The 140,229-nt window shown below is 36.8% G+C and overlaps 16 protein-coding genes across 43 annotated transcripts in view; 11 read left to right on the top strand and 5 right to left on the bottom strand.

The window, feature by feature from the left end:
• Nucleotides 1-510, top strand: part of LOC306885377 (splicing factor 3B subunit 4-like) — an 8,694-nt gene extending 8,184 nt beyond the window's left edge. Inside the window, exon 8 of one of the 2 annotated variants that reach the window (XM_079441841.1) lies at nucleotides 22-510. In XM_079441841.1, coding sequence (XP_079297967.1) covers nucleotides 22-191 — 170 coding nt within the window. In that variant the 3' untranslated portion in view covers nucleotides 192-510. The remainder of the gene's footprint in view (nucleotides 1-21) is intronic. The other variant, XM_079441842.1, reaches the window with a different exon arrangement.
• Nucleotides 511-637: 127 nt separating this feature from the next.
• On the bottom strand, nucleotides 638-10,740 carry LOC306885376 (GA-binding protein subunit beta-1-like). Its single transcript, XM_079441840.1, has 8 exons — nucleotides 10,601-10,740; nucleotides 9,561-9,668; nucleotides 7,173-7,340; nucleotides 3,446-3,640; nucleotides 3,226-3,367; nucleotides 2,949-3,116; nucleotides 2,497-2,609; nucleotides 638-2,258 (listed from the first exon to the last, which is right to left on the bottom strand). Exons 2-8 carry the CDS (start codon nucleotides 9,666-9,668, stop codon nucleotides 1,929-1,931), a joined length of 1,224 nt encoding a protein of 407 aa, XP_079297966.1. The 5' UTR covers nucleotides 10,601-10,740; the 3' UTR covers nucleotides 638-1,928.
• Nucleotides 10,741-11,840: 1,100 nt separating this feature from the next.
• mllt11 (MLLT11 transcription factor 7 cofactor) lies at nucleotides 11,841-14,221 on the bottom strand. Its single transcript, XM_079442660.1, has 2 exons — nucleotides 14,125-14,221; nucleotides 11,841-12,597 (listed from the first exon to the last, which is right to left on the bottom strand). The coding sequence occupies exon 2, from the start codon at nucleotides 12,589-12,591 to the stop codon at nucleotides 12,334-12,336; it is 258 nt and encodes an 85-aa protein (XP_079298786.1). The 5' UTR covers nucleotides 12,592-12,597; nucleotides 14,125-14,221; the 3' UTR covers nucleotides 11,841-12,333.
• Nucleotides 14,222-15,623: 1,402 nt separating this feature from the next.
• Nucleotides 15,624-24,663, top strand: LOC306885220 (ubiquitin carboxyl-terminal hydrolase MINDY-1-like). Of its 3 annotated transcripts, none has more exons than XM_079441614.1 (12): nucleotides 15,624-15,842; nucleotides 16,126-16,196; nucleotides 16,378-16,612; nucleotides 16,745-17,359; nucleotides 18,658-18,715; nucleotides 20,136-20,200; nucleotides 21,061-21,219; nucleotides 21,298-21,400; nucleotides 21,520-21,662; nucleotides 22,767-22,958; nucleotides 23,208-23,348; nucleotides 23,652-24,663. In XM_079441614.1, the coding sequence occupies exons 4-12, from the start codon at nucleotides 16,748-16,750 to the stop codon at nucleotides 23,730-23,732; spliced, it is 1,554 nt and encodes a 517-aa protein (XP_079297740.1). In that variant the 5' UTR covers nucleotides 15,624-15,842; nucleotides 16,126-16,196; nucleotides 16,378-16,612; nucleotides 16,745-16,747; the 3' UTR covers nucleotides 23,733-24,663. The 3 variants fall into 3 exon arrangements, with proteins under 3 accessions (XP_079297740.1, XP_079297741.1, XP_079297742.1); XM_079441615.1 differs by having other exon boundaries at nucleotides 15,637-15,842; nucleotides 16,378-17,359; nucleotides 23,652-23,732; nucleotides 23,829-24,221; XM_079441616.1 differs by having other exon boundaries at nucleotides 15,676-15,842; nucleotides 16,378-17,065; nucleotides 17,162-17,359.
• Nucleotides 24,664-28,070: 3,407 nt separating this feature from the next.
• LOC306885572 (DNA-binding protein RFX5-like) lies at nucleotides 28,071-35,457 on the bottom strand. The gene is made up of 10 exons (XM_079442188.1): nucleotides 35,346-35,457; nucleotides 34,884-35,029; nucleotides 33,090-33,123; nucleotides 32,868-32,950; nucleotides 32,581-32,700; nucleotides 32,295-32,405; nucleotides 31,810-31,891; nucleotides 31,408-31,606; nucleotides 30,521-30,615; nucleotides 28,071-30,117 (listed from the first exon to the last, which is right to left on the bottom strand). The coding sequence occupies exons 2-10, from the start codon at nucleotides 34,973-34,975 to the stop codon at nucleotides 29,131-29,133; spliced, it is 1,803 nt and encodes a 600-aa protein (XP_079298314.1). The 5' UTR covers nucleotides 34,976-35,029; nucleotides 35,346-35,457; the 3' UTR covers nucleotides 28,071-29,130.
• Nucleotides 35,458-37,276: 1,819 nt separating this feature from the next.
• Nucleotides 37,277-39,703, top strand: LOC306885571 (large ribosomal subunit protein uL24m-like). 2 transcript variants are annotated; one of them, XM_079442186.1, is made up of 6 exons: nucleotides 37,277-37,406; nucleotides 37,638-37,824; nucleotides 38,268-38,363; nucleotides 38,447-38,550; nucleotides 38,642-38,772; nucleotides 38,875-39,703. In XM_079442186.1, the coding sequence occupies exons 2-6, from the start codon at nucleotides 37,642-37,644 to the stop codon at nucleotides 39,009-39,011; spliced, it is 651 nt and encodes a 216-aa protein (XP_079298312.1). In that variant the 5' UTR covers nucleotides 37,277-37,406; nucleotides 37,638-37,641; the 3' UTR covers nucleotides 39,012-39,703. The 2 variants fall into 2 exon arrangements, with proteins under 2 accessions (XP_079298312.1, XP_079298313.1); XM_079442187.1 differs by having other exon boundaries at nucleotides 37,288-37,406; nucleotides 37,641-37,824.
• Nucleotides 39,704-40,221: 518 nt separating this feature from the next.
• Nucleotides 40,222-45,591, top strand: LOC306885086 (proline-rich protein PRCC-like). The gene is made up of 6 exons (XM_079441421.1): nucleotides 40,222-40,887; nucleotides 40,964-41,011; nucleotides 42,363-42,851; nucleotides 42,939-43,031; nucleotides 44,209-44,355; nucleotides 44,448-45,591. The coding sequence occupies exons 1-6, from the start codon at nucleotides 40,669-40,671 to the stop codon at nucleotides 44,598-44,600; spliced, it is 1,149 nt and encodes a 382-aa protein (XP_079297547.1). The 5' UTR covers nucleotides 40,222-40,668; the 3' UTR covers nucleotides 44,601-45,591.
• A 1,478-nt stretch (nucleotides 45,592-47,069) lies between these two features.
• Nucleotides 47,070-51,865, bottom strand: LOC306885195 (large ribosomal subunit protein bL9m-like). Of its 5 annotated transcripts, XM_079441585.1 has the most exons (9): nucleotides 51,265-51,591; nucleotides 50,840-50,933; nucleotides 50,655-50,752; nucleotides 48,684-48,843; nucleotides 48,483-48,607; nucleotides 47,830-47,883; nucleotides 47,589-47,690; nucleotides 47,375-47,458; nucleotides 47,070-47,259 (listed from the first exon to the last, which is right to left on the bottom strand). In XM_079441585.1, the coding sequence occupies exons 3-9, from the start codon at nucleotides 50,682-50,684 to the stop codon at nucleotides 47,146-47,148; spliced, it is 669 nt and encodes a 222-aa protein (XP_079297711.1). In that variant the 5' UTR covers nucleotides 50,685-50,752; nucleotides 50,840-50,933; nucleotides 51,265-51,591; the 3' UTR covers nucleotides 47,070-47,145. The 5 variants fall into 5 exon arrangements, with proteins under 5 accessions (XP_079297711.1, XP_079297709.1, XP_079297710.1 ...); XM_079441583.1 differs by lacking the exon at nucleotides 50,655-50,752 and having other exon boundaries at nucleotides 47,073-47,259; nucleotides 48,684-48,836; nucleotides 51,265-51,574; XM_079441584.1 differs by lacking the exons at nucleotides 50,655-50,752; nucleotides 50,840-50,933 and having other exon boundaries at nucleotides 47,073-47,259; nucleotides 51,265-51,865.
• Nucleotides 51,866-51,974: 109 nt separating this feature from the next.
• Nucleotides 51,975-59,978, bottom strand: LOC306885761 (LIX1-like protein). Its single transcript, XM_079442548.1, has 6 exons — nucleotides 59,407-59,978; nucleotides 57,454-57,617; nucleotides 57,124-57,264; nucleotides 56,157-56,252; nucleotides 55,998-56,075; nucleotides 51,975-55,134 (listed from the first exon to the last, which is right to left on the bottom strand). The coding sequence occupies exons 1-6, from the start codon at nucleotides 59,738-59,740 to the stop codon at nucleotides 54,880-54,882; spliced, it is 1,068 nt and encodes a 355-aa protein (XP_079298674.1). The 5' UTR covers nucleotides 59,741-59,978; the 3' UTR covers nucleotides 51,975-54,879.
• A 2,864-nt stretch (nucleotides 59,979-62,842) lies between these two features.
• Nucleotides 62,843-72,259, top strand: LOC306885759 (uncharacterized protein). Of its 16 annotated transcripts, XR_013785574.1 has the most exons (12): nucleotides 62,862-63,201; nucleotides 64,534-64,625; nucleotides 64,721-64,805; nucleotides 65,485-65,579; nucleotides 65,971-66,577; nucleotides 67,230-67,457; nucleotides 67,659-67,682; nucleotides 68,770-68,801; nucleotides 68,899-68,961; nucleotides 69,180-69,357; nucleotides 70,250-71,499; nucleotides 71,962-72,258. XR_013785574.1 is itself a non-coding variant. In XM_079442541.1 (11 exons), exons 2-11 carry the CDS (start codon nucleotides 64,560-64,562, stop codon nucleotides 71,152-71,154), a joined length of 2,280 nt encoding a protein of 759 aa, XP_079298667.1. In that variant the 5' UTR covers nucleotides 62,862-63,201; nucleotides 64,534-64,559; the 3' UTR covers nucleotides 71,155-72,259. The 16 variants fall into 16 exon arrangements, 12 of the variants coding, with proteins under 12 accessions (XP_079298663.1, XP_079298667.1, XP_079298661.1 ...); XM_079442541.1 differs by having other exon boundaries at nucleotides 70,253-72,259; XM_079442535.1 differs by having other exon boundaries at nucleotides 70,250-72,258.
• A 509-nt stretch (nucleotides 72,260-72,768) lies between these two features.
• s100a11 (S100 calcium binding protein A11) lies at nucleotides 72,769-74,890 on the top strand. 2 transcript variants are annotated; one of them, XM_079442533.1, is made up of 3 exons: nucleotides 72,769-72,889; nucleotides 73,264-73,419; nucleotides 74,614-74,890. In XM_079442533.1, exons 2-3 carry the CDS (start codon nucleotides 73,291-73,293, stop codon nucleotides 74,746-74,748), a joined length of 264 nt encoding a protein of 87 aa, XP_079298659.1. In that variant the 5' UTR covers nucleotides 72,769-72,889; nucleotides 73,264-73,290; the 3' UTR covers nucleotides 74,749-74,890. The 2 variants fall into 2 exon arrangements, with proteins under 2 accessions (XP_079298659.1, XP_079298660.1); XM_079442534.1 differs by having other exon boundaries at nucleotides 72,848-72,889; nucleotides 73,081-73,419; nucleotides 74,614-74,886.
• Nucleotides 74,891-76,181: 1,291 nt separating this feature from the next.
• On the top strand, nucleotides 76,182-87,115 carry LOC306885246 (uncharacterized protein). The gene is made up of 3 exons (XM_079441652.1): nucleotides 76,182-76,541; nucleotides 82,477-82,609; nucleotides 83,282-87,115. The coding sequence occupies exons 2-3, from the start codon at nucleotides 82,490-82,492 to the stop codon at nucleotides 83,669-83,671; spliced, it is 510 nt and encodes a 169-aa protein (XP_079297778.1). The 5' UTR covers nucleotides 76,182-76,541; nucleotides 82,477-82,489; the 3' UTR covers nucleotides 83,672-87,115.
• A 2,282-nt stretch (nucleotides 87,116-89,397) lies between these two features.
• Nucleotides 89,398-92,491, top strand: LOC306885728 (protein S100-A1-like; the record flags this gene model as incomplete). The annotated part of the gene is made up of 3 exons (XM_079442461.1): nucleotides 89,398-89,420; nucleotides 89,701-89,854; nucleotides 92,288-92,491. 3 exons carry the CDS (start codon nucleotides 89,398-89,400, stop codon nucleotides 92,489-92,491), a joined length of 381 nt encoding a protein of 126 aa, XP_079298587.1.
• A 6,599-nt stretch (nucleotides 92,492-99,090) lies between these two features.
• LOC306885717 (pygopus homolog 2-like) lies at nucleotides 99,091-104,334 on the top strand. 2 transcript variants are annotated; one of them, XM_079442446.1, is made up of 3 exons: nucleotides 99,091-100,079; nucleotides 101,237-101,286; nucleotides 101,504-104,334. In XM_079442446.1, exons 1-3 carry the CDS (start codon nucleotides 100,034-100,036, stop codon nucleotides 103,133-103,135), a joined length of 1,728 nt encoding a protein of 575 aa, XP_079298572.1. In that variant the 5' UTR covers nucleotides 99,091-100,033; the 3' UTR covers nucleotides 103,136-104,334. The 2 variants fall into 2 exon arrangements, with proteins under 2 accessions (XP_079298572.1, XP_079298573.1); XM_079442447.1 differs by having other exon boundaries at nucleotides 99,289-99,363.
• A 1,162-nt stretch (nucleotides 104,335-105,496) lies between these two features.
• On the top strand, nucleotides 105,497-124,381 carry LOC306885715 (cingulin-like). Of its 2 annotated transcripts, XM_079442442.1 has the most exons (21): nucleotides 105,508-105,648; nucleotides 110,167-111,186; nucleotides 111,657-111,757; nucleotides 112,250-112,319; nucleotides 115,502-115,626; nucleotides 115,736-115,868; nucleotides 116,100-116,312; nucleotides 116,559-116,686; nucleotides 117,837-117,863; nucleotides 118,375-118,471; nucleotides 118,625-118,837; nucleotides 119,095-119,184; nucleotides 119,321-119,563; nucleotides 120,009-120,179; nucleotides 121,694-121,855; nucleotides 122,033-122,122; nucleotides 122,219-122,302; nucleotides 122,413-122,531; nucleotides 122,617-122,725; nucleotides 122,903-123,066; nucleotides 123,374-124,381. In XM_079442442.1, exons 2-21 carry the CDS (start codon nucleotides 110,176-110,178, stop codon nucleotides 123,504-123,506), a joined length of 3,483 nt encoding a protein of 1,160 aa, XP_079298568.1. In that variant the 5' UTR covers nucleotides 105,508-105,648; nucleotides 110,167-110,175; the 3' UTR covers nucleotides 123,507-124,381. The 2 variants fall into 2 exon arrangements, with proteins under 2 accessions (XP_079298569.1, XP_079298568.1); XM_079442443.1 differs by lacking the exon at nucleotides 117,837-117,863 and having other exon boundaries at nucleotides 105,497-105,648.
• Nucleotides 124,382-135,163: 10,782 nt separating this feature from the next.
• Nucleotides 135,164-140,229, top strand: part of LOC306885724 (tuftelin-like) — a 12,463-nt gene continuing 7,397 nt past the window's right edge. Inside the window, exon 1 of one of the 2 annotated variants that reach the window (XM_079442456.1) lies at nucleotides 135,164-135,368. The gene's annotated coding sequence lies outside the window, so the exon portion shown is untranslated. The remainder of the gene's footprint in view (nucleotides 135,369-140,229) is intronic. The other variant, XM_079442457.1, reaches the window with a different exon arrangement.

Below are 140,229 nucleotides of genomic sequence, written 5' to 3'. Positions count from 1 at the left end.
AATTCCTCCCATATTTTACAGGTCCACCGATGCATCCAGGTATGAGGGGACCTCCTCCGCCAATGCCACCTCCAGGTTATGGTGCCGGCCCACCCAGACCCCCGCCGTTTGGCTTTCAGAGAGGGCCTCCCTTGCCACCACGACCTCCTGCACCACCGAGGGGTCCAGTGAGAGCACCGATGCCCCCCTAAACCCTAATGTGAAGACCTTTTTGAAAGCTTTGTCATTTTTATTTACATTCTGTACTTTGATAGATGGTTCTCTTGCTTCTTTGTATACTGATTTCTTAATTTTGGTCAATGTACCTATTCAGAATTAGCAAGAATAAACAATTTTATATAACTATGTTATTTTATTATTTTAAGATTATTATTACTATTGAAGACTGGAGTAGTGGTGCTGAAAATTCAGCTTTGCTTTACAGAAATAAATTACATTTTAAAATGTTAAAACGTTTATTTTTAAATTGTAATAAAATTGCTGTTTTGCAAATGCAGCCTTGGTGAGGAGAAGAGACTTTAAATGTAATCTTATTCACCCCAAACTTTTGATTATTTAGCGTTGTTGGGTGCACAGTGTTCTTTTACTGGGTTGTATATAACATGAGCAACAGAAAATGTACGTAAAAGCCATAAATTGATCATTGCAATATTTTTAATCAAAAATAAGTCAAAAGCTTTATACATCACTTAAGCACGTAACACAAGTGGGGGGAAACTCTAAGCTCAAGATTTTGCATTTACACTAGTGTAGCTCCATAAACTTGTAGTGCCAGTATATTACTATGGCTCATGTTTACAATGTGAGGATGGTAACATCTAAAAAAAGAAACATTCATAATTTGATGAATGGTTAAAATTGCAAATAATTACATAATTACTATGAGAGACGTTTATGCATCTCAACTATTTAAAATTGACCATTTCTGCTGAGGTTACGACATTTATGTCCTTGACAAATATCATTTACTACCACCATTTTCTGTTTTATAGCACAAAATGTGAGTAAATTGAAATCACTTCTGATCTTGCCACATATTGCAGATATCAATATGTCAGATTATCATGCAACTCAGAAACCACTCATTTTTTAGTAACTCAGGGAGGTCACATAAAATACAAAACCCTGATACTGGATTTAGACTTTTTACATTTGTGAAAGCGTTTTTACTTTGTCACTGTTCACAAGAATTCTCAATTTAAGATTAAAAGTAATTAAACATATTATACATAGAGAAAGAAATACAAGTTACACATGGAATGCGAGTTAAATGTTCAATTAATGGGAATTACCCACTGAAACAAATACCATATATGCAATAATTCACGTAGAATCCTTTATGAGTGAAAACTAAACATGACCAAAGGCACTTTTAATTGACCTATAGATTTTAAAATTGTCCGACAGAAAAAGAACCGATCAAATTCTTTAAATTGGAGCATTATTTTTCTTCCAATGCATAGAACATAACGCTGCTGCATTCTGAGATGAAGTTTCACTGTTTATTTACAAAAGCGATGAAACTGTCTGAATAAGGCAGCTACATTTCTAAGGGAGCTCAAAAACATACAGTTTGCAAAGAGTTCCATCCTGAGTGAACCTTTTCCAGCTGTTTTGAAGAACCCCATCGAGGACAAATCAGGGGTGACCACTTTTAAGGACACTACAGCTACAGACTCCCAGAAAGAATCATCTTCCCTGGTCGTGTGTGTGTGTGTGTGTGTGTGTGCATATGATGCACATTGTGGTTGTTTCTTTGTGAATTCTCATTTAAAGCAAGAAACATTAACCTGAACAGAACAAGGAAATAAATTACAAAAAGGATTTAATTGCCCCCCAAAAAAATTGCTGTAATGAACCAAATCAAAACCGTGCTGATGCACTCTTTGGTTGCTGGAGCAGTGAGTCCAACGCTCTTGGGCCTTCTTTTATGAAATGACTTCGGTGTGACCTGCCGTGGCTTCCACTAAAGTTATCTGCTCATCTGCAGAGTCGATCTCTTCTGTTTTGATGACTACGCCACCTTCTGAAAACATGACTACTTCCTCTTCTCCCTCTGTTGTTTCTTCGATTCCGACCTCTTCCTGCACAAACACGACGTGCTCCTGGTCCAGGGCCATGGTGCCGTTGCTCTGTCCATTTTCCATGGCTTCCAGTTTCATGCGGTACTCCTCGGCTTCCTGCTCTTTGCGGAGCAACTGCTGACGATAGGATTGAGCCTTCCTGTTAGCTTCCTGTAACTGCCACTGGAGATGCTCCTGGAGATTGAAGATAAGATCAAGATGGGGTGGGGTGATTTTTAACATCTGGGGGTTTTGCTCTTAGGGTGTATCAACATGCAATAGTACATAGTAACACTTTATTTTAAGGTGTCACAGAGTAAGTACATGTAGTTAATTAATATTACTCCGTACTTAAATGTATAATTAACACTGTAACAAGGACACCTTAAAAAGTATAACCATAATTTTTTTTTTTACATCTAGTTACACTCACTGTTTCACCGGTCTCTATATTATTGGATGAAACTTCAATTTTTCTTTTACGGGCAGGAGGTTCGGAGTCATCAACCACTTCCTCTGTGATTTGATTGGATTGAACTGCCAATACTAATAACAAAAATAAATAAATAAATAAAACAAGAACAACTTTAATGACAAAGTACAAGATTGTGGCGTTACGACTTTATTCTGGTAATTTTGAATTTATTCTAAAATTTCATGATTTTAATCTCACAATGCTACAACTTTATTCTTATAAAATTTTAATTTTATTCTCAATTTATTTTGTCTTTATTCTCGTCATCTTATTTTTTTGTGCTAAAATGCTGTCATACATAAGAGATTTCTTTCAAAAACAGGAAAAACCTAACCCCAAACTACATATTAATCTAAAACTGTAACACAGAAGTTCTCCTTAAAATCCAAAATAAGTCTAGGAAGTCATACCTTGTCGTCCATCCTGCATTGTGACAAAGAACGGTTGGCCGAGGCCATTAGTCTGTAGATTTCCATGCTGATCTGTTAATATGGTTATGACCCTCTGACCCGATTCATTCACCACTTGCTGGATACTTGAGTCTAAAGCACTGACAGCAATGGCCTCCTCTGTGTCACCTAAACATCGAGGGAAAACAGAAAACAATTGTAGGTTTAATTATTATTTAAGTTTAAAAAACATTATATTATTCCATTCCATATTTATTTTCTAGTCAACGTATCGCACCAGAGTTGGTTTTGATAAAGTCAGTGAGGTTGACGACCCCCCCTTGGATGTTTGGGACGCCCTGAATGATGAACTGTGGGGTGGAGCTGCCGTTTATGATTGACGCTTCGGCATTCCTGTTCACCTGATTCTGCATTCCCTCCTAAAACACACAAAGAGGATTTAACATCTTTAACATTTCTGAAACAACTCTGTAATGTTTTCCACGAACACAACAAACCTGTAATAGTTGTATAAGTTCAGCATGTTGTATGTCGATCGCGATATCAAAAGCTGATTTGTCAAACTTGCTGAGGGCGTGTACATCAGCGCCATGTTTAATCAGCAGCTCTGCGACGCTGTGATGTCCGTGCTGGGCTGCCCAATGAAGAGCCGTCATCTTCAACATGTCCTTGGCATTGATGTCGGCACCACTCTAAAACATAAAAAGGAAATTTAAAGGGGTCATCGAATGCCCATTTTCCACAAGTTGTTATGATTCTTTAGGGTCTTAATGAAAAGTGTATAACATACTTTGGTTAAAATTTATCACCCTGTCAAAAACAGCTCTTTTTAAAGCAAGCTGTTTTCTTGCATGCCGCTTTAAATGCAAATGAGCTCTGCTGACCGAGCTCTCTGAGAGACGGTAAACTTTAGCCGCATTCATCGTGAAATTTGCTAATTAGCACATTATTAGGAAAGGCGATTTGCAAAGATTGATAAACTCACTACAAAACTCACTTCTTCTGTAGGTGAAGCTGGATCACGAATGATTCGCACGAACATAGACGCATTTAGATAGGTACATCGCCGGGCGCATTTCCTTCACAAACAAATGTAATCCACTGAGTCTTCAGCGGCTCAGATGACGGAACTAAATGACGACTGCTTGGTTCATTATTACATCCAACAACAAAACACCTCAATTAGGAGACATTCTTGTCTACATCTGCTCCGGTGGTGAAACAATGGCGGACTGATGACACCTCACTCAGGGCGGGTCTAAGGTAAAACACCAGTCTGTGCTGAAACGGTACTGTCAATCAACTATAGTGGGAGGGGCCTGGGTCTGTGTGACGTCACACAGACAAGAAGTTGAGAACGGCTTGATTTGAGAAAGTGGTAAAGATTTTAGTAGATTAAAGGGGTCATCGGATGCAAAGTGTGTACACACATCCATCCTATAATGATAATCATCCACCCAGTGGTTTTTTAAAAATTCCTATTTTAAAATCACCTTTCTCAAATCAGGTTGTTCTGAGGTTCCTGTCAGAATGACGTAGTTCTGTACAGACCGCTCCCACGATAGTTGATTGATAAGACCGTCTTACCTTAGACCCGCCCTGAGCTGAGAGCTGTCCGCCTCCAGTACAGGGGAAGACAAGGTGTCTCAGATTAAGCGACTGAAGTGCTTTGTTGTTGGATGTAATAATGAATTTAGCAGTCGTCAGTTACTCCCGACATCTGAGCCGCTGAAGACGCAGAAGATTAACTTACTTTCGCTTTGAATGGAATGCGACGATCTACATAAATATGTCTACAGTTGTGGTCAGAATTATTGAAACCCTTGGTAAATATGATCAAAGAAGACTGTGAAAATTAACCTGCTTTGTTAATCCTTTTGATCTTTTATTTAAAAAATTCACAAAAAGCTAACCTTTCATTGGATAATAAGAATTTAAAATGGGGGGAAATATCATTATGAAATAAATGTTTTTCTCAAACACACGTTGGACACAATTATTGGCACCTTTTTATTCAATACTTTTTGAAACCTCCATTTGTCAGTTTAACAGCTCTAAATCTTCTCCTATAATGCCTGATGAGGTTAGAGAACACCTGACAAGAGATCAGAGACCATTCCTTCATCCAGAATCACTCCAGATCCTTTAGATTCACAGCTCCATGACGGTGCTTCTTCTCTTCAGTTCACCTCACTCATTTTCTACAGAGTTCAGGTCAGAGGACTGGAATGGCCAGCAGAAGTTTGGTTGTGTGCTCAGTGACCCATTTTTGTGTTGTTTTTGAGGTTTGTGTTTGGATTATTGTACGGTTGGAAGATCCAAACATGGCCCATTATAAGATTTCTGATAGAATCAGTCACTTATTGATTTTTTATCTGTTGGTACTTGATAGAATCCATGATGCCATGTGTCTGAACAAGATGTCCAGGACCTCCAGCAGAAATATAGGCCCACAACATCACAAATACAGCAGTATATTTCATTGTACACATGGGGTACTTTTTATCCCTGTGTTCACCAAACCCATCTTGAGTGTTTGCTGCTAAAAAGCTCATTTTTTAGTTTCATCTGACCATAGAAGCCAGTCCCATTTGAAGTGCCAGTCCTGTCTGATAACTGAATATGCTGGAGTTTGTTTTTGGATGAGCTAGGAGAATTTTTCTTGAAATCCTCCCAAACAACGTGGTGATGTAGGGGCTGTTTGACAATTTTTTTTAAGGTTTTCTGACCCCGAGACGCAACTATTTTCTGCAATTCTCCAGCTGTGATCCTTGAAGAGTCTTTAGCCACTCAAACGCTCCTTCTCACCGTGCATTAGGACGATATAGACACACGTCCTCTTCCAGGCAGTTTCATTACATTTTCTGTTGATTGGAAATTCTTAATTATTGCCCTGATGGTGGAAATGGGGATTTTCACTGCTCTAGCTCTTTTCTTAAAGCCACTTCACTAATTTGTGAAGCTCAATTATCTTTTGCTGCACATCAGAAATATATTCTTTGTTTTTTCTCATTGTGATGGATGATTAAGGGAATTTGGGCTTTGTTTTCCCTCCTATTTATATTTCTGTGAAACAGGAAGCCATGGCTGGATAATTTCATGTTCATAATCACCCTAGAGTGCTCAAAATTGTGAATATGAATGGGAGTATACTTCAGAGATATTTTACTCTTAAGAATTTCTAGGGGTGCAATAATTGTGTCCAACGTGTGTTTGAGAAAAACATTTATTTCATAATGATATTTCCCCCCATTTTAAATTCTTATTATCCAATGAAAGGTTAGCTTTTTGTGAATTTTTTAAATAAAAGATCAAAAGGATTAACAAAGCAGGTTAATTTTCACAGTCTTCTTTGATCATATTTACCAAGGGTTTCAATAATTCTGACCACAACTGTATGTTCGGGCGAATCATTCGTTATCCAGCTTTATCTACAGAAGAAGTGAGTATAAGGGCTTTTATGAATCTTTGCAAATTGCCTTTCCTAATAATGTGCTAGTTAGCCAGTTTCGCGGCTGAAGTTTAGTATGCTCCATAGACATATATACCTAGATTCCTCATTATCGACTGTTTCTATGGGCCGCGATACGCAAGCCATCCGCCATTTTTGGAACGGTCTGCGAATCTTTGAGCGCATTGACTGTGCGCGTCTACAACAGCAAGTTATACGCTTGTATATCTTTGAATATTCATTGATTATTATGGTGAATTCGAGATGACTGACACATCAACATATCTGGAGCGGTCAAATAGGGAATCTACACGTATCTATGGTCTGCTCGTCACTCCACGAAAGAGACGGGCGGAGTCAGCAGAGCTCACTAGCATTTAAAGCAACACGGACTAGAACAGCGTGCTGAAGACAGAGCTGATTTTGACAGGGTAAAGAAGGTGTTTTTTACACTACCATTGAGAAGTTTTAACCACAGTATGTTACAGACCTTTCACTAAAAACCTAAAGAATCATATCAACTTGTGCAAAATGGTCATCCGATGACCCCTTTAAAAAAAAAAAAAACAACTGGGTGAATTTTTATCATTATAGGGTGGTTGTGTACACACACTGCCAACACACATTCATGTTCAAACAACATGTAAAACTGCATTTTGCATCCGATGACCCCTTTAAGAGACTTGTATCGGTCTCCTCAGCTAACAAACTGAGATTAAGAATAATGTTTAGTACATTAAAAAAAGCATAACAAAAGACAAGCATTGTCTTACCCTGATTAATAAATCGACAATGACCTCATGGCCCTCTGTGGCCGCCATGTGCAGTGGGGTCCTGTCCACTTTGGTTCGGGCATCTCTGCTGACACCCGCCCTCAGCAGCACTTCGGCAGTAGAGTAATGCCCATGCTGGGCTGCTAAATGTAATGGAGATGTTCCAAGCTGCAAAAAACATTCAGAGACAACCAAATGAAAATACGCCAAAGCAGTTTGTAGGATTGTGTGTATGCATATATATACAGTGCCCTCCATAAGTATTGGAACAGTAAAGACAAAATTGCTCTGTTGGCTGTGGAGTCAAGACATTTGCAAATATGATTAAAAGATGAATATGAGACAAAACTACAGAAAGTCACATTTTATTATTAGCCGTTTCAACATATGTTTTACCAAATAAAAAGAACAGCACTTTTAGAGTTCATCCCACTCATTGATGTGAGCATAAGTATTGGGACAGTTGAACATAAGGCAGATATAAAAGATTAAAAGCTATTATTTAGTTGCAGATCCCTTGCACACAATCACAGCAGTGAGTCTGTGACCCATAGACATCACCAGACTCTTGGTCTCAATCTTTGAAATACTTTTCCCAGCCTTTAATGCAGCCGATTCCAATTGTTGCTTGTTTTGGGGAGTTTCTGCCTTTACTCTCCTCTTCAGCTGGTGAAATTCATGTTCAATCAGATTTAAATTTGGAGATTGACTTGGGCAATCTAAGACTTTCCATTTCTTTGCCCTTATAAATTCCTTGACTGAACTGGCAGGGTGTTTTGGGTCATTGTCCTGATGCAATATGAAGCACTTCCCAATGAATCTGGTGGCATTTTCTTGAATATTGGTAGGCAAGATGGTTTTGTACCCTTCCAAATTCATTCTGCTACTGTCATCCTACATTAAGTCATCAGTAAAGTTGAGAGGGCCTGTTCCAGAGACAGCCATGCATGCCCATGCCATGACACCACCACCATGCTTTACAGATGAGGCTGTATGCTTGGGATCATTTGCAGTTCCCTTTTTTTCTCCACATTTTTGCTTTCCCATCACTTAGATAAAGGTTCATCTTTGTCTCATTGGTCCATAAACACAGTTCCAAAACTCTTCTGGCTCACCTTTGTGCTTTTTGGCAAACTCTAATCTTGCCTTTCTATTTTTGGTGCTGGTCAGAGGTTTGCATCTTGCTGTGTAGCATCTGTAATTCTGTGTCAAAGTCTCCTGAGGACAGTAGATTGTCAGAGCATCACCCCAGCTTTCTGGAAGCTTTTATGATTTGTCTGTCATCAACTACTGTTCTTTTCTCAGCCGATCAGGTAGTTGTTGGTTGCTAGTGGCTTCCAAACTCTTGATTTCTCCATGCCCTTTGTTTTTGCTATAGCTCTAACCTACTTCCTCTTTTCTTTTAGCATCCAAATTGCTTGCTTTTCTCTCAAAGTCAGCTCCCTCATCTTCATCCTGGTTTGTACGTGTCGTCATCATCAAATGCTAGATTCAGAATGCAGAAGTAATGGATATAACTGATACGACACATTCCCTGCTTTTAATATCTTAAGAATTAATGCAACAGGACACAGCTGATCACTTAGAAAGACCTGTGAGGCAACTGTTCCAATACTTATGCTCACATCAGATAGAGGGATGAAACTCTAAAGGTGTTGAACTTCGTAGCTGGTAAAACATCTATGAGTTGAATCACCCAATAATAAAATATGACATTCTGTAGTTTTGTCTCATATTCATCTTTTAATCATATTTGTAAATGTCTTGACTCAACAGCCAACAGAGCAATTTTGTCTTTACTGTTCCAATACTTTTGGAGGGCACTGTATATCTATGCAACAAATTTTTAGCTGAGAATATGAATTTACAGGTTTGAAGAAAAGGAGAAATACTCTCAGTTTTAAAATTCCGTGATACTTCAAAGTTTTCTAAATATATGCATGAATGAAGGCTTTAGAAATGTAGCAAGTTTAATAGGATCTGTCTACACTGACTTGTACAAGCACAGAAATTGGATGAAAAAAAAACTATTTAATTAGAAACGACTTATCATTTGTAGGCTATATACAATAAAACATGGTTTTTAATGCAACAATTAATATGGCATAATTGCCTTCATATTCTACATGCAGCGGTTCTGCAGGTTTTATGAAGGTAAATAATTTTTAAGACCAACTTCTAATAGATCTTTGTTACTTTTTAATTGCCTTTACACACAAAAAAAAGTATGAGAAGTTTTTGTCAATGTAAATTGTCACAAGAAGACAATGTTGATGACGTGATGAGTCAAAACATGGCTCATGATTTTTTTTAAAGGCAATGATGATGCAGTTATTTGCTAAGCCCATAATTAAATTAACTTGTAACATTATTGATAACATGACAAACCCAGTCTGTAGTGAACGGAGCTCCATTGGCCATCAGCGTCCTGACTTCATCATCATGACCGATCCGAGCTGCTTCTAAAAGACGCTTTCCCAAATCCACCAAAGACATCTAGAAAAAGACAGACATTAAAAATACCATAATGATGATAAACTGTATTATTATATGATGATGATGATGATGATGTGAGTGCATCAATATAGGCGAACAGACAGAGATTAAAAATACCATAATGATGATAAAACTGTATTATTATTATATGATGATGATGATGATGTGAGTGCATTAATATAGGCAAACAGACAGACATAAAAAATACCATAATGATGATAAAACTGTATGCTTATGTACAAATCTAACAGAGATGTATTGGAATGGGGAAAATTTTGATCTGCCCCAGACCAATAATCAGTTTCAAGCTACATCCTTAACTTCATGTCAAGTTATGTAGTGATTGACTAAAACTAAATATGACTTGTAATGTGAGATGTGTATCAAATTAAGAAATTACAGTTATCAAACTGACCTATATATTTACAAACATATTTCATTCACATTTCAAAGTCTAAAAATGTCACCGTTTAAAAAAATAGCAAGAAAATAATGTTTCTAACTCCTTAAAGATATCTGTATTTTGTATTACAACTATTTTCATCGGCCCAGAACCTATCGTGCACAGATTATGACAAGCCATGTGCGTTTATTTATCATAGGGTGTTTAAAAACACATAAACTAGTGCAGTAATCAGCTAAACAACGTACTTATAAGAAAACAAGCTGATAACGTTACTCCAAATAAAGAGAATAAATGAACAACAGCGCAAGTAATGAAAACAGAGAGCGCATGAATCTGATAAAACCGAATCCCTAAAAACATATGAAATGCATCAGTGGGTAACGTTAAATATCTAACGGCGATTTTAAAGCTCGTATTTTACATGCCAAACTCATGTGCCATGTGGAGCCAAATATAGAGCTGAGCTGATCACACACATGCTCCATCTGCGCCACCAACTAATGCGATCTGTGCATATTAAACTTACCTTTATACCCTGTCTGTAGGATGTATATTGTGTGATACTGAAGCACTATATAGTTTTTCCTGCTGTATTTCTCAACTGGCTGAACATAAACATGTCTGCGCGTTTAAAGCGCATTCGGATATGGCGGCTGCTTTAACCCCGGAAATAAAAGTGAAGGCGTTCAGACCCCGCGGACGTGTGCTGCCTACCCAGACAGCATGCTTGAGCCTACTAGATGCGTTTTAACACTATAAATCCTGCACGAGCCTATGATGCTCAAAAATGCTGACTAGGTAGTCAGCTCACTTGGTTTTGAGGCAGAGCCTATTCAACTATATATATATATATATATATATATATATATATATATATATATGCTGTCAAATGATTAATCGCGATTAATCGCATCCAATATAAAAGTTTTTGTTTACAAAATATATGTGTGTGTACTGTGCATATTTATTATGTATGTATGTATACAAGACACGTATACAGAATATATTTAGAAAATATTTATAGGTATATATTTATAGCCATATAAATTATATCATTGAAAAATATATTTTATATATAAACGCAACATATTTATCTGAAATATGTACATGCATATGTGTGTGTTTATATATGCATAATAAATATACACAGTACACTCATATATATATTTAAAAAACTTTTTGGATGCGATTAATCGCGATTGTTTGACAGCACATATATATATATATACATTGAGTTATAAATACATTGTAACTGTTTATAATATATAGATTTTATGTTTACTTGATTTTCTATGTATTATACATATATATATTGCCAAAATATTAAGTTGAGATGTATGACTCAATTTTCTGGCAATCATTTTTTTTATTGGCTTCTGACTATTGATGTATATAAATTATGTCTTTATCTTAACTGTGATACAAATTAATAACTTTGCTTGGTATAATATTTAATACTGCAAACTCTATCTGCAGTGTTCTGCTTTTCTACACTGCTACCCAGTTGTGTTCCAAAACACCTGTGCTTATCAAGAAACCACAGGAAAAAAAAAAAATCTTGCACAAAATCTACTGCAAGTTTGAGTTGCAAAGTTAGAACTAAAACACTTTTGCACCTGTTGCATTGGAAAAAAAAAGTTTTTGAATATGTGTGTAATGCTGTAAAATCTCTCAATTTCTCTCAGTGGTCAATGCTGATAAACATTATCTATTTAGCTATAAAATGATAAATGAAACATGAAAACACATGCATTTTTATTCATTTAGCAGCAAGCTCACTTTAATTGCCATCTGACATTTGTCACCAAACATAATTGGAAAAAAACATTAGTTGTGCATTTTAACATAGACATCCGTTCAATACAAAAACCCTTTTAAGTGAGATTCCAGTTTAAACTAATAAATTACTGTATGCATTAATATTTCAAATCATTAGGCAGTCAATAATATTATACAGTTTTAGATTTCTTCTAAATCTCCTTGCCTTGAAGTGAATTTGGCAGATTATGATCTAGATATCTTAAACTTATGTCACGGCCAATACTAAATAGTGTAACTAATACATCCATATTCAGTAATGCCCTACTAGTTTAATCAGACAAGGACCCAGTTATCACAGTTTACTGACATGGTTTAACAAGAAAGGCATGATACATCACTCTTGTATTCATCAATATCAGGTTGGAGTAGAGAATCGGTGCAACCACAGCGGCATTAAACACAGATTTGGGCAGGAACTGAGAATTGCATTGCAGTGTCTTATAACAGCAGGCTGAAATCCAAGGTTTCGATACTAGCGACGGGCTCTTTCCAGTAGTTGAAGGTGGAGTACTTCAACAGCTCCAAATCCTCTTCCACCTCCTGTCCCAGGGGTTTTTGGGAGCTCTTGGTCGACTTTGCTTCCTTAGACTTGGGTATAGAAATGCCAAGGTCTTCCAGCTCCGACAGGTCCAGTGATGGGATGGGCTGCCTCCAAAACATGAAGGAGTCAAACTGGCTGCTGGTTGTGTCTAACATTTCGATCTGTGCATTAAGAAGAGATTAAAACATCAGCACTGCTGCCAAGCAAATAATTCATTTGGATTCATAAATTACATAAGACAATCTCAACTAACTTGATTCAAAGAATACATTGCATTGCTCGCCATTTAAAAACCTGTTTACTTTTTCCCTCAGGGAGCTCCTGAGTTCCCCATGAGCTATTTTTAGTTACCTGCTATTTTCAGGGAAACTTGAGCAATTTACATCTGTAAAACCACTTTCATATGAAGGCCAAAGGTTAAAATATAATATAAAATAAGCACAATTATTATATTATAATAAACTAATATATCAATTATACTATAATTGTACTAAACATACAAAAAAAAATTATGCTAATTAACTGCAAGCAATTTAATTGTAAAAATAACCTTAATATGCATGTCAAAGCAGAAATTATCATATTATCAATATGATAATTATAAGAGAAGAAATAAAATATGTGCAAGAATCATCTGTGTGATTAAGTCTGCACTTTAGGTATCTAATTATATTAATATATTAGAACTAGATTTAAGATCTTACAATAAAATTAAAGCAATTAACATGCAAATAACTTTCATATGCATGTCAAATGAGAAATATATTATAAAACTAGTAATACTGAACACTTGTTATGAGTATGATTATTATAAAATAAGGAAAATGTCAATATGTTAGAGGTCATATTCAAGAATTATCTATATGATAGTCTGCATATTAAGAATCTAATTATATTAATATTATAATTAGATGCAAGATTTAAGATCTTACAATAAAATGAAATATATTGAATAAATGTTGTACTAGGCTATAATAACAACTTATCATCATTATGCCTATTATAAAAATAGTAATAATAAAAAATGATTCACAGTAAATATGTTCTGCCATCTAATCATATTAATATATTATAATTAGATGCAAGATTTAAGACCTTACAGGAATAATAACAAAGTAGCATTATCTTTTCATCACAAAGATGATATATTATTTGGAAGCTGCGATGTAAAAACATATGAAATCTTTAAAAAGCCAATGATTATAATGAAGGCGCTCTAATTAACTGAGCAGCGCGCGTTCACGTCGCGTCGTGGGGTGAAGTACGGCCATACAATGCAGCGGCGGTATACGCCCAAATTTCAGTGGGTGAGGTCCTTAAAGGACCATCAGGAATAGCCTGCATGTTTTGTTTTTCTTCCAGCATCTCACATGCACATCTATTAAAAGACGGGCTCTCGCAGCCCCCCCAAAATAGTGATGGCGCATCTCATGACAAAGCATTTAGCTTCAGTTCAGTGGTAAGCATGGATTACACGCAACTAACCTTAAATAGGCCTCGAGCAAAAACATTCACTAGTAAAAGACGTTCAATTTAACTTCGTTTTAACTGACAAATGAGGTCGTATTAATTAATTAGTCTGGACATCATGCCTATGTGATGGAACACCAAAATCATTTGAAATGCTTTAAACGAACTGGATTAAAACAGAAATATTGCCCAACAAAGGAACAATTGAAAGAACATACCCCTAGTATGTGATCAGATTGGTTCTCTCTGAATGACAAGCTGGTTTGTAGTAATTCGGATTTGAAGAAGAATGGAGGATGCACCCTGTTCGGTCTCTTCTCGCCGGCTGCTCAGCATGAACCACCCGCTCCCAGCATCACTAGAGACAGTCCTGAAGATTTGCATTCGCCCCGCCCACCTTCTGTGTGCGACAGGTGCATAATTAGCGTCAGGTGCGTGTGGCTGATCTACTGTTCTAATCAAATTGTGAAAATTAGTAACTGCATTTATGTGTGTGTGTGATAGTTGTTTTGTGGTGTCTTCACAATCTCTGCATCTGTTAACGACCCCTTCTTGTTTTTTGCAAGTGGAGTCGTCTGTGTGTTGATTGGCTGAGTTCAGTGTCCATCAGGTCCCATTGACCCTTCTTTCCACTGTCTGAATTTCCTGAACGCAAAATCGAAATGTATTGATAATTTCAGCAGGATAAAATGCTCCGCTTTAGTGTGTGAATATTTATTTTAATTTAGTGAATACCAGATGCACAGACTAAATGATTCAGTTGGTTAATATTAAAATCACGGTGGATAATTACAGGAATATAAAGAAGCTTTTAGATAAGTAGTATGCAAAAAAGATAACACTGTATATTGTTATTCAATATCAACCCTGTTATGAAATACAGAATATTCAATACTGTATTATAGGCCTAATTTGATAATAATAAGAAGCTGGTACATGAAATGACTGACTTGCATGAAAAAACAAGCTTCAGAACACCTACAAACACATGAGACGAAAATATATAGATTTTAGCTCATTCCCAGTTATTGAAAAACTTAGTCAATCCTGGATTTTTGTACGCTATTGTGCTTGCTGCAAAGCAGTCAGTAAAATAAAATAAAAATAAATAAAATAATATAACAAAATAATAATTAAATCAGGGTTATATAATACTGCTGACATCGAAAGGGTTTTATAATAAAGTGCATTTATTGATGGGTTTTACAAGATTAATCAGATGTGTTGCAGGTACCGTTATTTGAATGTATCGAGAAAGAAAGAAAGAAAGAAAGAAAGAAAGAAAGAAAGAAAGAAAGAAAGAAAGAAAGAAAGAAAAAAAGAAAGAAAGAAAGAAAGAAAGAAAAAAAGAAAGAAAGAAAGAAAGAAAGAAAGAAAGAAAGAAAGAAAGAAAGAAAGAAAAAAAAAGATAATTCTGTCATTATTCTTCTACTATAGAAATGTTGTATTGGTTGGAAAATGAGGGTGACTTATTCTATTCTATTCTATTCTATTCTATCGTCAGTGCATCTCGAACCTGCACTTCTATCCTCCAACCACGAGATGCCACTAGATACCCGATAATAATTAATGTCCCATAGGTCGTAAAATATCAAAACATTTTACAGCAGCAATTTTGCCAGTATGACTTAAAAAATAATTTAGCCTAGTAGAGAAAATACCGCTGAGTTATAAAGAGTATATTAGCTTCCGGCGTGACGTCTCTGTTTACAAACACAGGCACCGGAAGTGAGACAGGCAAAAACAAGATTACGGAAAGAGTGGCGAGAGAGAGAGAGAGAGAGAGAGAGAGAGAGAGAGAGAGACGTGCGCTGTACCAGCCGTACTGACAGACAACAAAACCTGAAGATTTCATCCAGACACCTTCACTGGATTATTGTGTTTGTTTTAGGGGCAAAGAAGCACGTTTTTAAAGACCTGCAGAAAGCTCGCTATGGTAAGTTTCTGCTAATGCAGGATGAAGTGCTATACTCTTATCCAGATTGTTAATACACACTAGTATGTTTATGAACTCACATACTGTACTGAGTTGAAGAGAAGTTGTCTTTTGCGAATAGACTGGCAAATAAATACCTTATTGTTCCAAAAGGACGCAATCCTTGTGTTGACAGTTAACTTAACAACCTCATCTGCAGTGTTTATTGTATAAAATGACAACAAATGCTCATTTGCACTTTTGCTAAGTGAATCTTGCCTGAATTTCTTTCTGTTTGTTTCAGAGTTTGTGAAATTCACAATATGATATCAGAAAACCTTCTTAACCTCCAGAGTGTCACCCTTCAGTGATCAGGTGAAAACTAACCCGAAGGGTCTTTAAACATAGGCTATGTAAATATTATGCATGAAATAGTTTTGCCAAACAAACTATTGTAACTCATATTTTTATGTCTACGTTAGAATTGCACAGTAATGCATTCTGGTTTGTACATGTAGAGTTTGTAAATGCTGACATGCTTTGTGTTCGTCCACAGAAAGCCTCCCTGTGACTCAGCTGTTCCCAGAATTAGGCAATTCAAAAACAGCACGCCTAGGCAGAGGTGTGCCGAAAAACTGCCACTTGAACAGTTTGGTCCTTCGCATATTAGTGATGGATGTGGCATGAAAGCAAGAAAGTACTAAGTTTTTACCTTAAGAAGGATTTCATGCAATATATCTGGCTTTTTCGTGCGAGAGATTGATTGCAAAGCAAAAAAATCTAATTTTTGGGTAAAGCAAGCTGACACTGACAGATTTTTTTATTTTATTTTATCAGCAACTGAAGATTTTAAAAATCATATTTCCTTTCAACCCAACTTTTATTGGCTCTGTTAATTATAAGCACACAATCTCACCCGTCAGGTCATGGCAGATCCTTGCCCAGACACGGTTGATGGTGAGATTATAGGCGTTTCGGAGGGACAGCAGTTAAAAACAACCAAAAATGAGGACTTTGATGCTGCTAGACCACAGGACAAGGAAATCAGCCAAAAAGAGGGTGACGCCATTACTGAGCAATCCTCTGGGAGCATTTCTCACCTTATGAAAGATGACCTCACAACAAGCAAAGAACCTCCTACAACCACAGCGTCTCTTGAAGATGATGCTAATGCGGCTCAGTCCGTGACCAGTAAAAGCCAAGACAAAACCGATGAATCTGAGATCCTCAATAGCCAATCAGAGGTGACACCCACTTTCTCCATGGCCAGTCTGGAGTTCTCCGAGGAGACTAATGGGATTCCTCCTGATGGACCTTTGATTTCGTCCAAATCTGCTCAGGATGGCAACCAAGTCCCCTCTCAGGGGAGCGCAGGGGCCTGTGCGGGGGCAGCGAGGGCATCAGAGCCTAGCATGCCGGCATATTATTTTGTCAAGTGGATTACCTGGAAAGAGAAGAAGACAGCCATTATCACGCAGAGCGAGAACGGACCCTGCCCTCTGATTGCCATCATGAACATCCTGTTGTTGCGGTGGAAGGTAAGCCATTTAGCATTACCTGCTAAATGAAAAAATTATCTATGCCAAAAATCATTAGGATATTAAATAAAGATCATGTTCCATGAAGATATTTAGTAAATTTCCTACCGTAAATATATCAAAATTAAATTTTTGATTAGTAATATGCATAGCTAAGAACCTCATTTGGACAAGTTTAAAGGCGGTCTTATGAATATTTTGATATTTTTACACCCTCAGATTCCAGATTTTCAAATATTTTCCTATCCTAACAAACAGTAAATCAATGGAAATTGTATGTATTCAGCTTTTAGATGATTTCAAAAAATTGACCTTTATGAGTGGTTTTGTGGTCCTGGGTCACATGAAATATAAATCTTACTAACCAGATTTTTTTTTAAAGATATTAATACTTTTATTCATCAGTGACACACATTAGATTCATCAGAAGTGACAGTAAGGGTAAGGGAAAGGAAGGGAAGTGGTGTGTGGCCAAGTATGGTGACCCATACTCGGAATTTGTGCTCTGCATTTAACCCATCCAAGTGTACACACAGTAGTGAACACACACCCTTGTATGTTCACCAGGAGCAGTTGGGGGTTCGGTGCCTTGCTCAAGGGTCTCACCTCAGTCGTGGTATTGAGGGTGGAGAGAGTGTTGGTTATTCACTCCCCCCACCTACAATCCCTGCCGGACCTGAGACTCGAACCCACGACCTTCGGGTTACAAGTCCAACTCTCTATCCATTAGGCCACAAAATTGCTATTTCAAATAAATGTTATTCTTTTGAACTTTCTATTCATGAAAGAATGCTAAAAAACATAACATTGTGTCAGGAATAAATTACATTTTACAATATAATAAAATATTAAAATGTATATTAAAAGTAGTTCATTTAAATTGTAATAATATTACAATTATACTTATACTTAAGATTTTTAATGTTTTTAAAGAAGCCTTATGCTCACTAAGTATATTATCAAGCCAGAACTTTTGAACAGTAGTGTATATATAAATATATAAAATGCATTGTAATCAATGATACCAGTATTTAGCTGAATAAAACTTTCTGACTTTTCACTGACTTAGTAATAGACTCATGACTCTCCTTATCTGTTCCTGTGTGTTACTGTATAAACACTATTTCAGCTTACAGTAAAATACTGATAACACTTTCAAGAAAAAAAGACAAAATGTAGACGAGGGTGTGCCGTGACTGAAAGCAGAATTATCTGTTTGTGAATTTCATGTGCATGTACTTTAGATCATTATATGTATGTAAAATATGAACTGTATGAAGTCTGTGTCGATTCTTCAGGTGAAGTTGCCGGCTCAGATGGAAGTGGTCACCACTGAAGAGCTGATGGCTCATCTTGGTAGGATGTTTTAGAGCACTGGACATGCAGTATCTCTTTCAATATGTTACATCAAATTACATTAAAACACAAAGTGCACACAGCAGCACACGCATCGTGGTAATGGACTGTAATGAGTTAAGGAGCTCAAGTGATGCACCACAGTAAACTTTATGGTTGGAAACAGATGGCTGATGTGACTTGAGAAGGAGGGGGTGTGGTTACTGTGTGAAAACATTTGTGTTTCAGTATCATTAATGGCACCCCAATCACGGATTATACCATTAAGTCTCTGCTCTTTGTGTAAGTAGTCATTTAGAAGACACTTTTAGGTTAAGTGCCTCGCTCAAGGACACAATGGTAATACTTTCTTAGTCCTCGATGGGTTTGAAAATCCATACTAGTCCAGATGTTTAAAGTAATAAAAAGGAAAATTTGCTAAAAATGTACTCATCCTTAGCCCATCTATAACATTTGTTGGAGAAGTTTAGTATTACATCACTTGCTCACTCTGCAGTGAATGGGTGCCGTCAGAATGAGTTCAAACAGCTGATAAAAACATCACAATAATCCACAAGTAAGCAAAAAACTTAATCAATCATTAAGGTGATTTAACTTTAAACCGTTGTTTCTGGCCAAAATACAAATCCATATTCCGTAATAATGCTTCCTCAAAAAGTCTTAATGATGCAATTGTTTATTAAAAACATGCAGCTTTTTGCTTCACTGGAGTTGTGTGGATTATTGTGATGTTTTTCTCACCTGTTTGGACTCTCATTCTGACGGCACCCATTCACTGCAAAGGATCCATTGGTGAGCGAGTGATGCAATGTGAGATTTTTCTACATCTGATGAAGAAACAAATTCAACTATATCTTGAATGAATTGAGTAAATGTTCAGCAAATTTTCATATTTGGGTGAACTATTAATTTGACTAGCACTCTTGATCAGCTATGGGTGTAGGTTTTCTTTTACAGTGTCCCTAAAATGTTTTTGGAAACGTTTGCACATTGAAGTCACATACATGAATATCATTGCACTGCATTAAATAACAAAATTCTAACCATGTGGCAACTGTAAAAAAAAAAAAAAATCTATTTTCTTAAAAATCCTATTAACCAACTGGTGTCACTGTCATAGTATTTATATTTATGTACTTATATTTCTCTGATACAATGACATTTTGCACAAGTGTGGCTTAAGTGTGTCCAAATATTTTTGGAGCCACTGTATATCACCTCTTCTTAAGTCACAGCTAGAAAGATAAACGTGTGATGAGGATGTTATGTTGCTGAGTGATGGGGAGATAAACCAGAAGTGCTTTCACAAACAGTACAAATATGTTTGACATGAAAAGGTGACACTTCTCAAATCACACAGCCTTTGACAGAAAGCTGAAGTGTTTTTAATATGGTTAAGCCTAACTTTTTCTCGTTCTAGGTGAATGCGTGCTGTCCATCAAACCGCGGGAGAAAGCAGAAGGCATGGAGCTCAATTTCCAGCAGGTAAATCGTAGTGTGGGAGAACCATTATAACAGCCTCAGCTCTGCACGTCTAGTGAATATAATTAACATGTTAAGCAGATGGACTGCGCGTAAAACCTCAGAACCAAAAGACATATACAATCATTGAATGAGGCCTTCAATCTTTGAATGAAGGCTTGTGATCCCTTCATTAACAATTCCAACAATTACAATGTGCATTTGTGTTTATAGATGCACAAATGAAAGCCTCCTTTTGTTCATGTGCCGTTGCTGTTCCTTTTTGTTCACGGCTGAAAATTAAATGGATTCGATAGAATAATTCAAGCTTATGTTAGATAATGCTAATGATCTCATATTTAGTTTAATATTTTTTCAATTAATATTTTTTATAATATAAATAAATGTATACATGATTTCTTTTAGAATATATCAGATTATACATTTTTCTGAATGTAGTCTGCTATTGGGTTGGCTTGAGGATTGCAAACAAAAAGAATCAAGGTTTATTTTTTAAATAAATTATTTTATTTAGCAGTAAAGGCATTTATATTTCAAATAAAAATGGGTTTTATCATCGATAATAATAATAAGAGTTTCTTGAACACCGAATCGGCAAATTAGAAAAATTTCTGAAGGATAATATATATATTTTTTTTAAATATAATTTCGTGATTTCAACTTAAAAGTTTAGCTAAGAGCAGTCAACATGTTTTGTAAATATTACTCATACTATCTTCAGCTTGACCCAAATATTTCAGTATATCACACGCTGAGGCCAATAACATAACCGTCATAAACTACCTTGAAATAGCTTCATGTATTTGTATGTATTTTTGTCTCAGGAGACTTTGTTTTTTATTATATTTTCATTCCCTTCACAGAACATGAGCGACGCGATGGCTGTGCTGCCAAAGTTGTCCACAGGCCTCGATGTAAATGTGCGTTTTACAGGTGTGTCGGATTTTGAGTACACGCCTGAATGCATCGTCTTTGATCTGCTTGACATTCCGCTCTACCACGGCTGGCTTGTCGACCCACAGGTATGTCAGCAGAAACATTATATAACGTGTGAATTCTGTGTATCCAAACAACAATACAAGTGCTCCATTCTTCTTCAGAGTCCTGAGGTGGTGTCTGCAGTGGGCAAACTCAGCTACAACCAACTGGTGGAGAAGATCATAGAGTTCAAGCACTCGACAGATAGCAGTCAAGTCAGTGAAGGTACATTTAATGTTATTTCTTATACACGAATGGCTCAGATATTGTATATCAGAGATGTGTGGACTCCTCAGCATTCTATTAATGGCTGATGGTAAATCTTAATGTCTGTTTGTTGACAGGTTTGATAGCAGAGCAATTTTTGGAGTCCACAGCAACCCAGCTGTCGTATCACGGCCTGTGTGAGCTCAACACGACAGCCAAGGAGGGAGAACTGTCTGTTTTTTTCAGAAACAACCACTTCAGCACTATGATAAAGCACAAGGTGTTTAGCAGCCTTCCCACACCAACACTCTCCATAGCAGCTAAGCTGATTATAACAACCCCAGCAACGTCAAGCCGCTTTAAACCCACCACCACCACCAAAAAAAAAAAAAAAGATTTTGATGCAGATTTTTATAGCAAAAATAGCACAGAAATCTTTATTTGCTTATGTTTTTTTGAGCCCAAGTGAAACATTTAGCTTGAGTAACTACATTACTACACATCTTTAAAGGCTGTTTTCTTAAAATGCTTCTTTTTTTTTCTCCTGCACTGAGCCAAAAATCTCCAATTCTGTTGCACTTACACCAAAATAAGAGTTGATTTCTATCTATATTCTTAAATGTTTTACAGAGAGGTTTATTGATATATATATAATTGACCTGATTTTAAGATTTATTCCTCAACAAACAGTAAACATGAGTGTTTTTTTCTGTCTGTTTCTAACTTATAGAGAATATATATATATATATATATATATATATATATATATATATATATATATACACATACAAAATCCTCTCTATAATGTTAACAAAATGAAACAAAAATATTCATATTGTTCAGATTGTTGTACTGAAAAAAAATGAATATGCACATTTAATTAGATAATGCCTTATGTGCATTTTTAAACATCAAATTTCAGAAAACTGTTCCAAAACTGTATGAATTTCTTTCAATTGTTGAACACAAAAGAAAATATTTTGAAAAATGCTAGAAACTAAACAGTAGGTTGGAAAAAAGGCATGGAAAAAAATACTATGGAGGCCAATGGCTACCATCAGCTGTTACCAACATTCTTCAAAAAATATTCTTTTGTGTTCAACAGAACAAAGAAACTCAGGGTTGGAACAAGTAGAGAGGGTGTAAATGTTGACAGAATTAAAATTTTTGGGGCGAACTATCCCTTTAAGTAAATCCAGTAAACTACAAGCAAAAAAAAGCAACAAATTTTGGATTGTATGTTAATATGATGCTTGAACCTCATTGAATTGCTTACATTCAAATTCTTACTGAGAATCATTTGAAATTCGAATGGCTTTGTCGCTGTTATTTTGTCAACAACAGTATATCTGCTGACCAGTGTGTTCAATGTGTGAATTTGCAGGGTCACCTTTACCTGCTGGTCACTGATCAGGGCTTCCTGCAGGAGGAGAGCGTGGTGTGGGAGAGTCTCCATAATGTGGAGGGGGATGGGAATTTCTGTGACTCCGATTTCAGATTGTGTCACCCTTCCCAGAAACCCTCAGCAGCCAGCCAGCCCTCCGCACAACAGCAGCAGCAAATGCAGATCGACCAGGTGATTAAGATTTTGCCTGCTTTTTCCTATCATATAGGTGTAAGAGTAACCAATAATATCACAGCCTAACATGTTCCACCTCCTCCTCGTGATCCAATCAAATCCCAATGCAAAACAAATCTCCATTATTTCCCAAGGATTATTCTGTTTCACTCAGAAATATGTAATTTGAGAAAGCCGTTTCATGTTGACATCTACAACAACATTGGTTTAAGATCGATTCAGTGAATGTTTGGATGTGTTATCCAGGACTATCTGGTGGCGATGTCCCTGCAGCAGCAGCAGGGTGAAGCTCCTGGACCCTTGAGTGATCTTGAGCTGGCCAGGCAGCTGCAGGAGGAAGAGTACCAGCAGCCACAAACACAGCAGCACCAGCCCTCAGCAGGACAGGTACTTCCTGTCTTTCCTTCAGGAAGAAACGCTTGCACATGAAACTTGAGATTAAAACATTCTTTGAGATTAAATTGGCTTTATTCATGAAACCCTAGCAGAATGAATGTCTGGGTAAATTGCTCCAAAAACAGCTTCATAGAGATACATAAAGTTAAAAAAACCTATTTCTTTAAAAAGCATAAAGCAGTTGTCAAATGCCCTTTGCAAACTTTCCCCACTCAGTTAAAAGTTTCTGCACTAGTGTAGTGACAGAATTCAGAAGACTTACTGAAACTGAACTCTTTCTTCTTACTCCTGCAGATGAGAGGTCAGGCCGCATCTCAGCAAGGAGGACAGAGGCGCCGGGAAAAGAAGGACGACTCCGATTGCTGTATTCTTTAGGTCAGAGTCCACTCACCACCATAACCAGACTCTCAAAGCCAGTTAAGAGTTTTTCTTCTGTACCACTACTGAGACATGGGACTTTACTCTTAGCAGACCTGTCGTCCCAATGCCAAGCCTGCCTTTACAGTACAGTTGACCCCTCGTTTTCGCCTTTCCTTTATCCTCATGGTTTGAACCGTTGCTCATCGTTGTCTACTGGACCAAATAAAGGTAGCAATTGTTTCTAAGCACTAATTATGAGCGTTTGTTTGAGTGCTACTGTGGAGCTCCTAACTATGCCATTAAAGATTGAAATACTGTAATGGTAAATAATCAGGTATTGTAATAAGAATTTAATATTACACTGAAATGCTACTGTCTCAAGTTGATCTGTACATAGTTACTTGTCATTGGCTTTTCATCCAAAGTGATGTACAGTACACAGGACTCTGTGGCGCTCCCTGGATCCTGTAAACTGAGCTAATAAAAGCCATCTCTGTTAACAGGAAATGTGTGACCATTGATTTATGAAACGTCTGGAATATTGGTATTACACAAAGAAACTTAAGTGCAGCGTTTTTGGTGCAGTCATCAATTTTTGCACACATACACAGTTTAGTTATCATAAACATGCACAATGGGCTCCAAAATCTGAGAGCTTTTGTGAAAATGCTTCTATTTTGCATTTTTGTCTAATACATATCTGATGATCATAAATAAGAGCATATGTGCTTTAATTGAAGACTGAACATCTGGCTTGCTGTACAAAGAGACACAATGTCACAAATTTATGTACATTTGGATTCAGAGAATTAAAGTGTCAGTCTTTTTTTCATAACTCATTTGATTTAAAAAGAACTTCAGCAGCAAATCAGCATATTAAAATGATTTCTGAAGGATCATGTGACACTGAAGACTGGATTAATGATGCTGAAAATTCAGCTTTGACAAATAAATTACATTTTGTAAAAAAAAAAAAAAAAGTTTTAAAACTAATAATTATACAATATCACAATTTTTACTGTATTTTTTTATAAGGATAAAGATTTTACCAGCCCAAACCTTTTGAACAGTGTAATTGTTTTTAAATATATAAATGTAAAAAAAATAATAATTTTATATATATCTCTTTAGTCTAAAACATTTTCTGTGATAAACCTGACTATCACGTGGTCAACAAAGTAAACCTGTACTCAAATCTATCTGTATCCTTAGAGGTAACGAGACAATTCAAGTTCCTTTCACACATTTAAATAAAACTGTGTATCATTTAAACGTGATCCATTGAAAATGAAGTAGTTCACAAACACTTGATATAAAGAAACACATCATACATATCGTTGATTAGTGCCGATTTATGAAAATGTGCTCACAGTCAGAGATAATTTCATTTTCTTTTATATGGAAGATGTCCAATTGTAGTTTTAACATGAAAAAACATGAAATACAAAAAAGCAGACATTTTCAAAAAGACGACCTCATAAGTACAAAAACAAATAATATACAAGGTGCTGCATTTCATCTTTTTCTCCCCCTGTGTGCTTTCCGTTAAGAAAATTAAAGTGCAAGACAAACACCAGGGTTCAAATGTTTTCCAAAGAAACTCCAAACGAATATCAGATCCTTTGTAACAACTCTTTAAAAACATATTCAATACACAAACCATGCATGGACTGACTAAAAAAAAGGTGGTAATTAAACATGTCTATGGTAAAAACGGCATAGTACTGACACGCACAACAAATGAACACTTATGCAAATTCCACGGGGTTGATAGAAAACGCATTTCTCACGACTAATTAACAATTCTACATGACTCTGAGATGTTAATGTGCTAGACACGTTCGCAATTGGTTTCTTTTGAGTTCGTCACAATGAAACATGAGAATTACCAACACTGATGGGTAATTACAACACACGCTCGTCACCTCGATGCACTCGTGAGATCGGCGTGTCATTTTGGTTTTCCTTCTTTTCGAGGACAACAGTTTTGAGAGCCTTTACCAAAGATTAAAACAAATAATCCACTCGATGCTTCAGAGCGAAATCACAACCTCATAAATAATGCAAAGAAAATGGATATTTACAGAGCACAGTGGTTTGTATGAGGCACTATGTTGTACTGAACATGTTACATTTCTGTGGTGTGACATTGTACTTGCAACGGAAAAAAAAAAAAAAATGACATTGTTCGTCAATGGACTGAGGGTATGAATAATACATCCATAAACGGATATACACTATCATATGCCCAAATGTTTATTCCCATGAAATAACCTTTTAAACTGCTTTCAGTCAGTATTTTGCTGCTACAGATCTGATTATTCGCTACTTCATCCATTCCTTAATCATTATGCAATTTGTTAGATTTATATAAATCTAACGTCCCACTGTTCAGTCATTCTTTTGAATGTTGCAATCAAGAACGTTCGAAATGAGTTAGTCATTAATAAACTGCAAACAGTTAATGAAAGTTATAAGTTTTCTTATTGTGTTTTTTAAATTGTAAGTCTGATATTTTATTTAACAGGATACTGAATTGCTGTTAGGATATTCAGATATAACGTTAGTATTCAAATCTCACGACTGCAAATGAGGCAGAAGATTAGAAATGTGCACCGCCTTTAAAGGAATAGTTTGCCAAAAATGTACTCAACCCTCAGGCCATCTGAGATGTAGAGGAGTTTGTTACTTTATCAGAACAAATTTGGAGAAACGTAGCATTACATCACTTGCTCACAGATGGATCCTCTGCAGTGAATGGGTGCCGTCAGAATGAGAGCTGATAAAAACATCACAATAATTCACAAGTAATCCACACCACTCCAGTCCATCAATTCACATCTTGTCAACCAAAATGCTGCGTGTTTGAAAGCAACAAATCCATCAAGATGTTTTTTAACAAAAAAAAAAAAAAAAGTTGTCTCATCTGAAGCAGGAGAGAAATCTGCACAGATCAAGCAACGCTTACGACAAAACAGGCAAGAACAGATTTAAACATATGTTGGTGGAGTTTTATGTGAGACAACAACAGAGAATGGATTATTTTCACTGAGGAAAGCGTTATGGATTATGAATTTGTGTTTTGGCCAGAAGTGATGGTTTTAAGTTAAAAACGTCTTCATGATGGATTTGTATCCGCAGCTTTTCACTTCACAAGATGTTAATTGATGGACTGGAGTGGTGTGGATTACTGTGATGTTTTTAATCAGCTGTTTGGACTCTTATTCTGACGGCACCCATTCACTGCAGGAGACCCACTGGTGAGCAAGTGATGTTATGCAACATTTCCGCAAAAATGTTCAGATGAAAAAAAAACAAACAAACTAGTCTACATCTTAGATGGCCTGAGGGTGAGTCAATTTTAATTTCAACTATTCCTTTAAGTGGGAAAAGTGATAATGAACACAAAAAGACCAAAAAGCAATAGGCCCTAACAATATCAAAATGTAAAAAAAGTGTACAAACTAAAAGCTCCTGTAATAAGATTTACATTAATTTTGGTTAATCAAATTTTAAACCTTGAGTAAATTAAGCAGCCGTGTTTATTTAGAATTAAACATGACATATATAGCACATTCATTTCAAGAGCCTAAATATAATTATTCCGACGCAACGCTAGCAGGCTGTCTGACAGCCAGTTGCTATTTTGCCACCATTGTACCATGGTAATTCTACCCAGAATCAGCACCAGTGAGCAGCGGATGTTAAGTGCAGTAAGACTGCTGATTGGTGAAATCACTGCCATGTGAATCACAATCATTTGCGTTGATAGTTAAACCCGTTTAGCTTTTTAAAGCACCATTAATCCATAGTAAAATGATCACCTCTTGTCATTTCCCATCTCACATATATTACTACAATATCTGAATAAATAGCAACATTTGATTTCAAATCTCTATAAATAATCGGAGTGGCTTTGCTTTTAAATTAAGTGCCTATTAAATCTATTAACCATCAACAGCCTTTGAGCTTGAACCTTAAAGCAGATTTTTTTCCCACCCCAATTTATAGCCTTTCAATACATCAAATAATATTCATAAAACTGATACAAACAAATCTACATCGATTTACTTTCAAATAAGAAAAATATTAAAATGGCAAATTTTTTTAAACTCACATTAATGGACTTTTGGCTAAGATCAAGTGTAATACCTGAAAATATCTAGTAAAAAATATTTTAAGGCTATAAAAATAGAGCAAAATTCTCCTTTAAGACATGATAATCTACACAAAAAGATGCTGTTGTGGCTCAAAAGCTTTGTAAAATTTGTATAAATAAATTAGTACACATTTCAGTTTAAATAGAATCAAATTTCAGAAATGTAACATCTTAACTTCAATTTTTTTGTACATGCTTTTAGGGTGACAGTGCACACTTTACTAGTAACTAATAATAATATTCCATAGTAGCAATATAGTGACAATGGCTATACATTTGGAAAATAAAACTGTTTAAATTATCGATGGTACGCTTTACCTATGAAGATATTCTTTTGGGCTCACTGATAAACTATTTACATCTGTTAAGTGCTAAATTATGCTGCTGTAAGAGAACGACTGGACACACCTGAACGCAGGGGGCGGGGCTTTGAGAAGAATCCTGAAATCACAGCCTCATTTGCATAATTAAAGGGATTTTAGAGGTCTCCGTTTTTCCAGCCACCTACACTGTGCACCATCTGAACCAGTAGTGTCTTCTAGACCTTCACAACAGCAACTCGATGTAGTAATTTCGAAGTTTGTATATCTGTTATTTGTGATGTCTAAAAAAAAAAAAAAAACAAACACTGAACTATAAACCCATTCACTGGGTGAGGGAGGGACTTTAGAACCCTGAAGTTGCAAACCCGTAATACCACTCTTTGTCATCTGAACAGCTAGAAAACACTCCAAAATTTCAATTCATGTTTTACAAACACAAACATAAACAAACATGCAGAGACGGTTAGAGCAAAAAAGACCAACTGCCCTCTTATGGCACTGAAAATGGTGACAAACTCCAACAGACGCCAATCAGCTCCTTAGTAACTCTGATGATTTCTCTTTTTTTTAGATGTCCTTTCTTTTAATAACTGAGCTGGACCAGTATATCTGTTCGTTTCAGTTTTCAATGCTCTAAAATTCACGCTCTCTTGTCAAAACGGTCTAAACTTTTTTTCTAGGCCACTTAAATTCATAATCTCTTCAAAAACACTCCTGGAGTCTTCAGGAATTCACTCATGTTTCGTATTAATCATATGAAAATGAGTGTAGTTGCAGTAGAGGTTGTAGTTCTATACATCATTTTACACAAAGCAGACACACCCAGTCAAGCTCAGCCAAGATGGTACACCTCAGTTTGACTACAAGCTAGTATGCAATTCACAGAAGCACTGGATAGGCATTGCACATTGAGTCGGGTGCTGGGCTGCTGTTACGGGGCATCTGGTTTTGGGGTTTCTCCAAACGAGGAGCCGAAGGAGCTGGGAATACCAGATGAGTTTAGCATGGAATCAACCTGTGGCTCCACAGGAGTCAGGGTAATTTCCACTTCTCCTCTGTCCCCTAATAACATTGCCGGCGGGAGGTACGTAACAGTGGACTGTGGCACTTCTAGGGTAGCCGGCCTTCCTTCTCTGGATAACGGCGCACGCTGGATGACCATCCTCCGGCTCAGCTCGTAACCCGGTTGGTTGGGCCCTTGCATTAGCAGGACGGACTGCTGCTTCTCAGCTTCTACTGCAGGTTGACATTGCATCACTACACCTCTTTGCTCAGCATCTGTCACTTCCTGGATGGTTGGAAGTTGGCTAAACATCAAGCTTTGCCGGTCCTGGATCAATATTTCTACCAACGGTGAAGGAGTGGCAGATGCACAGGAAGGCAAGGCCTTTTGGATTACTCCTCTCGTGAGCAAAGCTGGACTTGAGGTTGGGGCTGGTGGCAGCTGCGGCGCCATGTCTTCTGATCTTTGCTTTCTGGGTCGTCCTCTTTTGCGTTTCAGAGCAACACCAGCAGCTGACACTAAGGTGGTGGGGTCAGGGCCCCGCTTAGGAGCAGCCGGTCGCGCTCTCTGGACGACCGGAGTTGGAGCAGCGGAAGTGGCGACCGTGACTGATGTTTTCTCACACTCTGGGTAAGAAAGACTCATGCCTGATGGCAGAATCATGACCGGGACAGTGCCGCCTGGTTGAGAGGGTATCGTTGTAACTGTGATGGGTAGAGTGACTTGAACGCTGCCCGAATCGGCTGGTGCGAGACACGGTGGGGAGGTTTTCTCTGGAACGGTACCTCTGGGAAGGAGCTGAGGCAGCTTCTTCATATAAGCCTCCACTCGAGCAGACTCCACCTTATTGGTTGGTTTATCACTGACCTGCTGCTTATTGGATGGCGGCTGTTCCACTCCGTCTTTCTCTTTTTGCTGCCAAAAACATCACAATGGTACTATATTTACCATTTATAATATACAATACTGCTGTCATAAAACAAACTTGACAAGGTGATCAGCATGCCCTTATTGAGTTTGTTCTGTGAAACTGATTGGCTGATTATAAATGATCCCACTTTTGATATGGCAGCTTACCAAAAAGGGCATTACATATTGCTTTCAGTTGAGAAACAAAAGTGGCACAGATATGTAGGAAATCATTTGACTGGGACTATAATCAATTATACTGTTTAAGATTTATTCAGTCATTACACAAAATTATTTGAGGATACAATATTCCAGAGATTAGTGCAAAACTGATCGACTTATGAATCAAAATGATTTGGGGGAAGGAACAGATAAAATCTGAAATGTTTAAATTTCAGACCAGTATTACCTTATTTTCTGCACTGACATTATCTTCTTCTGCTCCACCTGCTCGGGAAGCTGCTGGAATCTTTTTGATTACTTTATGAGGTTTAGAAGGTCCACCTATGAAACCAACCAACCAAAACAAATAAATAAAGCTTCACTCCTAAAGCAATGTAGCAAAATCAGGGTTATTGTAAAAAAATAAAATAAAAATAAAAAAAATAATTCGGGAAAGGTCCCCGAGCCAGAATTTGAACTCAACGGCACTGTATGTTGGGGCGCTACCCACAAGGCTATTGGCACCAACAAAGTAACTAACACCAATTAAAATTACAATCTAATTCAAAATATTAAAAGTGCAGTAGGACGTCTTGGAAAATGCTAAATTTAGCCTGAGAGCACTAAAAGCGTACATCCCACCCTACCTGCAAATCACTGTTCAAAGCCACGCCTCCTGAACACAGACCAGAGACAACATTACTACAACACATCATGCGTCATTAACCGGTGAGAAAACTTTATAGTACAGTTAGTAAAAGGAAGGAAAGTCAGGTTGTTGATGTTTGCCTGCCATTCTCGCTCTGTCTGCATACCGTACGTGATCGCACTAATGACGCATCCTGTTTGTTCAAACAGGGTGCACAGAGGTATGCAAAGACATGTTGACAGGCAGGTAGGAAAGTCAATCAAAAAAAGTACATTTTCATTGGATGAACATTTCTTGGTCCAACGCCTTACACAGAATATATAAATATATTTAGACCACTTAATGATTGCTATCGGGATGTGAAGAGAATTTCAGTTTCTGAAGACAATCACCTACTGCACCTTTAACTATAAGAGTACACCAATGACACCGCAATATTGCTGAGCAAATCTTAGCATGTCATCCTACTATTTGCTTGCATGTACCTGCCAGAGCAGCTGAAGTGACGAGCTCGGCTTGGCTGCAGCGTGGGTTGACGATGTGCTCCTGTACGAGAAAGCGTGCGATTTCTACCACCGTGTCAAAAGAGCGCTTCAGGATCTTCTGGGCCCAGTCACAGATAAGTTCACAGGCTGCTTCGGTGACCTCTTGCTTGTAGGTTTGCACCAGTTCTGTCAGTTCAGACTGGAGGTGGCACATCACATAGGTACATAAACAGAACATTTAAGCATAAACTTATGTTTTTCTTCTAGACAAAATATAGCGGACAACCTATATCAGTGGATTTCAGGGGGCAGGAGAACAGGGTTGAAAACCACTTAGCTATATTATTTTAATGCTATGAAAGCAATTTGGAGGAAAAGTCAGCAGTAAGAAGACAATCATACCGGGTCATTTTTGAGGTCCAGGTTGGGCAGTAATGGCATGTTTAACACGGTCTTTCGACGTATCCCACTATAGCAGTATGTGCTGGCATTTATGTTAAGGGACACTGAACAATACATTAGGTTTCATTAAATAAAACAATAAGACTTTTAGTTTGAATTTAGTCAAATTATGTGAATGAATTTAAAGCATGAGATTACATTTATTTGTCAAAAGTACAGGATAAAGACATCTGGAACACCTCTCTAAATAAAACCTCTACAGATAAAAACTGGATCAGAAGTGTTGACGATGTGTAGAAAGCCATCTAAATCTCTCAAATATTTAGAAGTCTTCAAAATATTTGAATGCGTGTTTTCATGAGATTGGTGGTGAATCTAAATTCACTGTGACGTCTTCGACTGCTCTAGATAGGGTTTTCGAAGTCAAATGTTTGTCAACATTTTATACAGTTTAAATGAAGTTAGAGACAAAAGGATATTTGGACTGTCCTCTGCCACCCAGTCTTCGTGCTTTAATGTTTGGGAAGATGTCTCGGATGATTTTGCCAAAATTTGCTGCACTTAGAGGCCGATGCTGTAAGTTGTCACAGTGCTTCCTGTTTAGATATAAAAGCCAGTGAGTAATCATTGTATGTTGTGAAAAACTGCAAACATAGACAGAAAAAAATACAGATAATGGACCCTTAAAAGTCTAGGAAAACAGCAAGTGTTTACTTGAATTACAACTCAGTCTAAGAGGCATGTGTGCATATTCTGCACCCCAGTCCTTACCGGTATGTCTCGTAAACATCTTGTTTAGGCAGGCAGGTGTCAGGATGTTCTTCCAAGTGGCTACGGATCCAGTTGCAGGTGTGAAGCTGGTCTGCCGTGTTGACAGAGTTTGAGTCACCACTGGTACGCACAGAGAAGCAGTTTGTAAACATGTCACGTATGATATTTCTTGTCACATTTGTCATATTTCTAGCTAGCCTGATTAGCTGGGATTTAAAAAAAAAAAAAAAAAAGATTTAAAAAGTGCATCAAAGCTGACTTAAGTATATTTGTGTGATTTTATGTACCTCTTCTCTCCTGCACCTGGACCTGAGGGTAGCTGTAGATAAAGGTAGAGCTTGTCATTGTCAGAGAAACGCTGTACATCTTCCTGAGAGGAGACATGTCACAGGGAGAAAGACAGAATTAGGTAAAGAATGTGTGCTCAAAAACACAAATAAGATGAATGAGTGATACTATACAACAAGACGGCTAACATTTCATGTTATTTTATCCTCTAACAGACTTACCAAAATTTTGTCCACTTTGCCCTGCACATTTTTACTGTGAAAAGATGGAATGTGCATATATTTACATATACATCTGCATACACACATGTATAGTGCATACATCAATGACATTAAAGGTTCAGGCTAAAACAAAAAGAATGTGCTAATAATTAACTAAACCTCAGGCCATCCAAGATGTAATGGAGTTTGTTGTTTCTTCATCAGAACATTTGGAGAAATGTAGCATTACATCATTTGCTCACCAATGGATCCTCTTCAGAGAATGCCTTCGAGATGGATTTCTTTCTTACAAACATGCAGCTTTTCACTTCACAAGACTGTAATTGATGGACTGGAGCAGGGCGGTCCAAACTCCGTCCTGGATGGCCGGTGTCCTGCAGAGTTTACTCCAACTTGCCTCAACACACCTGCATGGAAGTTTCTAGCATGCCTAGTAAGAGCTTGATTAGCTGCTTCAGTTGTGTTTAATTGGGGTTGGCGCTATACTCTGCAGGACACCAGCCCTCCAGGACGGAGTTTGGACAGCCCTGGACTGGAGTGTTTTGGATTATTTTGATGTTTTTATCAGCTGTTTGGATTCTCATTCTGACGGCACCCATTCACTGTAGAGCAGGGATGGGCAACTTCGGTCCTGGAGGGCCACTGTCCTGCAGAGTTTAGCTCCAAACCTAATCAAACACACCTGATCCAGCTAATCAAGGTCTTCAGGTTCACTAGAAACTTTGAAGCAGGTGTGATTTGGAACTGGTTGGAGCTAAACTGTGCAGAGCTGCAGCCCTCCAGGAATTGAGTTTGAGACCTCTGGCTGTAAAGCAGGAGTGCCCAACCCTGTTCCTGGCGATCGACTGTCCTGCAAAGTTTAGCTCCATCTCTAATCAAACACACCTGCCTTTAATTTTCACACGATCCTGAAGACCTTAATTAGTTGCTTCAGGTGTGTTTGATTAAAGTAAGTAAGTAAGTCGTGACGTATTGTCAAGTATGGTGACCCATACTCGAAATTGGTGCTCTGCGTTTAACCCATCCAAGTGCACACAGCAGTGAGTAGTGAACAAATGCACACACACACACACACCCGGAGCAGTGGGCAGCCATGCTGCGGCGCCCGGGGAGCAGTTGGGGGTTCGGTGCCTTGCTCAAGGGCACCTCAGTCGTGGTATTGAGGGTGGAGAGAGTGCTGTACATTCACTCCCCCCCACCTACAATCCCTGCCGGCCGGGGACTCGAACCCGCAACCTTTCGATTACGAGTCCGACTCTCTAACCATTAGGCCACGACTTCCCCCTTAACTTAACGATTAGAGTTGGAGCTAAATTTAGCAGGACAGTCGATCACCAGGAACAGGGTTGAGCACCCTTGCTGTAGAGCAGAGGTCTTCAACCCTGCTCCTGGGGACCCGCTCTCCTGCCTTCAATTTTCAAGCAGTCTTGAGAAGCTTGATTGGCCGCTTCAGGTGTGTTTGATTGGGGTTGTAGCTAAACTCTTCAGGATAGTGGTTCCCCAGGAACAGGGTTGAAGACCTCTGCTGTAGAGGATCCATAGGTAAGCAGGTAAAGTAATGCTAAATTTCTCAGAATCCATTCCAATGGCGAAACAATCATTACCACATTTTGGATGGCCTAAGGGTGGGTAAATTTTCCACAAACTTTTATTTTTGGGTGAACTACTCCCTTAATGCTACAGCTCTACAAACATCACTCTGCTTAATTTGAACTATGATATACCATTTATTCAGAAAATAAAACGTAACATTCTATCTGAACCACAATGAAGTAAAAAATAAATAGTTCTTACGAAATGTTGCTTTTCAGCTTCTGCAGCAGCATACTGGGCTCCGTCTCCCCCTCCCCAGCCGAGGCGTCTGCCTTTAACTGATCTTCTGCCATGTCTCAACCACACTGAACTGTCAAACTGCATTCAGAACCTTCCTGGACCTGAACCTTTAAGACATGAGGCAGGTGTTAATATGTGTCCACACAGTACGGTTTGGGCTAACTTTCAATGCAACAGTGTTTTAAAAAGTAAGTTAACTCCAGTTTTATTGAGAAGTTTATTCTAAATCCAGAAGTTTGCATATTAGATTAATGCAACTTAAAGTCAATAGTAAAAGTTGTAGGGTGTTACAGTTTTAGGCCATATTTGTAGTATTAAGTTTTGTTGTTTTTTTTTAAAGCACATTTGTTTTATAGTATCTTTAAGATGCACAACTTAAAGTCTGCAAACAGTGTTAAAACAGTCTTGGAACAAACTGCTTACTAGTAAACATTCAAGTCGTCACATGTCTGTAAATGATCATCAGTTTCACTACAAACTGACACATTTAGACCAGCTTTACACGTATAGCGATAGACTGTAAACACGACATGAAACCACGCAAGCGCCTAATTCTCCCACGTCTAAACGCTCAAGATATTTTTCCCCATTTCGAAAATACAGCCACTCATGAAACTGTTGTCAGGTCAATCGGATAGCGACCATGCCCAAATACTGCAGGGCTGTTATTCCTGCCCCAGTCCAGACATTTCCTCATATTCAGCACACACGCGCCCAATGAAGATCTCAACATAAGAAACTGATGCTTTCAGCCGGTGCATGCACGATGCCAGGAGCAAATCCGATCACTTATAATAATGCATGATTTAATCTAATATACGACTAGCATATATGAGACATGCACAGGTCTGGTTGATTACACCCATGTGTATCTCTTTGTGGGCGTATTGAAAGGCCAACCAACCAGAAACTAGACGAAGCCATTGGTTATTTATGACCAAAAGCTCATTTTAGCGCAAGTTAACCATATTCTCAAACGCAAATGCTCATTGATCACTAGAATAACCTCACAGCAGCCTAGTTTAAATGAGCATGACATAGCAGCTAATAGGCTAACATGAGTCCGAACAGGCCGAGGAGACGTCGACTTAACGAAACCGACATAAATGAACGGCTACTTGATATAATTCGAAACTTAACGACATTATTTGTTAAAACAAAAATAACTTTGGTTTTTAGTATATGTATGCACAAGCCAGCTATCGTAAATATCATTACCGATGACTGTTGCTATAGCACTAGCTAGCCACACTTTTACGCCTCGAAAACCTTCGATTATTACGTTAAAATACCTGCCCTTTCTCATAAACTACACCTATTATCATTGTATAAAGTTTACCTAGTGCAATATCTCATTCAAATTGAAAATAATTGTACCGTTTATTTTATAAACGAAAAAGAAACTACCTGAGACAAATATAGAGCAAAAATCCCCTTTCGGCTTATTTTGTGATTGGACGGCTGTGTTATGTCTGCCTGACTACAAGACAAAGCTCGACGCTAATTGGCTGGGCTGAGTCATCCTACATGGATACAGAATGAAAAGGCAATTTGATTGGTTAATGGTTTTATGCAAGTAAAAGAATAATTTTAATATTCTGTCAGGCAGCTCTCATTTGTTTACATTTTCATAACTATTATTGTGCTAACAATGAGTATTTTCTTAAAATGTTAAATTAATACTATGGATTTGTATGGTGGTATTAATACAATAATTGATATTAATAAATACTATTGTTGGAATATGAATTGTTCACTGCCCAAGTCTTTATCTGCCATTTACTTTTATGTCCTGAAAAGCAGGAACACTTAATTTATTAACACAGCTTGTCAATCATTGATTCATCTCGAGTTCAATTCAATCCTAGGACTATGAAAAGAGCAACTTTTTACACTCCTTTGATTTATTTCACTCGAGTAGTCACCTTAAACTTAATGTCACATGCATTTATTGTGTGAATTAATACAGCATTTGCAGACAATTGATACATTTCCGAGCCCAGTTTGTGTGTGTATGCATGCATACATATACATATCTGGTAAAAATCATTGAGAAATTAAGAGCCATGTATTTATGCTTTCCCATTCTTCCAAAAGCAATTTTTTAATAACATATATCCCTCCCCTAATAACTTCTCATGGATAGGAAAACGTTTATTTATAAAAGTGCCACTGCCAACAAAACCATTTTTATCTGTATTTCTGGAAGACTTACTGATTATTATTATAAATCCCAAAAACATATTAAAATAACTTCTGTTCTGTTCAATTAAAAAAAACGGCAATTTATTACAAATAAATAATTTAAAATCGAGCTAATAGAGACTTTTATTTTGACATCTACGTCGCTTGGCTCGAAAGGAAAAGGAAGTAGCGCATGTTCTACACAAGTTTGACCCTTGTGGATGTAGAATTTATGGTTACCACAAATTAACACGGTTATTTTAGTGAAATGTACCTCTAAAAGCCGCAGCAATAATTCAGGTAGGTAGAATGCCACTGTATTATAAGGGCCCCGTACAAAAGCCTTACGCATAATCCTTTAAACACTGGTTGCAAAGCCGTTGTAGCATTACAAACTGTCAGTGAGGAATATACCCCCTCTTTTTTTACCATAGAAATGCACAAAATATATTAATTCAAGTGTAGATTTCAAATATAATTTATGGATTGTCTGCAGCTTTTTAAGTGTATTCTTGTTTTAATCATCCACAGCAGCATGAGACTGACAGCGTTGCTTTCTATGGTAGCAAAAGCTGCATTTCCACACGATTATCGTTATGGCACAAACAGACCGTGGACTATCGCAGCCCAGCGGCTCAATCCACCCGGCAAGAAAAGAAGAAAGGTGTTTGTTGAACCTATTGCAAATGAGGACTGGCATGTCGTGAGAGGAGACACAGTAAGTGACCCTTCTTGTCTTTTACACCTTGAAAGCATTTCATATTTAGTGGACTTTTGTTCCATTTTTAACCCACCTGACTGCTTGCGGAGGCACCTTTTAGCCCACTGGTGTCTGGAGTGCTAGCAGGTTTACAGAAAAACTTATCAAATAAATTGGTAATTAAAATAGAATTAAACAAATCAAAAAAATTGTCACAATAAATGACCACAAAATCATAGTAAATACATCTAACACAATCATTTTTCACACTTATTGGGTGAAAATGTATACGTGCCTTTTAAATTTTAGGATGCGGGCCCTATCATTATATCTGGGGGTCCTTGGCATCTAAAGGATGTAGTGGATGTTTTAACACCATTTAACCCTTAAATTATGCATGTTTTGTATTATTTTACAATGTATATTTATAGAACATACCATTAAAATCTGATTCGAATTAGGTGGAGATTTTGTCTGGAAAGGACAAAGGAAAGCAGGGCAAAGTTGCTCAGGTGATCCGACATCGAAACTGGGTCATACTCGAGGGCCTGAATACGGTAGGTGTAAATTTGTAATAAGATTATTTGAGTAATTTCATTGCAAAGCGGCATTTCGAATGGTTTCAAATGCTCTTTTTCAGCATTACAGGTATATTGGCAGATCTGGAGATTACCGGGGTACTTACATCGCCAGTGAAGCCCCTCTGCTGCTGAAGGATGTTACATTAATTGACCCTACTGACAGGTGAGCATCAAACATGAAATAGAGTAATAAATGTAAAACAGTGCAATGCATCTGGCTCTTATTGTAATATGTATTTGTGTCTGTTTTTTAGGAAGCCCACAGGTATTGAGTGGAGATACACTGAAGAGGGCGAGCGAGTGCGTGTTTCTGTCAGGACAGGACGGATAATTCCCAAACCAGTCTATCAGCGAAAAGATGGCATCATTCCCCAGCAGTGGAAAGGTGGAGTTTTTCTGAAAGCTTAAAAAGTGCATTTTTTAGAGTTTTAGACATTTAAATATGGCTCAGTTATCAGAAATCTGAGAGCGTTTATCTACCCTGCAGATGGACCCAAAGACACATCACCAGAAGACACGCTTCAGAAAACATACACACCATCTTTGAAAACCCTAGAGGAAGAAGTTATGGAGAAAATGAACATTCAGGAAGATAGAAGGCCTCGTAAAAGCTACTGGTACTGAGTTACCACAGAGACTGTGTGTTGACCGTGTGTTTGAGCTTAACGGCATTAACAAGATAATTTATCACGGCAAAATATTGTATGTGTTCTGCAAGCTTTGTCAATAAACCCAACTAAATGTTTTACACCGTTTCTTTGCTTTTATGCCACAAACACATGCTACCCGCTGATACACACATGGCATATCTTCTGTACAAATGTACATTACCATTCAAAAGGTTAGGGTCAGTCATTTTTTTAAATTATTTTTATTCAGCAAGACATTTTTATTGTTACAAATGATTTCAAATAAATGCTATTTTGAGCTCTATTCATCAAAGAATCCTGAAAAATTTGAATTTCCACAAAAAAATATTAAGCACAACTGTTTTCAATATTGATTATAAAAATGTTTCAAATCACCATATTAGAGTGATTTCTGAAGGATTGTGACACTGAAGACTGGAGTAATGACTGCTGAAATTTCAACCATTTTCTATTCAAATAATATTTTACAATATTACTGCTTTTACTCTATTTCTTATATGAATTTAGCCTTGGTGAGCATAAGAGAATTCTGTTCTGCTTAACACTAACCTCTACTGAACAAGCAGTAGACACTCTTTAAACGGACCATAAATGCAATTTTAGGTGAATTTTTTGCAAATGTGTTCACAGCTGATGTCTGAAGTAGTAATAAACAAATGCAACTTGAAAACTAGCATCTTTGTCTTTGCAAAAATCAAATGTTTATCCATCTGCCCATCTACCCAACAATTCCCAGTCTCTTTAGTTCCTAGTTCCCTGTCTAGGCAACTAGGTATAGTAGGTATATTATATGTATAGTCAGGTAGTCTATTTTTGTCTATAGTCAGATGCTCTATTGTTTTTTTTTTTTGTCTTGCTGAATGTTTATCTTACGTTTAACTAGTATGTAGCACCGTGGTCCTGCGAGACACGACATTTCGTTCCACTATATGTCCACACATGTAGCAGAATGACAATAAAGCTCAACTTGAACTTGAACTTTATAAAATATCATGGAAAAAAAACGTGTAGGGGTTCGATCTAGATATTCTCGAGTACACCTTGTTTTTGTTGGAAGACTATCATATATAATAACATTGGGGTTTTTTCAGTTGTTCATCAGTTTATTAATTGTTTTATAGTCACGGTCGGTCATGTTTGTTGAAGAGATTCCACTCCAGTCCAGTTGGTGTCAGTGTCGCGGAATCCTGTGAAACGGTGCAGCGGATGTTGAGGATATACTTCACGATGGTGGAAGAAAAAAATGTTTATGGCTTAGAGAGGAACGATTTATGATTATTAACAGTTATCACTTGTTTGTTTAGACTAATATATTTATGTGTTATTCGCGTTTGCAGGGAAAATATATAATTTAAAAACTGCATTTCCAATGCAAGCACAGCTCCGACAGCAAGCGTTAGTTTCTCTGGAGGCGAATTTGTGATCGGTGTTGAGAGCTGACATTTATTAGATATTTACACACAATATTTGTCCATATAAATCTGGGAGTACAGGAAGATATGAGATCAGTGGAGCTGCTTTGATGAAAGTGATGCAAAAGTAGCTCGTCAGCGATTATTGTGTCTGATTCACTCTCTTATGAACTGGTCTGGTCTGGTCTGGTCTGATCTGGTCTGGTCTGATCGGTGGAGATGTCTCTGGTAGCGTACGACAGCAGCGACGACAGTGATCGCGATGAATCGCCGGCTTCCCCTCTTCGCCCCGCGGGCAGGATCGGCGGACTCTTCGCGTCTCTGCCTGCACCGAAAACATCAGCTCCTCAACCTAAGAGGGTGACTGTGGATCTGCCCAAACCCAAGAAACGCACAGAACCCGTTAAAATCACCGTTCCTGAAATAAAACCAGCAGATGTGAGTTTTATAGATCTATTAATACCAAATAATTTTACTGAAACTGTTTCTGACTGATGCTGTTTTTCTGCTCTAGTCTGACTCTGATGATGACGAGCCCGTCCGAAAGAAATCAGCTCCTCAGGTATCGTTATGAATAATAATTAAAAAATATATTTGAGAGTAGTTTTTCTTTTTCTTTTTCCTTCACCAAAAAAGCTGTAATTTAATTTTAAACGAATAATTCTCCCTTTTCTGGCCCTTAGATTTAAACAAGGTAATTTAAAAATATAAACACATCCTTAAATATTAAATATCTATAATTATATAAAAAGATATTTATTATTTATAATGAACTATGTGATCCTTAGGATTAAAAAAGCTGTTTTTAATAGTTAAATATATAAACTTAGTATTAAATATTTTTATTATATATATATAATTAGATATAAATATATTTATTTGATATAAATTATTATTATGTTTACTAAAGTTCCTTTATTGAGTGCAGCAGTCAGGTTTTAAAAAAAAAAAATCTCTTTATTGAGTGAGTTGGATGTTAATGCTAAGTTATAAACCATTCAAAACAGACCTACTCTGCAGAAATCTTGAGATGATCCGCACTGCAGAAGACAAGATCCAGGGGGCGTGGTTGGATCCAGATCTAACTCCTCCCACCTACATATACCTAAACCTACCCATCTCCACCCCCTGATCCCTAAACCCACCCATCCCCACCCCTAAACCTACCATATTACCCTTAAATGTGGATCCAACCCGCCCCCAGTGAGGGGCTACTGGAAATCTCCACCAATCAAAGAATCTTGTGCTGTCAAACAATTAAATAAAAAAATTATTTGTTAACATAATATGTGAATGTACTGTGTATATTTATTATGTATATATAAATACACACACATACAGTATATATTTACACGTATATTACATTCATAATGTAATATATAAACATCTATTTAATATATAAACAACACTTTTTTCTTAAATATATACATGCATGTGTGTGTTTATATATACATAAATATAAATAGTACACTCATATATGTTATGTAAACAAAAACTTTTATTTTGGATGCAATTAATCGCGATTAATCATTTAACAGCACTAAGAGAATCATAACAAGCAAATCTTTACGCTCTCAAACTACTTAAATATTTGTAAGCATAATATGCATATTTTGTAGTGAACATAAAATATATTGTTTCTAAACACATAATCAAAATGTTTAAATCAATTGTTTAATATGAATAATTTTTTATTAAATGATATCATTCATAATGCTTCATAGGATTGTAGTTCTTTCTCTCATGAATAATGATTAAGGCATATGTTAATGAGTTGTTGGTTGTGGTATCATTACTACAGCATTCTCGCAATGGCCCATTTTTCAACATAATATTAAAAAACATGAATGTATAAATGGTCAGGGTGGATTTACATAATTGTAAGTAATAATATTTTCTCCATATTCTTCCAGGGAGGTGGAGGTCTGTCCTCTCTGCTGCCCCAGCCTAAGAACCTGATGGTGAAGGTGACCGAGCGGCCCCTGCTGCCGCACACCCTAACCAAACGCCCCGTGTCGGATAAGCCAAAGACCCCAGCAAAGTCCCAGGCTCTTTCTGGAAGCAGCCCATCCCCGTCCGCCATCAAAGCGGCTGCGAAGTCAGCGGCGATGCAGCTAGCCAAACAAATGGCCGCAGATGAAGAAGGAAGCGACGATGAACTCGCTCCAGAGAACTACTTTTCCCTTCCAGAAAGCTCAGCACAGCCTGTGACATCTCAAAACCCGCTTTCTCAGCAGTACGTTCCCTCGCTGCACCCTCCATCCAGTGTGGAGGACGCCCCACTGGACTTTGTTCCTAACGCAGACGGTTACAGTAGGTCAGACGGAGCAACGCAAGACAATGAGAGCGGAGAATATCAACATCAGTATCCCGCAAATCCACTGCCAGAGACTTCTCCACAGGTAAAACCTGTCATTCTGAATAAGCATCATACAGCAGTATATTGCTTGTCATATCAGCAGCTGATGTTTTATGCATATGTTTGGCAGGATTATTATGGTGAAGGATATTTCCCAGACCCGAACCCTGCGGCTGATGAGCAAGATGCTTCGGGATCCTCTTCATTGTTTAATGATGAAGCAGTGAGTTGTTTGTAGCATCTCTATTACTCAGGGATGTGTTTGTTCTGTATTTTTCAAGTTGAAGTATGAGCCACATAAATAGATTTTATTATTATTGATATTTTTCATTTCTGTTTTTTTATTTTATAGTGTTAATATTAACATTTTGTTGTAGTAGTAACAATGTAATTTAAATAATAATGAAATAAGCTATAATAATATTAGTATTTTACAGTACAATAGTATTATATCTTTAGTCATTTAATTTTTGTTATAAAAGTGATCAAATAAAAGTATTATTTAGAGCAATAACAACATTTTATTATTATTATTACTTCTCATTTTTTTATTTTACGGTATATATTACACTCATAGATATAAATATTGTAATTGTAATTTTATTATTATTCTTTAAAATTGTTGATATTTTAATTTCTAATTTTTTACAATTTTATAGTATTAACATATTGTGGTAACATTGTAATTTAAATAATAATGAAATAAAATATAATAATGGTTATTATTATATTATTTTTATTGTATAGAATAGTAATATATTTCTTTCTTTCTTTTTTTAATTAAAATAGTGATAAAGTAAAAGTATTATTACAACAATAACATTTTAATGCATTAATTATTATGATTAAATTCTATTAAATAAAAAAAAATGTATTGTGTAGTATAATTGTATTTTTTGCAATAGTAATGTGTTTCTTATGTAGTATATATTTCTTTGTTATATATTAATTTGTTAATGTAATGATGATCATGTTATGATGATTTAAATTCTTGCTTTTTATTGTACATTATAATAGTATTACTGCAATAGTAATTTATTTTTATATATTATATATTTCTTAGTAAAATATTTTTTTATGTATTTTTTGTCATTTAAATAATAAACCATTATGATTATTATTAAATTGTCATTTTTTAAAAATCTTGCAGTACAGTAATATTATTGTAATAGTAATTTACCTCTTTATGAATTTCTTTCCAAAATTATAATTTTTTTTAACTCTATAACCCTAAATATTAATCTTAGGTGTGTATTTATTTCACTTTATTGAATGATACTTAATGTATATGTACTTAATTTATGTATAATTTAAAAAAAAAACTCTGTATAGCGGTGGGGTCTTTTGAGTGATCACAACTCAAACTCATTTTTTTGTTCTTTTTTTGCGTGTTTTTTCAGTTTCGGCGGCTACAGGGCAAACAGAATCGTGGAAGAGAAGAAATCAAGTTCTTGGAGATCAAAGGAGACGATCAGCTGAGCGGAAACAAGCAATGGATGACAAAGAACATGACAGCAGAGGCAGAGCCCCGCAAGTCCTTCAGCAAGGTGAGCACCTCAAGTGTCCATTTTCTGATGTCTTTGTTTGTTTGAAGGAGATAAATGAAAGAAAAAGTCTGACTTTTCCATTTCATTTCCAGAAAAAAGGAGATCAGCCAACAGGACAACAGAGACGCAAGCACCAAATCACATATCTGATTCATCAGGCCAAGGAACGCGAGCTGGAACTCAAGAACAACTGGGCTGAAAACAAGTTGACTCGACGACAAACACAAGCCAAGTATGGATTCTAATGGACTGGATATCAAGATCTTGTGCACACAATCTACCTAATGTCGAGCAGATTTTGTCAGAGACTGCAGCCAATACAGAAATGTCATCTTTTTGCCAGTTTGTATTGTTTCAGAAAGGAGCTGAGGACTTTAAAGCAAAATTGGCTGCTATTATAATGTTTAAGATGGCTCCCAGTTGTCTACCTAATATTATCTTTCCTTTTGAACTACATTGGGTTTTGGGTCACCTGTATCATAATAGTAGCTGTGTAGGTTCACGTGATTTATTTGTTTATTAAATGATTGGGATGTCTTGACTTGGGAAGGTCTTGTCTTCCACACTGCCATCGCGAGCAGTGGCATATATAAAAAAGGATGATTGAAAATGTGAAAGAAACTGGAGACACTTTACAATAAGGTTCTTTATGTTAACATTAGTTAATGCGATGTGTTCTGATTTTTTTTTTTTTTTTGGAGCATTTATTCATTTTGGTCCGTGTTTACTGTTTACTGTTAGTTGAAAATGCATTAACTAATGTTAATGTATACAAAATTAATATTAAATGTTAATGTATAAAATCTTATTGTAAAGTATCGCAAAAAAACTTGTAAAAAGTATTTGAGTGAATCTTCTCGTCTTTTAGCTGCTTGTTTTCAAATGAATGTTGATTCTTAATCGTAGAACCATGAATAAAGTCAAACAATTTCACTGCAACTGTAGAAAATATACTAACATTTTCATTTTGTGTGTGAAATAGTTCCTATATCACTGCCAGAAATAAAAATACATAAACCTGTGCACAATACATTTTCTTTACAGTATAATTTGACATTTACTATATTTTTACAAAGCTGCAGAAGATTAAAAGCACTTTAATGCTAAATGTGTAAAACTGTCTCAAAATGCAGGAATGAGTTCAAGGCACAAAACATTCAATTGAACAGTGATTTAATATTCATTGAATTTGGGTGTTTTACTCAACTATAAAAAATTAAAAATCTTGAAAATGACAGTTACTTGAATGTGAACTTCATACTGATTTTTAGACCATTTAAATGGGTTGGACTAGTAGTAAAATAAACAGAAAATTAGCTCGGGTGGCACATTGGGTCCCTTAATGCCAAAAAAATTATTACTGCACTTGGACAGTATCCTCTTAAAGCCCTATCTGGGGAGACTAACCATTTTCAAACAGATGCTTCACAGAATATTTTGCCATATCACATAACACACTGATACAAGATGACTGAATCTTTCTCATGAGGTGGAACAATATATTTACAGCTGAAAACTATGCTGGAACTTTATGATGCTGTCAAGTTGATACAGACATTTCAGAATAACTTTCAAGAAGTGAGACGGCGGTTCTTTAAGGAAAAAATATACTCCTAAGTACATGCTATATAATAATAGATCGCAACATGATCACCAATGAATGCATTCTGTAGTGTACAAATGTAAATAATGTGAAGAGATGTAAATGATGGGATCATATATGTGACCCTGGACCACAAAACCAGTCATAAAGGTAAATTTTTCAAAATTGAATTTGTTAGGATAAGACCATATTTGGCCGAGATGCAACTATTTGAAAATCTGGAATCTGAGGGTGCAAAAAAATCTAAATATTGAGGAAAATCACCTTTAAATTTGTCCAAATGAAGTTTTTAGCAATGCATATTACTAATCAAAAATTAAGTTTTGATATATTTACAGTAGGAATTTTACAGAATATCTTCATGGAACATGATCTTTATTTAATATCCTAATGATTTTTGGCATAAAAGAAAAATCAATCATTTTGACCCATACAATGCATTTTTGGCCAGTGCCTTAAGATTGCTTTTGTGGTTCAGGGTCACATATCTCGATATGCCCAAATACTAGAAAGAAAGAAAAAATCATACAAGTAATGCAGCAGTCAAAGGTTAACCTAGTGATTTAATTGATTTGAAATAGGAATACTGTTAAAGTATGTAAAGTATATTATTTTATTATTAATAAATCAAATATAAACAAAGCCTTTTCTCTCCAACAGTGTTATATTTTGATGTTATAGGAAAAATATTTTATAAAAATGTATAAATAAATACAGAATATTTATTCTTTTTTATTTTTAAATATACAATTAAGCAATTTTTCTCCTATAAAAGAGTAAATATTTGGTACTTGATGCACATTCTACTTTCATCAGTCATTTAGATTTTATGTTGGAAAAAATAAACACAAAAACAAGTTGACAGTGATGTAGAAATATGGGTAAGGATGTAACATCCCATCCTGAAATGTAAAAAAAAAAAAGACAAAGAACGCATACATGCATCATGCAGTAAATGACATTTTAAATTCACATTTTTAAATTTATTTGACTAGATATACTTCATTTCCCTGTTCTAAGTGAGTATTTACATATTGTGATGAAGATAATGTTAATTTATTTAAAAAATGTTGTACTTTGACTCTTTAGAAATAAAAACAGACCACACAAAAAGAAATAAACACAAATCACTTTATTTGTACAAATTCCTTGTGTATATTCTCGCAAGTATTTTAGTGAAGAAAACACTATTCTGAATCTGACCGCTCTTGCCTTTTCTGTTTCTTCATCAGCAGCCTTTGACTGGGCTCCACAAATGGCACCACAGACATGGGCACCCTGACTGTGTCCACTCCGTTCACCTGAGAGAGAAAAACACAACATTCAGATAGCAAGTTCTGCAAGCAATGAATGAATTATATGAGAACATTTGAGCTAAATAATCATAAAACTGTATTATAAAGTAAATGTACTTACTGTGACATTACACCAGTACTCTCCAGGCCCTGTGATTGGTTCTTCTGGAAGAGTCAAGGCATGTGTCGGCACAGCCACACCGAGCTGTGGACAGAGCAAATTGTAAAAAAAAAAAAACAAAACACTGCATTCGATTATGTGAACAATATCGGTCTGCATTATTTTTATACACACATACATATATACTTACTTAAAAAAAATTATTCTCTCTTACCCGTCTAAGAAACTGTCTGCAAACGATCTCTTTAGTGAGCGAGTACTGAATTGAAGTGTGCATGGGAGCTTCGAGCTGAGTTTTCTTCAAGAATTCAACAGTCTTTAACATGAACACAAAGACTAAATGAAGCAGCTCATGTGGAAACCCATATCAAAATATATGTAATTTTGTCGTCAAACACACAACAGCTTAGATATATATTAATGTTCTATAGTTGAAAACACACAAGTTAACTCACTAGCTGTCCTGTGCGTGTCTGGACTCTGTCCTCAGGTCGTCCCTCCCGAAGTAGCTATAGGGAAAAATTTTTTAAAAAAAAATAAAAAATAATCACAAATTTGCTTAAAATGTACTCCGCCTCAGGCCATCGAAGATGTATATGAGTTCGTTTTTGTTTTTTTTGGAAGAAATTTAGAGAAATGTTGCATTACATGACTTGCTCACCAGTGGATCCTCTGCAGTGAATGGGTGCCGTCAGAACGAGAGTCCAAACAGCTGATAAAAACATTTACATGTACATTTAGTTATTTAAAAACGTCACAATAATCCACCTGACTCCAGTTCATCAGTTAATGCTTTGTTAATTCTATATTTTTGTAAGAAATTAAGTCATCATTAAGATGTATTTCACTTCAAACTGTTACTTGCAGCACAGTTTTTCACAAGACATTAACCGATAGACTGGAGTGGTGTGGTTTTTATCAGCTGTTTGGACTCTCCTTCTGACGGCACCCATTCACTGAAGAGGATCCACTGGTGAGCAAGTAATGCTAAATTTCTCCAAATCTGTTCTGATTCTCATTAACATCTTAGATGGCTAGAGTAAATTTTCATTTTTTTAGTGAACTATTTCTTTAATTACAAATTAATTGATTTGAAGATGAAACTAACCCTTATTTCTTCTGCAAACATGTCTTTATTTTCTTGTGATGGATAGACAGCCAGACCTTGGGGTAGCAGTTTGTTGCGGCCCAATGTTTTTTTCACAAAAACGGTGCCGCCTCGTCCACCAAGCTCTGTAAAAAAAATATTTACGTCAAAACCCCCAGTTTTGAAATCATACTTAATTTTTCATGAGGCAAAGGCACTCACTGGGCACCGTCTGAGTGAGGATGAGCTCCAGTTTGTCCTGGGGTTTGCGTTTTGTGTCCTCAACCAAGCGGTACACCCGGTGTCGTCGGGGATGTAGTCTGGGTGGCTTTCCCTCTTTTGATAAAGGAACCTTCCAACAGCGTTCAACTACAACTGTATTCTGGAATAAGATTAGAAAAACATCAAAAGGTGTAGATGCATTATTATTTCAATTCCAGCTCAAAAGTTCAGTGAAGCTACATATGCACAATGTACAAGTTCACTTGTTAGCCAACAACACACACACATATATATATAGGGGAGAGTGGGGTAAAGTGAGACATTTTTTACATTTGCTCCCTTCTAAGCGAGCTAAAATGATATATCAGTAAAATTTACATATTTCCCATTAATTCAGGATGTTTCCTAGCAATGGAAATTATGAGAATGTATTCAGGACGAAGGTCAGTGAAAATATGAGTGTTTTTAAAAAAGTCGTCTTGTGTCTCACTTTACCCCAGCTTAGGGGTAAACTGAGGCACACCAGAGAAATCAAGGGGGTAAAGTGAACCAGCTGGGGGTAAACTGATCCACTTACAATTTCCACTCTGAAACTACCATAACAACACATGTTGTAACAGTTAGAATCCTGACAGCTAGCTTGACAACCACACATTCCAGAACTAATGTCGGACTAGTAACAGAATCATGGGGATTGGTCAATTAAGTCATCCTCAATTTTCTTAACCATGCCAATGTAACGGACGCTCCTGTGTTTGGTTGCAAAGTTAACTATGACAAAGTCACCCACGGACAGATCTGTGTTTCCTTGATCACTTCTCTCATCCTCTTCGTCAGACACATTATCAATTGAGACAGGGACATCACTCTCCTCAGAGCTGCTAACTATGATATTCTTTTTGGTTGCTTTCTTTTTCGGTTTTCCCTTTCCTTTGCTATTTTTTTGCTTTTTCCCTGCTAGTTTCTTTTGTCTTTCTTTATAAGCCTTTTCAATTGCCTGCTTCTCAGGGGTATCAGTTAGGATGGCTGTCTTCACACGCTTTCGTTTGGTTTGTGTTCTGGGGGGACATTTGGGAAGTGGTAGGATTTCACGAGGAGACACATATCCAGGTCGGCTGGGAACACGTGGCACATCTGAGTCAGCTGGCGAGGCACATCCATGTGGACCATGGGCAGTGGATGGATTAGCATCAGCGAGTGCATTATCTGCTGCGGGTGGTTCATCTGCAGGGGGTGGACCATCCGGATCATCTGCAGTGGCAGGCTGCAGCTCAGGGTTTGGCCGGTCTGACACAATGGACGGTGCAAACGCTTCATCAGGGAAAATTTCTCGGTTATATGGGAAAATCCCAGAGGACCTAAATCCAGAAGTGATGTTGCGTGGTGTCACTGCTGACATGAAGGCCTCATTCACAAGTCCTGCACATTGTGTCTTTGTCCAATTGGCAGGGACAGGGATATTGTTTTTCTCTGCGTATTCAAATGCCAGTTGATGGCACTTAACTGGAGGAAGGCCATGGAACTGTTCAGCTAGTTGTTTCAAGTGTTTGGCAAGCTCCTCCTCCATCTTGTCTGTGAATATTCTCTTTGCCTCAGCTACTGCACCCCAGGCTACTGATTTTACTTCCCCTTTCTCTTTTTTCTTTATGAATCTTAGGAGGCTTGACTTGTCAATATTTCTGTCCCTTGCATCTGCTCTTATAGACTTCTTTCCTTCCTTGACCTCAGCGGCTGCACTCTCCATCTCCTCGAGGGGTGTTTTGCCCCATGTTGTCTTCCTGGTGTATTGCCCTGGCATGATGGCTTTTCTACAATGTTTATGACATTAAAAATAAAACATATGTAATGTAATATTACATTAAAATATGTTTAAGACTAAACTTAACTTGTGCCTCATGTCTCACTTTACCCCATAGCATTTGTCTCACTTTACCCCACCGCCACATTTTAGAAAAAAACAATCTCTCTTACCAATTTAGGGTAATCTTCAGCTAGCATCATCACATGGTTTTATATGTTGGTAGTTCATCAACATGTATGATATAAGTTTTTGTACCTGAATCAATTTGCTTTGGCACAACAGTTGATTAAGTTGACAGCAAGAAAATTTACTTTTACATGCAAAAAAAATATTTGTGTGAAAAAAACATGCTTACCACAGCACCATGAGGTCCACTCCTTCATGGCCAAGGTGAAATGGGAGGGGCTTGAAAACATAATGGTCACATGACCACAAATGTGTTCCATTGCCTAGATACAGGGGGTGTCTCACATTACCCGATGTCTCACATTACCCCACTCTCCCCTATATATAAATGCATGTGTATGTGTAAGTATATATTTATAATGTGTACATATTTATAAATCCTCATTAAATGTGTGCACGCATAAACAAAAGTGTATCTGTTTAAATCTGAGTGTATCTTTATTTAAAGAGATTAAAAAAATGATCTTATTTGCAACTCGGCAAGACGACGTCACAGTAATAATAGTCATAAATCCTGTATTCTGAATCGCAAAACAGCACTATGATATCTGCCATTGCGTTTTCAATTTAGATCCGTTGTTTCCTGTCGCTTACCTTGCATGCTGTTTGAGACAGATTCTGTATTCGACTCAAGGAAGATTTCAGATTTGTAGGATTCCAGCAGCTTTGAAGGACAAACCTTGATGATGCGCCCGCCCACATGATTACTATAGACTTAACGATAGAAGATTAATGAATCTATTTATTTGGAAGTATTAATCATAGCCACCAATCGTAACATAGCATAAATACTCGGTCAAAATTCACATATATTTCTGCACTTATGTCTCACAAACTGTCACATGTTAAAGGACGGGTGGTTGTTTATTTTGCCTGACAAAAATATCAGAACGTCAATTTCTCCGTTTCTCAAACGGAAGGCTGTAATATTCTAAAATAAGATCTTCTTTATGACGTATGCAGCCTACAAATGCGACCTCCGGAGGATGCAGCCTTCCATTTGAGAAACGGCGAGTTTTGTTTAACGAGTCGAATATGTACTTGTTTTAATATGCTAGTATAGTACAACACGCGTGTTTTCCAATTTGATGTATTATATTATAAACAAATATACATATATATATATATATAAATATGTGCATCGGTAGTCATATAACTAGACACCCAAGTTCATCGGTTTCAAAATAAAAGCCCTGGCTCGATAAAAGTCTCTTCCGGCTACATGTATTTACTGTGAAACATGTTTGACGTGGTTGTTTTTCTGATTTTTTTTTAACCTTCATGAACCACAGCCTGCGAAATGGGTGAGTTTAAAATTGCTTTATTGATTTGTAAAGAATATAAATCAACAAACCCCTGGCTACGCATCAAAATCTTATAAAACATGTAAAATGGCAAACTACAAAACGAATAGAGAATGTATAAAATGTATTCACATGCACTGATTCATTTTCACTACTTTAAGTATTATTTGAAAAATAAATTTGGTAAACAAGAGTGTAAAAAACAGCAGGGAAAAGACCCAACAAATTGTATAAAATTATATGCAATGTATATGCAATGCAGTTTACATTTCAATACACTTTAGTGGCATATGATGGAATCATATGACAAGGTACAAACAAATTACATTGAGAGAACACAATCGTGGTAATTACACTGAAAAAGAAATATTAATATAACTGGAATTTGTACTGTTAGTAATGGGCGTCTTTCACCAAATGTTCATTGTAATTTCACAAAATACATGGTCTCAAATGAATAAATAATTTGTAGTGATCTTGCACATTATGAAAGTTTAAAGAAAGGGGGCTTTAGGTTATCAGTGAAAGCTGCATTTTGACAAACTCCGTGGGTGCATAGTTTATTGAACTATACTTTCTTTTTTCTTATGTCATGTAAAGAACTGTAATACAGTCTGTCTATATTAGCATTTTTTATAATACCAGCCTATAAACTTCCAGGGATTTCAATGAATAATTAAGACAGTTCTGCAGTTAAACTATGATGTTTACTGTACTACTACAATGGAAAACAAATAATTACAATTAGCCCTTAAAATGAGATTTTCAGATCTGTCTGGCTAATGACAATCATTGATGTTTCTCACCATGCACATCCTACATTAAGCATCATTGTGATGTTAGAATCAAGATTTAGCAGCTAGTCTTTTAAATTTCAGTTCAAGGAGAAAGCATTGATACTTCGATGTTTCTCCTGATCTGAAAGGTAACTGACTGGTGACATCATATCGTAGCCCCTAATACTGAAACAAATGGCTGGGATAAAACATTAACAATCAAGTTTACAACATCACTTCACCCAGTAACACATTATGATCAGTTATAATACAGTTATTTATGATGATGGAATAACAATGTGATTACATTTTAAAATATTTGATTGTATATTTATGATTTCAACTAATTTATAAGCATAGTACAGGCTATAAGGACCATTTTGAGTTGGGAAACCAACAAGTGTCTATAAGACGCAATATATTTTATTGCCCGTTGGCACTGAATCAAGCAACCTATTGCAAAGCATTGCTCATCATAAAATAATAGTTCTCTCAAAAAAATGCAAATTTGCTATGAATTCAATCACTCTCCAATCATCCAAGATATAGATGAGCTTATTTCTTCATCAGAACAAATTTGGAGAAATTTAGAAGTTTGCTCATCGATAGATCCTCTGCAGTGAATGGGTGCCGTCAGAATGAGAGTCCAAACAGCTGATAAAAACATCACGTTAACTCACAAGCAATCCACACAACTCCAGTCCATCAATTACTCTCTTGTGAAGTGAAAAACTGCATGTTTGTAAGGAACAAATCCATCATTAAGGTGTTTTAACTTTAAAATGTTGCTTCTGACCAAAATACAGGTCCGAAATCCATCATAACACTTCCTCCAGAACAAAAAAATCCATCTTGTGTTGTCCTCTCATATCAATTTATATTTATTTAGAATGGTTATTGCTTGTAAACTGTGCTTGATTTGTGCATATTTCTCTCCTGATTCAGACGGGATGACTTTTTCACTGAAGAGACATCAATATTATGGATTATTTATAGATTATTGTGATGCTTTTATCAGCTCTTCGGACTCTCATTCTGACGGCACCCATTCACTGCAGAGGCTCTATTGGTGAGCAAGCGATGTAATGCTAAATTTCTCAGAATCTGTTCTGATTTAGAAACAAACTCATCTACATCTTGAAGAGCCTGAGGGTGAGTACATTATTAGCAAATTTTCATTTTTGGGTGAATTATTCCTTTAACACAAATCCCATCTGCACTCGTATGCGTATATGCTAATAAATGTTCACAAAAGCTTTCAGAAAGGAGGTAGAAATAAAATGGTGCCTTGAGCATGATTGCTCTACAATCACAAAAGTAACAGAAGGCAATGTAATGAGGGCACAGATTCAGTTTTTCTATGTAGCTAAGAAGAAGGCTGGAGGAAATGGCCTTGCTATGTTTCCCGTGCCAGGATTTCTCACCAATGACAGTGTGTGAGAACATCTGACATTTGTTTTATGAAAACATTGTGAGGTTGCTTCCTTAGCAAATGTTTATGCTAGGGCAATTGGCTCTCGTGGAAAAGTTTAGTTAACTTAAAAGTACTGTATAAATGTGTGTTTACATTAACATACTTAAGATTAACATTACAAAGCGAAGGTTTGTATAGACCCCAAAAGCACATGTGTAGCAAATAAATGAGCAAGGCTATTATGTGAATGTAAATGCAGAATATTGAAAACAACTGAATCACTGTGATCAATCTGTAGCTATAAAGGTGACTTGACCACACAGCTGTATCTCCTAAGAAAAGCGAATAGGCAGTGATTTGGCGAATTAGCTAAAAAAAAAAAAATGAGCACCCACATGTAATAGGATTCATGAGTAGTACAATGCAAAGAAGGCCTCAAAACGGATTTTCCCGACACATTAGGTCCATGTGCCAGTACAGTCAATCGATAATACTGGTGTAGTAACAATAGCAATATAGCGCTTAATTCTGTTCAAGTTTAAAATGCCTTACATGTTCAAATCAAAAAGACAGAAACGTATGTCTGTGGAATTATTCAAAATGCTGATCCTGTGACTCCTCCTCACACACATACACAAGTTAAAAAAGACTGTTTTGAGTTTTGGGGTGCTATCTGGTACAATCATACGCCACGTCTGACACGTCTTCATACTCTTCAGCATGTGCAGGGCAGAGTTGTAGTGTTTGACCCACCTAGCTGCCCCACTGCCATTAGCAGAATGTCTTTCTTTTCTTTATAAAAGCGCAGCTCCCGTCCTGCCAGACGGGCCTCTTCCAGCTCGCGCTCGGTGGCGGCCATCTCTCGATTGATGGTACCGGATAAAACGTGTTCTCGACTGACCCAGTCAGCGGCCATTTGTGTACGCATGTCATCGTCTAGCGCTCGGTGGGAGTAATGAGCAAGCACTTCCTGTTTACAAAAAAAAACCTGATTGTTATACACACCATAGACAGGTCCGTGAAACATATTAATGGGCCAAATAAATATTTACAAGAAACTAACAAGGGAATAATAACAAAAAATAAAAAAGAAGAATTAATATATATATATATATATATATATATGGGTTTTTTTTGTTCCCAAATGCAATCATATTTTAGTTTTCATGAACATTTTTGCCAGTGTTATTTTACTATTATTGAGATACTATTATAGTTGTTTAATTAATATTTTGAATTCATTTTACTTTCACCTTTTTCATTTCCAAGTTTTAGCATTTGTTTGTTTTTGTCATTTTTATTAGATTTTTTAAATGTCTATATTGTTTTTTATTCATTTTTGTTTCACTTATAGCATATCAAGTTAAACTGAATATTTTTTTTTGTATATTTTATTTATTAAATATTTTATTAAACTTTTTTTCAAGTAACTATTTATTTATTGATTTATGACATTTTGCAGCATCTCTCTGATCCTAAATCTGTCCGGAACAGTATTTAGTTTGGTGGACTTTCCTACATTTTACTTCATTACTTTCCTAGTATTAGGAATAATAGTTTCTATGCTACTTTTTTTCTTTTTATTTCACTGTGACTAGTTGGCCAAGTTTCTGAAGTCAGAATAGTTGTTGTTGACATATAAACATGGTCGATCTTGTCAGAATTGTTTTAATGAATGGTATTTTGGGATTGAGGAGGACGTTCTGAGATCTGAAAGTTACAGCATGTTTTTACATAGTGGAGTAAACCATTTTATCTCAAAAGATGAAGGTAAATATGACTCCTCATGATATGACTCTTAAGTATTACTGAAAATAGTATAATTGTCTGTACCTGACGAGAGCATTGCCTTTCTCTCATGGCTTTCAGACTACCATTCCAATGGAGAAGCTGGAAAACTGTCATCAGTTCCTAAGAAAAAGGACAAAAATTAAAATCCACATGTACAGTTAAACACAACTTTTCATTTAGTCCAATATAGATCTCACTTACCTGGAACTCCAGCATAGATTTCCCCTTATTAGACTCTAACATGAACCGAAAAGCACCGATGCCTGTACTAGGGTTATCAGCTTCTTCTCTGTTTCCCTACAGTAAATACAAATGAGTAAAGGTCAACAATACGTTATTGTTCTGGGTTTGATTTGAAAGAAATTAGTACTTTCATTCAGCAAGGATTGCATTAAACAGATCAAAAGTGACAGTAAAGGCATTTATATTTTTACAAAGCTTAAATGAATAGTTCACTAAAAAAAATTACAATTCTGTCATTAACTACTCACCCTCCTGTGGTTCCAAACCTGTAAGTCCTCCGTTCATCTTCAGAACACAAATTAAGATATTTTTGATGCATTCCGAGAGCTCTCTGACCTCCCATAGACAGCAAGGATCCTAACACGATTAAGGCTCAGAAATGTAGCAAGGAGATCCCTAAAATAATCCATGTCCATCCATCAGTGGTTCAACCGTAATTTTATGAAGGTACGAGAATACTTTTTGTGTGCAAAGAAAATAAAAATAAAGACTTTATTCAACAATTTGTTTCCGTGTAACCCTATAGCACCATTTTGGAGAGTATCACATATGTAAACAACGTATGTATGCGGATAGTGATACGTTGTTTATGTTCAGATCGTAAGGATCAAAGAGTAAGGATCCTTGCTGTCTGTGGGAGGTCAGAGAGCTCTCAGAATGCATCAATATATCAAAATATCTTAATTTGTGTTCTGAAGATGAACGAAAGTCTTACAAGTTTGGAACGATATGAGGATGAGTAATTAATGACAGAATTTTCATTTTTGGGTGAACTATCCCATTAAAAGCTCCAGTGCCCATTCATTGTAACTGCATGGTGTTCCCCAGAAAAAATAAAAGAGTAAATGAAGCAAGAACTTTAATTTTTAGGTGAACTATCTCTTTAACTGGAACACAAATCCACTCAGAAAGTGTGAGAACTCACATTAAAAGAGGCTAGAGCCTCACACACACTCTTCTCTATGAATTCATCTGTGATGCGTCGAGATGGATGCTCATTGAAAACAGAATTCATTAGGGCAATTTTGGCCGCGCTCCGTCTTGCTTCAGCTTTGGTCGGGCAGAACTGAGAAGATCAAAGATGCTATTTAACCACACTGTAATCGAATCCTGAAGATGCTCACAGAATTAATTTCCAAGAGATCCTCATGAGAAAACATTAGGCAGAAAATATGCAGACACAGCAACCAAAACACAATTATTTATTTCTGAGGATCTGAGGTTCCAAGACAAATGTAAAGAGAATATTGCTTGCCTGAAAACTCCCAAAGCAACTTCCCCCGGGGAGACTGACGTAACAGACGTAAGGGGGGTTATTGGATGGGACCATCTCATAAACGACAAGAGCCCCGTTCCTCAGGTCAGCGCCTCGTGACTGCTTCATCTGCCAGAACTCCTGCAAGGCCTCCACAACATTCACTGTGGGAATAAGACCATCGGATCAGAGTATACAACACCATTCTAGTATATTTTAAGACTCATGAGTTCAAATGTGGTTTGAAACACCAGCAGTCACATTCACATATCATCAAACAAACACCTGATATCATGCACTAATTCTTCAGTTGTGCTAATTCTAATCAAGTTGAAGAAGCACCCTCTGTGGTGAAATCAAATTTTTACTTTTGTTTAATTGTCTGTCTGGTATTTTTAATATGCCTAAGAGAGTTCACCCAAAAGTGAATATTCTGTCATCATTTAATCACCCTCAGTTTGTTCCAAACCTGATAGTGGCTACTGGCAACTGTTCGGTTCAAAATATCTTCTTTTGTGTTCAACAGAAGAAAAGCAGCACATACAAGTTTGGAACAATTTGATTGAAAATTTACGAACTTGTTTTTACAAAACAAGTTCGTAAATTCATCTTTTACTATGACTGCATCAGTAAACAATGAAAAGCACATGCTCATTGAATGGCTGATTTAAAGGAAGCTTGTTGTTGTGGAATTGCTTGGATACTAGTTTCTAACAGGAAATAAGGGTGGTGTATTTAGACGGTAATGAGAAAATCACAGCCACACGTAACACTCAAGCACAAATTTATAAAGGTATTTCTTCTGCAAATGAAAGCTAAGCTTCTTGGAGGTTGCATTCAGACAGTCTGAGGTGTCTAGCTTAGGCTTAGCCTGCCTCTAAAGAACACTGGCAACAGTCTTATCCAATAATAATCCATTTAATGTAATTAGGTCAGCATGTCAGGGGGCTCAATCTGAGTGCTTGAATCGAATGTTTAAACACCCCTACGGTGTCCAGTTAGGGAGCTGCATGAGTGCATCTCATGAAGAACATGTCTGGGTAATCTATTGACAATCAAAAAAACTATATATTCCAAGAAAATTAGACTTTTTTTTTTTTTTTTAAATAATATTATATAATTCATACTAAATGCAAAAATCTTAATGGTTCTAAATATAGGCTTTATGCAATTTCTTTTTTTTTTCTTTTCATTTTGGAATGAAATGAGATTCAAAACTCCTACTGCTGAGACACCACCAGAGGTTATGTTTTATTAATTAAATTCCCTTTTTTAAGCAAATTCGTAAGATGTTTCAATATTCATTTCTGAATGTGTTTGCTGTAAATATCTTGCATGTGGGTCAATTAAGTGGCACATTTTTTGTCCAGATCTAGTCGATTAAATAATTCAAAAATACATTAAAATTTAATTCATACAGAGAATGAGAATCTCTCCTATGATAAATTTTTAAATTCTGACTTAAAAATCTAATTTTAGAGGGCTTAAAGTCAATGTCTGGGTGCTGTAAATAATTTTGTTTATATACATATATGATTAATATTTGAAAAACATAGAGAGATAGACAGACAGACAGACAGATAGAATATTAAATATCATAGGCCTATTTGTAATTGGTCAAATTAAGTAACCCCAAGAAAACTTAATGATATTCATTATTCAAAAACTAATTTGTGAAAATAAAGATTTGTACTCTCACGTGTGTTTAATGTGCATGTGAAATTTTATTTTACTTGTTATATGATGCTAAAACACTACTTTTTAAATACTTACATTTTGATAGGCCCTATAAATAAAAAAACTCAAAAATATAAACTATGAACCAATTTGAATACAAATGTTTACATTTACATTTTAATTGTTAAAAACAACATCAACAACAACAAAAAACATTGTTTATCATGGACCCTTATGCTCTCATGTGCAAAACATGTCCATGTTCACCCTACATACCCCTGCCGTATCCTTGCGTGTGTTTGGCAAAGCTCCGGACCACCGCGTCCACTGCCTCTCTCAGAACCGCCGGGTTGCTGGGATTGGACAGACCCAGACCCGCCGACATGTCCACCGAACCGAACCCGCTGCCCATGATACCGGACCCGAGGCTGTGAAGCTGGAGGGGCGGCGGAGGTGGCGGCGGCCCCGGGGAGGCAGACACCGAGACGTGGGAACCCTGAACCGAGGAAAGAGTGCCGGTCACACCCGGCCGCAGGGACCGGAGAGTCCCGGTCGCGCTCGCTCCGTATCCGATACCGGGCTGTAAGCGCTGATGGCGAAGAGACTCCATTGTCTCGAAAAGTGATGCAAAACAAACCAACACAAAGGGAACGACTGCTAGAAACGATTGCAAAGCCGATTAAAAATGCATATGACAAACAGAAAAGTGTTTATCGAAGGTATGAGGTTTGTTAAGCTGATTGGGCAAAATATTATTTACTCTTTGGGGCGTAAAACTGCCATAGGGAGGAAAAAGGAGCAGCATATGCTTGTGTTTGACCAATAGATGGATTCACGCTGTGTGACGTGGCACGTCCGGCCAAACCTTCCCAAATGCACAAATCTCTCAAACCAAATCAATCTAACATAGCTGTTTTAAAATATTTTTGCTATACATGTTTATGCATATTTGTGTAAATAAAGCCCTCTTCACAAAGATAGCCTACTAAAATAGAAAACTAGAGCCACTGAGAACAACTAGGCTACTACTAAACATGACAAGACAGGCTACTTCTTGCTGGTATTTTATTAGAGCAAGAGACCACAGATGAATAGATACAAATATTAACTAATTGATATCACCATACTTCCCCAGGTGATTAATCACAGCACATAAAGACAATTTTTGTAGGCCTACTGTACATTTCATGAAAAGTTGTTTGAATATGCAAATGCTGCATTATCAAATAAACAATGCTAAATTTGCACAATCTTCCATAATAATAACCCCCAGAAATTATGATGTCTCATAAAGGCCTCACTGTTTTATAAAGAGTTGCACTTTTTCTAGAGTTCAGAACAGCATCATTTTGTTTTGTCAGAATAGCACAATTTTGTAAAAACAAGTTCGTAAATTTTCAATCAAATTGTTCCAAACCTGTATGAGCTGCTTTTCTTCTGTTGAACACAAAAGAAGATATTTTGAACCGAAGAGTTGCCAGTAGCCACTGTCAGGTTTGGAACAAATTGAGGGCGAGTAAATGATGACAGAATATTCACTTTTGGGTGAACTCTCTTAGGCATATTAAAATTGGATAAAGCAAATTGCTTCTTTTTGTTGAACCATACTGATGGGATTTGGATATGTATTTTAATGCTCCATAAATAGAAAATACTGTCAACAGCCAAAAATATAATAAATAAATGTTCACCATTTTGAGAAAACTGCCTTTAAATGCATGCACAGATTCAAATAGATGCAATAGATGTGTAATAAAGCAAACATTTAATGTTTTTTTCCACTAGTCTGAAGGAAGACATGTTATGAAAGCAAAATAGCTTAAAATCTTAACATTTTTTCATGTTTTTCGTGTTTAGCCTATGATATACAACAACAGCAATTGCCTACAACATATCAAATATTCAGCGGTTGAGTCTGGTAACAGTAACCAAACCTGCCATGATATGTTATTGTTTTGTCAAGTATTTTGGAATACCACTGGAGTTATAGGAGGGACCTATGAATTAATCATTTGTTTTTGATTGTTATTGTTGTTAAATGACAGCTCTGGCATAGACTGAATCAGTAGGTTCTCTCTCTTTTTCATTTGATGTATATGTTTATATACAACCTCTGTGACAATAGCACTCTTTGTACCTGATGTAAATTTGCACTGACCACATGTTTATGTGATCCATTAAAAATGAGTCAGTTGCTTCCTTCTACAATCTTTCATGTTACTTTGTGTTGAGCTAAATTCCCAAGGGTGATCATATGTCTACCATCTCCTTCTGCATGGTTTATAACAAGCTGCAAGAAGTATAGATTGAAATATAAAACTGGCGAGAGCTCTGGAAAGTTCACTGAAAGTATGCACAAAGAAATGGCACAAAGCACTTGAAATGAGCTGCAGTGATTACTCATCCTTCTGTGGTTCCTCAATGATAGTTTTCTATTGAAGAAGTTCCCTCTGTGATGGCAGTAGAACATTCTGGAAGTCTTATGCTCACCATATGCTTAAAAGGCCCGGCTGAATGCTGCTGTTATGAATACGAGAGACATAATACATTATACAGAACAAATAATACAATATGTTTTTGACAGTAGTGACCCTAAAAAGTATTCAGACACTTAAGCTACACCTAAAATTTGTATTAGTTTATTTATTAGTTTCTTACTTTATAGTTTAATTAGGACAGATATCAACCAGTGACATTTGTTCTGAAAACAAATGATGCTACCCTTTGCTCATAACTATAACTTCATGTATCATTTTGCAGTAAATATTTACATGTTGATGGCAACAGTGTCAAATATTTTAACTGATCTCAGTTCAGTTTTATAATTCTGGTTATTTATTTATTATAATCCATACAAGAACACAGATTTTACAGACCCCTCATATTTAATGGTATTAACTTATATATAAATTACATTTAATATATTACAATTTTCTTAGCAGAATCTTTAAGATAATATGCAGGTTCGATCCAAACCTAAACTCCACCCCTGTCAGTTTTTTGCAGTAATGACTTATCGATTGTACACTATTCCTTAAATATGAAACATGTACACAGCCCTATTTCCGATGTTCCATAAGCGCCACCTGCAGTCAGACAGTGGATTCACATTTTCATTCAGCCTGTCTGCAGTTTTTAAAATCCAACCGGATTTTATGTAGTGTTGTAAATTATAACCGGTTGATGGAAAACAAGCTAATGTGCATTCTAAAAATCAAAACAATTCAGATAATAAGGTAGCCTATCTACAATTATTGCCAGAGCAGATAAAATACTATAATCATTCATCAATCTAAATCATATCCTTTTTCTTAAAAATGGTTTAAAATCTAAAATGTGAGGTTTATTAACCTATTTCATAAAACTTTTTTTTTTTTTTTTTTTACAAAAAAACTTTCACATTGTAGTGACCCAACCAACATTTTGTCCATTAAATATAATTATTTGAATGTTTCTGCTGTTTATTAATAACTTAACAACTGATTTTGGGTGGTGGATGGTCGTTGAGTTTTTTTTTTTTCCAGGGTCCCTTGGAAAAACGTTCGGGATCCACTGGGTTAAAGTATGTTGTTTTGTTTGATGCTTCCTTTTATGTAATACAGCAATGTTTTATGCATATCTATTTGCTGTTAATTACTAAAGAACATGTTGCAACACAAGAGCAATGTTTATTTAGGCCAGTCCAGCTGTAACAGTCAGGCATTTGGGAAGTCCCAACAGATTTAGCTCTTGTTGTGTAGACGTGTCATTAGACTGCTTGTCTCTATATATAGGGAGTTAATGCATGTTGTTGGGAGTCTTTACTTCCCCTCAAGTCGACGATAAGACCGCACTTCACGTTCAGATTGTCACTTTCACCTGCTTTTGTCAGTCACAGCTGAAATGAGCTGTCTGTATGCGCGACACGACGCTTTATTCCCATTGGCTGTTTAGTGTTTAAGCGGAACGGTATTGGAGAGAAACGCAAACTCGGAATTCCCGAAGTTCGCGAGACGGATCGCGCGTGGTGGAATTAAACGATTGCAGACAGAATAGCGCGTGCGCAACTCATCTGAGGCCGTTTTAAGCACGGTAAGCGTTTTATTTAACAGCATCCGTGTATATAATCTGGAACGAGTAGGTAAGGATCCTTATTTCATGCGGAAGAGGGTTGTGTTTATTCTGCATGGCGTGTGGTGTTGCTGAACGCTGAATTGGCCACAGCCTATTATGACAGCGCGTTACCAAATTAAATATGTCCATATAAACGCGATAAACAATAGGCCAGGAATGCAGCGAGGCCGTCCGACCATTTTTGATCACATTTGAGTGTGGCTTTATAGACTGCAGCAGTATATCTTGTGTATTGTTCGTGGCATGTGTTTGCCTGTTGTTATGTAATAGCTGTAATTATCTTGTTGATTACATCGGTTCTATCAAATTAAATAAATAAGGCAAACAGTGTGGATTATATAATAAGTGTGGTTAGGTTCACTGATTCTTGAAGAATGCAACGAAAAACCTGTACAAATTATGTTTATGCATGTATATGCATTGTTGTTTAGTGAACCTGTTAATTATAAGATGTATTTACCTATGCGTGGGTTTAGGCATCCTCCATTTTCTCACAGAATGTGTTTTTCCTTGCCTGTCACTGTCAGATACAAACATAATGTGTCAAATATGTAATATAAATATTAACAAATCTAGCATTAGCTTGAATGAATGAACTGAGACTATAGCTCAACGACATGCATTGAATTGTTACCACAGTAACAAGATTGCAAATCTTAACAAGTTGGCTAAATGAAAATGTGCACATCACACATTTATTGAAATAACCTTTAGTAGTCATTTTGTGTGTTGCTTGCAACACTTAAAATGAGGGAACTGACAGAGCTGTGAAAAGGTAGAGACAAAGTTTTGAAACCTTAGACAGGATATAGTAGTAATGTTTCTTTGTTTTTCTTGAGTTGACTATATGGTTTAATCAATATGAATTATTGAGTTATGAGTCTCTGAAGACCGGTGGTTTTAGGGATTATTGATAATGCAATGGCATTAAAGACAATCCATTAAATAAAATGGCATATTTGTGGTAATTGATCATCTCTGGTTAATTTCAAAGTGTAAATATATATTATATATTTATATAATATAATATATTTTTATTATATAGAAATATAAATATATAAATATATAAGTTATAGGATGTGTTGACTGCGTTATTGCAGTCAAAAATCAAAATGAGTACAATCAGTTGTTCATTACTGTATGCAGAGTGTAGGTGGAATTATGAAATTAGTGCAATACTTGCAACAAAATGAATGTATGCTATCACTCATTCTGCTAAATGTGATGGCCTGAACAGTAGATAATGATGGTAAATCAATCTTTCTGCCTGTGGCTATTTTCATTATGTAGGTGCTGTGCAGAGCCACAAGAGGGCCATGTCTGATAACAGCACCGGCAGCACCGGGTCATCCAGTAATAGCTGGACTCTGCTTTCTCCAGAGGTTTGCAAAACATTTTATTAAAATGCTTGTGTTAGTGATATGGTCTGATTTGTATGACTGAATCAGATGTAGTGATGTGCACTTTTGATTTTTAGGAGGCTGCTGCGGACCCTACGGCACCAGTGGATGATGGGACGGAGAGTATTGGAGATGCACCCAGTCTTTCAGAAGAAATAGCAGGTTATAAACCTACTTTTTAATTAGTAGTAAGGATCAGTGTTATTTTGGGAATTGGGAAAAAAGTAAAATAACAAAATTTTTGTTTGCACTATCATTCAAAAGTTTTTTTTTTTTTTTTAAAGGAATTAATATTTTTATCCAGCAAGGACACATTAAATTGACCAAGTGACTTTAAAGATTGTTAGGAAAAAAAAAAATATATTGTTACTTTGAACTTTCTATTTATCAAAGAATTATGAAAAAAGTGTCATGGTTTCCACAAAAATAAAAAGCAGCCCTATTGTTTTCTACATTATATAATAAGAATTGTTTCTTGAGCACCGGAACAAATATATTAGAATTATTTCTGAAGGATCATGTGACATTGAAGACTGGAGTAATGACTGCTGAAAATTCAGTTTTGACATCACAAGAATAAATTATATTATAAAAATATTAAAATGGGAAATAGTTGTTTTTAAGTGAATGAATATTTCACAATATTACTGTTTTACTGGTCAAAGAAATACAGCCTTGCTGAGCATAAAAGACACTTTAAAAAATTGTACCAACCCAAAACTTTTGAACTGTAGTGTATATTAATGTGCTGCTTATAGGATCTGTTGAAGGAAAGGGCATCATCTCTATAGTTGTAACACCAATTTGTAGATTTTGTAATGTGAAACTGTGTTTATTTCAGGAAGCTCTTTGGAGGTAAGGTCACATGACCCCGAAACGCCAATGGTGGAGACTGTTTTGTCAGAGGAGGGTCACCAGGTCAGTGCATCACCACCGGTATGTAAAGCGCGTGACGTTCAGTTATCATTCTATATCACAGCATTTGTTTTGTACACTTTATTCATATTGTGCACAAGCATGACTTGGTCTTTAAATTCAACCTTTTTTTTTGCCATTTTGAAAGTGATTAAGTCGGTTTCGTTTGTTCAGGTGTCCATTCATGCATGTGAAAAAAAAAATAAAGAACTTAAAACTGGATCAGATTGTAACTACTATATAATATTTTAATCTTATTTTAAACTTCTTTTTCTCTGTTTATCTACTAATCCTACTAAAAGTGGTGCCTGTAATCTGCATTTGAAGTTCGGACTACTTTTTTTTTTTATACTTAATGCCAAATTGTCTCCTTCCTAAAAGACTTAACATTTGTATGTTGTCCGATATCCAGATTTGCCAGGAAACATCTCCAGATTTCTTTGAGGAAATGGCAGCGTCTGGTCATACCGATGTTGAGCTTGATCCTGAGATCCATGCTCCTGTCATCCATGACACAATCACCAGTTCTCCCCCTGACAGTGACCTTCTGGGTGCTGTTCCCTTCAGCATCTCTACAGAATCAGCCTTTCAGTTTTCAGAGGAGTCGGTCCTTGACGAACCCACCGAAGAGGATGTTTCTGATATCTTCCCCGGCCAGCATGTTCCAGTCCAAGAAAGCCCCGCCCCTGAACCAGAGGCCAAAATCACCTCCACTCCCGAACCATTCAGAGCAAATAGCTCTTCTCCAGATGTCCCTGTGAGCCCCATCCCAGAAATCAGTGATTCTTCTGCAGTCCCTGTGCTTGATATTCATGCTGATGTACCTCCTGCTCCTGAAACCCCGCCTCTGGCCCCGCCCTCTGAGACTGATACAGGATTTTGTTCCACAGTAGAAAGCCCCGCCCCTGACAGCATTTACCCTGAAACCATTGGTTCGGTTGAAACTGAGGAGGAGGCTACTTTTGAGAAAGAAGACATAAAGCTGCCAGACAAATATCCAGATGTTATCAGAGAGCCAGGTATGATGTTCAAAAAAGGTTTATTAAGTACTATATGTTCAAGAAGATCTTTTTCAGCTTATAAATTTGTTTTCATTATATTTAGTCATTGTGTTGTTTTATATGTATACACACACACACATTCAGTATGTATATACAGTACAGTAAATATGTTTTGTTTTACTTTGTTTTTGTGTGAGCATCTCTCTCTCTCTCTCTCTCTCTCTCTATATATATATATATATATATATATATATATATATATATATATATATATATATATATATATATATATATATATATATATATATATAATTATAATTAGTGTGTGTGTGTGTATATATATATATGCACATTATAAAATGATATATTCAATTTATATTATAGTGTGTGTATATGTGTATATATATATGTGTGTGTGTGTGTATATACATTTATGAAAATAAATTATATAAATAAATTTAATGTATTTGTAATATATAATGTAAAATGATGTATTATAATTATTTAACTTTATGTATTTAAATAATTAATTTTACTGAATTTGTTTACTGAGTTTTAATATATTAAGCATGTTCTAGAGTTTTTTTCTTCCACCATTACTTATATTTCAACCCAGTTTTACCATATTTCTGCATTTCTCGTTTCTCCTTATTTTTTCTGTAATGTTCAGAATCTCTTGGTGCTGAACTTCCAGCGGGCACCTCAGCAGACGATGATGGTCTGAGGCTCCGACATGTGCAACCTACCATATTGCTGAAGCGAAGCTCGGACGAGGAGGAAGAGGAGGAGGAGGAGTTTAACCTGCCAGCGAGGAAAGAGGAGAAACGAGGTTTCTCTTTGAATCAGCTGATAGTGGGAGCTTTGGTCCTGCTCTGTGTTGGATCATTCTTTTTCTCCGGTGAGTTTTTTTGTGACATCGATACGAATCTATAAAGTCACAAATTTAAATCACACTCTGTAATTGGTCCTATAAAACACATAACATCTGTTGTGCATAATTCATATTTAGCCGATGGTTATGAGTACACACCTCATTATACGATAAAGACCATTCATTTCCCATTTTCAGTGGTTTGCATTCATGTTGTTATGTCTCCAGGTTCTGTGGTTGACCTGTCCGATGGTAGGTTCATAGTTTGAGCTAGGTGGCAGTATATGCTTGTGTTTGAGCTGTAGCTAGGAGTTGCCCTCCAGTGCTGATGGTAGAGGTCGTTCCCATCACATATTCAAACATTAACAAATGAGTGGGGAAAAAAGGTACATTTACCTGAGGGCAGCCTCTATCATCAGTCTGTATCATCGCTGCGGATGCACTGCTTTACCAAAGGGCTTATCAGCTGGGTGCTTCTACTCTTCCCTTTTAAAGTTGAAGTGTATAATTTCTGGGCCACATTTTGTCAAACACTCTTCCAGTGCTCAAACATACAGGGAGCTTCCCAAACTTACACTTTTGTTCAGGCCACTCAAACAAACAGACTGCAGTTTGGTGTCACTTGGGACAAGAAATTACACACTTGCTTTTTTTCTAGTTGTTTAGTTTCAGTAGTGGCTGCCTCACCCTGAAATGGCTTAATGCTGGGATTCTGCTGACATGAAGTTTTTGGAGAGAATGCCAGGGTTACTAAATCAAAAGGCAACTTGTTTAGGTTTTTGTGGGGTGGGGGGGGGGGGGGGGGGGGGTGGAAGTTTGGTGTCATTTAAGATTTTTTTTTTTTTAATTTTCAGCATCATTACTCCAGTCTTCAGAGTCACATGATCCTTCAGATATTATTATCTGATATGCTGATTTGGTGCTTAAGAAACATTTCTTATTATTGCCATTGTTAAACAGTTGTGCAGTTATATTTTTGTGATTTTAAAAAATCTGGATTGTTTGATGAATAGAAAGTTAAAAAGAACATTATAAATACCTTTTATGGTCACTTTTAATGAATACATCCTTGCACAATAAATGTATTATTTTCTTTCTTTCAAAAACAAAAAAAGGATCTTTCTGACCCCAAACTTTTCAGTGTTACAGAAAGACCTGGTTCATATATCCAGACAAAAAATGCCTGTGAAAAACAATCTAACTCCAGAAATGTGTGACTGCTGTTGCGTAAACTACACTGACTTTTACTTACAGTTTTTGACACTAACAGTTTTGTAATTCACTTCATCTTGTCTGTGAAATCTCAAAGAACATCACAAATCTATTTTCTCTCCCGCAGATGATTTTGATGGTACAGAATTAAGTGACCAGGTTTGTGCATTGTTTTTTTTTTTTTTTTGTCTTTGCTCTGTTTCATTATTGACATGTACAAGTTAATTTCACCTCTGACTTGTGTCTCTGTTTCTAGGAACTTCTTGATAAACTTGCTCAAGAGAATAAACAAATAAATATATTAGAGGCTCAGATTGAGGTTAGTCCACAGTTCATCTATTCTCTAACTTTGACCACATGTCAATAAGGAAATCTCGTGGCATTAGTAGTGAAAACTTCAAATATTAAGTCTTTTGGTTGTTTTCTATGTGAATGCAGTTTTCACATTAAATGGCCTTGTTGCAGGGCCAATAGCGCATTTCAGCAAATTGTTTTCAGATGTTGAAATCTTAGGATATGGTCTTTGTCACTGATCAGTCACAGAAAGAAGAGTTGGACCGGACTCTGAAAATGGCGGCAGATATGCATAGCACTGAGAAGGGAGCGCTGGAAAATGAGAACACTAAATTGAAAGAACAATTGTCTGATCTGCCTGGTTTAAAAGAAGAACTACAGACTCTGAGAGCGAGAGTTGCTGAGCTCACAAAGCTTACCGGTATGATGAGAGAGTGGGAATGGCACATGAACAGTATTTGAATTTTAAAACTCAGCAACTAAATTTGGATGTATTTGGATAGGGTATGTACATTTAACAGCCAAAAAATTGAACAAGATGAGAATGAGGTTGTTAGCTTTTACCCTACTGTTTAAAGGTTTGTGGTCAGTAAAATATATTTTAAAAGTAAATTTATGCTTCTATTCAGCAAGGACACTAAAGACATCTATAATGGTACTAATTATTTACATTTCAAATAAATGCTTTTTTTAAATTTGTAATAATGTTATAAAATTATTACTGCTTTTACTGTATTAATGATAAAACAAATGCAGTGCTAGTGAGCATTTAAAAAAAACATTTAAAAAACAATCTCACCAATCACAAATTTTTGAATGGTAGTGTATATTTATACACACAATAAACATTACTAATTAACTAATCTATGAATTGGTAATCAGCTGATATTAGAGTTTTTTTATTTATTTATTATTATTTATCGGTATCTATCAGTGTCTGATATTTAATTGTGATTGCTAATGGCTATTATTTTTACATTCAGATACCTTTCTGTCATATAACCCTGACTGGAAGTTTATCTATAAAAACACTAATAATTTAATAACACTGCTGAATGTAATTTTTAGCAAATTTCAAAATAAGTGCCTTTTATCATATATTCCCTGTTTTCTCAGTGCACATTATAATATTGTGTTGCCTGAATTCACTTGTAGTAAAAATGTCAAAAATTTGTTTTACTGTTTTGTTTAGATAAGATATGATATTTTTTATAATTAAACCATTAATTTTTTACAACCCTATATCAGTTGAAATGTGGAATAATATATATATACAGTGTATTCTACTATTTCTTTTTATCCTTCATTTCAAGAAGATCTTCCACAACAGCTCCCCGACTCTGGCCCGTCTTCCACTGGTGAGTCTAGTCCAGAAGTAACTGAGAAACACTGGGATAAAAAAGAAGAACTCAAGCGTCAGAAAACTCTTTTGGAGGAAAGCCGGAAGAGGCTGGAGGGAATGAAGAAACAGGGCTGGAACAAGCATGGTTTAAGGGAGAGCTTGGTGGAGATGCAGAAGAGACTCTCAAAACAGGTGGATCAGCTGGGCAAGCGGGAAGAGTGGAAGAGGAAACACCAAGAGCACAAAGGAGAAAAGAAGGAATGGGGCAGAAAGAAAGAACACGACAGTCGCTGGAAGAAGGACGAGGTGGAAAGGGGAAAAGAGTGGAAGCATGGTAAGGACAAACAGAAAGACCATTTCAAGAAGTACAAAGAAGAATGGGACCACAAGAGGGATGAGAGAAGGCAAGAGAGGGAAAAGAGACAGAAGGAAAGGCCTTGGGAGGCCAAACCTTCTAAGCATCATCACCACCATGAGCAGGTAGACTTCTGGAAACACCAAGAAGAGCAGCTCAGGAGGAACCGACATCCTGTCGAAGGCTGCCATGGTGTGTCCAACTGCGCCGATGCAGAAGGACTTGTTCCAGTAAAGCTTGTAGAGTTTCAGGACCTTCTCGAGGTCTACCTAAGCAAACTAGATGGTGTTCCACAGGAAAGCAAGGAGTCTCTCAGCCGCCTCACTGCTCAGTTCTTCAGCGGCGGTGTTTTTGCCCACGACAGAATGCTCTTCAGCGAGTTCGCTGAGGATGTTGCAGATATCCTGGAAGATCTGGCAGATGGTTTAGAAGACAAACAACATGACAATGATTCCCTCGAAGAAGAGATGGAGGAGTTTGAGAAAGAGGCTCTGCTACAGTTTGCCGCCCCTTTGGCATAATTGGTGCTGCCTCCCACCACAGAAACTTGGTTGAATGGATGGAAAAATCCACCAAGTGAAGGAAAGCAAAAAGAAACAATCTTACCTGTTACTTTCCCCGGTCTTTACAGACTGTAGACGTAATTTAATGCATAGTGTGTAAGGAGTTTCTCCCTTTGGAGTCTTGTCATTAGTGAAGTCCCACGTGCGTTGGGTGTTTTGTTGTAAGCTACCTCCGTTAGTCCCGTTCTTCAATGCCAAACCCTTTGATTCTTGCTTGCTGTGTAAAGTGTCAGTCATTTCAAGCATTAAGTGTTGCCACATGAGTGAAACTACTTCACTTGCAGATGGATCAATCTAAACTGGGTAAGTGCAATGAGATTGGTGGAGAATGTCCCTTTATAGCTCTCTGAACGCCCAAAATTTACTTTAAAAACGATGTAGAATGTCAGAATTTTTCAGCAGATTTTTAAATTTCATTTTATTATTAAAATCCTGGTTTCTTTGCACCTGCCCCATGATTTTGCATACTAAGCTGGTGTCAAACCGGTTTCTTTTTAAGTTTTGTTTTCACCAGAGGTTTTAGAGGTCATTGTAAACGTTCAGGTTTTTTTGCTCAACTCAAGTTCTGCTCACACTTAATGGGAACACTTAATTTTTTGGGGGGAATTTGATATGTTAGCTTATGTGCCTTTACTAGTGAGCACAGAATGCTGGTACTGAAATCAACTCAAAACCACATTGAATGAAAATAGAGAAAGTTTCAGTAATGGTTTTGTTTGCACTGTGGTGATGTGGACATTTATTTATATCTTCTTTGTATCTTAGGAAAACAGCCATTGTAGTGAATCATCAAGATCATTGGATTACAGCTGTGCTATTGTTTGTTGCACTCTTTTGGGATGAAAAAGATTGAATTTAGCCCTTTTCTTGTCTAATTTGTAAATACGAAGAAAGCTATTTAATGGAACTCATAATTTAAGTTATAATATGGCACAATGATATTTAATGTAAAAGACAATTTAATACCATTTCAAAAGAAAGGTAATACAAGACCAAATGCCACAATGTATCAATATGAACAATTTTTTGATGATTATTAAAATGATGTATCATTGCCATGAGAATTACTCTTTGAGATTTATTTTACAACTGACAAAATTGGTGATTCCTTGAGGATGTCTAGTCTCATTTAGTCAATACCTCACTTTGACAAGTTTTGTTTCATATTCTATATAAAAGCACATTCAGTTCTGACCTTTAAAACTGATCTCTGTATTTGTTCCAGCATGTCAGTTGATGCTGAGTAAGTTTTGACAGCGTTATCAGATGAAGTTTTCCTGATGCCAGATGTTTGGATTGACAACATTTAGGAAACCTGATAGGTGTAGAGTAATCAACCTTCATGTGTTAGGTTATGCTTTGAAATAATCACAAACAAATATAAATAGTTCATTTTCTCAGTACTGAAAACCACAATGCAGGGTTTATGCCATTAATCTGTCGGATATACGGCATATTTTGTTGTATGGATTACTATAAATGCATTGTGTGTGTGTGAGAGAGAGACTAAACTACCTTGCTATGGAAACACTGAAGCAGGAGATAAGAACATCCTGACTTGTGAAACGGAGCAGTGGGCGTGATTTTGGTTTTCCGCTGAGTTTGACCATCAGATGAAGAGAATATAAGGTGAGATTTGGTCATTTTTCACAGAACATCAGATCATTACTCAGAACATCATTCCTTGGCTCAGGTAAGCATATGATATTATTATGTTATCTATTGAATCTCATTTTTGGTTTGCATTGCATGTACCTTTTTGGCCTTAAACTGTTAGTTCAGCAAAAAATGAACATTCTGTCATTATTTACTTACCCTGTTGTTCATCTTTTTGGCATCTTACAAAAAAATTACCAGAGGATCCACTGTTTTCTTTCCATACAGTGACAGTAAATGGTGATCACGTGTTCTTGGTCCTCATCCACTTAGAAGCTTAGACATTCTGATAAATAACTCCGTCATATGGTTATAAGTAAATGGTTCAGAATCTTCATTTCTGAGTGAAATACTTTTACACCCCAAAATTGGTATTTGACTACTAACCTATCAATTACTTTTGTTTTCTAGCCACCTAACTATCCTACTCCCAAAGTCATGGAATCTGCCATTAACGTGCTTGTCTCCCAGTTCAAGACTTACGCAGGGAAGGATGGCTCTGCAAACACTCTGAGCAAAGAAGAGTTTCAGAGCCTGGTCACATCCCAGCTACCAAACTTTGTAAAGGTAAGCCTTTTCAGTTATTACAGTATATCCTATGGTTTGTCCACTTCATATCTATATTCCACAATTCAGGTCTACGTAATGAAATATAAAGGTCCAATTAGAACCTGTTTAGTTTTATAAAATCATCTGCTTTAAAGGATAAGGAATCTTAAAACTGTAACGTTAAGAACTTTAAAAAAAAATCTCCACAGAACCATAAAACCAACTCAAAATGGTTTCCTGTAGCTCAAATAGTAGAGCATGGCGCTAGCAGCGCCAAGGTCATGGGTTCGATTCCCAGGGAAAGCAAGAGCTGATAAAATGTAAAAACTGTAACTTGAATGCAATGTAAGTCGCTTTGGATAAAAGCGTCTGCTAAATGCATAAATGTAAATGTAATACGAAGAGGCATGGCTGCTGACTCTCAGGTGCTATTTTTAAGAGCTTACAGCTACAATAAATGGTTCTCTTGTACAGCATGCTAAATTTTATTATAGAATTTATACTGTGGAATATTTTTAATTGTATTTTTTTTTTTATCTGTGACCTTTATTAACAATATTTAGAAAATGAAATTGAAGATCGTTTAAATAAATAAATAATGGCCTTCATTCCAGTGCTTAATAAGTATTCTGTCTTCTGAGAAAAATGAACCAAAATGGATAAGAATGCAAAATTTTTCAAAATAATTTTTACATCTGTGATCTATAAGCACATTATTTAAATAATTAAACTAAAGATCATTTTAATAAATAATAAACAATGGCCTTATTTACAGTGTTTGTTTAGTAGGCTATTCTGTTTTCTGAGAAGAATGAATCCAAAAGGATAAGAGCAGCATTTCAGAGGTCTGGTGTGAGTTATTAGTTAACCCCATCCCATTCCTCGTGAGTCACGTGTTTGTGATTTTGTAGAGGAAATGACACAATTCCTATGCAAAACTCTGAAGCCAGAGACAGACATTATACTTCTAGTGAGTATGAAAACAAACTGGCTGCTTTCAGCATGTTTACATCCAAACCAGATCACTAAAGCTGGATATAATAGAAAAATGCCACATCAGAGCTTTTTCTGTTTGGCCCATCCAGAACAGGAACTCCCCCCAAACTAATAGGTCAGCAGAAAAGAATGCGCAGTACCAGCGACAACCACTAGGTGGAGACACTATCATTGCAAGAGCGTATAAATGCCTGTCCATCTTGTCTTCTCCCACAGAATGCCTCTGACCCAGCCACCATTGATCAGCTCATGAAGTCATTGGACGAGAATAACGACGGAGAGCTGACGTTCCTGGAGTTCTGGCAGCTGATTGGCAGTGTGGCAAACCAACATGGCGGCTTTCCCCAATAAAGAAACCTGAAGTATTAGCCAACTTGAAAATCACTTTAATTTTACCTTGTGACTTTCTTATGTAATTACAACATTGCACAGGTAATGATTGTCCAAAGCAGGTGACTGCAAATAAAAGAAAGCGTTGTTTTATTCTCTAGGTAATCTTGCCTTGCCTCTTTATTGACCATGTCGTATAAGATTCTCAGCACACCCTCCCCAATCTCTCCCATTCTTTTGTGTAGACAATATAACGCATCTGATTTAATGGCATCATTTTATGGCAACCCAACACCACCCCGAGGCCATCGACTATCCAATTGCACAGCAGATTTAGATCTTAACAATTTCAGCTCCAGACAGCAGTCAGTTACGAGACATCCTTATTGACATATTCAATCTCCCACACAATATGAAGTAGGTGCCACCAGTTGCCTTGCTTACAGGTGTGGCTTGGGGGAAGGGAGTTGGTCTCTTTTGGAAAATAAGGGAGATTTAGATCTTATTTGCAAGTGCAAATGTATTAAACTGAAAACAAAATTCAGAAGAATATTGGTTATCGATGTTAAATCGCTTAAAGATGCATTGAGATTTTAATTTTAGCAACGTGTCTGAGAGTTTGAATCTTGCTGGTCACAGTTCCTGTGGGGTGTCTAAAAAAACATTTTTATGCAACAGAAATATATTTAAGATCAAGGTGAACTTTGTAGCATAATCAGAGCTGTGAGGCATGACCATAGTCCACACAAAGTGACGCCAGTCATTACAAACCACTTTACATAGGCGGTGCCTCTTGTAAACACAGATAATCATAGTAAAGCGCAGGCATTGGGATATGATTCATTAGCCTATATGTCTCCCCTGAGGCCTATTAAAGGCTGTCTGAAGATTTATCGCAACGCAATGCATTCCTGTTAGCAAGAATTCTGATCAAATTAATTCATGGGGCATTAAAAATAAATAAAGCCCTGTCTCAATATTGTATGTTTAGTGCATACCAGTGTCAGAAGTTTACTTTTTAAATTTATCAGGGGCCATTATTTGCCCTCTGGAATTGATTTTCAGATGCAAGATATATATTTTTATTCTTATTTTCTAACCATAAATATGTAAAGTGTCATTTTTATGACACTTAAATAACAATTCAAAAATTAATATCACAACACAAAACAGTGCTGTTTATTTAGAAAACTAAAGAAATAATTGGTTGTCTCTATCTCTTTCCCATTATGGAATATTTTTATCCAGCTAAATGGCTGGATAAAAATAGGCACTAAATGCATCACTTTATACGACTGTAATGCTTTAAAATATATACAATATTGTAACCGGTAAAACAGTTTCGCCTGGTTAATTTCTGACACTCGTGCAAATATTGTGCAGGTAAGGGTTAAAGTTTTCGTACTTCCCACTAAAGCCCCAGACAAAACTCCCCGTCCACCGCCATGATTCCCAGTGGGATTTGGTGTGAAACTACCAGAAATCATACTGTTGCTTTTACAGCAGTAGAAAACATTAGAAATATCTCATTTTTAATCATTAAACAAATCAAATGTCCTGTTTAAAGTAGACAAATAAGTTCGTCCCCTAGTTCCCCTCCTCCAGGTACACGCCCTTTCATTTATCAGAGTCAGGGGCACAAAAACGTTAAGGAAAAAAAAAAAAAAAAAAAAAATCACGGAAGAGATTCAGCAGCGGTTCGAGTCTGACAAGTTTTTTTTCTTTTGAGGTAGGCTAGGGAAGAAAAAGGAAAGGAAAAAAAGAGGTTTAACTGCAGCTACTGCGAAGTCAATCCGTGCTGTCCCCATTTTAGGGTAAGTGCTCTAAAATACGTTTCTTTCACCTTACAGGCTTATTTAAACACTTTTGAACATGTAAGAGTTTTCGTAGAGTGTCAACGCCACGTTATAGGAACACCCTTCGACCATCCTCATCCTCAGCCAGCGGGATCTGAAAACATCTGCCCTTTTCGCGCACAGTTTTATGAATATACCGAACTATATACAGATCAATATAACATTCATGTGGTTTGGCGATGTTTTATTAAGAGTGCAAGCGGGAACAATTGCAATGTCGTTGATGGAAAACTTATGCATTGATATTTTAAACTTTTACATTGAATATAATCTTTTAAGATAATTGTGAAGTTTGCGTTATTTTAAATGTATCTTGAATATAGGCTAATATTTTAAGATTAGGCCTACTGTATTTTAAAAAAATTTAAATATAAAAACAAATAGACTTTAAATAAAAAAGAACCATACATAATAGGATAAAAATGCTAAATGTTTATTATTTTTATTTATATATATATTTTTTTGTAGATTGACATTTGCAGTCTCCTGTGCCAACAGCAGTAAGCGACACTTGCCAGAAAAGAGAGGCGTTTAACAAAAAAAGGGTGTTTTATCCACGCGTGATTTCAAGGTGAAGAAAATAAGAAGTACCTCGAGATTGTTCCCCACGAATTTTTATGCACTGGCAAGTTGTTCCTCTGTGAATTTTTAATGGCGCACGCGAGCTGTGGGTATTGTCTTTACTGCGAGCGCGCGCGTATCACGTTCGCCAGTTTGGAAACGCAAACCTTTCAATCTCTTTTGCGCATTGGAGAGAAACGGTAGAGTGGACGCTGTTAAACTGCATATGTCTGTGTCCCCTTTTCTTTTTTTTTTAGTTTGTTTGCACGGATTTATTTATTCATTCCGCCCAGGAACAGAACGAGGTCGTGTCTGTTTTGGAGAGTCGTTCAAGTAATGGAAGACCTCTCTTCATTACTTATTATTAACCCATCCACGTGCTGTCTGTCTGAGGGAGTTTTGGGTTAAAGCTCGAGACTGTCTAGGGTAGCGAGCCTGGAATTGCCAGGTCAGGGGCCAAAGACGTCAATAATTCATATAACTTCACGACTGGCACTGGATAGGGTTGAGACCCAGAGTCAACCGGATCAATGAACGGTGCCTATAGTCACTAGAAATATGATTGTGGAAACAAGATTTGTGACAACAACACAGCATTGACTTCAACAGAGCAGCGGCCCTTTGATGTATAGGGCACATGTAGACATAGTTTGTACTGTCGATAAGGGCTGACTGTACAGTAGGGGCTGTGCCTCAAACCTATACAGGTATTGTGCCGTCTACCTAGATGTTCCCTTTCAGTTAGGATGTTACATTCTGTGTACACAGGTGCTGGTGAAGTAAACTGTGAGTCCAGGTCTTAAAAGAAATCTTTCTATGATAATGCTGTCTAGGTAGGCAGCTCACTAAGTTTTAAAACACAGCCTAGAGAAAGTCACTTATATCATGTATAGGCCTACTTTTGAAACTAGGCCAATATTTTTATCTTTACTAGTTAAAAATATTATTTGTTTAGGTTAAACCAACAAAAGTAAATTTTAAGGGTCAAATTAGGTAAAATAGCATCTGAAGGTAACAACTGTGTTTACACTTTCTTTTTCGTTTTTTTAAACATGTTTAAAATTAGTTTATTCTTAATCTAAAGTTATATAATATTTGGCATATGCTTTTTCTTCTTTAGTATTAGATGCTTTTCTAGCTTTTAAAAATAGGTTTCAAACAGCAATTTTTCCAGTTAAAAACCATCTTCAGGCATGTATGTTATTATAGACAGCATTTTGGGGCATCTACGGTTCAGTGATGAACCTAAACTCTGCATTCCACAGAAGGTTCTTTATCATGGAAAAAAGGTTCTTCAGCTGATTAAAATGTTTTTCACCTCAGAAAAAAAGGTTCTTTTGGATATTTGTTCACTTAAAGTTCTTAGAGGAACCCAAAAATGGTTCTGTGGCATGGCTGCAAAAATCCCCTTCATTTTGATGCCTAAAAATGAAGTCTAGATTGGGAGTCTGCTAGATTTTTTTAGTCATAGTCATTGTTTTACCCAAATGAAGATGGTATGCGAGTAGCCTAAGGATAATATAGCGTATTGCTGCATTATGACATCATTAGAGTGTCTGTGTGCCAAGGAAGTAGAAAACTATTTCCTGCACCATTCCACCTGACGGTATAGTGTAAAAGACTCCTTCTCACTTTCAAACACCCTAAGAAACCAGAACCTTTAATATGCGTACTGCGTCATCTCTGTATCTCCTTCTCTCTCTCATTAAATTAGGCTAATGATCATGTTTCTTAATTGCTTACTACCTGTCGATGTGGTTATTACTGCTAAGAGGAAAAAAGAGTGTATACACTGCTAAGAGGGTATTTTTACGTCAGCTAATTTGGCGGCATCAGAAACCGTCTCGGATGACAAACACACCTACACAGATTTTGACCGACAATAACAGCTCAAAGTGCTTTTTTGCTGACCGCTGGATGTCACTGTTTTTGTACATCTTTATTTGTACAGCTATGCAAATGATAAGGTTCCAGTCCGCATCTAATAAGCAAACCGTAACTTTCTGTTTGTCTGAATGACTTGCGTAAAGAACAATGATTGGAATTCAAAGGATGACAAACCCTCAGAGCTGTGTCTCTCTGACACACTCAGATCTGTTGTTCAAGATTTTATCAATGAAATGTACCTTTTGTTGAATGCACACTAGAAAACACTGGTTCCTTGAATCCATTCTGCTGTTATATAACAGGATCATTTTATATGTTTGGCATTTTTTTAAGGTAGTTAAATACCTACGTTTTATAGTATTTACTAGTATTCTGAATTAGCTTTTATTTTTATATTTTCAGTTTTAATAAACCTTTTATATTGTTTTATTGATAGAAATATTTTAATTTGACAAACTTATTTATTTTAGTTAGTTGCCAAGGCAACATTTCTGATTTTTCAGCAAATATTTATTAATGTAGTATTTAGAATGATATTGAATTAGGTTTAACTTTTATATTTAAATTTTTTAATATAATTTTATTTGAAGTTTTGGTATTTTTAAACATATTTTTTTTATATGGCTGTAATTTAATTTCAGTTTAGTTTTAGCCATTTTGCTACCTTAACCTAAGCATATTTATTTCATTTAATTGCTAAGGGAACAATTCTAATTCTAATAAGTTTTTTAATTAAATATTTATTAATAATTGTAATTTTTCGTTTTAATATTTATTTTGATATTTACTGTTTTCATTTCAATTTCTTTTCAGTTTTTTTTTAATATATTTCTATATTGTTTTTTAGAAATATTACTGCTTACATTTATTTTAGTTAGTTGCCAAGAAAAGTAAATCTTTTTTTAAAAAAATATATTTTATCAAATATTTATATTTTATTATATTTCAGCTTCACTTGAAAAATAGATTTTTAATAGTTTTAGGTAACTATAAAAACACTGCTACTGATAGTTGTCACTGCGTTTTCGGAAATTACTTTCTCTTTTTTTGTCAAAATCTAATCGCCGCATCTTCATGTCGAACATTGCTGAGTGATGACCTTTCGCATCTCATCAAAAAATCTGAGTAATGCTGGCTATTGGCATTTCCTTCGAAACTTTGACCAATCAGTAAAAAATTGTGTAGTGGAATGCAAGAGAGAGTGAATGTGTGCCTGCATTGGTGAAATCTTATACGTGACAAAGGAGAGGCAATGCTGGCCAAGAAAGAAAGGGAAAAGCAGGACTGAATTCTTCACATTGAAAGAGGTGTGAAGAGCAAGAGGGACAAACTACAGATCTAAAAAAAGAGTGAGTGAGTGAGGAAAGAAGGGATGTTTGAGCTGTTGGTAATCCCTTGAGAAACATGAAGCCGCTGTGCGCTTTGGTCATCAGTAGATCAGATGACCTATCAAAGATCAGGACAGCCACTGGCGACTTGCCTCTTTCTTCTCTCTTCCCTTATCTGCAATTGACTGTCAGGTCTAACCCCCAATATTTCCATTCTCCACGCCCTAGTAGACTTTCAGGTACTGTACACTGAGCAAATGTGCTCAGTAGATTGTTGAACCTACTCTTTATGAGGAAATGTCACCAAACTTCTAATGATCCCACTTCAACTTAGGCTTAGGGTTTGTTTAAAATATTAAACTTAAATCAGACTTTTGATTTTCGCCTGGCAAATGAAAAACCAAATGAAAGGGATTTATTTATTCATGTATTTATTTATGCATTGATTGACATTTAGATTACACTGTAGAAAAAATTCTGTAAATTTACAATTAAATAAAAAAGAGCAATTGTGATTGTCAGAATTTTGCCATAAAAAATACGGTAGCAACATTTTACGGTTTTAACTTAAATTTACATTTAAATACCATAATTTCATTAACTGATATGATGTTAATATACTGTAATCTTTTGTACCTTTTCTTTTTTTTACTGAAATTGTTTTGTACATTTGTAATACACTGATAACCACCAAAAGCAGGTGGTGATGAGAAAGTGACATGATGAACCAAAGCCCATCACAAGCAGCTTTTGAATATTAACATATAAAAGGTGCACAGTGTCATTCACACAAACACTAAACACCATAATGGAACACATGAAACTGAAATAATGCAATAAACATTAAAGTGAAGTGACATACTGCCAAGTGTGGTGACCCATACTCGTAATTCGTGCTCTGCATTTAACCCATCCAACATGCACACACACCCGGAGCAGTGGGCAGTCATTTATGCTGCGGCACCCAGGGAGCAGTTGGGGGTTCGGTGCCTTGCTCAAGGGCACCTCAGTCGTGGTATTGAGGATGGAGAGAGCGCTGGACATTCATTCCCCCCACCTACAATTCCTGCCGGCCTGAGACTCGAACCGGCAACCTTTGGATTACGAGTCCAACTCTCTAACCATTAGGCCACGACTGTAATTTAACAACATTAGATGTAACAACCGTAATGTACAAAACTGATAAGAAAAAACTAAGAAGAAACATAGTTATTTCAACAAAAAACATCACATTTGAAATTGAAACGCAGGGAATTCTGGGAATATCAATTTACGGTTATTCACTGTAAATTATGTTCTTTTTCACTTCCAAAAACAGTATACTACTGTAAAATTACATGTAATGCCCAGTACAGTTTTTCATCGTATATAGTAGGGTAACTTTAACAGGTTTTTACTGTAGCATTTTTACACTTTTGTCGTTAAATTCACGGTCATTTTTTTTTTTACAGTGTACTATTTTCAAAGCCCATTTACCTTTACTCTTTAAAAATAAATATTTTAATAACTGTTAATTGTACATTATACCATTTAAAAGTTTTGGGTTAGTAAGATTTTATTTTTAAAAGAAATGCATGCTTTCATTCAGGAATGAATAAAAGTATTAGCCAAGGACATTTATAATGTTTCTTGAGCACCATACCAGCACATTATTATTTCTAAATGATCATGTGACACTGAAGACTAATTAGCAGTAATGACTGCTGAAAAAAAATCAGCCTTGCCATCACAAGAATAAATTATATTTTAAAATATAGTAAAATTAAAATAAATACATTTTCAATTCTAATTATATTTGCAGTATTTTGATAAAATAACTGCCGCCTTGGTGAGCATAAGAGACTTCTTTCAAAAACAATAAAAATCCTACTGACATTTTGAACGCTCGTGTAAATTTTAGAAAATATAATATTTCCCATTTTTCATGATGTGCATTATAATGTTGTGATGCCTTCATTTACTTGTAACCTTTAAAATGATTGTTAGTTTTTGGTGTTTTATCTATCATTTATTTCAGCAAAATAGTGTAGAATTTTAATCTTGGTCATTTATCGTCCATCAGCTGTAATTTTAATATCCATGCAAAACAAATGTTGTCTCTTTTCATCTACTTGTAGAGCGAAAGCAAAGATGGAGGCAGCAATTAAAACCGTGGTGAACGTGTTCCTGAAGTCATCCAAGGGCAAGGAAAACCTCGGAGGGAAGGAGTTCCAGAGCCTCGTGAAGAGCCAGCTAAAAAACATTCTGACGGTAAGAAGCTGCGTTTTGTTAAATCTAGCAACACTTTATTTGATATTCATGCATCATTCAGTTGCCATATTCGTCAAAGATCTTTCAGTACACTCGTGTTTTCCATAGCAACAGGTTGTTCCTGGTCTATTTCTTTTTCAAGTAGTTCCTTATTATCTGGACTTTGATGAGCTGAGCAGAAACCACAAACTTGTGTCCAAATAGTCATTTACCAGAATGCTGCTGTGTTATTTGCTCCGGTGCCACATTAAATTACAGAGGAAAACTTTTAGTGGTGTTCATTCATCTCACGCTGTTTGGGCTGCTGACATGAATTATAACTCAAATCGTGCAGTTTCTTGTGGAGAAGTGCGTTATTAATGTTCGAAACAATCATTTTGCCTGGCAGACCAGAAACGGATCTGTAAACTTGCTATAGATTTACATATTTAAACCGCTGAATCACAGAGGACAACGTGGTAAAAACCACGTAAAAACACATTGACATTGTGATGGCAGGTTATTCATGAGCAAAAACCACTTACTTTTATTTCAGGAAGTTGTTAGAATCTAGTTTATATTGGACATTGTATCACCATGAGCGGTTTATTCCATTACAGTGTGAAAAGACAATCAATATAAGCTGCAAACTTGTTTCATGAGTGATTAACATGTGAGGAACTTTGTGTTTAGGGCTCAGAGGACAATGATGCAGTAAAAGACATGCGTCAACAGCTTGACAACAACCAGGATGGGAAAGTCAGCTTCCAGGAGTATATGAATCTGATTGGCTATCTGGCACAGGCTGTCAGCGAACAGCGTTCTTTGGAAAAAGAAACACAACCAGAGAGTTCAACCCCGGAGACGCAGGCTGAGGCGGCAGCCAATGTGCAGGCAGAGCCACCGAAGGCAGAGCCACAGGCGGCAAAGGAGGTGGAGAAAGAAGATGAGCCAGTGACCGAGGAGGCAGCGGCCGAAGAGCAGAAGCCAGAGGAAGAGAAAAAAATAGATGTGGAACAGGAAGGGGCGAAAGTTGAAGAGAATAATGCTGAAGAGAAGAATAAAACAGAGGAAGCATCGTAGGAGCTCTAGGAAGTGAAGATTGTCGCATCTCAAATGCTTCTGTGTTTGTTTTGTTCGTCATTTTCATTATTGTGATATTTTAATACATAGATATGAAACCTGGCCAATACACTACAAATTTTTTACTGCAAAGAGCTGTAGCCCTCTCATTACAGGTTTTTTACAATGGCTAGGACACATTTCTCAATACTTTTCAAAACTCTTCACACTCTTCTCCTTACCAACTTTCAGCTTGGCACCTCAGTAAATTTCATGTCAAAAATGCACTTAAAACACTTAATATCATTACACTAGTTTAGGTTGTCGCCTAACAAACACCCTTTAGGGCTTTTCACACTAACCCTGAATCATTCTGTAAACGTTCTTATTTGCGGTATCAGTGTCAATGAATGGATGAATGCAGAATGCGGCCTGTTTACACAACGGCTCTAGGCATCCTCGTATTGCAGACTGTACATTTTCTGAAATGACTTTTAAGTGGACTATAAAAGTAAAAATAATGCAGTCTCTTCTTCACTCCAATTTATGGGTTTTCTGTCACCATTTGACAATTTCCCCCTCAAACGTTGAAACAACATCGTTTCCAAAGCTCAAGAATACGAGGCACGCGATCGCTAAGACCGTTTTGTTTCACACGGTGCACATTTGCCATATGGTGCTAGCGATTTTTAACACCTGGTTAAAAGTGGCGCAAACCCTCATATATTACAAGTGTGAAATGTACATTACCCAGGGTTAAAAACGCGGTTTAAAACGACCTTAACCCGAGGTTAATCGCAGTGTGAAAAGCTCTTTTGTCACTCTAACCTAAAAACCAACACCAACAAGAGATGTAGCATTTTTTTCTCTTTTCCTATGTAAAATTACTTTACAAACAAGAACGACACCTCTTTACTGTTTAGAATTCACTGCAGTAGGCTATATGTTACATGGTCCATGTTTACATTACAGTATAAAATTAGAAATTTTGTCGATGAATAAAATGAAAGACTAACACCTGTTTAGGTGTTTAGTTAGGCTACCCAATTGTTTTGATAGTATCTAATTTTTTAGATTTGGAGTATATTTAAATATAATATTACTGTGGAAGTGTAGCAAATTGCTGTCTTTCGGTTTTGTATTATGTCAAGTTTTGAACTCAAATTGAAAAGTTTTGAAAAAAGTTTGTAAATGTGCAAACTGACCTTTAGGTACATTGAATTTTGGTGGTGGTTGTGTTTGCGTGAGAAAATAGTTACGGTAATTTTGAGAGATGTTCAGTCATTAAATGCATTTTGTGCAAAAATTGGAAAATCATCTGCAGTTTAGTCCACAGACTGCTGTCGTTTACAATGTGAAGAGTTTTCAAAAAGTGACCTATTGAGAAATGGGTTCTTAAAAAACGGTAATGCTAATTTCTGTTTGTATGCACATCAATTCATGCCTGTGATTTATTATGTACTAATAGTGTATAGAAATTGGCAATAGCCGCAAATGTGACAAATGGCCAAAGAGGTGCAATAACTAATCACTAATGTCCTTTTGTTTGAGCCAGATTTGTTGTAAGGGTACTGCAACCACTGTGTCCCCTCCAATATCTCTACAAATCATCCATAAATGAAGAACAGACACCATTTTTATAGCATAAATGTTGAAAAAGACATCATTTTTAAGTGTCCATTATGTTTACTTTTTGTTTATTGGTTACTTAGTCGACTCCGGTGCTAGTCGTTAATGTACTATGTATTTTCCAGTGTTGCAGAAGCATAAAAAGAGCAAGTTTTTCACCTCTCTTTTGTTTGTTGAAATGCCAGTCTGCAGGAATTTAACATACTGCATCTCCATTTAAATGTGGGCATTTGTGGCTCACATGGGAATACTATGCAGTCCACATACTTTATTGTTCACATTTCTGGGCCTTGTTTGCATGAGAATAAACAAATTTGCTTTTGAATAATGCAGTTTTATGGCATGCTTTCTGGCTTGTGTACTTAGATCTAACTCTCTCTGACACCCTCCATTAGCTGGTCTTTCTTTTAGACTTTCACATGCTGTCCATCTTAGTGCTTTGTCTCAAGAACTGGAATATCAGATGCTTAGTGTGCTTATGATAGCTGACGCTCAATAATTAAATGCCTTTGGGACGGAATCCACACCAGGGGACCCTTGTGGCCCCGCAGGAGCCCCAAGTCATCCCAAAGTATCAGTTCACTAAGGCAGTTAGGCCCCAAAGAACTTTACATTCACATAGGCGTTCATTTTTAAACTTGAACTATGAGCTTTTTCTATAGTTTAAAATGTCTTAAAGACCATATTTACAGCAGGACTGGCGGGTTTAACTTGTTTTTGTTCTTTTAAACACATTTGGTCATAACTATTGCATGTTAGCATTTCTTTAATGCATTGATAGATAGATAGATTTGAATGCATTCTGATTCAAACTAGCTTGAAATATATTACTAACATTAATATAATATTCCACCATGTATTGCCTGTTGCACAACATTTGTGATAGAAAACCCTGTAACAAAAGCCTATTGAGGAACCTTACTTTAATGTTGAATTTATTTTGACTAATTATCAATGATTCAATGAATTTTGAAATACCAGCTACAGTAAATATGTAACTTGTTCCTGTTTGTCATGAATGTCTATGAAAGCCATAACACACGAGAAGAAATGCACAGGTACTTTCACCATTTAGCCATTATCTAGCAGCTTACATAATACATTATACATGCTACATTATGCATTATACAGATATATATTTCCTACATCAGTGTGAAATCCTTCGCTGCCTAAAAAGCGCTCATTTAGATCATGCTAATGAGCTCTCATTTAGCTCATGCTGTCATGTATATCCTGGCCATCTAAAACCTCTGTTTACTTTGGTGTGTCTGACTCCACAACAGCCATGTCTGGTGTTACTAGACCCCACTAGATTAGCATTGTAGCATCATCAAACATCATGGCTAACATTCTTTGACCACATGTTGTTTGTATACTGTGGAAAATGGTTTTTGATATATATTCGACAAGCACTGACTTTCAAGCTTGATGTTGATGAAGTTTTGTCAGTCAAAAATGGAAGTAGTTAGCAGCCCTACCTTGGTAGGTGATTGCTATAGGCCTCACAACATTAGCATTATAGCATCATCACACCTTATAACGTTTGGCTAACATTCATGTTTTGACCACATGTTGTGGAAAATGGAATTGATGTCTATTAGAAAAGGCACTAGCATGAACATGTTGCTGTTGACTTTCAAACTTGATGTTAAGCCAAACAGCAGTAGTTAACAGCTCTTTGTTGGTTACATAAAACCTCTTCTGTCTTTTAAACAAATGCATGAGCATTTCATGAAGTGTACATTGCTCAATGTACTGACCACATACGCAGCCTTCATTTTCTGTGCTGTACGACTGACCATCTCCATCTACTCAACAATAAAGGACTGTAATGCAAACTCCAGTGGCCTGTAGAGTCTTCTTGTGTAGTGTCAACTGGCATGACGGGGTCAAATGGCCCTTATATTGGCAGGTGAACTAAAGGAGGAGAGTACGGGAGGGGTGCCGAAACTGAAGGAGTGGGAGATCCTCTTGAGAAAGGAGGGGGCCGAGTGAGTGATATTTAAACCCCAGAGGTTCTCTCTCTCCTCATCTGTTCCTCAGCTCTCCGGCTGTCTATCACTATCTCCTGCGCTTCATTACAGACAAAGGAAGCTCTCCATAGGCACTCAGGTAAGACAGACAACTCAGACGAGAGAAAGGACTCCTTTCTCTCCAAGCAGAAAGCTAATGAATGCTCTTCTGGATTGGATTATCTACTGATAACTTTTTTAGTAGTCTTTATTCGAATATCTGTCCATAGGTCAGTGCTACCATTACTTTTGTGTGAAGTTCTCATGGGATATGGATATAACCAATATGAATGTGTATAGCCTTCAAAGTTAGTCAAATTGACACATATGTATATTATATATATATATATATATATATATACATATATATATATATTTCACACAGATTTTAAACCTTCATATATATACACATAGGGTATATGTATATATATATATATATATATATATATATATATATATATATATATATATATATATATATATATATATACTGTCTCACTAAAAGTAGTCTTGGACTAGGACCAAGTTAAATACAGGTAAAGCAAAACATACACACACACAGAAAAACTTTTATTTTTAAAATATAGCCATATAAAAATACAATCCAAATGGTTTAGAATATAATTTAAATTTCACCGAAATACACGCCTGTCTTGAATATGGTTTTGTCTTTGATTTTCATTCATGTAAATGTATTTTTGGGTCAGTATTATTGAATGAGTTATTATTTGTTTTTATGTAAATAAATTAATCTCTTCTTCTTTACATGCCAAAGAACGTCCAGTTTCCTTAGTGTCACTTGGTCACTTGGTGTTACATTTCCATTCTCATCTTGGTTGCCATTGCGTCACAGTGTCCATTCTATACCGTTCTGATACTGCTAATGAGATTGTGCTTCTGTTTTCTTATGCCCTACAAAAAATGTGCCATAATGTCACTAATTTTTCAAATTGTCTTGCATTTAAATAGTTTATTGCTGTACTTCTACTGTATCTTCTGCTGCCTTGTAGCCGCTTTGTCCTAAAATGCATCCAGTTGAACTTTTTTAATGCCTTTTTGGGACATTAAACCATTCTGACCTTTCTAGTTAGAGTCCATTTCATGAACAATGGTTCTTGGTTTTAGTTCCTGAGAGCTATAGTTCACCGTTTTTTGTTCCAAATCCGCATGTCACCATTTGAGCTTCCTAATTAGGCACTCTTTTAGGTTAACTAATTAGTTGAATTACATGGTGTAGTACTTCAAATAAAGAGCTGAGCACGGAGGCCTCATTAGAGTAACCCTGTCCAAAGTTTCATTCAATTATGCTAATTATAGTACAGAAATATAAGAAAAAGGGCAACAAACATGAATTCTACTATTTAATTGATCTTATTCCATTGCTTTTAAATTTATAATTGATTAAAGGAGTACTTCCCGTAATTGATTAATGCTGTCTTGTCCTCCAGCTCTTTTTCTTTTTGCTTCACTTTACAATATTCATGATTATACAATCTACAGGACTCTTAAAATTAACTAATGGAGTTGCTTTAGGATAATTTCAGGTGTGCGTGTCTTCACAAGAGCCTCGGATTACTTGGACAAAGGTTCCCTTGGGAACTTGCCCGTAGTTTTATCTTCATTTTGATAGTTTTATGTTTCACTTGCTGTTTCCATTTGAGAGATGCAGCCCCTGTTACATGAGCAACAGATGATTTAGATGTGAACAGAGAAGCATTCACATACAACTAATGAGTGTTCGAAGAAAACATAGAGTTGTGTAACGCTAACAGGTTATATAATCACGCATTGGGTGAGAATGACAGTTTATAATTCCATCTAAATGTCTCTCATAAAGTGCCAAACCTGCTATACCACAATACTTAGAGGTTTAATGTTACCTCTCTGTGTAACTTTGACATCAGAATGAATTATGTTAAGTTGGTTAACCCAGTTACAGTCATAAAAACACTGAAGCAAATCATTCAGCCTTGCATCAGTGCTTCTGTTCATGGCCAAATCCTTTTCATGCTCCAGTCTTTCTCAACTTCTGTTGTGCCTCATCAATGACTGTGTCTGTTTCTACATGCGCAGTAGCTCGCTGAACCCGGAGAGAGAAGATCCAAGATGCCACGCTCAAACTGTGATGTGTAAGAATGTTGCTATTTGAGTGACAACCCCCTAATCAGAATCAGAATTTTCCTCTAAATCAAATAAACCCAACAAATAGTAAGGATATTATCTCAAACAAATGATTGAGAGAACATTTCACATTTTGTTTTCACCCATAGACCAAAACGTGTTTGTGCCAGAATTAATTGAGCTAAAGCTCCACCCATGCTAGTCATGTGACCATACATGCAGCAGGGTCTAGCGAGGGGAGCGCCATGTCGTTGGATCTAACCTTTGACCTTTTCAACCACCTTACAGCATGTCCAAAGAGCCAAGCTCCAACTTGGAGAGCGCCATGCAGATGCTCATCAAGACCTTTCATAAGTATTCTGGGAAGGAAGGAGATAAATTCACGCTCAGCCGAGGAGAACTAAGGGAACTTCTGACGGAGGAGCTGGGAAATTATCTTGGGGTGAGAAGAAAGCATATGCACATTAAAAAATTTTTGCAACCTCTTTTGATTTCACAAATAAAATATTAAATAAAAAAGTAAGGGTGGGGCTTGATTCTATCCATCGGGAATTGATTGGACAATGCAAAGTAGGTGTTCCAAACTGAAATGGAGCCATGTGTTTGGAAGGGAGGGATTAAAAAAAGTAAGAAAAAAAAAAAAAATTGACTTGATAAAATAAATGATGCACATTTAATAAAGAAACAAAGTCTTCAAAATATATCTTTGATTTTTTTTTCACATCCCTTCACACATTTTGTTCAAATCTTTCCACATAAATTCCTCCGAAATTCAGCAAAAAAAGATTTAAATACCTGCTATCTGCCATACATCCATTTCAGCCAAAACAAATATGACACAACCTGTAACGCAAGCACAGATCTGCATCTTCTGTAAGTTACATAAATGCCTATTTGATAAGGGTTTAGAGATTCAGTGACCCTGTAATTATGTCTTATACAAATATCTTGTATGTGGATCCAGTCTCTGGCTTTTTCTTCTGAAATGAACACACACATTCCCTTTCATTAACATTCCCAGCATTCTTCAAGCTACACACTTTTCAAAATGAGATTATCACTATTGACTTTTCTTCTATGTATATAATTCTTAAAAATAAAGGTTCCAAAAGATGGTTTTCACAGCAATGCCATAGAAGAATCTTTTGGATTCCTCAAATAATTTTTTCTTAGTGTTTTTAATGATCTTTTCCATTATGGTCCTAAAAGGAGGTTTTCACCAAAATGCCATAGAAGAACCATTTTTGGTTTCCCAAAGAACCTTCCAGTGAACTGTTCTTAAAAGAACTGTTTGAAAAATTTACAAATCTAAAGAACATTTGGTGGAATGGAAAGGTTCCAAGTATGTTAAAGATTCTTCATGGAGCCATAGATACCAATAGAGAACCTTTATTTTTAAGACTGTAAAGAACCATTTTCCACTGTAAAGAATTTTTAGTGCAGTAGAAAGGTTCCATGGATGTTTAAGGTTCTTCATGGACTGTAAGTGTATTTTATTTCATATTGATACACAGTTTTAACCGTTCCGTTCAAGTTCCGTTTATTTCTAAAGCACATTTACTAATGGCCGCCAGCCGACCAAAGTGCTGTACAATAATTACAATATAGATACACAAGATAAAGTGGAAGCCATTTTAATTTGGGTCGGGAGATTATTCCAGAGAGTGGGGCCATCCACTTCAAAGGCTCTATTTCCCTTTTTTTTCAAGCGGGTTCTGGGAATCTGAAGGAGGAATTTGTTTCCCGATCTAAGTCCTCGCTTAGGAGTGTACGGGTGGAGTAAGTCCGTCAGATAAGATGGTGCAAGATTATTTAAAGATTTGTAGACAAGTAATAGAATTTTATATTCAATTCTATACTGAACAGGTAACCAATGTAGAGATCTCAGAAGGGGTGTAACACGATCAAATTTTTTACATCCCTTCAGGAATCTAGCTGCTGCATTTTGAACGACTTGTAAACTGGAAATTTGAGTCTTTGAAACACCATAATATAGAGAGTTGCAGTAATCCAGCCGAGATGTAATAAAGGCATGGATAGCAACCTCTAAAGAGGCGTTAGAAAGAAAGGTTTTAATTTTAGAGAGAGAGCGAAGATAAAAAAAAAACTAGAGCCTACTACAGAGCTAATTTGTCTGTAAAATTTCTAGCCGTTGTCGATTTCCACACCCAGATTTCGCACTTGGGATGAAATAGCAAAATTTAAGAACTCAGGATTAGGTATATTTTGTGTTCTAGTTTCAGAGGGGCCAAAAACAATAACTTCCGATTTATCTGAATTTAGAAAAAGGACATTTTTTGAGAGCCATGATTTTACGTCATCCAGACATGCTGATTACCTATTAAGAACATGCTTTTTTTCCGTGGTCAAAGGCAGATAGATTTGCATATCATCAGCGTAACAATGGAAAGAAACGCTGTGTTTCCTAAAGATGGACCCCAAGGGAAGTAGATAGAGAGAAAAGAGAGTAGGTGCAAGAACAGACCCCTGAGGTACACCACAGGTTAGCTTGCGTAAAGAAACTGAGAAAGTTCTATTTGTTAGGAAAGATTTGAATCAATTTAAAACCGCCCCTCCCAGACCCACATAAGACTCCAAGCGAGAGATGAGAATTGCATGATCAACAGTGTCGAAGGCTGAAGACAGGTCCAGCATAACCAAAATGACAGAATCACCAGAATCAGTAGCCATTAGAATATCATTAAGAACTCTTACAAGGGCAGTTTCAGTACTATGCAGTGATTTAAAGCCTGATTGAAAAGTCTCATATGTGATTATTAGTTAAAAAACAGGCCGAAAATTTGCTAAAATAGAAGCATCCAGTGAGGGTTTCTTTAGCACAACTCTCCATCTTTTAATTTTTGTCTTCACGCAGAACGCTCAAGATAAAGATGCGGTGGAGCGAGTGATGAACGACCTGGATTCCAATAATGACGGCGAGGTGGACTTCACTGAGTTCATCATCCTCATTGGTGCGCTGACCGTGGCCTGCAACGACTTCTTCCTGGACAGCCCGGCGCCCAAAAACAAGCCTGAGAGCAAGGGCGATGCAGCCACAACAGAGGAAAAGAAAGAGTAATGAGAGAATGCTTTTCAGAGAGAAAATGGAGCAAAGTATTAGTAGGTTGCATGGTTGAGAACAAGAGAGTGTTTCATCCATTTCTTTTATCGAGATCAACAAACCTAGTTCCTGGAGGAGTTTTCTCTGCTTTTATAATTCAACCGAAGCTGTTAATATACTTTCAAAGCAAAACTGTCAAACCCTGAAGGCAAAGACTCGGGGGTTTGACAGAAACACACATCAGTTGAGTGCCAGGAGCTGGTTTGTTTAACGCTGAACTATTTTTTTCTAGTTAATGAGAAGTTCTTGAGTAAAGTCTTTCAGGATGGGTGCCTTCTGTTTCTTATGAGCGCAGACATTATATACAGCTATATATAGTGTTTTTTTGGATGACGATATAGCAGCAAAGTGTATTTTGAGTGCAATAAGTGGCTACTAAATGAATGTCAAAGCTTGTATAGATAGAAAGTGGTGAGTTATAGACAGTTATGAAAGCTCATTTTTAATCAACTGTGACTTGAAAACAGATGTTGAGGTATTTATATTTATATCTTTCATGATGATGTAATTATAAATACACTTTATTGTTGACAGCAGAAAACATTACGTCTATTTAATGGTTACCATAAATTCTGAACAGTATTCATAATCTATAATAATTCAGTGTTGAAGATGTGAACTTGGTTTGTTTCTTTCTGTGCATCTATTTTTTAGCCTAATTTATTTAATAATCAATATGGATCTTCTTAATTATAATAAACATGCAACTGACCTCCATACGTTGTCTGACATTTTTTGTTCTGTAATTCTACATACAATTTGTTTGTAACATACTGAACATTTATCGTGTTTAAAAATGGTTTTCTGTTAGGATTAGTTGTCTCTCTGATTAGTATAAAAAGTTTAGTTTACTACACCAAGGATTTTTTTATATATATATATTTTAGATATTAAGGGAAGAACTCAATGTGTGCAAGCGGAAGGTATCAAATCAGACTTATTGGAAGTGGGTACGGGAGTCCCCCAAGGATCTGTATTGGGGCCATTATTATATATATAAATTGTTTAGACGTTAACATTGATAATGCAAGGTTCCACTTTTATGCAGACGACACTGTCATCTATTGTTCTGCTCCTACAAAACAACAAGCTTTGGGTGACTAACAATCAGCGTTTGATATTATTCAAGCAAGGTTTTTTACTTTGAAGTTGGTCTTAAATGTTGAGAAAACAAAATGTATGTGGTTATCAAACTCTAGAAATTCTTTGGATGGTTCTGTTGTTCTCCGAACTCTGCAAGGGTAACTTATCGCATTAGTGTCCGAATTTAAGTACCTGGGCATCATAATTGATGACACACTACGCTTTGATTCATATATAAATTATTTGCGATTAAAGTTGAAGAAGAGGCTAGGATTTTATTTCAGAAATAAGTCTTGCTTTTCATTTAATGCAAGGAAGAAGCTTGTGTCTGGTCCGCTATAGATGTGTGTAAATACTACAAAGGTGCTTGCTCGAGCACATCCTAGACTTGTTGCTCATTTCCGGCTCAACCTGTTTGACCTGATCTTCTACTAGCCATGTTTAATCAGGCCTGTAAAGGAGAAACAATAAGCAACCACAAAACAGAAAGAGCATTACAATGTCTGCTGATCCTGAATTCATATTTCCAGAAGCACATCTGTGTTCATCTCAGAGCTAATTACTTCAGTCCAGACAGTCGTGTTGAATGAATTATGAATGGTATCTTTAATTTCAGTGACATAAGCATTTACTGGTTCGTGTTACATAGCAACTGATCACATGCTGCTGTATACATTTTACTCCAGCCAAAATAAATATTCAACGCATTAGATCAGACCTATAGGGTGCTTTCTACAGGAATGCATTACGACAAAGTTTACACTATAACCTCATGTCATTCACTGAGATTTACAAACCTGCACATGCAATGGCAAAGGCATCATCAAACCTGTGGTTGTTTTATACGAGTTGCATCAGCTGAAGCATGTCGTGCATGTTAACATGCACGACATGCTTAACAAGTGTACTTTGTATTTATTCTCTGGCCTAATTACTAACTTTGCAACTTTGCGTTCATAAAAATACTGTCTATGTTTCATACACACAACTTTTCAAAAGTCTCTTATGTTCACCAAGGCTGCATTCATTAGATCGAAAACACATAAAAACAGTAATATTGTGATATATTATTATTATGATTTAAAGTAGTTTCTATTTAAATATAACCCAAAAAGTAATTTATTTTGATCCTTCAGAAATCATTCTAATATGCTGATGTGGTGCTCAAGAATAATATCTTATTATAAATGTTGAAAACAGTTGTGCCGCTTGTATTTAATATAATAATAAGTTTTAATAATATTATAAAATATAGATTTTTTTTCCGTATTCTATAGCAAGTTTAAAACACAGCATTTGTGACCCTAGACCACAAAACCAGTCATAAGGGTCAATTTTTTAAAATGGAGATTTATACATCTGAAAGCTGAATAAGTGTGCTTTCCATTGATGTGTGGTTTGTTAGGATAGGACAATATTTGGCTGAGATACTATTTGAATATCTGGAATCTGAGGTGCAAAAAAATAAAATAAAATAAAATAATGAGAAAATTGCCTATAAAGTTTTCAAATTTATTTTTTTGTTTCATTTAAACCCTAATCTCTTTTTTGAATTGACAATTATGATGTTATTAAATACCACTTGTTTTAATATTTTGTCAAACCCACAATTATCATGATGAGACAATAATGTGTGAACTGTCCAGGATAGTACAAGCTATAATAAAAGAAGGATATTAAGGATAGAAAAGCATAAAAATGTTTTGCCTTATTAATTCTATCTTATTAATACCTTTATCAACATTATCCATGCAGGATACAAATCCTGCTTTCACAGAAACAATTAGATCATATAAAACATGTATGAACCAAATCTAGAGGATTTCATGTGTCTTCATATCTGTCTTGCTCCAGACTACAGCCGGTGTTCAGGACAGTGACAGTCTTTTGGCCAGAGCTGAGGCTGTTGTGGCAGCTGTGATGTGGCGGTGTCACCTGACCAGGTCCGGCTGGTAACTGTAGTGCTGCATGTCACCGTTATCTGGCCAGGCTGTCTGGACCAGCCCTGACAGACACCTCAGCTTACCTCACGCGCTGAACGTCTCCACCACAGTCTCCTCCAGCCCTGCTTCAGATCCCTCCGAGGATGATCTGTGCTCACGATAACAACAGTGTCCATATCAGTGTTCATACATGCAGACAAACACATACTTCCTACAAACTAAAGTGGAGGTGCACACAAGGAGCTCACACGCAATAATTCACTTATGTATATGAACACAGGAATGCATTTGTAAAACTATGTTTGTCATTCTAGGGCAAATCTGACAAACGTGAGAGTGTGTGAGCAGGTTCAGAGAGCCACAGATGATAATTCAATAGATTACAAACACCAGTATCTGTCCTGTGACCCACATTTCCTCATACGTTTTGATACTGGGTAGTAGTACATTGTGTAAAAAGACAATGTGTTTTACTATATATATAAAAAAAAGTATATATATATAAAATTATATATTTTTTACATAGTAAAACATTTAAAATTTACTATCCAGTATCAAAAAGGAAATGTAGGTCACAGTATAGATACTGGTGTTTGTAATCTTTTGCATTATCATATTGCATATCATGCATCATCATTATATATACATATATATATATTAGTACTATCTACTACATGTAATTTATGTAAATTGATTCAAGTAAAATTGATCAAAAATGATTTCAAATAAATCTGTTGAACTTTCTATTCATCGAAGACTCCTGGAAAAAAATGAAGCACAGATTTCACAACAATATTAGGCAGTACAATATTTCTTGAGTATATCAGCATATTAGAATAATTTCTGAAGGATCATTTTGAGACTGACTAGAGTATGGCTGCTGAAAATTCAGCTTTGTTATCACGTTAATAAATTACATTAAAAAAAACATAGAAATAGTAACAGCTATTTTAAATTGTAATATTTCCACAGTACTACTGTTTTTGCTGTATGTTTTATCGACTCATTCGACTTTCAAAACATTAAAACATCTTTCCAACCCCAAACATTTGAACGGTGGTGCATCAAAACTGAACATTATAATGTTCCCACAACAAAAAATGTAATTTGGAAAATGTTTCAACATACATTTGTTGTCTGGTGGTTTTTCTGGTTGAACACTGCAGTTTGAGGTTGAAGCAAACTACAGTTGTTCTCACCCTTACAAAGTTTTAAACACATGGTCTGTATTGTAATTGACTTGATTTCTCTCACTTGCTTTATTTCCTATGTTTGCAGTGTAATTTCTCATTGTTTAGATCACAACTATAATCCAGTTGTCGAGCTACATTTGCAAACTATTACAATTTGACTAACATGCTAATTGCTACCAGCTAAAGCTCATAGTATACTCTGAAATGTTCCCAGGCCTATAAAGTTTTTACTTTTTAACTAAACTTTTGTAATATCACAATTACAAAATAGGCTACCATCTTTTTACTATTTGATTAGATAGTTCATGTTTTATTGTAGTTAATCTACTATGAAACCAAAGAGACTGTTTTCTTAAGGCCTCGTTGTTTCTGGGGAGAGCTTTGATTTACACATTTTCACGTGTTTGGTGTATCTTTAACGGCTTGTTTGTCTGTCTATCTCATACAATATGCTCGTGGAGGATGGCTCTAGTCTTAAACTGGATCACAGCAGGCGTCACAAGAGCCTGCTTATCGGACTCAGCTATCATGATGATGAAGTAAGAAAGGTAAAAAGAGAGGGATCTTAATGTACCTACTGAAAGGAAAGGGGGAGGGCCGGTGTCAATTCAAGCCTTTTCCCTGCACGTTAAGTGTCTTTAATACCAGTGAAACGATACCAAGGCAACACTTTGCCTTGTTTTTAGCAGCGTGATTCCCTTCGGCTATCACGTATTGCTGCTATTCTACCCTAAACCCTGGGGTCCACATAGACTCGTGTACATCTGATCTGCAAACAGTCATTAACCCTGTCGCCTCTGTCACCCCTTCACCTAACCTTCACTGCGATCTTAACCTGCCTATGACAGCAGCCCTGGATTAACAATTCATCTCTATTTAAGACAATGCAGGCGGTAACTCAATCCCCAGGCTAAAATTAACACTAATGGGTCTTGAAGAGGGCCTGAGAATGCAGAAATCATTCAAAGAAAGATCTATCAATGAAATGATTCATAACTAATGACCAAGGGTGGATCAGGGCAAGGTGAATGAATAACAGTGTGACCGTGCACCTTTGGACCTGGACGGGGTCTTCATTTTGCATTGTGTGATTTAGTATTGTGTTACTAACTAAAACTAAATCAGAAATCATAAAGAAACATTCCCGTTGCTTGAAAAGCTTTTAAAATGTAAAAGCAAGAAGCAAATAAACAAGATAGATAGACATATATATATATATATATATATATATTTGAAAATGTAATTTGGATGAGTAGGAAAATGCCTGTGAATTTATACACTTAAATCCAGTTACATTAAAGTTCATATATAATGCACCACTTATATTGTATTACAAACGGGTGTACCTACCTCATAGGCCTATGCTATTTTTAGGGCAGTGTGAAAGTATCCTCAAGTCATTCAAAGCAGAAATAGTTTCAGACAAGCACTGTACATTAAGTGACAATAATAGCTGTGAACTTAAGTGCTGCTATGATTGTCCTGTTACTTAGAACTGATTGGTACAAATAATAGGCCTAATGTATTATTTGCAGGGTTGGTTCTTTGTATGACCAATAGAGGCCGCCAGACACTAACTTATGGTCAGATAGGCATCGTTATAGGGCAGCAAAGTCAGTGGTATAATAAATTTGAGCTGTCTCCTTAGATCAAAGCAGTGAAAGTTATCTGTAGCTAATTGTCTTGTTCTAAACACAGTTTTGCCTTTGAGCTGAAAATGTGTGATTTATGATTTGCGTTTAGGGGACTGATCCTGGATCAGTAGAAGTACAAAGGAAAAACCAACATTAGTGCACTGTTCTGACTCGTGACAGTTGTGTCTTCACGTCTGAATATCGAAAAACATCCTTTCATAAATGATTGTATATATATTTAATTGCAATTATTTTATTGTTCTATTATTGAGATCAGTGTTCACATAGCTACAGTTGATAAATTATGCAAAACTGCTTTTGTCACAAAATAATACTTTTTTATTTTAAAGGAATTTTACATTTAGAACAAGCTAATTTAATTAGAAATAATGATTAAAACAAAATCAGTTCATGAAACGGCAATCGAAAAAAAAACTACAACTCCACTCATGCAGCTGAACCATACAAGCATTCAGACGCGCCTATAATCAAATCGGGGGGTGCAATTTTTTATTTTTAGAAACCGGTCAGAGCACATTCCCTCCAAGACAATATGCACAAGATTATAAATAAATTCTAATTGTACACATTTACAACAGTGCAGTGAACTGACTGCAAAATGCACAACACACAATTTCTCCCCGCATCATTCGCAAAATGGTCTGATCTCGATCAGTCCACGTGTTTGATACGCGAGGGGGGGCGACGATAAAATATTAAGCAGTTACAGACACAGCGCCAGGCATTTATTAGCTCTACCTCACATAAACGTCACGAATATACTTCTAAATACAAAACTATTCTATAATATCACAAGAAACATAAAAAATGTAAAATCGCTTATTTGTTTTAGCCTGCCCACCCCTATTTTCTACACATGCCCTGCGCGAGTCGACTCCGGCTGTCCCTCTTTGTCCGGCAACGAGCAGGCCGTAATTAACATGGCCAATTTCGCGTTTGGGGATAAATATTAAATCGTAAGTCTATTTGACATTGATTGTTTGTCATATGCGGGTTGATGCCTTGATGCAACAGTCAGGTGTATATGAATGAGCTGTGTGAGCAACGTTTACCGTCTTTACCTTGCTTGCTGATGGCTAACCGGCTAACGGCTAACGTTAGCTAGATGGCGAATTCAAATCACGTTTGAATTCAATTCAATCGCTTAACGCGTCGTTTACAGTCGCACTGTATCTTCGAATCGAACACAGTTTAAAACGGTGGGAAGAGCTCGGTGTGCTTGCATCTGAATGACATTTCGACGGCCGTCCAGGTAGAAACACATCTGTATGTGATCACATTGCAGGCAGGCAGATGTGTATTCACATTCAGTCCATCCCAATCACTTCTTTTGGTTAATAACTCAACATCTTCAGACGTGTCTGCTGCGATGCTCATCCAGATCGCGGTGTTATTTGGGGGTGCATGCGTGTAAACGTGCAGAATCATGAATGCATCCTTCAGACATGTTGCTGAGTAGGTGCCTGATCTCATTGGCCCACCGGTAACTTACAGTTAAAATTAAGCATTTCACGCGCTATTCCTGGGGCTGCGGGGTGATACTCGTTGGACCCGAGGAGATTTTCGTCAAATAAAGTAATTTCTGTAAATGAACGGTGTCATGGCACCGCACCGACAGTCATTTTAATGGCGGGACAGCAGGCGGGACAGAGTCAAGGAAAACGAGGCAAAGGTAGGAAACTGTCAAGCAGCGCATCTCTGTGTCCGAGCGGGGATCCACACAGCTCTTGCTGCAAATCTCCCTTTTCCCTGTCCGCACTTGCCTGAATGTACGGTGGCCTTGTTTTCGTGGGGATCTGTCTTTGGGTAGCTTTATGTCAACCTCGCATCACTTGTCTATTCACGCGTGTTCGTTTGGTTTTTTGTATTTATTTTATTTTTTACACACATTGCATTGAACTCTTTCCCAACGTGTTATTTGCCCTAAAAGCAAGCCTCTTGGGATCAGGGTTTGGGGTTGCATAAAAGTTCATCAGCTGTAAAGTTTGTCTTACGAGATAGACCGATATGACAGATTGTCTTTAAAGTAAACGATATGCATTAAAAAAAAAAAAACTTTTATTGCTTTTTTAAATATAATTTGACTACAATTAAATGAGAGATTTAATATCATATTTGATAGGAATTCAAACAATATGATTATTATTAAATGTATGCATTTTTTATCAGCATCGTCCATATTTATATCCAACAAAGAACGTATTGGATAATAATAATAATTATTGTTATTATTATTTAAAAAAAGTGACACTCACTGTGAATAATGTAATTAGGTGTTGGTCTTTAGAGACACATATTGCTGTATATACATAAAAATGTTGGTCAAACTGATTATCTGTCTATCTCTAGTCTTCAGTTTCTTGTCATAATGTTTAATAACATGGGATGCACTTTGATAATCTAGGTTTTAGGGGGTTTTCTTTTATTTTTATGATTTGGTTCTCAAGAAATGTATTTATTTATTGGTGGTACTGAGATGTGTGGTTGTTGTTTCAGCACAGTTGTATTATAGAAACAAAAACATGATCTAAAAGCTATCAACACATATGTTTAACAAAATAGACCGTTACCAAATCTATTTGTTACCAGTGCTCTGCTTTTTCTCTTCAAATGCCAGTCAGGTTCACAGTTGATGCTAGCAGTGTGACACAATGGGCATGTAAATGAGCAATTCCACCTAATACCACCTGGCAGATTACAGTGAAAAATGATCTTGTGCATGTTTTTGCATCAAAAGAAGTTTTATATAAGTGTCCTTTTGGTCTAACCGCACCTTTCTCCCTCCCTATTCTTGTTCATTGTTCCCCCTTTCCATTTCTGCTTCCATAGGTTCCCAGATGAAGAGCCCAGAGAAAAAGAAGAGGAAGTCAAACGCTCAGGTAAGTTTTTGAATCTTTGGACTTAATGCTTTATTTTATATTTAGCCTAACTTTGTTGTAATGTTTGCAAAGGTATTTGTATTCTAGTGGACTTGCTTCCCTCTTTAAGCTCAGTGTTAACATAATGGCATTTAAAGACAAATTCAGTGCATTAACATTAGAAATGAAGCAATTCAGCATTACCAACTCATTTCTCACTCCTTGTATTTCCTGCTAGGGGGCAGCATTCTCCCACCTCTCTGAGTTTGCACCCCCTCCTACTCCAATGGTTGATCACCTGGTGGCCTCTAACCCTTTTGATGATGACTTTGGTCCGCCAACGCGATCTGGTGGAGGGGGTGGTCCAGGTGGTGCCTCTTTTATGCCCAGTCCAGGGGGCGGTGGAGGTGGCTACGGTGGACCCGGTCGAATGGGAGGAGGTATGGGATTCATGGGCGGCCCAGGTGGACCTGGAGGTGGACAGCCTGGCCGTCGACCCCCTTTCGGTCCGCCAACACCAAATACTGGACCACACCACCCACTCGGATTTGGGGGCATGCCGGGCTTTGGAGGTGGTGGAGGCGGAGGAGGTGGTGGAGGAGGATTTCCACCAGGAGGGCCATCCCAGTTTAACATGCCACCCAATTTCAGCCCACCCATGCACCCTGGGCAGGGCTTCAATCCAATGTTGTCACCTGGAGGAATGGGTGGCGGTCCAGGAGGTGGAGGAGGTCCACCTCATCCAAGATTTGGGATGCCTCAGCAACAGCCTCCACATGGACAAGGTGGCCATCCCTTCAACAGCCCGCCCTTACCTGGCGGCCCTGGTCCTCGTGGGCCTCCGCACGGCCCCATGAACCCTATGGGGGGTATGGGAGGAGGAATGAACATGATGGGCATGGGTGGTGGAGGTGGTGGGGGTAATATGGTGGGTGGACACCCAGGTATGCCTCCACAAGGACAGTTCCCTCCTCCACAAGATGGCCCGTATTCTGGATCAAGTCCTCCTGTTGGTGAAGAGGGAAAGAACTTTGGTGGTCCAGGTGGTGGTCCACCTGTTCCCTCTCAACAGCAACCACCTAACCTTAATCCCTCCGGTCCTCCATCCAACAATGTCACGCCTGGTCTGTCCCCAGCCCCTGGACCCCCACCGCCTGGAGGTGGTTTCCCAGGTCATCCAGATGTCCAACAACCCAACCCCAACACTCCAGGTCAACCCCAGTCGGCTCCTCAACCCCCCAATCCCAACTCGTCCCCCACTGGCCCACATAACGGTCCCCAGCCTCAACAGGCACCAACCAATCAGCATCCTCCTCCCAACTCCACTGGTGGCCCTGGCCCCAACACTCCATCCAACCAGCAACAACCAACGCCACCAAACTCCACTCCAGGTTCAGCGCCCTACAACCAGCAGAACAATGCTCCTGGAGGTCCAATGCCAAACCAGCCACCCAACTCCAACCAGAACAACCTTAACAACAGCAGTGGTGGCAACACCCCAGGTAGCAACCCCAATCCTCCATCCAACTCCAACTCCACGCCCAACACCCAATCCCCGCTTCCCAGTGGGCCCGCTCCTCCCTCTGCTGGCCCAGGCTCCGGTCCCCCAAAGCTAGGTGGAGGCATGGTGTTCCCTTGTGGCCTCTGCCTGTCAGAAGTGCATGATGACCAAGAGGCCATCTTGTGCGAGGCCTCCTGCCAACGATGGTTCCATAGAGACTGCACAGGCCTAACTGAGCCAGCGTATGGGCTGCTAACCAGGGAGAGTGCTGCGGTGTGGGCTTGCGACTTCTGCCTCAAGACAAAGGAGATCCAAGCTGTTTATGTGCGCCAGGGACTAGGACAGCTGGTGGCTGCAAATGATGGCTAAAGGAGAGGAGAAGATTGGGGAAGAGGGATGTTTGATTTATTTCTTGGTGCTTTATGTTTTGTTTCACGGTGAGAAAGTGAAATGGAAGTGAAGAATTAATCCACCAGAGGAGAGCGAGACATGCAGATAAAACTGAACATCTTAATCTGATGTTACTTCTTACATTGGTTTCTTCACAGACCTCATAAGCACTTTTAGGGCCCATGTCTCTGATTAAAAAAACGTTGACGTTGGAAATGTTTGTATATAGAATATCCTGACACATTTTCAAAATTCAGCTGTTTTTGATTGGTGTTGCACTCATAGGTCTTCATTTCACCTTGGTGACAAATTTGGAGAAGCAGATTGATTCTGGCCACAGTAAAAAACAAAATTCAATATGTTTGTACAAGAATTTAACCTTTTGTGTGATTATACCCAAGATCAGCCTCCAAAGAGCTGTCCAATCTTTTTTTTTTTTTTTTTTTTCAAAATCCACCTTGTTGATCTGAAAAGCACTGATGCCAACTTGCTACCTCAAAAATTTTGACATGTCTGGCTAAGAATGCTTTAAGTCAAGAGTGTATAGTCACCACACAACCTCTCCTCTCCTCTCAGTGATCTCCATTTCAGTATATCCAAAGGAAAATGGCAGCGTCCTGAAAAAGGCATATAAGACATGTAGATAATCAACATTTCACTGTGTGTCTTTGAATACATGAGTGATCAGACAGAAATTGGAGTCCTGCGATTCATTGTTAATAAAACTCTAGATTGTTTCTCTTCATGTACAGCTACTTACTGTTCTTGACACAAAGTGGACAATGATGGATGGTGGCATAGCCGATAGTGGTAATCCATAACCATATCAGTGTATGTAGTCTTTGGATTGCATGTGAACCAATGCAGTACTTCGTCAGAACTGTTTTAATTGTTACTTTTACTGTTCCGATTAGGCCTCATCCTGGGCTTTGAAGTAGACCAAATAACCACAAAATCAAATGTTGTCGCAGAGTAAGATGTTTGCAGTTTTTCTTTTTTTATTTCTCAATTTCTGTCCAAGTTGCCTTTTTCTTATGTTACTTTTTATGTACCTGTGTGTATGCTGTTCAATGTGCTTGCTCTGGTGCCCTCCATTCGCCAGCATTGTGCAGTAATATGGTGGGGTTTTCTGGCCTCTGGCTCTGTACTGAAAGAAGTAAATTGAATTGTTTTTTTACAAGTCTTTTTGTGACCTTTTTTGTGATTGTATTAAATATAGGTTAAAAAAACACAACTAAACTAAGGCATGTAATTAAATAAATCTTTTTTTATAACGAGTCTTAATGGGCATGCCCCAGTCTTTAAAATAATATTAAAAACGTTTCTTAAAATATATATTTTTAAAAACTGCATTTTTTTGTGTTGCTGTCAGTTAACTGTCCTTAAGATGTTTTAAAACACTTTGTGATTTCATGACTATATTTGTAATATCTATAACAATTTCATAAATCTGTAGGGCAACCCAGAAGGCTAATTCACCATGGTTTCCCTGGAATTTCCTGTTTTTTTGGGGGTTTTTTTAGAATTTGGTAAAATAAAGTCTGTGGTTAACGCTATTTTGAGGGTGCATGTTTTGTAACAACTTAAATGATCTCAGTCTTGCATTTTGATGATTCTGTGTTTTTAAAAGGCTTGCTAACAAGCTGCTATGCAAGGACTGCTACAGTTTATAAAACACATCAATTCTTGTGATAGTTTTAGCAATTTTTTGTCAACTCTAATTTGTTTAAAAACAAAAGTCCCTAAAAATATTAACCACAGACCTTATTTTACTAAAAAAAGAAAAAAAAACTGCTGTAAATATCCGAGGAAACTCATGCCTCAAAAATGTAAATTTTGGGTGTATAAACTAGTGCGTACTGCTAAAGTAAGCTATGGCCACATTCATGAAACATGAACGGAACAAATGTCTAAATCATTCACACATCCATCATTTTGCAAATGATTAACACAGAAATTTGTTCTAGTGTTGCAGTTCTATTTTAGGTAAAAAAAATTCAATTTTGACACTATATTCTAAAAAACTTACAAATCTGCTAACTAAAATCTTTATAAGAAAGAACGTTAAAAATAAAACTTATGTTATCCTTAATGACTTTATGATACACGTATTTTATAGTTTATTTTCACAACTTTATTATTGTTATTTTTAGTGTGTTGTTATAAAACAAAAACGGGAATAAACAATGGCATCAAGTTTCTTAAATTGTTTAATGGACGGGCCCTGAATTATTTGTATTTGATTGACATTGGATCTCGGCCAATCACGTGTTCCAATCGGCCGGCCTTGGGAAAACTCTCCAGCCAATGAGCGCTCAGGAGGGGCGGATCAATGACGTAAAGCAACAGGTTGTTTCGGAAAAAACGTACTGACAGTTTTGCATGGACTGTCCATCCTCGGTCTCAACGAGGAGCTTTTAATTGACACTAAACAGAGCTTCTTTATTATTTTGTGCCTTGTGAAGGTCATTGCTGAAGGTTTCGGAAAACAGGTAAGCAGAAGGAATGGCTTTGTTTACCCAGCGGTGTATATTTGCATTGGGCTTTTTGTTTTTGTTGCTGTTCATGGCTGCGGGTTTGTGTCCAGCCTTTCAGTAGTTATAATAATCCATAATCACATGGTTTCACAATTACGCTGGAGTTCTGCTGAGCGAAGCAAAGAAACACCTGTTGCTTTGTATCTGAAGCTGCAGACTGGATCACAGAAGATGAGCTGATCCAGGCGTCTATAAAACAAAGTCAGTATGACTTTGACCTGCGTTCATCTCAGTAGAACCGATCAGCGTCATTTTTGTATATTATGTGTTGACAAAGTTGCCAATTTTAAGTATGCCATATGATTTAAAGGGGTTTTGATTGCATATGTTTGTACATTTGTGTCTATATCTTTTACAAAGTCGAAGGACAACAAAACTAAACAATAAGTCAAAACTGTAGCCATGAGTTTTTTATTCTTTTTTGTATTATTGATGTAACTTTTAACCCCGTGTATTAAAATAACATGCTGTTTTCCTCTAAAAAGTGCCTGTCTCAGTGTAATTTAATATTTAGCTCTTGGTTATTTCCAACACAGTGTAACTAGAAGATAGTGGAGTCTAATTGTAAATAACACAACAACTCCAATCTAGCCTCAAACCCAAATTCTATCCTGTCCTTTATAGTATAATAATCTGGCAAATAAAATCTAAATAATTAAATGACAATGAAATAATGGCAATGAATAAGTACACAACAGATGGTACATGTATAGCCTACTCATATAGACGGTATTTTCCTTAAGAATACTTGTTTTTAAAATCCTGTTTTCTTGTTTATGAGCTTGGATATCAGTTAATCAAGCAACTGTATTTTGTCAACAAAAGCTATCATATTACTATGTTCAATAAGGAAAGAGCTTATATATATCTAGTTATGACAGAGCCCTTGATATTACCTTAAATTATCGTGATTGTCTGTTTAAGGGGACAAGATATCGATATAACACTAAAAATCAATGTCATTGCGTCAAATTACAAAACATTAAAGAAGAACATTGTAATGAAGACGAGAGCACATTATAAAAAAAAAAATCACAAAAATTAAACTATATGTACTTTTTCAGAGTAAAGAGGAAAATTACTTTTTCATTTTCTGGTTAACTCTTTCCAGTCACAGAGAAAAACACATTTACTATTTATTGCTATTCAAATTCATATGTTTGAATTAAAATAACTCCTATGTTTGAATGGCAGTCGTATGTTTGTGGAATATGTTCATGTGGTTATTCTGCTCAGACACCTGTATGAACTTGTGGAGGATTGACTTCATGCATCCAACTAAAATAACCATGGGACAGTTGGGTAAAAAGTGGATAAAACAATGGCTCAGGAAAAAAAAAAAAAGTTATACGTTTGTTAGAGAAATTGTCTAGAATAATTTTCATATTGTACAATGCCACTCGGTTAAGAGTTTACTTTCTGGGGACCATGTAAATTAAATAGCAGGTATTTAGACCACATTTGGTGATATTTTGGTAGTGATGAAAAGTGAAAGATGTCCATATTTGGGCTAAAGACTGTGTTGACATAATTGACATAAATAGCATTTTCCCCATTCAGCCAAGAAAACAATTAATGGATTAAAGCCAATCCAGACACAAGTACCCTCAGGGTACTAATATTTTCAAAGAGAGTAGAAACTGTAAATAAAACCCTAACAAATCTGTTTAGGTATTTTTTTTTAAACGAGAGCAATTTTTCTCAACATTTAGCGATGATCAATGATCCTTTTTTTTTTTTTTTTTCATGTGAAACATGCAGCTGGGATGAGTCATGTTAGTGTGTCATTATAATAATCTGTAACAGTGCATGTGGTGTTTGTGTGTACACATTTAAATGAGGGGTTGACATAAAGTGCCTTTTATGTGTGAGTCATTTATACAGAACTGAAAATCTATTTCTAGAAATCTGAGTGTGGTTTGAGTGTAAAGTTTCAAGAAATCAAGGGAAAACGGAAGTAAATCCAAATTATTTGATTTTAAAATATGCAGTAAATAAATCTATTTTCTAAATGCATTTGTTTCTATTTTGATCATCTGTTACATTCGGATGTAGCTCAAAAGAAGAAGAAAAAAAAGGTCAGTACTTCTATTTCATTGCAACTTTAAATATCCAAAATTATGTGTGATACATGATGGGTTGCAAAGGGGTGGAACATTTACCTGAAATGTTCTGCCCCTTTGCAACCCTAGATGTGACAAATTATTACCATTAGTGTGGTTGAATAAAAAAAAAAAAAAAAAGGGGAAACTGAGTATCATTGTTCATTAATTAACATGCCAAATCTAAGGCTTCATTTTAGAATTTAGAAATTATCTGCATAAAATCTGCATATTATTGTTGCATAAAATAGGTCAGAAATGGGGCGGTAATTTGGTTTATTACAAAGAAATCAATCTTCACATGCTTTTCTAAGTAGTCAAGAGTATGTTCGGCACAATATTTTCTATTGTTAATTCTATTGCATGAATGGAAGCTGGTACAGAGAACTGATGATCTAGTCTAGTAACATTCCTCCAAGAACAAACAGCCATTCTGATGCCAGGTTGGACCCAGTGCCTTGTGGAGGGTGAAAACCACATTCACATAACTATCCAGACCTGTTTTCATAAGTTTGTAGCTTTAATATTTGGCGGATGTTAACACATGGGTTCTAATGCAATAATTTGAGAAACCTGGAAAACTTGCAACCTCAAACAGTTATCATTTGGTGAAAGTATATATATATTTTTCTGAGACCTATTTGTCACTCACATGTTGTCTTAACAAGAAACTAAAATATATACAGTTTTCACATAATTAATCTGCTCCTTTAACCAATGAGAAATCACGTGGTGGGTTCCATTTTGCAGGAATGGCTGGAATCCCGTGTATGCGAGGAAGACAATGGCTTACTTTGAGTAGTTAATCACACCTAATGGCTCAACAGAGGCACTGACAGTTATAATGTAACCAAATACCCCTGTTTCAATAAGTTATTCATTGATAGACCAGAGTTTGTGGACTGTTATTTTAGCTCTCTATAGTCTTCACAGTTTTTGCCCCCCAGCATTATGCTGGTGCATTATAAATTTGTGTTTAACACAGGATGCAACATACTACTACACACACAGCATTTGTTGACTTGTATAGAGATTGCAGAAAGAAATTAGCTTCAAGACTTTAAGCTGCACACACCGATGAGGTGGTAAAACGCAGGCTTTAGATGATGCCCTGCAAAGCTCTGGAGGTTTTCTGCATCACATGCTTTATACAATAGAGCACATATGCGTCTCTTTAAACTCCAGTGACTCAGTTAATCAGCAGATTAGACTCGGCATCTTTGATCCGTCATGCAAACATGCTCTGTGGTGCTTTGATATGATTTGAGGAATGTTCTCGTCACAATGATAAGCTGTTTTTTGAGCTAATGTTAGCTCTCCTGCGTACTGGAACTGTGTTCTAGGAAAACGGGAAGACAGGAAGCAGAGTGGAATGTGCTAGAACCTGCTCCTAGCAGCAGGCACACCTGTTTGTCACACACAAACAATATCGTTCTCTTTTCACATGTGAGAAGACTCTCAATACCTGTGCCGATACCTGATAGCTGTGTCGCGTACAAAACTGCCTCCTATTTCTATTTACCAAAGTGTGACACTATATCAAGGAGTTGAGAGTGGTTTGTTAAATGGTCTCTTGGGAAATATTAATAGTCCAACACATATTTGAAAGGTGAGCCAAGATGGAAGCAGCAAAACAACATCAAGTCTAATAGAACTAAGCATTTTTCTGAAAAAGCTTAGATGCTTGAATGAATTGCTTGCCATTCTGGTTGTAAAAAAAACACCATTAATTCAAAAAGGTATTAGTCGATACTTCAGTATGTACTTTTTGTGTTCAGTGTGTTAATTTTAGTTTTTGTAATTTTGGTATTTCAGCTTATGTGTTTTTATTTTATTTTGTCAATTAACAGAAACAATTTTTAATGGTTTCAGTTAAGGATAACAACACCGAGAAGATGTTGTTTCAAAATTTTCTTGTGAATGTTTTGTGGGCCCTAAATTCCATCCCATGTTTAAATGTGCATGAATCACAAGCATGTTCAATGGGTTGTACAGCTTTCTAACCAACAGCAGGTTGTTCAGCTGACTTGGCATTGAAAAAATGTCTTTGCAAAAGATTTCCAGTAGACAAAAAAACTCCAGAGAATGTAGGTTGTGAAAATAGTGTCACTTCCTGTTGAACCTAAACATTCTACAGTCTTTTGATCAGACTGTAAATCTATCCCACACAGACTTGTTTTCAGTTGAAAATTTAATTATGGTGTTTACCCTGTTTTGGTTCATTGCTTTGTAATTTATGTTGTGGCTTCTTTTGTGTATCCGTGCCCTCTTTGGGCTTCTCAAATAGTCCACCAAACAGTCTAGCCTTTTAGTTTAGTCTCTAAATGGGCTAGTGCACTGATTTATTAAATTCTTTGTCTTGGCACCACAGCAGGTTACAATGAATTCCCTCTCAGCAGACCGGAAACCCCCTCTGGACTATGGTGTCCAGATTCGCTTCATCAAGGATTTGGACGACGCGGGCGGAGGGTTCCCAGACAAGAGTCGACTGGCTGGTGGAGTTGGTGGCGTCAGCAACGGAGCTCCTTCGCCGTCTAAGTATGGAGTAGCTGTGCGGGTGCAAGGCATTTCAGGACAGCCATATGTGGTGCTTAAGGATGGAGAAAAGGGGGACTCTTACGGGGTACAACTGAAGACTCAACCACAAATCCAGAGCTCAGCTCCAATTGTCTCTCAAACCTCCCCATACAACACCCTGCTTCTGGGACAAAGGGAAGGGGCTCGGACTCCCCAGGGTTCCTATATCACCACTGACCAACCTAGTTCTCCAGACGAGGATTTTGGGAGCCCCTTAAGGAGGCCACCTGGTGACGGACAGGCAGGGACTCAAGGAGAAGCTGAGCCCAGGACTACAGAACATCTCACCCCTTCTGCTCTGGCTCCCAAAATGGACAAGGACAATGATAGATTTAATGAAGCAGGGCTTAGGAAGGTCAGGCAGAATGGTATTGGGAGTGGTCTGAATGGGACGGGGCTAAATGGAGCCTCATTGAATGAAGACAAAGCCCCAGCTATAGACACCAAGTCACTGGCTCCCATTAATAAACTCATTAGCCGGTTTGGTGGTGGTAGTTCTGGTGATATTTCAAACTCAGAACCCCAAACTCGAATTCGTCTTGATAACCGAGTTCGGTCTCACAGTGTGGATGCCCTCAATAAACCTACAGATGAGCCACCACCAACATTACCAACGATAAACCCCTATGCTCCTATTACTCCAGCTACAGTGACCAAACTCAGCTCACCGAAACCATCAACCGGCAGTCTAGGACGAGACTCCACCTCTGTGGCTAAAGTGGCCACTATCCCCAATTCCAAACCCCTCACCTTCAGCCAATCTCCAAAGCTGTTTGTGCCCAAAGAAGCTCCACCTGCTCTACCAAAGAAACCAGTGAGTCCTCAAGATATTTTTCTTCTTCTTGCATAAAGTTGGCACACCTTAAAAATCCAATCAGTAACCTTTGAATACAACCAAGTCCCTGCACTACATTTTTCTTTTAAAAGTAGTCCATTTCGTTCAGATTTTCTTCACAGTATGGAAGAAAAGATCTGTCTCTACATTGTTTTTATTATAACTTTAAAGGTGCTTTTTGGAATAGCATGCTTAAAAAAATCTGTAAACATTGGAAAAAAATGTGTGGGGGACATCTTCATGTTTTTTTTCCAGCCAATCAGAAAGTTTAACCAATTAAAAATTGGAAGGCTGTATTTTGGAGTGGATGTAGTCCAGCACTAAACATACAACTTTGGTTAGAGAACTGCCTCAAAGATTTTTGATTGGCTCTCTGAGCACCTATTTCAGGGGTAGTTTTATGTATGGAATTTCAAAAATAACACACGTTTGATATGTCTTTTTTCCAGGTGACCCCTGACCTCATTAAGAGCCAGACCACGAGTGCAGAGAATGGAAATGGAGAGGATGCCCAGACCAAACAAGCCATTTACAACCTACTTAAAGAGGGGTATAATAATTATCCTTATTTTAGAGAGCATCACATCGCCTATAAATGTATTTCACAATATGGTTGTCACAATGAGGTACTTTTATAAATGCTTACTTACAGTCACACTTTATTTTAAGGTCCAATTCTCGCAATTAACAAACCATTAACTACGACTTTTACCTCAAACTCCTAATTTGCTGCTTAGTAATAGGAAGGTAGCTGTTAAGTTTAGGTATTGGGTCGGATTAGGGACATAAAATATTGTCATGCAGAATTTGTGCTTTATAAGTATTAATAAACAGCAGATATGTTAAAAATAGGCATGCTAATAAACAACTAGTTAATGGTGAAAATTGGTCGCTATACTAAAGTGAATAACCTGCTTAAAACCACTTAAAACACTCTAGAAACCCTGGCATAGGCCTATACCTCTTACATTTTCTTCAGAACATGCCATAATCTAGTCTGTCTCTGGCTCATTCAATTTCCCTTCATATTTTCTAACACTAGGTCTATTGAGAGTGAGTCAGCCATCAAACGCAAAGCAAGCCTCATTCATGAAAGGTTCTGTGGGGTGAAGGTAAGCATGCTTGTATTCAATAAATCAGTTTGCATTTCCCAGCACTGAATAGCGCTCAGCAGTGTCTGCTGAATGAGGAAACTACATCTAGAGAGGGTGTGTGTGTGCCCATGGTTTGCATATCGGTCCCTGTTTTGTATGATTGCGAGAAAGATATTTTGAGACCGTGAGAGGACATAACAGCAACAAGACAAGTATTTTTGTGAAGAAATGAGCATGCTTGTTAAAGAGACCATAATCTTAAAATTATGCATTTTAAAGAGAGTAGGTCAGCTAAGAAGAGGCGTTATTGGAATTTCACTTTTGGTGCACTGGCCCTTTAAATATAATTTACTCAACCTCATGTTGTTCCAAACCTATATGAATTTCTTTGTTTCATGGAACACAAAAGGGGACTTTTATTTTTTTATTTTTTTAGAAAATTATTGGCCAGTGTAATATAATTTTGATTATTAAATTAATTTTTATAATAATTTATTGAGTTTGATTATTAACTGGGCCTGTCAAACTCCAAAATGACAAAAAGCACCATGAAAATACCAGGAAAGTGGTACATACGACTTAAGTTCTATATTTCAGTTTTCTGAAGTCAACTGACTACATTTCAATTCACTTGTTTTTCCTAGTATGTTGTTGATTAGAGAGATGTCGATTGCCCAATTTGTTAACGAATCATGCTTTTGAATTGGATCTTTTCAGTGAACCATTGATTCAGTTCACAAAACCAGTCAAAATCAGTGATTTGTTCATGAATCAGACTGATCTGGTTCTTATACCAGGTTATCAGTGAACAACAACTTATATTTTGTTGCTTAGTTTGTTGCACACATAAAGCTATCATATGACTACAGAACACATTATGATACTTAAATGATCACTTTAATTACATTTTTACTGTGCTTTTATGTCCTTTTTGGAGCTTGACAGCCCCAGTCCTCATTCACTTTCATTAAACTGAAAAGTGGCAAGGATATTGGCTAAAATAAAAGCACCTTTTGTGTTTTCAAGAGAAGTAACCCCTTTCAGCTTTAGAACAAAATGAGAGTAAGTAAATCATTTTCATTTGGAGGGAATTATCCCTTTAAAGACGGGGTTTCTGTATCTTCCTGTACGAACACACATACATGGGCGTGCGTGTCTGTATAATATTGTTAGCCTACGTGTTTGCATAAGCTTCCTGCATGTGAAATATCCTCCTGCGGTCTCTTAGCAACCGTCGTCTCAACAAGGAAAGCTGATTAGGGACGCGTGGTTGAGAGCTCGCTCTTTGTGATCCATCAATAATTAAGTTACACTGGAAATGGATGCCTGTCAGGGAGGGTTTCCCCTCAACCTGTGGGCGCCTCAGCATGTCTGTTTGGGATATGGTTTTAATGGACACTCGGTGTATGGCCTCTTACGCTGTCATATCCCACTGAGTGCTCGTCCATGCATATAAACTCTGTTGTTGTTGTGGGCAGTATTGCTGGGAGATGTTGCGACTGTCGTTAATTAAGCTCATTAGCATGGAGTACACCTTTTCAGACATTCGTAGATTGTTGACGGTGTTCATACTGAAATTATACACTACTATTTACATTTTTCAGATAGAAGTTGGTACTTTTATTAAGCAAGGAGGCATTAAATTGATCAAAAGTTATGACCGTAAAGACATTTTATAATGTTTCTGTAAATGCTGTTCTTTTGAACATTTATAGTTCTGAACATAAAAAATGCACCATGATTTTAACAAAAATATTAAGCAGCACAGCTGTTCTCAACATTGATAATAAAAAGTTTCTTGAGCAGCAAATCAGCATATTAGAATGATTTCTGAAGGATCATGTGACACTGAAGTAATGATGCTGAAAATTCAGCTTTGCCATCACAGGAATAAATTATATTTTAAAATATATTCAAATAGAAAACCATTACTTTATTTGTAATAATATTTCGCAATATTAATGTTTACTGTATTTTTGATCACATAAATGAAGCCTTGGCGATTATAAGACACTTCTTTAAAAAACATAATGTATTTTATATGGAAGTGTATGATGATCAGTTGAGCTTACGTGATGCTGTTAGGTTGTATTCTTCCTAAAAATGATCTACATCTAATTGTTTTGATTTACATTGGTGTTGGAAGTTTACTTCTAATAGGATGACTTTAATAGTACTTTGAGTTCTTTTTTAATTCAAGAAGTAACTTTAGACCCTGCAACACAAGAGGTCAGTTCAAATGACCTCGTAGTAGCCATGCGTGGTCATTATCATGATGGCAACAGCAGTTGAATGGTCTGATGGGATATCCTAGAGGACTGGGTTATTTGAGGAGCACACAGCTGCCCACTGGCTGTGTGCATGTTTCAGATCTAATTATTTGTGTTTCAGCCATGTGCAGATATAAGATGATTCATTTAGGCATATCTGTATCAGAAGTCAGGACTCACAATCATGTGATTGATAGTAAGAATAACTAGTGTAATGATAGCTCAGACGGTATGCAGTGAATCCTGAGGGGACATCTGAAGAAAAATTACTGCTGTAAGATGAATGCATAGCCCCAAGATGACACCGCTCATCCTCCTTGTAGAAATATGCATGTTTGTTTTGGGGTTTTCTGGTTTGATTAGGCCCATTGATGGCAAATTGAACGACTTTTTGTTCAATGGTTAAATGATTAAAAATGGAAACAAATCCTTATGGTTCCAGCACAGTAGTAATTTTTTTTTTTTTTAATTTTCAGGTCCTCTTCATATTTTATTTTAATTATAATTTTAGGGAATTCTTTGTTTATTGGTGTACATTATTCTTAATGTAATGCTACATTTAAGAATTTAAGTAAATTAATAAATATTTAAAAAATTTACCTATTTATTATAATAATAATAATAATATAATATTATATATTATAATAATAGCCTATAATTTTCACATAATGCACGCAAGACACCAAAAAGGAATTTTACGGGATTTACGTCAATAATGTACAACTTGCTCCGCTGCCTTGAACAGTAGCCCCATTACTACAAGGATAATTTAAATAACTTTACTGATCATAAGAGACACATTTTGACACTGCTTTTAAACCCATAGATTTTTATTGTAAATGTGTTACTGTAAGTGTGAATTTTCAGCATGCTGTCAGTACAGCTTTATATATTTATTGTTAAAGCTCATTGGGGTTTTGTGCTTCACAGGGTCCACAGATCTTAGTGACTGACAGCAATATGAAGACTGAAGTGGAGCAGGCATTCAACAAAAACACACAATTACAGCAACTCCTGGACAAGGTCAAGAGAGAACTACAGGAAAACCAGGACAAGTGAGTCTCTATGTGCATTATAACAAGAAGCAAATGTGCATTTCCAACAGAAAATATAACCTTGTGGAGTTTGAATTATATTTGTCTGATATTTACTTCCTCTCTTCAGAATGGTGCAGCTGCATATGGATAGAGAGGCAGCGGAGTCTCGCTTACAGCAGCAGGAGGATCAACTAGCTCAGCTCCAGGAGGAGCTCAGACGAACACTGGAAAGCTCACCTCAGTCTGACACAATGCAGCTGGTACGCACACAAACACAGAACATACAAAATGATTGTGATGTCTGCCATTAATGACCCTTACTCGGCCTTCTTTAATGCTTTAAATACCTAATAACATATTGCACCAAGATGTCTGATTTACTAAGTGTACTAACTGTATAAGTGTATCTATCTGTTTGTCTATTCTTTATAAAGCTGATTTTGAAAGTTAAATTGAGTTTGTTTTCCCTTAAACACTCTTTTTCTCTGCAGGACTTGATGACGGTGCAGGCAGAGCTGTCAGAGTCTCTGATGCTGAAGCAGAAACTGGAGGACACACTGAGGCAGAGAGAGCGAGAGCTCACCGCTCTGAAAGGAGCCCTAAAGGATGAGGTGGAGTCCCATGATAAAGAGATGGAGGCCCTGAGAGAGCAGTACAGTCAAGACATGGACGCCCTGCGTTACAGCATGGAGACCGTCTCACAGGTGAACATACACTACAAGACAAATGAATGCCTGTATCTGACATTCTGAGTCCCTCCCTCACGGGGATTAACATGCAAGAGAAATGTTTTATCACTTGTCATGTTATGGCTGGTTGGATCGATTCAGATGTGTGATCTGTTTTGTTGTCCGAACCGTTTTGAGAAGGACTTTTAGCAATCTTGAATGGGTGCAAAGTACAGAATTGAAGTTTTCACTGATACCCTTTTTCTCTGGCCTTATCCGCAGTCTCAGCTGGAAATCGAGGAGGAGCGTCAGAAGGTTAATGTTTCCATCTTAGCTCTGGAGGAGGAGCTGGAGGGGTACAAAGAGCAGAGCGACCAATGGAAGGAGCAGCTTAGCTCTGCCAACCGAGAGTAAGCTCTGACACATGAAACATCAACTTTTGAAATATTTATACAGTGATGCCAAATTTTTGGTGACTCTCAACAAAATGAGTGACGGCGAGCATCGGTTATGTGATATGAATCGGATCTAATGACTGTTTGGTAGTGTTTAATTTTAACTTTATACAGAGCAGTGAAGCCCACCAGTAATGTTCGGGTATCCAGCATTAGAAACAGGCACTATGATTAACAACCATCAGAGTTAAAATTACAGTATTTTAGCAACATATCTCCATAGCTATGCAGCCATAATCACGTAAAACTTTGTTTTATAGTTTCATAAATTGTTTAGTAAGATCTTAAGGTGTTGCTCCAAGGTTCAAGTCTATATTTGTCTTAGGAGTTAAGAGACTCATCTGTAGTCATATACAAACCATCTTGTGACTAACGCCCTTTATTTATTTACATTCAGACTTTGATACGTATAATGTATGTTTGGCTAGAATTTTGTCTTCTGGTCCTGTAGGATAAAAGGTCCACATTTCTTTTGCCTGATGTGTTACTTTTTACACACAGATAGTGTAATTATCCAGTTCACACTCACTGCTGTTCAAAATTTTAGGGTCTGTAAGATTGCTTATGCTCACCAAAGCTGCATTTTCTAAATTTAAATATGTGTTAAAAAAATTCTCTGAAGCCAAAGCTGAATTTTAAGCATCATTACTACAGTCTTCAGTGTCACATGAACCTTCAGAAATCATTCTAATATGCTGAATTGCTGCTCAAGAAACAATAAGATTATTGCATATTATTATCACTGCTGAAAACCTTTTTGCTGATTATTAGAATAGAAAGATCAAAAGAATAGTATTTTTATTTATGACTGTCATTTGACTTGCTGAATGCAAAGTATTAATTTCTTATAAAAAAACAGACTCCAAACTTTCGAACGGTAGTGTATGATGAGAACAGAGATGTTTTAAAGCACATTTAGGTTTTATACAGCAGGTTTTGATCAGCACTATAACTCTCTTCCTACAGGTTTCGTTATGTTTTATATGTTGTCTTAGTTTGTTTGCATTTTTTGTTATGAGCTTCATGCTACATGTTCATGTCAGTTGTGCTTGTTAAATGTTTGTCTTTCTGTTTCATGTGTTCACTTCTGGTTCTTGTTTGCCAGACGGGGGCAGTGCAGCGCATTTCAGAAGTGAGACCTGTAGGCGCATAACTACTGACACTACTAGCAGAAATGAATCAATTAACTATAAATGATGTGGTGTTTTAGTGTAAATCAGTAAATTGTTGTAAAATCTGGCCCTAGTGAAAACTGACACACTAAACTAGAATCTATTAACCTGGTTTCAATTTGGATGCAGGTTATAAAATCTAATAACTCAGCTATAATTAAGACTAATCAAATTAAAATCCTGTATTCTCACTATCCGAGCTGGTGCATCATATACAATACCTCACAACACAACACTTCTACTAATATGTCAAAAGTTCTAGTGCAGCAGATCCAAATAGACACTCAAACGAATCTTGATCAAATCTCTTCTCATGTCATAAATCATTTCAGTTCTGTTCATGATTCTGAAATAACAGATTCTTCTATTGGATGTTGATTCTTCTTCTGGATGAAATCATTTTAGTGAATAGCTGCACTAATACCGAATGTACCATTGTGTGTATTAATTTGTGTTTGTCTCATTGGACAGGCTGCTGCAGGCTCAGCAGGAGAAGAAGGAACTGGAAGAGAAGCTGCTCACAGTTAAGAAACAGCCTGATGAAACTGATTCAAACTCTTTACTGAAGGTAAGATACAAATACAAGTGCCACAATTTGTTTTCTCTCTTCTTTGGTTCAAAAAGACTCACTGTGACGGCTAACTATACGCTGTAAATGCTGAATTTTGAGACGTAGATAATGTTTTTTTAGCCTGGTATAAAAGTTACTGTGCATTTTCAGGAGCTGCAACGGTGCCAAGATGATTTGAAGAAAGCTCTTTCAGAAGTGGAAAAACAGAAAGCAGTGGCAGCAAAAAGGGAGGAGGAGCTTAAATCAGTATCAAGAGCCAATGAGAATCGAGAGAAGGAGCTGAAGGCAGAGATTGACAGATTAATAGATCAATCAAAAAAAGACAAAGAGGAAATCACAAAAGCGCTGGAGAAAACACAACAGGTAATTCTTGAAATGATGATTATTAAAGAGCTAACAGTGTGCATTAAATCTTATTTCATCCATATTTGTTTAACTGGCCTATTTAGGACAGCAAATCTCATTGGTCTAACCTCTCGCTCAACATGCTGAATTTTAAATATGTTTTGATATCCTGGGATTTTGGCGCTTTAAACAGCTTTTCACTTTCTTGAGGAAAATAAAAAGTACTTTCAATGTAATGTTTGTTCCCTTGTTCTATTTACTTCTTGTTTGTGTAGCCCTCCACATCACAGCATTCTCAAGACACTGAAAGCAACCTAGAGCTTCAAGAGGCCAATGCTCGCTTAAGAGAGAGAATAGCATGCATGGTAAAACATCCCTAAAATCCAAAATAGCCTTTTAAAGCATTTCGCTTTAAAATTATTGGCGTAATCGTTCATCTCTTCAGATTTAGTTTTTAGTCTTCCTTGTACAATAAATATATTTTCTTCTTTTCATTTCCAGACACGCTTGCACTCCAGTGTTCCTGACAGCTCCTCAGATGTTCTGGAGGATGAGAACCGGAGCCTGAGGAACCAGCTGGAGGAGTCCCGGCGTGCAGTTTCTCGACTGGGTCAGGAGAAAGAGGAGCTCAGCAGATGGTTGGAGGAGAGGGAGAGAGAAAGAGAAGCGTTGAGACGTGGCAAGAGCGACCTGGAGGAGCAGAAAAGACTGCTGGACCGAGCGCTGGAGAAGATCAATAAGGAGGTGTGTGGGTGTGTTTGTTTGGTTAATAAATGCTTCTATTTATTATTAATTATGTACATAATTTATACATAGCTTGGGGTTGGTACAATATTTTTTAAAAGTTTTTGAAACGAGTCTATTATGCTCACCCAGGTTGCATTTATTCGATCACAAATACATTGAAACAGTAATATTGTGAAATATTATTACAAATTAAAAAAGCTGTTTTCTATTCAAATATATTTTAAAATGTAATTTATTTCTGTGATGCAAAGCTGAATTTTCAGCATTTTTACTCCAGTTACCCTTCAGAAATAATTCTAATATGTGACTTGCTTCAAGAAACATTTCTCATTATTATCAAAGTTTTCAGGATTTGATGAATAGAAGGTGATTTGATCAAAAGAACAGCATTTATTGGAGATATATTTTAATTGTTTTTTTTTTGTTAATTTCTTTCTATCAGATGGAGACTATAATGGGAGATTCACATCAGTCGGTGCAGGTTCTTCAGTCTCAGTTGGATGAATTCAGAGATCGTTCTCGCAGAGAGCTGCAGGATGCTCAGAGACTCAGTAAAGACAGGCTGGTTGAACAACAGAGAGCGCAGGCCCTCCTAAAGACCACCCAGGAGGAGGTGAGACAGACCAGGTTTCACTACATACACATAGTGCTAAAGTACAACATAGTGTTTATAGTGCAAAAATCGGTAACACTTTAGAATAACGATCCATTGTTAACAAATAACTATGCAGGACGTAATACGTAGTACTAAATTAACACTTAATGTAATACTATTAACTAATAGACAAGCAAGATTAACTAAGCAGTAAGTATAACAATTTTAGGACAAAGGAAGTTCCTTATTAGTTATGTGATAATTATTAAATAAAAATCTTCTCACTACTTGTGAACTATGACCAATTAATAAAGAATAGCCAATTAATTACTAATCACAACAGTAACGTCTTAAAAGTGAACAATTGGGTTCTTTGTGGAAACTAATTTATGAATATGATATCCCCCAAATAAGTCGGCTACATTTTAAAATTGTGACTACTACTCTTACCAAAGGATGGATGTTCTCTGTTTATCTCAAACAATAACATAGAATAATAATAAAAACAATAATTCACTTAAAAATGTTAATAATTAGGAAGTGATGCTGACAAACTCATGATTGAATTATTCACAATTATGAACTCTGTTTTATGTCAGTTGAATATGTATCCCACTCCAAATGGCCTACTGGTAAAATATCACTAGTGCCTCACACAAATATATGACTGTACAGTATGTGTCAGATATAAAACATCAAATAACTTATTAATTTACGTGTGAGTAATTACTGAGTGGTTAAGGTGTTTTTCACTTTAAAATAATGGTCCTGGGCCCTGACACATACTGTACAGTCATATATTTGTGTGAGGCACTAGTGATATTTTACCAGTAGGCCATTTGGAGTGGGATACATATTGAACTGACATAAAACAGAGTTCATAATTGTGAACTAATTCAATCATGAGTTTGTCAGCATCACTTCCTAATTATTAACATTTTTTAAGTGAATTATTATTTGATGTTTTTGTTTGGAATAAACCGAGAACATCCATCCTTTGGTAAGAGTAGTAGTCACAATTTTAAAATGTATTTGACTTATTTGGGGGATATTATATTCATAAATTAGTTTCCACAAAGAACCCAATTGTTCACTTTTAAGACGTTACTGTTGTTAATTGGTCATAGTTCGCAAGTAGTTCTAAATGAGGAGATTTTTATTTAATAATTATCTAATAAAGAACTACCTTTGTCCTAAATTTGCTACTGCTTAGTTAATCTTGCTTCTCTATTAGATAATAGTATTAAGTTAAGTGTTAATGTAGTACTACCTATTACTTCCTGCATAGTTACTTGGTAACAATGGACCATTATTCTAAAGTGTTACCCAAAAATCAAAAAGTTACATCCTTCATGAATATCAAAGCATTGTCCCATCCATACGCACATTTACATCTATTGCTAAACAATCCACTGGTCCTTTGATCTGGCTCTGGTTTGAATTTACAACCTTTCAGTTCACAACTCGGATAGATTCCATAGATCCTCCAGATACCTCACCATAGATACTCAGTGCTTTGTTGTGTGTCTCAGGTGTCTCGTCTGAAGAAAGAACTGCTGTCATGCTCCGAGGAGAGGGACAGCGCTCAGCTGGATAAAGAGCTGCTGAGCAGCCGTCTCAAACACCTGGAGAACGAGCTGGAGACGGAGAGAAGCTCACAGACGGACCGCAGCAGAGAGATCCGTCTGATAGAGGTAACTGTGTAGGTTTGGCACCTGGACTTCCGAGTGAATCCAACTAGACCGCACCCAGTCTTTCTTTTTAGAGGCTTCTCTGAATGTCCATATGATTTAAGAGTGATGGGAAATGAAAACAGACTGTTTCAGTAATGCAAGTAAATGGATTTTCAAAAGTGCACATTTTTGTTTCAGGACAAAGTGAAGATATTAGAGATCGAGTTGGATGAGGAGAAGAGTGGAGCAGAGCTACTGAATGAACGCATCGCTCGCAGTCGAGAGCAGGTATACAGATTATCATATTTATGTTTGATTAGTTTCCAAGCATAAGCTATACACAAACAGGGATATAAATTCAGTTTTTAATGTTTTTTTTCCTAGGTGGATCAGCTCCGTTCTGAACTCATGCAGGAACGTTCAGCCAGGCATGATCTTGAGATGGATAAGAGTGCACTGGAGAGACAGGTACACACAGACACCTTTTTAATAGACTTGTGCCAGTTTTTGTTCACATTAATAGATTTATTATTGTATTCATTCTGTCATCCCTCTATATTTGATCTATCATCTCTCAGGTGAAGGAGTTAAAGTCTCGTATCGCTGATATGGGCACTCAGACTCGTCCCTTTACTGGAGTCACAATGCTAGAAAACAAGATTCAGGAACTGGAGGACCGTTTGCGTAGTGAAGAAAAGTAAACAACTGGAACAGCACAAACACAATCAGCACATAACTAGATAATAATAAATAAAGCATCTATCTGTCTTTTGTGCATTTAGAGAGAAAAACACCATTCTAGCAGCTCAGAGGAGATTGGACAGGAAACTTAAAGATGTGACAGCCTCCCTGGACCAGGAGCGAAATCAGCATGCTGAGCAGAGAGACCAGGCAAGCACACACACATTTAAACATGCATGTATTTTTCATGCACATTAGGGGTATGTACTTGATGTACTTAAAATAGAAAGATCTTTTTTTTTCATGATGTTATTTATCATTCCTATAAATGATGTGTAGATGAAGCAGTGTGTATCTAAACAGCTGCTGTGTGTTTGTCTCTAATAGCTGTCTCTGCGAGTGAAGACTCTGAAGCGTCAGCTGGATGAGAGCGAGGGGGAGGTGGAGCGTCTGGAGGGCGTCAGGCGGAAGGTTCTGCGGGAACTTGAGGAGCAGCGGGAGCTGCAGGAGGTGCTGCAGGCCAAAGTCAACGCACTGGAGAACGAGCTCAAGTGAGTTTTCTATCAAATATCCACATTAAATAATTAAGAATAATGTATATTATGTTTATTTAAAAAAGATACACATGTCAGACGTGCCTGATGTGAAAATGTGTAGTATGTAGTGTGACTACTTTTAGCTAGTTACATCCCATCATTGATAGCAGATGTATTTAGGCCTCGGTTTTGTTGAATAAACCTTTTTATTAGTTGTAATGAACATTCTGGCCACTAGAGGGTTCAATTACAATACTATTAACAGTCCTATGGCTGATGTTGGTCTCCATTATCTATTATAATGTGTGTGATTGTTTGTTAGGAGGAAGGTTCATCAATCACGACGCCCAACTCTGGGAAGCACCTTGAGCTCTGATGAAGAGGATGGATACTCTGACTCAAAAAGCATCACGTCTATTCTCACTGAAACACCACTTCAGACCACCAACTGTTAAAGACTGATAGGAGGAGGAAAATATTTTTTGCACACATTTGATTTTGTTTTCTAGTAAATGTGAAAATAATGAAAGAGACATGAATGATACAAATGGTGTGACATTTAACACAGTCAAAAAAAAAAGCAGTTGTGGATGGGATAGATGGGTTTGAAGGCCTAATAATGCAATCTGAGTGAAGATTTGTCACCCAAAAGCTCCTTTAGTATTGTTTTGCTAAAACTGGTTAATTTTGAAGAAAAATAGTTTATGAGGAAGACTCGTAGTAAATTGTATTTGAATCAGATGTTGTGTTTTTGACATCCTTAATCATATTACCAAAATTTCCTGTGGTAATGGAAAAAATATGAATGAAGGATACATGATGGAATGTATAAAAGCTGCATGTTCATTTATAAAAGTGGAATTTGACGAGTAGTACTTCCTCAATGTCAGATAAAATTTCAAATGAAATGGTAAGTGTTCTCCTTATTATCTTTAATGTTGCGCGCTAGTGCAAATTATAATGAAGGATATTTAGAAGGCTTCTTTTTGTGTTGCTTTAATTTGAGAGCTAAACTTGCACTATGAATGACACCTTTTGTGCCAAGACAGAAAAAGGAAAATAATACATATTTGCCTTCAGTTATCATACATTTAGAAAGCTAATAAAAATGAAGCTGCTTTTTGACCATTTTTCCAGAGACATATATGTGCTGTATTTTCAGATTAATCAGAATGTATTTACCTGTCTGATGATAATTTGTAACTCTTTAAGAACTGTTTTTGGAACACGGTTTTTCATATTACACTGTATAATATTAGATATGTTTTGTATATACTGTCATGTGTTTAAAGTTTATTCTTCCACTGCAGTAAAGGTTTTGAATTACCTGAACTTTTGTCATGTTACTCTGGCAGAGGTTTTTCTCTCTTTTTGTGTTATTCAATTTAAGGCTAAATTCTCTTGTAATACTTTATCTTGTCCTCCTGTAGACATCATGCAGCATTTTCTTTAGTTTTTACCATAAACTGCAAACATTTTTATTTTATCAGTATTAGGTTGAATTTGGAATATAGTTTTAGCCTTTAAATTAACCATTTTTGTCTGCAGTTGTTGGTGTAAAGACACTTTTTGTCCATTACTGCTATGATTTTTTTTGAGTGCAGTTTTAGTTCAGCTCAATTAACTGTAAACTATGTGTATGTGCATATGGATAAGTGCTTTATATTATGAAACATGTAAGGTCAAGTGTTTTCAACTCTAAAATGTCAAACTTCAGAGACCAATTAATGAAGATCAAGAGCTTTGTTTTTTTTTTCAAGTATCTTCTATAATTATATTTAGTAAATTGCAATACAGGTTTTTTATTTCTATTCTGTATTTTTTTTACATGAAGTACACACGTAAAATTATAAAACATTTCGAACTGTTGACACTGTTCATAAGATATTTGCCACAGTCAGTGTGTTTATAGTACAGTGAGAAAGACATAAGTGACAGGTCATTCATTTAGTTTTATCCGAGCAATGTTTGATAGTAATCTAAATTAAAATAGAAATGTTTTTCATTGTTAATCAATATTGGGGATACATACTTTATTAGATAATAATGCGCTCAAAAATTGCAAGCTGTATTTTGATTCCAAGGCTTTTTTTCTCAACTGATTGTCATTGAGCAAAAAATTGTAATCTAAAGGAAAACTGCTACAGTATTATAAATTCCCATAACCGCATTGGTGGCTACAATCTACTTGGGTTTACGATGCTTTTGAGAAGTGCAACCCTGGTCATTGAGCCTGTGAACGTAGGACATGATTTCAGTGCATGCCCATTTCAGCTCTACTTGCGTTATTTACTGTTATGGATCATCATCTTTATTTTTATGTGAATTCAACAAGAATGTATCATCCAAGCATGCATTTGCCTGGTACTCAGAGATGCAATGCCAATCAGCAGGTATGTCAGCTGGTTTTAAATTGTATCTCTTAGCAAATGTACTTAGTAGCGACAAGAGATGAGCATATGTCAAGGACTAATTTCTTTGTGGTAACCCAGAAGTAGTAACCAATACCTTCTGGCTGATGAACTGAGGCAAATTGTTCAGTATGATCTTTTCCACCAGCTTCGCAAGGCGCACTGCAGAATGGACACAATTCCCCACAGCCAAACACTCTGGTGACTGCTCCTCTTGAGGTTTGTTCACTGAGAGTCTAGCTAACTTAGTCTCCACATCCCTTACACCACGTAGCTGATCTGCTAAGGTCTTGTGCATTTTTTCTATCGATGATTTGAGGCAATCTGCAAACTCAGCAGCATCCGAGTTGTTTAATGCCAGAGTTCCACTAAGGGTGTCAATTGGTATGACCAGCTCCTTATCAAGACATGTGAAGACATTGGTCATGAAACTGTAGCTGTTGTTTGTCATGCTTTTTGCACTTTCAATAGCTGTTTTGAGCTTGCTGACAATTGGGTTCAAATGTTTCATCTCTAACTTGAGAAAGGCGTATTCCTTTGAAAAATGGTCAATGATCTTCTCTGAAATCCACTCAGTTACAAACTGCTCATAATTTTCCACATACTTTCCACATACTTTTATTTCCACAAATATTGTCAAAGTCGTCATCCTGAAGCAGCTCTTTTAAAAGTGAACACTGGAAAAATGCTTGTCTACTAAAAGCAAAGCCTCTTTCACCTGTCAGCATTTCATCCACAATGTCAGGTCCAAGACGTTTCTGGATGTATTCCATCACGGCAGGGGCGACGCATTTCATGGCACACATCTCTGCCTTCTTCAGACACTGGCCTCACTGGTAGTAGAGGTCTTTAAAGTCTGCTAACCCTTACTCCTTGAACTTCTCAAGGGATTTCATAGGATCATTACTCTGTATGTAGTCGTCATGCGTTTTCTGGAAAGCTCTTGTTGCGTTCCCCCAAATGTAGATCTTGAGAGATGCTTCAATTTCAGGCCTATCTCTGTATCTTTGCAATCTTCCAATTTCTTGTCAATGAAGCACAACAGTTCTTTTATGTCAGCACTATAGTCTGATTTTGCTCTTGCTCTATATGAAATGAATACATTGCTCTCGTGTATTATTTTATCACATGACAGTTGTATGAATTTATGTTTTCTATTCCTCTGTCCAGGCCGAAGGGAATTCTTGAATTTTTTAAATACGTTAATTTTCACAGTCGTTGCATAGAAAGGTCCAGTGCCACACTGATCTAGACTAGTAACGCTTAAAAGCATCTCACATACGGTGCCACCTTTTGTTTCCAAGTTGCTATTTAAGAATCTGTGTGTTTCCTTCCCCACTTCATAACTTGGTAGTGCTGTGAGGGAAAACTGCTTCAAAATGTGTTCCTCATTTAGTTGTCTATCAGAGAGGTTTTTTGTATTCCTTATATTTGTATTCCCTATTTTTGTATTCCCTATAATTGCCTTATACGCTCCACCTTTTCAACTCCCTTCTGGATCAATACAGCATTCTCCAGTTTGTTTCTTAGATCTGTCTCAGTCTCCCTTCGAAGGCTTCTTGCACTATTTAAAAAGTCCTCCTTGTAATTTTCGACAAAGTGCACATGTTTCGCCTCGCTTTCGAAATATTGCTCAATTTTACCTAAAAGGCTCTTCTCCTGTTTGTCAAGCTCAATAACAGCTTCATGTTTTAAATCAGCCACTACTCGGTCAACATTAAATGCATTTCTTGACCGCACTGACATTACACCCATGTTAATGATTTTAGTTTCTGATTTTGTGTACCAGCCAATCGTGTACTTCTTGAAAGCCCATTCCCATTTGTTGTACTCCACAGTTTGGAGTAGGCTTCAGCAACAAGAAATTCTGTGCTGGGACTTTTGTTGCCTTAAAAATGTTAAGTATGCCATCTTTCAACTTGCTCGCCTCCTCACTGTAACTGGTACTACCAGGTGCCATTGGAGGAACTCCAAGCCACAATCCAGGTATGTACCAGTTGTTTTTATCAATGTTGTACTCTAGTCTAGAATGTCTGTAAATTTCTTGTTTTCTCCATTCTAGCAGCTGCTTGAGTCATTTCATCTAGCTGCTGCAAGATAATCTTTCTCTCTTTCATGATATTTCTATTCAAACTTAAGTTGACTTATTTCTCTCATGAAGTGTTGGACAGAGCTGCTGGCAATCTTATTTTCCAGGGCCCTAAAGATTCTAAGAACCCTTTTAGAGAGCTCCTAATTTAGCTTAAAAATTTGCCTTGAGTCGACACATCTCTTTCTCCAGTTTAGATATCTCTTTCCATACTTTGTCTTGCAATGACAGTTCCTTCTTTTTGTATTCTGCTATATTTTTAATGTCTTGTGTGATCAGGGCCGCCCTTTTCTTTGCATTTTGACAAACGGTATTGTTTTCATCGACAAGAATCCCCAGATCTGGTGCGATCTTCTCAATACTCATTTTAGTAGAATCCGCAAGTATATCAACAACAGCCTCTTGTAGTGTTTCAATGAATTTAAAATCATTCATGTTTTTATCCCTAAGGATTTCTGAGTATGGCTTGAACTTTTGTGTGAAGTTGCCTCTCGAAATTGAACTGTCTGTGGTGCAAACCAGAACCAATTTTGATCTAGTTTGCAGATATTCCAGAAATGTCTGATTTGATTCCAAATCATCACAGAACAGAAAAATAGCAGAGGAGATTTGGTTCAAGAAAGTGAATTGGGCCTTAAAGGCAGAAATATCCCGACGGAGATTAGCCACAGCTACTGGCTCTTTGAATTTGTCATTCGATTCCTCTCCACCAGGGAGATACCAGCTCATTTCCACAAGCCCATTAGAGATCTTTCTCGGAATGTTCCCATTTTCCAGTTGCTTGTGGAAAAAAGTGTCATGATGATGCTGACTGTTGCTGCGGAGTTTGTTCAGGAACTCAGATTTGGACAGACTGCTTTTTCCAAGTCTGACGAAAGAGATCAGGGGCAAATCAGTTAGCACAATACTGCTTTCCTCTAAACTGGCCTCTTCCGATGAATGAGCTCTAAACTGTTTTGTTATGTCCCTCAAGGCCCAAAGCATCAGAGTGCACTCAGTGGCGTCACAGTTTGGCAGCAGCAAAGGCACAGAGAACTGACACACTGACATTTTATTGAGCTTGTGACGACAAGATACATGTATTATGTAAATTATGAAGATTATGTAACTTTGTTGTTAGAAGGAGGACAACTGAGGTCACTGGAAACCTCACTGTGTTGTTTATACATACTTCTATTGTGTTAGTCACTCTTTTATGCTGTGTAAAGATTGAACCAAGGGATTATAGTTTCATGTGAAAGATTATTGGAGTATGTTTTACAAGGAAATACTGCACTGTAAAAAAAAAAAAAAAAAAAAAAAAAAAAATTATATATATATACTGTATATTATTGAAATTGTAAATCAAACAAATATTGTTTATACATTTTACAAGAAAATACTATAGGCTACTGATTTTTTTGTGTATTTAAATCTTTCTTCTTTAAAATTTCACGTTTAATTCAATGTTACTTGCTGTTTCTTCATTTACCAGCAATTTCTGAGTGAAATTGTTTTCTACACCCATTTTATGAGTGTGTACTTATGTGTACTTTTTATTTTTTAATAAAAAACCCTTTTTAATTTCACTCAAAAATGGAATGCAATATCAAGTGTTTCCATACAAGTTGTATGAAGTTGTAGCTGCTGGTTTGTGCAGCAGGTCTCCTCAAGTGTCTTCTGGCCCATAGTTGTGCAGGGATAAACCAGAATGACTGTCTTTTGCATGTTATTCATTGGCATTTAGTCGCTCAACTCATCTATGTTGTGATCAAAGGCACATCCTATGATACTGATCAGTTTTTGCACTCACCAGCAGTATACTGACAGAATATTATTTAATTCAATCAACTCTGTTCAGTTACATTCACTTGATTTCACATTTGTATTAACATGGATGAGAGAGGATTGAATAAAACTAACAAAAGTATGAATGAATGTACTAATGAGATTGCATACATCATATAAACTACCATTCAAAGGTTTTGGAGTTGGTAAGATTTGTTAATGTTTTGAAAGAAGTTTACTCACCAAGGTTATATTTATTTGCATTTTAATCTGCATGCTGTTTCATGTTTTGATTGATTTAAAAAAAAATTCTCATGTGATGGCTAAATCTTCGTTATCATTTCTCCAGTCCTCAGTGTCGCATAATCCTTCAGAAATATTTCTAATATGCTGATTTGGTGCTCAAGAGACTTTCTTATTATTATCAATATTGAAAACAGTTGTGCTGCTCTTCATATTTTGGTGGAAATTGTGATACATGTTTTCCAGGATACTTTGATGAATTGAGAGTTCTAAAGAGTAGCATAACATTACAAATGTATTTATTGTCACTTTTGATCAGTTTAATGCATCCTTGCTGAATAAAAATATTAATTAAATATTATTACTGTCCCACAAGGCCAACAAAGAACATTTAATGCATTTTATGGTAATAAATTATTATTATATTTTAAATATGTACCACTTCAACAGAAATCTGCAAACCACATAAGCTACATTTAGACCACACAGTCTTTGCTCATTTTGCAAACATCTGTCTCTCACAATGCACGCTGGGTGTCTTAAAGGGATAGTTCACCCCAAAAATGAAAATCCTGTAATCATTTACTCACCCTCAAGTAGTTCCAAACCTGTATGAATTTCTTTGTTTTGCCGAACACAAAGGAAGATATTCTGAAGAAAGTTTGCAACCAGGCTGTTTTGGGGCACCACTGACTTATAGTAGAAAAATATATATATATACTATGGAAGTCAATGGTGCCCCAGAACTGCTCTGTTTCCCACATTCTTCAGAATATCTTCCTTTGTGTTCAGCAGAACAAAGACATTCATGCAGGTTTGGAACTACTTGAGAGTGAGTAAATGACAGAATTTTCACTTTTGGCTGAACATAAGGCCAAGAGTCTTCACTCAACTCATTGCTGTTATGCAACTGACACTGTTCTTTTAAAACTACCGAAGCATGCAAATGATCTGTCATGAGACTGATTTTAGGATAAAGCAATCAAATTGTGTTATTATTGTGATGCTGTGCTGGCAGTTTGCTCAAATGCCAACAAAACAAAACATGAAGACAGAATCAAGCTTACATTGATTGCGTGTAAAGATGTATCTCTGCTCCGTTTGAACAAGCAAAGTAATCCATTTCACCCACACTCCTAAAGGGTCAATAACACTGCATCAATATTTAATGCTTGCCCTAGACCCTGTCACAGAACTCTGTTCCATAACCTAGCATTCACGCAGAACGTTGTTTTCTTTTCTTTCAGACACAAGCTTTATGAATCTCTGAATCAAATGAACCATTTGCTTCATAAAACGATTCACTGTTTCGATGTGTGAAACACCAGGCTGCGGCAATTGCTGGTCAAAACTGTGTAAATGCAGCCCAAAAATGTATAATGACACCTTTCACAAAGCGATTGCAAAGTTTTCATGAATGTGTAATCTATTAAATGTAATCTACAAATAATTGAATACCTGTACATATTAAACGTTCTGTAAAATTCGTATTTTATAATGCTACTATAGGCAGGGTTTGGCAAACTAGGCCAATTAAGCAATAAATATCATTCTCCTTTTGTATAATAGACGCATGCATATTTTAATTTATTGAATTCATTAATTAAAAATGAACTACAGCTGCGAACCTTCAGAATTGTGAAACGTTTCGAAGATTAAAAGCGCCCGTCACTTGTAAAAAGTTAAACAGGCCTACATGTAAAACTATTTCAATACGGAAAGCAATAATAAAGTACACAGTATTTGTATCGTTCTGCCAATGTATATCGTTGAAATGCTTTCACTTTTCAAATGAGCTTTTTTATTATTAATCTGCTCATATGACTGCTGTCATCATGTTAATGTGAGAGTTCATTTAGCCTATGTTTACGACTATTTGGAGGGGGGGGACTAAATTAATTAGTTACTTAGAGTAGTCTTGTATTTATTATGTGCATTACTGTTTTTAATTGTTTTGCTACTTCAATTTATTTGGAGAAAAAAAGTTGTTTTGCTGTTAGAATGGTGCACATGCTGCAGCTGTCCTGTAGGGAGCGCTGTCGAGCGAAGGCTGAGGGAGGACCGCTGGAGACTCACCCATAGACATAATACGGCGCTGCCATGTTGGTCCGGGCAACTCTCCATAAATCTCATATCGGGACACAAGAAAACATACCTGACTTGGCAGCAGTTTGGGGATCTGCAGACCGTCGCACAATAATAAAAACAGATGTCGGGGTAGCATCTTTCACAGGTAAGACTGAATAGTTGTTTCTGGATTTTTTTGGGTCATTTTCAACATTATGTTGACAGCTTAATTAGCCACCAGTGTCCGACAGCGATATCGCAAGTAAGCTGTGAAAGCTGAGACTTTATAAGAAATCAAAGTTTAAATCAATTCTTATTAAGTTTGAACTTATATTGTAGTTTATGTCACAAACTACACAGACTGCCAGGATAGGGATGGAGCTAAAGCATCTCTCTTTAATTTCATGAAACATTTACAAAGAGTAAGTTGATCATCTCTTGATTAAAAGGATTTAATAGCTTATCATAAAACTGTGGCCTGGATATATATATATTTTTTTTCTTTGTTGTTGTTGTTGTTTGTTTTCTTTTTTAGCCAACTGCAAACAGGACAACGCAAGCCTCGAGGAAATCTGAAGAAAGCCTGTTCTCTGCATTTCCAAGAGACTAAACCTCCAGAGCCTAATGTTGTATTTGTACTAGTTAAAGCCCAGAATAGCCCTGAATGACCCTGATCATATTCAAACCACTCTCTCTCCCCGGAACAGACTTCCTGGAGCATTTATAACCTTTGTAAGGGTAATTTTTATAACTATATAATTACCTTATTAAATGTTTCAGTCGTTTTTGTCAAATATTTTAAAATAACCAGTTTCTTCAGTCCATCACAATACAATAGACTGCATTTCTAATACAATCTTCTAAGCCTGTATTAAGAACTGTTAAGAGATGGACTAATGAAGCAGAGCAAGATTTAAAAGCTTGTTTTGACCTCACTGATTGGAGTGTTTTTGAAGCCGCTGCCACCGATCTGGATGAGCTCACAGAGACTGTAACATCATATATCAGTTTCATTCTTATCATTCAATAATGATAAACCGTGGTTTACTGGAAAACTCAAACAGCTTCGTCAGGCCAAAGAGGACGCTTACAGAAGTGGGGATAAAATCTTGTATAACCAGGCCAGGAACAGACTAACAAAGGAGATCAGAGTGGCTAAAAAGAACTACTCTGAGAAGTTGAAAAAAGAACTTTCAGCCAACGATCCGGCGTCGGTATGGACTGGTCTGAGGAACATCACCATGTACAAGTCACCACCCCCACAGTCTGTGGAGAATCAACAACTGGCTGACGATCTCAATGTGTTTTACTGCAGATTTGAAAAGGCCAGACTGACACCCAGCACCCGCTCTGATCTGCACTTCACACATTCACCTTCCCCCCCCTGCAACCCCCCTTACTCCCTCCCCCACCATTCTACCTGCGTTTAAAGTCTGTGTAGAGGATGTGAACCGGGTCTTCAGAAAACAGAAATCTAGGAAAGCTTCAGGACCAGACGGTATTTCACCTGCCTGTCTAAAAGTCTGTGCTGACCAATTGGCCCCCATCTTTACACAAATCTTCAACAGATCTCTGGAGCTGTGTGAAGTTCCCTGCTGCTTCAAACGCTCCACCATCATTCCCGTCCCCAAAAAGCCCAAAATCACTGGACTTAATGACTACAGACCTGTCGCACTCACGTCTGTGGTCATGAAGTCACTTGAGAGACTGGTCCTGGCCTACCTGAAGGACATCACTAGACCCTTGCTGGATCCTCTTCAGTTTGCCTATAGAGCAAACAGGTCTGTGGATGACGCTGTCAATATGGGACTGCATTACATCCTGCAACACCTCAACAAACCTGGGAATTATGCAAGGATCTTATTTGTGGACTTCAGCTCGGCCTTCAATACCATCATACCTGACCTTCTCTCAGACAAACTGAGACAGCTCTCTGTGCCCTCCTCCATCTGTCAGTGGATCACCAGCTTCCTGACAGACAGGCAGCAGCTAGTGAGGCTGGGCAAACTCACATCCAGGACTCTCACCATCAGCACTGGCGCCCCTCAGGGTTGCGTTCTCTCCCCACTGCTCTTCTCCCTCTACACGAATGACTGCACATCAAAGGACCCCTCTGTCAAGCTCCTGAAGTTTGCGGACGACACTACAGTTATAGGCCTCATCAAGGACGGTGACGAGTCTGCTTACAGACAGGAAGTTGAGCAGCTGGCTGTCTGGTGCAGTCTTAACAACCTTAACACGCTCAAAACTGTGGAGATGATAGTGGACTTCAGGAGAAACCCCCCTGCTCTCCCCCCACTCACCATCATGAACAGCACTGTGACTTCAGTAGAGTCATTCAGATTCCTGGGAACCACCATCTCCCAGGTCCTGAAGTGGGACAATCACATTGACTCTACTGCGAAAAAGGCCCAGCAGAGGCTGTATTTCCTCCGCCAGCTAAGGAAATTCAACCTGCCTCAGGAGCTGCTGAAACAGTTCTACTCTGCAATCATCGAGTCTGTCCTATGTTCTTCTATAACTGTTTGGTTTGGTTCAGCTACCAAAGCAGACATCAGAAGACTACAACGGACAGTTAGGACTGCTGAGAGAATTATCGGTGCCCCTCTGCCCAGCCTCCAAGAACTTTACACCTCCAGAGTGAGGAAAAGGGCTAAGAAAGTCACTCTGGACCCCTCACACCCAGCTCACTCTCTCTTTGTACTGTTGCCCTCTGGCCGGCGCTACAGATCACTGAGCACCAGAACAGCCAGAAACAAGAACAGTTTTTTCCCCCAGGCCGTATCCCACCTGAACAACACATAACACACCCCGGTACTGTACATCTGTAAATAACCCATCAAACCTTGGGTTTTGTAAATTATTGCATTCCTTTTATTCCCCAACTTTTTAGGAATTGGGTTTGTATAATTTGTGCTATTATAAATCTATTATATCACTTATGTCATTGTGATGTTGTACTCGCTTTTTATATTATTCACTTTACTGCAACTTGTACTTCATATACTTTTTAATATATCACTTTTTCTATATTTTTACTGTGCATAATATTTTACCACTGTAACAGTAAGATTTACTGGATCCATAAAGGATTATCAGTTACATTTGTTATGGAGTTTATATATGTATAGAGTGCTATTAAAATAAAAAGCAGACTACCAGTGTGTCACTTTTTGATTTGTATTAGCAGTATTTCAAAGAGTGTTCTGACCTGAGGCACAATACAAGCTAAAATGTTGGGGTTGAAGACAGAGAAAGCAATGAAACAACGTAATTTTATTTAATGTACATGAAAATTACATTACATAATTAATATTAGAATTGTTAACCAAAAAAAATTTTTTTTTCACAATTTCTTAAAAGAACATTAATAATTTTTAAATCCTAACTAAATAACTGGAGGCAGGGTTATTTTTTTTAACTCCATGTAGATCATAAACCACTGAAATCGGTTGATAAATATAAATGTTATCATTATAGATTTTATCCCGAAAAAACCGCAGCTCCCCAGTTCACCTCCATTTGTTTTTAAGGCAGTCTTGCCCGGATAAATATGGCGGAGGGTTGACGCATCGCAGCAGCGGCTCAAAGCTCTCAATGAGGCGTCTAGGTATTTCTATGTCTATGGACTCACCCCTGTCTTCTATAGCACAACCCTGCCTTCTCATTAAATGAATCACCAGAAGAACAACGCAAGCAGCAAAGCACAGAGCAGAGAGTCTGCATGTATCTTCAGCAAGGTAAGCTGGAACGCCTTTTGTTCCTATTTATGTCTATTGTTGACCGGTATTTATGATAAACTACATATATGGATATTTAAAAGAATTTAATTAAACATTAAGATTTAATACTTTCTTATTCAGTTGGGAAATTTGTTAATTTTCATTCGTGAGAGTAGACTAGTTCAAACACTGCTTGCATTTGGCATTATTTTAAGTGAAGTTAATAATAACCAAGTATTTGGTTAAAGCTTTAAGAATGTCACAAAAATATCTGCTCCCGCCGTCCTAACCAATAAGTGTTAGCTATACTAGGACAGAAAAACCAAAAGTTCCCATGTAATTATATTCGTAACATGTGTTTACTGTTGTGTTTAGTGTATATATATTTTAGGCAATGTTGTGGGATTTTTAAATGGACCAACTAAGTACTGAATCTTTGACATGGTTTGGTGATCATAGTTTATAGGCTATATCATATCAGATGCCATCTGTGTTGGCTCATTTCCTCTGTGTGGAAAATGTAACAAGCTGACTCATTAGTTTATCTCTCTTTATGCCCATTAGCTGGCATTGGTGTAATTTCATATCTCACTCCACTGAAAACTGTGGAAATATAAAATCTTAATCTTAACACATTGAGTTTGACTGTTATAGCATTTCATGATTATATAATCAAATATTTGCTCAAAGGTTTAAGACCGTGTAGCCTGTATGCAAAATATATTTAAATCAATGTGAATTTCACAAGCAGATTTGCTTCTAGCAAATTATCTAGGTTGTTGTCAAGAGCACCAAAATGTATGCATCATTTCCAAATGATAACAGACTAGGATGGCTTAATTGAACTTCAAATTTGACCCATTTTGACCAGTCTTATCTTATTCATGTACTTTGCTGACTCATTGAGTTTAGCTCACGTCTTGGCACAGTGGCTCTTGGGAGCAAGATGAGGTCATTTCTTTTGATAAAAAAGGATTACTGGTAGCTGGTAACCTCACCTATACATTTGAACACTTTTTATGTCTTTTATGTTTGTCTTTCAGAATGAGATACGTGTGTGTGAAATCTTGCAGTTGCCTTTGTCAATGCAAATTCAGATCCAAAAAGAATCTGTCTCTTTATATTAATATATCGCATATGTGGAAGTTTTGCAGGTTTCTGTTAAGGGCACGAGGACATGACATTTGGGGTGCTATTCAAGTGAAGTGTAGCAGGTGAATAGAATGGTTCAGAATGTATAAGAGATATAAAAAAAAAAATCATAATTTACTCACCCTCATGATGTTCCAAGCTTTTGGGGCTTTGTTGGGAGTATTATAGTAGAAAAAAAGCTTCTAGTATAACCTTGACAATTTTGATTTGCATTTTTGTAGCTTCTTTTCTTCATACTGATTAGCAAAACCTTTGATACTTTGGAAATATGTAAATCTTAAAAAGGATTGTTTTGGATTCATGTCAGTTGATAAACGAGTTTCTCATTACCAACAATAAAGTTGCGCAACATGAGGAAAATTGAGGAACCTACAGTATTACACCGGCATTCTGACTGAACAAAGGCTGAACAGGTTTTTGCATAAGAGCGCTTAATAAGATTGCATGAGAAGAGGCTGCATAAATACAGATTTTATTGGGCTGACTGTATTAATTAGAAGATTGCTGGCTTCCACTGAGATCAGCAGATATTGCTGATTTTTACTTCATATGCATGTGCATCAAGCACCTTCTGTAAACTTCAGTTCTGCACCTGAAGGGTTTATGGATGTGTGTGTGTGTTTGTCAGTACATATTTACTACGTGAAATTGGGAAGTTTCCCAATGTCACAAATTATCTTATTTAATTAGAGATACATAACTTTTTTTTCTCAAAATACCGAACTTTTTTTTTTTTTTTTTCTTAAATTCCTAGTTTAGATTCCCAGATTTTTTGGAACCCACTGTTTTTAGTACCATCTGTCTGTTTGTGGTCTGTTAACTCGCTCAAGCAGATGTGCCAGACATGCTTGTACGAAAATGAACAGCAAGTGCATGTACCCTTCTAGCAAATTCCACAGGATCAGAACTTGAAGCAAACACATAAGACAGAATCAGTGGCACTCATAGAATAGATGAAAAGTCTAAAAATAAAGTGGCTTCGTATTTGATCATTAATGAATATTTGTTGAATATTTTGAATGCGTGCATATTTGTCCTTGAGTTCACATAAGTTGTTTATAGTTCTTTATCACTTTAAGTGTCCATGCATTTACAGTAAACAAGCTTTATTATAGCCCAGCCTGGTCAGAACTTGTCCATGTTTTTGGCGTATCAGGTTTTCCAAAGCTAACTGCAGGGCTTTCTCCCACTTCTCGTCTCCGTGTCCTGGCTTATGTAATGGGACACTGCAGGTTGGATTCAATACAAAGAGTCTGTTTGAAAGTCCATACTGTTCTCTTCACTGTTTAGAACGGCTATTATGTGATTTAGTTGAGTTGTTAGTGAATGTAGAGATACAGGTCAATTCAGCATTGCAACAATTCCTATTCAAATGCCTAAAACTACTTGTATATGCAAATAGGAGCTTGGTATGTCTTCATGTGAAGACCGTGTCTTCCTTATTCATAAAAGCCTTATGTCAAAGGCAGAATTGAATGTGCTTGTTTGTAAGTGCATGCTCGTGTCTTGCCTTGAGGGTAACTGTGTATCAAAGGATTGGGCCAGCGATCTAATGGCACCAAGAATAAACCATTAGGCTACAAACTATTAAGCAGATTCAGGATCAATTATGACAGCAAATGCAAAGTGATGCATGAGAGACGTACAAGTTAATGAGAGGGTGTGTGCACTCAAAAAAAGAACATTAAGTCTTGTTTGTGAGGTGCATGGGGAGTGGCAGCACTCAGTTAAAACTTTTTCTTTTTCTCCTCAGAATGCATTTTTTCCATTCCTTGTCACTGCCTGTTTTTCTGTCAAATTTGAAGTGTTCTTTTTCAAAACTGCTGTACTGAGTATTTGTGTGCCGTGCGTGTCAGTTTGCAGATTTACCCCAGAGGCTGTTGTTCTTTCTCTGATCTGGCACGCATCCCCTTCACTCTGCCTACGAGGATAAAACATGATAGGGCTGATGATTTTTCAGTGCAACTTCTAAAGCTTTTGTGCGTATGTACATGTGTGCTGCTTTTCATGTGGGCACACAAAGAATTACAGAAGCACAATGGAGATGAATACAGACAGATTTACATATCATAAGAATGAAAGTCCTGGAAATTCGAGGCAGGTGCATGGTCAAAATAAGTCAATTGATAATAAAAGAAAAAAAAAAACTTATTACCATAAGTGGTCACTAAGCTATAGGGCCATGCTTTTCATGAATAACTATTTAATTGCCCTTAGAAATCAAAATATAAATATAAAAGACATAATATTCTTGACTCTTACCCCCCAAAATAATTACCCCTTGTAAAGTTTGAACCTCTAATCTTTCATTTTCCAGCCCAAGTCTTTAACAAAGGAACAAAATGTTTTTTCTACACACCAAATGTATTTCTTGCTGTTGCTTTTATATATATTTTATATATAACATTATTTTAATATAGAGCAGCATCTGGCAAGTTGGCACATTTATATTAAATTCAATAAAATAATTATATTTAGTATTTTTTTCAACTGAAATAATAATTAAAAAATGTATATCAGAAATAAATATATGTTCAAAAGTTTCAGGTTGGTAAAAATTGTTAATGTTATTGAAAAAAGTAGTTTTTGCTAGTCAAGGCAGCATATATTTGATCACAAATGTAGCGAAAACAGTAATATTATTGCCATTTAAAATAACTTTTTATTTTTTTTGTAATTTTTATACCTGTAATGCGAAGCTGAATCATAATTCCAGTCTTCAGTGTCGCATGATCCTTCAGAAATCCTTCTGATACTGATTTGCTGCTCAATAAACATTTCTTATTACCAATGTGCTGCTTAATATTTTTGTGGAAACATGATTTTTTTTCATGATTTTTTTGATTAATCATATTTTGATTCAAAAGAACAGCATTTAGTTGAAATAGAAAACATTTGTAACACTATAAATGACTTTACTGTTACTTTGAATGAATTTGAATTAGTAATATACATTTAATATATTATACAGTATAATTCACATCCACAACAGCATTACAGCATTTCAATTAAAAGCTAGTCATTGTATAAGTTCTGGCTTTTATTAACCTGATCAGCAGATAATTTAGTTGACCTCTATTGTGTTATTACATTTGTGCTGTGTGTTTAGCATTTCTGGTATTTCACACCGCAGTGACCCAGACGGTGATGACACACTAACGTAAGCATTACACTTAGACGCTAATCCCCCAAAAGGTGTTCTTATCTCTTGGATCATGAAATTCACCGAGGCAGATCATGCTAACCTGGTAAAGCCACACTCGGCCACTACACCTTCTTTCATAACTTATTACCATACAAGGCTTGCCATCTGTTTACACAGACGCTCTCCAGCGCGCCTCCACCCTTTGCTGGTATCTGGTGTAGCTGGAAGTGGAGTGAATCAGCAGTCTGCGCGAGTGATCTCACTTTTATTCAGTATATCTTTCTGCTGTCTGTGGTCACATCCCAGAGGATCAAACCCATTTCTTTTCTTGTTCTCCTGCATGGACTTGTTGAGATCGGTTAGATGTAATCACTTCCTCTCGACTGTACAGAACGGATGTTACTTGATTGTCTGCAGAAACAAGTTTATTTGCAGTAAACCACAGATTGAAAACATCAATAAACCTTTGTTTGCGATTGTAAATGCTTTGTCATGACTCTGAAATCAGTTTTGAGATTTTGCAAAGGAGACAGTTTTGATAGGTATTGAGCTTTTCAAAAATAATGACTGTTTTCATACAGG

This window comes from Barbus barbus, assembly GCF_936440315.1.
Source record: "Barbus barbus genome assembly, chromosome: 19".
Lineage (NCBI taxonomy): Eukaryota > Metazoa > Chordata > Actinopteri > Cypriniformes > Cyprinidae > Barbus > Barbus barbus.
Note: the sequence above shows the minus strand (reverse complement) of the source record. Positions and strands in the feature narration are given on the sequence as shown.

Coding starts and splice junctions, on each gene's coding strand:
- LOC306885759 (XM_079442535.1), top strand. CDS start 64,560: ATGTCTGATAACAGCACCGGCAGCACCGGGTCATCCAGTAATAGCTGG. Junction 64,626..64,720: donor GGACTCTGCTTTCTCCAGAG/GTTTGCAAAACA, acceptor TTTGATTTTTAG/GAGGCTGCTGCGGACCCTAC. Junction 65,580..65,970: donor AGGTCAGTGCATCACCACCG/GTATGTAAAGCG, acceptor TCCGATATCCAG/ATTTGCCAGGAAACATCTCC.
- s100a11 (XM_079442533.1), top strand. CDS start 73,291: ATGGAATCTGCCATTAACGTGCTTGTCTCCCAGTTCAAGACTTACGCA. Junction 73,420..74,613: donor AGCTACCAAACTTTGTAAAG/GTAAGCCTTTTC, acceptor CTTCTCCCACAG/AATGCCTCTGACCCAGCCAC.
- LOC306885246 (XM_079441652.1), top strand. CDS start 82,490: ATGGAGGCAGCAATTAAAACCGTGGTGAACGTGTTCCTGAAGTCATCC. Junction 82,610..83,281: donor AGCTAAAAAACATTCTGACG/GTAAGAAGCTGC, acceptor CTTTGTGTTTAG/GGCTCAGAGGACAATGATGC.
- LOC306885220 (XM_079441614.1), top strand. CDS start 16,748: ATGGCAGATCCTTGCCCAGACACGGTTGATGGTGAGATTATAGGCGTT. Junction 18,716..20,135: donor AGAGCTGATGGCTCATCTTG/GTAGGATGTTTT, acceptor TTCTCGTTCTAG/GTGAATGCGTGCTGTCCATC. Junction 22,959..23,207: donor AGCAAATGCAGATCGACCAG/GTGATTAAGATT, acceptor TGTGTTATCCAG/GACTATCTGGTGGCGATGTC.
- LOC306885376 (XM_079441840.1), bottom strand. CDS start 9,668: ATGTCTTTGGTGGATTTGGGAAAGCGTCTTTTAGAAGCAGCTCGGATC. Junction 3,117..3,225: donor CTTTATCAAAACCAACTCTG/GTGCGATACGTT, acceptor CTCGATGTTTAG/GTGACACAGAGGAGGCCATT. Junction 2,610..2,948: donor AATGCAGGATGGACGACAAG/GTATGACTTCCT, acceptor TTTTGTTATTAG/TATTGGCAGTTCAATCCAAT.
- mllt11 (XM_079442660.1), bottom strand. CDS start 12,591: ATGTTAGACACAACCAGCAGCCAGTTTGACTCCTTCATGTTTTGGAGG.
- LOC306885761 (XM_079442548.1), bottom strand. CDS start 59,740: ATGGAGTCTCTTCGCCATCAGCGCTTACAGCCCGGTATCGGATACGGA. Junction 57,265..57,453: donor GTTGCTTTGGGAGTTTTCAG/GCAAGCAATATT, acceptor TGATCTTCTCAG/TTCTGCCCGACCAAAGCTGA. Junction 55,135..55,997: donor AAAGGCAATGCTCTCGTCAG/GTACAGACAATT, acceptor TTTTGTAAACAG/GAAGTGCTTGCTCATTACTC.
- LOC306885572 (XM_079442188.1), bottom strand. CDS start 34,975: ATGGCAGAAGATCAGTTAAAGGCAGACGCCTCGGCTGGGGAGGGGGAG. Junction 31,607..31,809: donor TGGACCTCAAAAATGACCCG/GTATGATTGTCT, acceptor TGCCACCTCCAG/TCTGAACTGACAGAACTGGT. Junction 30,118..30,520: donor ATGTCAGTGCAGAAAATAAG/GTAATACTGGTC, acceptor TGTTTTTGGCAG/CAAAAAGAGAAAGACGGAGT.
- LOC306885086 (XM_079441421.1), top strand. CDS start 40,669: ATGTCTCTGGTAGCGTACGACAGCAGCGACGACAGTGATCGCGATGAA. Junction 41,012..42,362: donor GAAAGAAATCAGCTCCTCAG/GTATCGTTATGA, acceptor ATATTCTTCCAG/GGAGGTGGAGGTCTGTCCTC. Junction 43,032..44,208: donor CATTGTTTAATGATGAAGCA/GTGAGTTGTTTG, acceptor GTGTTTTTTCAG/TTTCGGCGGCTACAGGGCAA.
- LOC306885571 (XM_079442186.1), top strand. CDS start 37,642: ATGAGACTGACAGCGTTGCTTTCTATGGTAGCAAAAGCTGCATTTCCA. Junction 38,364..38,446: donor TACTCGAGGGCCTGAATACG/GTAGGTGTAAAT, acceptor GCTCTTTTTCAG/CATTACAGGTATATTGGCAG. Junction 38,551..38,641: donor TTAATTGACCCTACTGACAG/GTGAGCATCAAA, acceptor TCTGTTTTTTAG/GAAGCCCACAGGTATTGAGT.
- LOC306885195 (XM_079441581.1), bottom strand. CDS start 50,481: ATGCCAGGGCAATACACCAGGAAGACAACATGGGGCAAAACACCCCTC.
- LOC306885717 (XM_079442446.1), top strand. CDS start 100,034: ATGGCGGGACAGCAGGCGGGACAGAGTCAAGGAAAACGAGGCAAAG. Junction 100,080..101,236: donor TCAAGGAAAACGAGGCAAAG/GTAGGAAACTGT, acceptor CTGCTTCCATAG/GTTCCCAGATGAAGAGCCCA. Junction 101,287..101,503: donor AGAGGAAGTCAAACGCTCAG/GTAAGTTTTTGA, acceptor ATTTCCTGCTAG/GGGGCAGCATTCTCCCACCT.
- LOC306885715 (XM_079442442.1), top strand. CDS start 110,176: ATGAATTCCCTCTCAGCAGACCGGAAACCCCCTCTGGACTATGGTGTC. Junction 122,726..122,902: donor ATGCTGAGCAGAGAGACCAG/GCAAGCACACAC, acceptor TGTCTCTAATAG/CTGTCTCTGCGAGTGAAGAC. Junction 123,067..123,373: donor GCACTGGAGAACGAGCTCAA/GTGAGTTTTCTA, acceptor ATTGTTTGTTAG/GAGGAAGGTTCATCAATCAC.